The 144,179-nt window shown below is 32.1% G+C and overlaps 9 protein-coding genes and 1 pseudogene across 15 annotated transcripts; 8 read left to right on the forward strand and 2 right to left on the reverse strand.

Moving 5' to 3' along the window:
* Positions 1–489: 489 nt before the first annotated feature.
* Positions 490–19,767, forward strand: Dark (Death-associated APAF1-related killer). 2 transcript variants are annotated; one of them, XM_085202484.1, is made up of 20 exons: positions 490–720; positions 5,248–5,411; positions 5,620–5,832; positions 6,751–6,959; positions 7,840–8,125; positions 8,554–8,786; positions 9,405–9,963; positions 10,302–10,492; positions 10,859–10,976; positions 11,285–11,459; positions 11,807–12,139; positions 12,475–12,736; positions 13,053–13,205; positions 13,817–14,114; positions 14,371–14,710; positions 15,466–15,776; positions 16,080–16,217; positions 16,593–16,831; positions 17,065–17,226; positions 17,733–19,767. In XM_085202484.1, exons 2-20 carry the CDS (start codon positions 5,268–5,270, stop codon positions 17,893–17,895), a joined length of 4,527 nt encoding a protein of 1,508 aa, XP_085058610.1. In that variant the 5' UTR covers positions 490–720; positions 5,248–5,267; the 3' UTR covers positions 17,896–19,767. The 2 variants fall into 2 exon arrangements, with proteins under 2 accessions (XP_085058610.1, XP_085058611.1); XM_085202485.1 differs by lacking the exon at positions 490–720 and adding an exon at positions 3,226–3,308.
* Positions 19,768–20,789: 1,022 nt separating this feature from the next.
* On the forward strand, positions 20,790–27,106 carry fzy (cell division cycle 20 protein fzy). Its single transcript, XM_085202489.1, has 10 exons — positions 20,790–21,299; positions 21,425–21,531; positions 21,603–21,773; positions 22,243–22,336; positions 23,116–23,345; positions 23,608–23,754; positions 24,182–24,309; positions 24,728–24,875; positions 25,411–25,610; positions 26,283–27,106. The coding sequence occupies exons 1-10, from the start codon at positions 21,002–21,004 to the stop codon at positions 26,380–26,382; spliced, it is 1,623 nt and encodes a 540-aa protein (XP_085058615.1). The 5' UTR covers positions 20,790–21,001; the 3' UTR covers positions 26,383–27,106.
* Positions 27,107–27,745: 639 nt separating this feature from the next.
* Positions 27,746–48,295, reverse strand: bdg (sodium-dependent transporter bedraggled). 3 transcript variants are annotated; one of them, XM_085202487.1, is made up of 16 exons: positions 48,225–48,262; positions 48,031–48,146; positions 45,188–46,280; positions 44,970–45,100; positions 44,606–44,887; positions 44,016–44,206; positions 43,023–43,160; positions 42,437–42,671; positions 41,676–41,893; positions 40,546–40,740; positions 32,896–33,120; positions 32,532–32,599; positions 32,128–32,254; positions 31,867–31,893; positions 30,962–31,143; positions 27,746–30,094 (listed from the first exon to the last, which is right to left on the reverse strand). In XM_085202487.1, exons 3-16 carry the CDS (start codon positions 46,231–46,233, stop codon positions 29,638–29,640), a joined length of 3,522 nt encoding a protein of 1,173 aa, XP_085058613.1. In that variant the 5' UTR covers positions 46,234–46,280; positions 48,031–48,146; positions 48,225–48,262; the 3' UTR covers positions 27,746–29,637. The 3 variants fall into 3 exon arrangements, with proteins under 3 accessions (XP_085058613.1, XP_085058612.1, XP_085058614.1); XM_085202486.1 differs by having other exon boundaries at positions 48,031–48,295; XM_085202488.1 differs by lacking the exon at positions 31,867–31,893 and having other exon boundaries at positions 48,031–48,295.
* A 1,361-nt stretch (positions 48,296–49,656) lies between these two features.
* Positions 49,657–52,379, forward strand: Acat1 (Acetyl-CoA acetyltransferase 1). Of its 2 annotated transcripts, XM_085202383.1 has the most exons (4): positions 49,657–49,850; positions 50,142–50,330; positions 50,643–51,661; positions 52,054–52,379. In XM_085202383.1, the coding sequence occupies exons 1-4, from the start codon at positions 49,797–49,799 to the stop codon at positions 52,328–52,330; spliced, it is 1,539 nt and encodes a 512-aa protein (XP_085058509.1). In that variant the 5' UTR covers positions 49,657–49,796; the 3' UTR covers positions 52,331–52,379. The 2 variants fall into 2 exon arrangements, with proteins under 2 accessions (XP_085058509.1, XP_085058511.1); XM_085202385.1 differs by lacking the exon at positions 52,054–52,379 and having other exon boundaries at positions 50,643–52,004.
* Positions 52,380–54,102: 1,723 nt separating this feature from the next.
* LOC146529396 (exportin-4-like) lies at positions 54,103–69,815 on the forward strand. The gene is made up of 15 exons (XM_085202386.1): positions 54,103–54,436; positions 54,541–54,819; positions 54,991–55,818; positions 56,074–56,240; positions 56,916–57,062; positions 57,486–57,589; positions 58,264–58,420; positions 59,394–59,553; positions 59,897–60,057; positions 64,240–64,370; positions 64,648–64,799; positions 65,173–65,342; positions 65,634–65,733; positions 66,515–66,721; positions 67,293–69,815. Exons 1-15 carry the CDS (start codon positions 54,380–54,382, stop codon positions 67,764–67,766), a joined length of 3,294 nt encoding a protein of 1,097 aa, XP_085058512.1. The 5' UTR covers positions 54,103–54,379; the 3' UTR covers positions 67,767–69,815.
* Positions 69,816–69,997: 182 nt separating this feature from the next.
* LOC146529397 (uncharacterized) lies at positions 69,998–71,399 on the forward strand. The gene has a single exon (XM_085201652.1). The coding sequence runs from the start codon at positions 70,102–70,104 to the stop codon at positions 70,990–70,992; it is 891 nt and encodes a 296-aa protein (XP_085057778.1). The 5' UTR covers positions 69,998–70,101; the 3' UTR covers positions 70,993–71,399.
* On the reverse strand, positions 71,390–75,644 carry LOC146529398 (uncharacterized). The gene is made up of 10 exons (XM_085201651.1): positions 75,179–75,644; positions 74,617–74,760; positions 74,451–74,534; positions 74,135–74,350; positions 73,606–73,758; positions 73,175–73,400; positions 72,617–72,909; positions 72,236–72,362; positions 71,672–71,716; positions 71,390–71,447 (listed from the first exon to the last, which is right to left on the reverse strand). The coding sequence occupies exons 1-10, from the start codon at positions 75,431–75,433 to the stop codon at positions 71,404–71,406; spliced, it is 1,587 nt and encodes a 528-aa protein (XP_085057777.1). The 5' UTR covers positions 75,434–75,644; the 3' UTR covers positions 71,390–71,403.
* Positions 75,645–75,979: 335 nt separating this feature from the next.
* in (inturned planar cell polarity protein) lies at positions 75,980–85,057 on the forward strand. 2 transcript variants are annotated; one of them, XM_085201648.1, is made up of 13 exons: positions 75,980–76,206; positions 76,279–76,451; positions 77,031–77,134; positions 77,359–78,288; positions 78,610–78,848; positions 79,837–79,927; positions 80,440–80,623; positions 80,747–80,993; positions 81,342–81,438; positions 82,830–82,912; positions 83,153–83,335; positions 83,916–84,068; positions 84,649–85,057. In XM_085201648.1, exons 1-13 carry the CDS (start codon positions 76,106–76,108, stop codon positions 84,752–84,754), a joined length of 2,691 nt encoding a protein of 896 aa, XP_085057774.1. In that variant the 5' UTR covers positions 75,980–76,105; the 3' UTR covers positions 84,755–85,057. The 2 variants fall into 2 exon arrangements, with proteins under 2 accessions (XP_085057774.1, XP_085057775.1); XM_085201649.1 differs by lacking the exons at positions 75,980–76,206; positions 76,279–76,451 and having other exon boundaries at positions 77,228–78,288.
* A 945-nt stretch (positions 85,058–86,002) lies between these two features.
* sxc (O-linked N-acetylglucosamine (GlcNAc) transferase sxc) lies at positions 86,003–98,230 on the forward strand. The gene is made up of 10 exons (XM_085202387.1): positions 86,003–86,308; positions 86,465–86,675; positions 86,950–87,133; positions 90,444–90,512; positions 92,244–92,440; positions 92,591–94,232; positions 94,599–94,890; positions 95,044–95,224; positions 95,610–95,714; positions 95,926–98,230. The coding sequence occupies exons 1-10, from the start codon at positions 86,173–86,175 to the stop codon at positions 96,083–96,085; spliced, it is 3,177 nt and encodes a 1,058-aa protein (XP_085058513.1). The 5' UTR covers positions 86,003–86,172; the 3' UTR covers positions 96,086–98,230.
* Positions 98,231–102,189: 3,959 nt separating this feature from the next.
* LOC146529401 (toll-like receptor 7 pseudogene) lies at positions 102,190–106,439 on the forward strand (annotated as a pseudogene). The gene has a single exon (XR_014878994.1). The product of XR_014878994.1 is annotated as a toll-like receptor 7 pseudogene (transcript).
* Positions 106,440–144,179: the final 37,740 nt, after the last annotated feature.

Raw genomic sequence — 144,179 nt, forward strand, 5'->3', positions numbered from 1 at the left:
TAAAATTTAAAGTATATATTACATACCATAAATCAAAATTGTATAATAATTTTCTATTTTTCTGTTTAAAATATAAAAATATCACTTTTTGTGCACATTCACTTATTGCTTTATCCCAGTGGCGCCATCTAAGTTGATTGATTTCTATCACCAATATTTTCTTTAAATTCTAAATTTAATGTTATTGTTATTAAACATTTGATTAATATTACAGTTTTATTTTTATACATTAATTGGTACTTTAACTTTATATACGTAATTAATAATTTAAAATAAATAGTTCAGAGATTTTTTTTAATTGATACATCCAAAGATAATAGACCTATTAAATTAATATATTATCTATAATCGTTTGACAGTCATGACATTACCTATTACAGACCAATCACAGATCTATTTTAAATATCCTAACCAATGAAATTGTTTTAAATGACTTAATGCATGTATACCTCACTCTTTATTAGCTTGCAGCTTGCAAGTTGCAACACTCAAAAACAAACGGACGAGTGCAACGCGAAGTGCCATATAGATAACTTAAAACTAGTCGTAGTGCAGTGTTTGTTTGCTTTGTTATTTTGGTGCTAAACGCTAGAACTGTGTTAGAAACAAATTCTGAAGAAAGGACGCTGATATAATTAAAAATAATTTGTAAATAACTCATTCAGTATTCGTTACCATTAAAAGTACCACGACACGATAACAATATCCCTTCATAAAGGAGTAAGTATTCATATGCTTAATTTTTCTTGTCTACTTAGACCAAACATTGTTTTTGTAGAAATTATAATATTAGAATTAGATCTTATTTTATATAGGGGTACAATATCTTAAGTTTTTCTTTCACACCAAAATAAAGACTAAACTAAAATCATAATATTTTTTCACAACACTTTATATTATTAAATTCTTTCGTAACTTAAAGCTTTGCATTAAAAGTTCAAAATGAAATAAACTGTGTTTACTTTCTTATTTATTATATTTGAAATGATAAAATCTGATAAATAGATGTAGTATTTACAGCAAATATATTTTTTACTGTTATATGATACATTTTTTTATGTTTATTGATAATATAATATCCTTATAATATATTATATATTATAAGGATATTATTTTACTATAATTGGTTGGAGTAAATAATGCTTTTTTTACTCTCAAATATGTTAGCATTGTATATGAGTCACATGAAAGTGGTAGTGGTATCCCCACTTATAATTTAAATGAAATAGAAATAAATATTTAATATATTTAATATATTTTAAGTGCTTTGTATGTTATAACTTCACTTAATGTATTTCAAATATTAATTCTTCATCTTCTTGCCTGTCTCTTATTGTTTTTATTGATATTGATAATTATATATTATTTATCATCACCTCTTTCTTTATTCTCATTTTTCCTTTAAACTATATGAATGATGATTTATATGTAGATATAAACTAAGAAGGATAATGTGGCATGTCGGCACAACATCTTTCTGTAAACAATGATTGTGGGTTTGATTCACATCGGAAGACTAAATTGTTTTCATTTTGTCACTGTCTTCACCTCTCAACATGTAAAATCTTGAAATTTCTACCCATTCTGCACTTAACAACATACAGAAGACAGCTAAACAAAATCTACTTATATCTAATAATTGTAGATAACTTTGTATTATTCTTCGTCTTTCGTCTTCAGAAACTACACTTATTATGCCCCTCAACTATAAAAAATATTATTTAGTAGTAGAGAAGAAACTACTCAGCATTGTATGAATTCACTACAGGGATAACAGACCTATCTCATTACAGAGTGCGGAGCTCAGATCAATGTCTTAGATTTGTGACCCTAGTGTAGGTTCAATGAGTTTTTCGATTTTTATTTATTATTTAAGTTGGTTAATATACTTTTTAATAGCCTTTTTAAAAATATTTTTAATTTATATATAGGATATAATAAGTTACAAAAATCATACATATTGAAACTGTACATAATGACCTCAAAAAATTGTAGTGACTATATATTATATATATAATTACAAACAATTTGCTTCCACATACATTATTATCAAGACACTTATCATGTGACCACAAAGTTTTCCCACATGTATCAATACCCATCCTAAATTACTTATGTTAGTTCAAATCATGATAAAGCACCCTTGGCCTAGTAAACTAAATACAGGTGCCATTAGGAAATTCATATATTTGTATTTGTAGTAAGGAGTTAACTCCTTACTACAAATATAATATTGTTTTAAAATTATTACAATTAAAATTATTAATAAGATTATCTTAAATTAAATGTAGTTGAGCTATTGTAGTACAGTTGGATATCATCTGATTGTAAATGGGATGCTTTTATCCCCACTCAGGGGAAAGAATAATTTACAACAAAGCGCAGCATTAAGCTCTACGACATGCAATGTTTCAAATTTGAGTAGAAAATTGAACAAATTAATTATATATTTTAATCATATAATATGCACTACCATATTGAACGTCAAATTTTATTTTCATTTATATCTATTTGAATTTTCTATAGTTGACTATGTTAATCTGTTAACAACTTTTCATATATATCTCAAATTATATATCCTCATTTCCGTCTTTATCACACATGGCTCCTTTCATTTGGCCCTAAATTCAGGAGTGCCCCCTTGGGCACTAGGCCCTTGCCTAGGACTAGATACTGTATATATTTGTTTGTTGTTACTATTTAAAGTTATAGGTATGTTGTTTCTTTATTAACTGTTTATACAAATTTCGAATATGATCCACGGCTGAAATATTTACTTTTTTTGTGATGATTAAAACATTTAACATAGTTCAAAAATAATTTGCATTCTAACATCAAATTCCATATGAGTTTACTTAATTATTCAACTTTAAAGCCAACCTTGACAATCAATGTAAGGTCAATGACACACTCGTACTCGTATTTCGATATGTGTATTCATCTCGTTGTCGTGTAGGTGGCACGAATCTGCAAGGTTATATTGGAAACTCCTTTACTTGAATACATACAAAAAATCTATTAGTTGTTTGTAAGACACCATTAGTTTCAGTTGTGTGCCAATAGTGTATACTGGACTTTATAGCTTAGTATAGCAGTAGTATAGCTTCGTGCTCTCGTCGCGTGTTTTGTGACGTAGGTTTTCTAGATCTCACTTCCTTTACACTATAATTTATTATTATAAGGTATTACATAGTATATAATTATTATATTTTGTTATCAGGTGAGTCAGTGAATTACTAATTGTTATTGATGACCCCTTGAAAAGCAATCTTAAGTGGTTTCGGAACTAATATGCCATTCCCATTATGGTAATTTGATAAATTATTTTTATCAGATAATTATTGCAATTAATTAAATATTGTTTGTTTTTTATATTTTTCAGTTATAATAAATCACGCTTTATTTATAATAAATGGGAGCTTAAAGTTTTCATTTAGGTACTAGATTGGAATCTACAACCCTTACGATAATGATGTATAATTAACAACTATAAAATACCTACAAATAATACATATTTAGTATAATTTGTATAATTTATTAGGACCATACCACCACCACCTACGTAATCATTGTATCATGCGTTAAATAGGTTCATATATAGATGTAATTTTAGTATACAAAATTGAAAATGTAACATCTAGAGTAGATAAGTAAACACTATGAAATGACGTAAATATGACTAGAAATTATGTTTAAAATTTAAAATTATAGTGTCATCAATAGTAAGTAGTTACGTATGAATATGATATTCTATTAGACTTTGTATTTTGCATAATATTTATTTTTGTAATTGTTTTATTTGAAATAAAGTATCAAATTATTGTAGTACTAACGCCGTATTTTTAATGCCTACGTATATGGGTTTTTTTAATTTTTACTTTTCATATTTTTTACGGTATTTTGTCGTTTTTCGGTACCTATCCTAATTATAGAGCATCGTCACATATCGTAAGGTTTACAGATGCCATCAAGTTAATAACTAATTGGTTTCTACCTGTTCATTCCTGTCCCTTCACTTTTTTTCACTGGTACTCAGCTTATAAGCCAGCAAAGCTTAGATTACTTTAAAAGCTCCTACATATTTGCCACACCTCTCTCTCTCTCTCTCTAAGCTTATGTAATTTTCTTTTATTATATGATTTTGTATGTTAAACCAACTATTTTTTATGTCTAATACCAAATGACGACTTTAGAATAAATTTGTTTTTTTTTATTACGATATTAAGGGTAACTATGACTTTTTATCTAAACACATAATCTCTTTACAATTGACAATTTTTCATATTTAAAATAATGGTAAATGGACAGTCTCCTAACCCCTTTATACGTTCAAAGGCATTAAATGAAAACAGGTTTACACTCATCAGCTGTTTTGCTGATGTTAAGCTTGTAGGTCATATATATGTAGGTATTGTTATAATACAATGTGGTTCACGAATCTTTTATAGAAGTTAAACCTACATATCAACAATGTCAATTAACAGTATGGCTGAATAATTTTTGGCATTTAAAAAAAAATAATTAGCTTCACGCTGTATCCCGCACACAGCAGGGTAGGCAGAGGGAACCTATTGTTAAGACACCGTTCCCCACTTTCTGCCGAATTCTGGAGGCATTGGGTGTTGAGTGGCAGAACTAATATTGTACATAAACTTACACAAAATACAAAACATTTTATTTCGAAAAATTTTATATTCTATAAATGTTATTCTTTAGAACTACTTGTATTCTGTATGTGTATATTTTTAACACATACAGTATACAAGTAGTTCTAATTTCGTTACAATTTCATATATTATTTTGCTTAAAATGCTTTTGAAGATTCTGGCGTTTATAAATCAATAGTATAATGATATTTTAAAATCAACAACTAGTAGGTAAACTATTTAGTCAGTATTGATCTAATTTTATATATTAAGCTCTCCCGCACGGGAGATAATAAATGATACCACTTTTGCTTATAAACCCAGATGAAATTCGTCCTAATAAAATAAATCATTATTTTAGAACAAACTATGAAAATGTTTTCGTCGGTATATTACGACGTCTCTATTATAACGGCGACCGAATTATTAACGTATGATAATGGCCTTCAAACAACTAAAATGATGTACCTACTATTTAAAATAATGATGAACAAACATTAACGTAAACTTGACGGCCATTTTTCTACACCAATGTTTAATTATTTAACAAAATTATGTGTAAATTTGAGGTATGTACCTATATTTATTTATTTGCCTACAGATGACTTACAATCAGATACGATGGCTGGTAAAAACCGGAAATTGCTCCAGATACACCACAAAGCAATCGTCCAAGATCTTGATGTTATGGACATTTTAGACGATCTGTTAGCTAAGCAGGCTATAACTAGCGAAGATTTCGAATACATCGCGAACCTCGACAAGGTAGATTGGGAAACCAAAATTAAACGATATCTTTGTTATACGAAATCTTTAAGTCTGTTTAATCATTTAAATCTAATGCAGGACTAATTATGAAAGAGTAATATACTTTTACTAATAACTTGCAATTTGCCCCATTTGGAATTTGAAAACCAAAATTAACCAAAACCAAAAGCTATTAATTATATAAGGAAAATTTCTATCGTTTCAGGCTGATAGAGTATATAAAACAAGGTATCTTCTAAAACTAATATCCCAGAGCAGTAATAGTGCTTATGAGACATTTGTAGATACTTTGGAGGAAAACCACGCCTGGCTATGGAAACTGCTGACTGTCGACAGCGATATGGGCAGTTTTGAGGATAGCCTCAGTAGAGGCGATGTGCCAAGATTGCCTGATCATTTTGTTAAAAGATCTCTTTTGGTAAGTTGAAAAATCTATGTACTTTTTATATAATGATTTTTACAGTTGTTATGTGTATTTAAAACAAATGTCTTTTGCCTGCTTTTTTCTTTAGACATATATTTTACATTTAATAGGACGAATGTATCAACGTTCGTATTTGTATTCGCATTCTATAATTGCAAAAGTTTCAGCATACATTTAAAAAATAAATATACTCAGTATATGTATACTTTCGGGTTGGAATCAAGAGGAATAAAAATTATAATATCACATACATTCACACCAACCTTTAATTTTTTCGAATTTGTAGTTACTTTTACAAACTCACAATTAAAAGACATTATAATTGAAGTTTTCCGCAATTTTTTTATTTTCCTTTATAACACGATTTTGCTGTGAAAAATATAAAGTAATTATATTGTACAAGTAAATATTATTCAGAATTGCAAAATAATAATATTTTTATAACGGAATAACGTTCATAATAATTAAATCATGTTTTGTAGATTAGTCATGTTTCTGCTAACTATTTCGAGATATGAAAGGTTTTTATAAGGATCCATTTCTGCGTATTGGTGTCATTAACCCTACGTAAACTGCATCACATGCATATTTTAAACTATGAAATGTATTAATTACTGTTAGTCGAACTTTGTACTTACAACTATTAATTTTATCATTTTTTTTTATAACTATTAAATAATATATTGGTGTTTTACTTAATTTTATTATAACATTTGTAGAATATGAATGGAAGCTTCAACTTTTGAAAATTGTTGCCAACCGTATATATATTTTATTTTAATACCAAATTTAGATGTATGGTAGATACATCATATACATTACATAGGCATATACATTAGGCATGATAATAATTTGTTGATGGAATATTTACATTTTCCTTTTACACTATTAGACTTTTTTTATTTTTTTAAGGAAAAACAATTATTATCAAAATTACGTCAATTGACGCGACATAATATTCTGGCTCTACATGGTATGTCTGGCTGTGGGAAAACTACTTTAGCTATTAGCGTGTTGCGAACGAATTCGGAACTCATCACTTCGGACTTCAACGGTGTTGTGTATTGGCTCAATTTGGGGAACTGTAAGACTGTAGACGACGTCATTGCTCAACAGAACAAGTAAGTTTAAAATTCACATATTATGAGTAATTGTGCTAACCACGCGAGGTTTTGGTAATATAACATGCATTAGCATTTGAGCTTATTAAGATTTGAACTAAATGATTCAGTGCAACAAGACTCTTATATATCGTATTTAAATAATAACTTTTACCAAATTTATATTGTAATAGAAAAATTATACGACCAAAAAAACTGTAGTTTATAGTTTTCATGTAGGTATAATCTATTCCATTTATTTATTTATTTATAAGTAACTTTTTATGAAATATTTTTCTTTTTTTATATTATGACCCTATGTAGTAAAAGAACATAGAGTAATACTCTATTATTATAATAACATGATGTTTCACAACAATTATCGCCTAGCAAAGGATCTCTCTATATTAAATACAAAATTTTCATGATACGTCATAGTTAATATTAGTTCAATCAGTTATTCACACCGCATAACTGACAAAGTCATATGAATGTTAAAATTATCTAACATTAATATGCGCTATATTTTCTCGATAGCCATCGAATGAATGCCTTTAATCTTTTTTATTAGTTCAAACATTTTTCTTTATTCTTGAGGCATGCATGAGGGTTATTGCATTCACATAAAATTGGCTTGTAAAAATTGCTAATTTGACTAAAAACCTCGCTCTTTACCGTACTCTACCCCTTCGATGTTCAACTATCCAAATTTTACATGTCAAACTACCCAAAATATTTTTATGCACACACATTTCTTACGTTTCACATATAATAGCTTTTTGCTTGTTAGCGTTAAGCTCGCCTATTGTACATTTTTTTATTTTTTTTGTATAATAAAGAATATAAATAAAATAAAATAATATACATTATTTATTTACTTTCATATAAAAATAATTTCCAGGTTATATCGTAAGGCTTCATTAAACACATCGTACATGAACTCATCAATATCCATGTCTAGCATTGGTTCCAACGCGGACTCTTTGTCGAACTACGACTTTACTTGGCAAGATCTAAAAGACAAATTAAAATCACTTTTCGCCGAACAACCATTGAAAGATGGCTTATTAGTTCTCGACGAAGTAAATGAAAAAATATGCGTAGAAGGATTCGACATCGGCTGTAAAATATTGGTGACGACGCGTGATAATAATGTTGTTAGTAATTTTCACCCGCAAATTGTTAAAGTGAGTAAATTTGTATGTTATATACTTTTTTGTGGTATGATTCGTTCGAATATATAATAGATCTTAGTCGGAAATCGGTGATGTTGGAAAGAAATCCATGTTTTTTTTGTGGTGTTTGTTTATAACTATTATGTAAATAATATCTATATACAATCCATATATTTCATTATACTGCACAATAGAGCTATTTGCACTTACGTTATATTTAACTAGTGGCGGCCCGCAACTTCATTTGCGTGGACTTTACAACTATTTCCATACTTTTTGATGCGCTCGGATACGAGCAGTAGAATATATACACTTTAAATATATCATCCCCATGAAAAATTAACCTACAATTTTCCTATTTACGCTGAGATGTGTTTCCATTGCGCCACGACTGCCTCAATTTTAAACAATAATGATTGATATTCTTTTCTTACTTTCAGATAGAAAATCACTTTTCTGAAGACGAATCATTAGCTTTATTTGCATCATGTTTAGAGTTAGATGAAAAAAAATTACCGAGACAAGCAAAAAAATTACACGAAATATGTAAAGGCAGTCCGTTTCACATAGCGTTGATTGGTGCTGAACTAGCAGAGAATAAAGAGCGGTTGGTGCACGATACCAGACGTTGGAATTATTATATAAATAAATTAGAGAAAAAGGAGCTTATATTGTAAGTTAATTTTTTAAGATTCAATTTCCAAATGGGTCAAATGTTTGGAACTGTACGGATGTTTCTGGAAAAATCTCTAATTGACATTTTTTATCTGAGATTTTTTTACTTGCATGCATTAACTAATATAGACGCAAAGAATTTAAGAATTTAATTTCTTAATCAGTCACTAGTTATAGGAATACACGACCATGGCGTGTCCAGTCAGATATGACCTACAAAATCATAATAAATCTGACAGACTTCTTACCTAATATAATTTTTTAAAATAATATTACAGTTTGTAATTATTATAAAGCTTTTAAAATTCTTAGTATTCGGTTAATAGTTAGTTGGAATGGAGCCCTGTATGTATAGTACATAAATAAGTATATGTTATTAAGGGTTTTATCGTTTACGTTGTTGTAGATAAATTATAAATATTGAACAAAAAGTGATTATACTATTACTTTATGTTTTACGTTAAAAGTAGGCGTCAAAATTCAATATTTACAATTTAAATGCTTGTTATTACCTTTACATAGATTTTTTAAAAATATATAAACAATTCAAATATATGAAATTTATTTTGATAATTTAAAAAATACAATATAAACAATATTCACGATATTTTATCAGCAACTTCTCAAGATCAGACGTAAATCCTATGAAAACAATAGAATTCTGTATAAACTCCCTAAAGCCGGATTTGCTGAAACTATTCAAAATGCTCGCAATATTACCCGACAATGTTAAACTGTCGGCAAACGTGCTCAGCAAGCTATGGAACAAAACCACCACCGAAATTGACATTATAATACAACAATTACGAAGCAAATCACTTATAATTGTGTTCTATGACGAGGATAAACATGATTATACATATGAAATACACGATTTAATTATGAGTTATTTGAGAAGTAGCTCTAATGAAGATGACATAAAGAAACTTCATAGCGGCCTCCTAACAAGCTACAAGTACGGTGTAAACAATTATCCCATACAGATTGAGGACGATGGTTATATAGCATTGTATGTGGGATATCACTTAGGACATACGAAAAATTTAAATAATATGTGGAGTCTATTTAATAAGTTGTATTTGAATTTGAAATTCTTGGGCAATAAAGTTAGGTTGACGGGTCCGGCCGATGTCATATTGGATTTGCAGAAATATGAGAATTATATTGTGAATGATGTGAGTATTTTTTTTAGCTTCACGCTATTATATAGAAATTACGCCCAATTTTAGTGACATTTTCACCAGGATGGTCGTATTTGAAATTTTTTGCTTTACCACTTGGTTTATTTACGTCATAATACTTGTATACAGAAATTGAAACATTTATATATTTTATCTACAGTAGTAACGATATTTTGTGAACGTCTTGAAATTAGGATTTCAGGGTTGTACGCAAATCTTAAAATCTAATCCAATCGGCTACAGCTAAGTCCAGGTTGGCCACGACTCGTCGACCGTACTATATTTTTTGACAAAACATCTTTATAATATAACATTCTCATTAAAATTTCCAGGATATAGATAAAGCTTTGCTATACAACGTAAAGGAATATTTAAGCACGTACGGCATTGATTTATATAGATATCCGTGCACAGATATAGTACAGAGCATACTGCAGAACGAGTCCAAAGGCATACTTTACATGAAAGCGTGGGAAATAGCACAAGACAGGTGTAGTCTAAATGAACTCTATTTTGAGTTTTTGTAAGTATAGTAAATTTATTTGTATGTTATATTAGTTTTTTTTTATTTCCAAGAGTTTTGTAGAACAGGCAAAGAGTGATTTGTTCCTAATAGGACCGTTTAGAAACATTGTTCGAAGAAATACTTATTAAATTTGAAAGCTGAGCTTTGTTTTATTAGACCGTAGCAATATCTGCATTATAAATACAAAAATAATGTGATTTTGTAAGCCCGTGTTTTGTAAACTAAGTGGCGCATGGAAGATGGAGTGTCTGAACACTAGGTTCCCTTTGCGTATACTTAGCTATATGCGAGATACAACGTGAAGCTAAAACAATATAGCATTTTCATTCCGATTTGCTTTTTAACTTCTTATTTATGTTTTAGACATGAACAAAATGTGGATGAAACGAGATATTCAACAATAGATGTCAAGGAACCTATAAAATCTGTATGCTTCCTCGGAGATTATGTATTAATTGGTACAAAGACTGGGATGATTAAGGTTTATATTATGTTATTATTATATTATTTATTAATATAATCATAATTTCTAGTATTTTTTTTTCCTTTATATAGTTAATTAAATCAATTAACATCGATTTGATCGACTGTTGTATAGTGATAATTATGAAAAAGTCATTAAATTATGATATTATGACTTAAAAGTGCAAAGGATATATGTATATAAAAAATACAAAAATTATATTATTATTATATATTGACAGTTATTTACATATTTATGTAATTAACCATTTCTTTATGTTTCTTACGTTTAACTAACAGAAATTAGAAGTAATAATTTCTTTACAGTTATTTCACATATCAACAAACAAACTCAAGAAAGAACTCCATTGTACTTCCCCCATACATTGGGTGGGCGCGTGTCCTTCAAACTTGCCCTTCATAGCTGCATTAGACGAAAATGGCGTTTTACGAATATGGTACGTCGATGATATACAACAATGTGATGGGATTATAGAAGAAGGTAAGAATTTTATGTTTTTAGGGTTCCGTACCTCAAAAGAAAAAATGGAACACTAAAATTCACTTGGTAATACAATTTTTCTGAAAATCGCGTACACTTTTAATATCCAGGACAATTGTTTTTTGGAGTATACAAAAAATTAAAGTTCTAATTCAATGCAATCAAAGATACGACTGCTTAGACTTCGATTTGGCCGCATACTGTATGAAGTAGAGCTTGTTAGTTTTTATATATTATACTTACTGTTTAGATCAACGATAACGGTCAGAACCCTCGGTGGGCGAGCCCAAATCGTACTTGGCTGGTTTTTCGAAATTCTAACTCTTATAAAAAAAAAAAAATTACAGAAGCAGAAGAGGCCCACAATAATAATTTTCCAAGCAACGTAATAATTTCATTGCCCAACATGCCATTCATCAACTGCCGCTGGTCCAACCACGATGAAACTTTAATAACACACACTTCACACGTAATATACGTTTATAATACCAATGGCGATATAAAATATTGTCTCAGTGAAAGCTATAAAGATATACAGATATCATGTTGTGTTCCCAGCAATTATGAGAATACAGTATTAGTGGCTACTAATAAAAGTTTGGATATATTGGACTTGAAGACAGGGGAGAAACATAGTTTTGATGATACGGGAGGTGTTTTAGATATTGTTATTGTGCCTGGTAAGTACTATATATGCATTTTTCTTTTGTTTTTTAGCTTCACGTTGTATACCGCATACATCAGGGTATGTATTCCTTTACCTGCCCTGATAGCCTAGTGTTAAAACAACTCCCAATTTTGAAACGTGGCGTGGTAAATGGCAGAACTCACTAGTGCTAGAGCTAGTTACTAAAACGAGAAAATGAGAATATTTTATTCCTCGAATGAGAATCGAACTTACGGCCTTTGCGCTTACAGTCAGAAGTTTTGCCACTGTGTCACGACGACATCTTACTCGTATAAAAATTTAACGTAACGCGATTCTGATTCTGACCTTTCGAATTTTTGCTTCTAGGTACAAACAAAGTAATAATACTAAAAGAGAAACAAGTAATGCAATACGAATACAAAATGTTACGCAGATTCAACAAAAACTGTAGTGATCGTGAATGCAAAGAGGTCATAACGAGTGGTGCCGTCAAAGATAATATTAGTTTTATTTCAATAGCTGTGAACAAGTCTGGTTCCTTGTTGTTTGTATCTACTAACGATAGTAGAGTTATTTGTGTTGATTTAAAAACTTATGTTCATATACTGGACATGGAAAATAAGAGAGGGTAAGTTTTTTTTAGACTATTTTATTTTAATAATAATATAGTCAATAATGGGATATATGAAATTGAGCCTCTTTTTGTTTCTTTTTGTAAAATGTATTATACTATTTCATTTTGATAATTAATAGATAAAAGATGTTTTGTATCGGATATGGGTTCGAATCTCGCTTGGAGGATTTTTTTTACTCTCCGGCTTTGGACAGTTGACTGAAATCCTTGTTGAGTAACGGAACTCGCTTTGTCTTCTGTCTCCCACATTTTGTATTTTTTTAATGTAACTACATACATATAAATGAATAAATACGAGAAAACATTTCAGTAACGTAGTATCAATGTCAGTAAGTGAAATATCATGGGATGAACTGGAAGCCGGTCCGGATGTACTTCTCACTGGAACGGATGATGCGGAGAATAGTGCCAAAGTTTGGTATTTGGACGCTTATACCACTATTAACAGGGAAAGAGATAATGGGTAAAGTATTATTAACCTAATTGTGTATATTTATATGCATTGCCAGGAAAAATTGTTATGGTTAAATATATACTTGTAGTTTAACTATAAAGTGGCCCGTACTATATATAGTCGTGGTCATCTTTAAGGGCGTAAGGTGTTCACTTTCAGAAAAGGAAAATATCAAAATATTTTTTTTCAATATACGCCATCTATAACTTTAAGGCGTCCACGACTCGTCGACCTTATTGAATATTTTTTTATGCTGCTAAATGTAGAGGACGCAAAAAAATATAGACATTTTTAACACTCATTAGAGCATTTTGTATATAATATTTAGATGAATACCAGATATGAACAAGAAGGCGGCAACATTTTACAAAATTATTAAATGATTAACATAATAGTTATAGTGTAAGGTGTATTATGATCGCATTCACATTACGATTACATAGTGTGAATTTAATCGTAATACACCTTTGTACAATAATAACAAATTACAAATTAAGCTAATAATTCATCATTTCTAATATTTTAAACGTGTAATTCGACACTTAATGTCGTGTAAATAAGTCGTGTAATAAAACGTGTAATTATTTTAAAAATATATATTAATTCACCATTTTCCACAGCAAAGTTCGTTTAACAACGAAATTCGATGCTAGCTTTGTAAATGCACTTTATCCACTCACACCCACGCCCAGCACTGTAACTCTAACAACTGATATACAAAGTACGCCGTCGACACCTAAACGACACCAATCATTTGTTAATATGAAAACGAAAGAAAAAAGAAATGTAATGAGAGCCACAATGAGCTTAGACAGGCATTCATTAAAACCGTTGAATTTGAGAGGAATTACAAATGGTAATGCAGAGTGTATGGCGCACCCTTTGTTGGCCATTGTCGATGATAGGAATAATGTTAAGGTATCTTGTTTTCTTTTGTATTTGCCTGGTTTTATTTATGTCTGTTGTCTTTTGTCGGGAGAGCCCGACTCGCGCTTGGCCGTTATTTTTTATTAAAATTACATCTACGTGGTTTTTGTGTAGTAAAATGTATATATTATAAACAAATAAATATTAATTTTATAGTGAGTGACTTCTACAATTTATTATTCTTTCTGTTTTTTTGCTTTTACACTTTGCTTAAGAATTAGCTTAAGTATACATTTTTTTTTTTCAGGTAATGCGTGGTAGAAAACTAATAACAGAAATACAATCAAATTCAGATGATCATATAACAAAAGTTAAGATATCGCCGTGCAATCACTACATCATATGTGGTCTAAAAAGTGGAATTGTAAAAAAATTCACAATAAGAACCAAAGAACAAAGAGACATCTTAAATGTAAATAGTGCGGTGATTTACATGAATTTTGTTAATTCCGATTTATTAATGGTCGCCGGCAAAAATAGATGTTTAATGGCGTACATGTTGAAAGAAAATGGCGAATGGAAACCGGAGATGTTAGAACGTGGTAACGCCAATCTAGGATCGCAGGAAATATTAAATGATATACAAGGTTACTAAATTTTTTTCTTACATTTTTTTACTTATTTTTAAAATAGACGAATTATTATACAGGGTGGAAGAGGCAGCGCTTCTTTTATTCAAACTGCATATAGGATAATATATTTCAAACCCACACCTAAGAAATTAATCAAGGTACCTCAACAGTTTGGACGTAGGAATTTTTTTTCATTTCACGATTTTTATCCATACCTGTATTTCGTGTGACGCACACATACGTGTGCGATGTTTCCGATTTGACAGGTAAGTGTGTGCGTGCCTATGTTATACTTTACAAATGGCGTTTTATTTTAAAACGATTATTTTATTATTTATTTTGTTTGAAAAAATAACTTTTTCATTTTTGGGAATTATTTTTTTCCCGAATTATATTAGGCTTTTATAGAGTAGTTAAAACTGTGGTTTCATTTAAAGTGGTGCTGACAATTCCACCCTGTATACTATGTGCTTGTGGGTTTGATTCCCACTCAGGGGATTAATATTAAATTGTTATTTTCTTGAAAGATAAGGTGCGACGTGGAGTTCCGCTGTTAACACAAGTGTCCCGAAAATTGGGGGGAAATTGGACAACGATTGTCTCTTACCACTAAGTTCCTTCTCTCTATCCTGCTTTATACGAAATTAAACGTCAAGTTGACATAAAATAATAATTCTCTATTGATTAATTAAATTTCAAAATTCTTTTTTTTTTCATATATATTTTTTAATAACAAAAGCTCAAATCATCACTTTTTTATATATTTTCAGGAATTAAAAAGAAATCCTCCCAATCGGAGATTCATAGTTCGGGAAGCGATTCCAGCATAAGTTCTAAAGAACGGTTATTTAAGAACTGTGATAAAAAAAGTCTTTGCGAAGCGAGTAACTTAGTTGATTGCTTCTGGATACCGAACTTAGGACTTATTACTATAAAATCAAACGCAACTATCAAATTGTGGGATGAAAAATTAAATTTGACCACCATATTGAACGCTAGACAAATGGATGTGTGCATAACGTGTACAGCATTTCAAAATAATGTTTTAGTTGTATGTGATGAATTTAGTAAATCTTTTCAGGTAAGTTTTTTTTTGTTTTGCTAATTATACTTTAATACATTTGAGGCCTTCGTGGCGCAGTGGCTTAACTTGTCAGTCTAACCTGAGACGGTTTTGTATTCGAATTTCACTCGGGGTTTCAAATGAATATTATTTCTATATCCTCGCTCTGGTAACAAGACCAAGCGCGGGCTTAACACACAATACATCATCATTGACTTTAAATTATAAACATATGTACAAAAGATAATAATTCATAAGTGTCCTGTATACTTTTAAAATATTTAGCATTATAAATTTTAAAACAAACCTATAAATTTTCAGAGTTTCGAATTAAAGACATCCGAGCGTGCTTATTTAGATTTAATACAAGAATATACACTGAATTTCAAGATACGTTCGTGTGCTTTGACCGATGACGGCAATATACTAGCTATGGGCTTGGATACCGGCGATATAGTGGTATGTGTATAACTAATTAAAAATAATATAGCGTTGTGGGCAGAAATAAGTGAAAATTTCCTAAAACGTTAACTTATTATTAGTTATTTATTTTGTTTTATTTATGTATTTATTATATATTTATATAGTTTTATACGTATTTTTATGCAATATATAGTTTGTAACTTATAAGTAAGTTTATTATACGAACTTAGTGAACATTTGTACACTAACCTGAAAGCGTGTTTTTTTATCACTACAGGTGATCTTTTCATGGTAAGCAAACTCTACTATGAAAAGATCACCTGTGGTGATAAAGCCGCCCTTACACCAATGTTTGTATTTTTTTTGTTTAATCATGTTGGTGTAATAAAGTATTAAATAAATTATTTTCAGATATGGCATATACAAAACAAAAAGCAACTCAAGTTCCTTCGTCATCACAAGTCAAAGGTCAATTTCTGTCAATTTTCACCGACTCCCGATCGTCTGTACAGATCTATGGTACCTTTGACTCCTTTGACCCCTCACCCCTGTGATGAAGATCAGCCCCCGTTAGTATTGGTCACGATGGCGTCAGAAATTGTATTGTGGAATATTACTTATGTTATACGTAATAGGAGGAGAGGTTTGAGGTTAGTATTAATGTGTGGAATGTGCGCTTTTTCGTTCAAAAAGCTACTCCAAAATCTTGAAAAATTTAAGACCCCCTTATATTTAAGTTATAAATAGTTATATTTCAGAAGTTGTCGTGGCGACTGTGGGTTAGATTCCAACTCTCTTATCTAGGTTCAAGGTTCCATCTATCATGTTATATGCGACATGCGGCATGAAACGGAAAAAAATATATATTTATTTATATTTACAGAGCCGGACAAAATGTTATAACTCCACTTGCAAGTCCAATCGATATAAGAAACGATTTGCACCAAGTAGATAATTCTAATACGGATATACGAAGTAATTGCTTCTTTGGCAGCAATCCATTTGATCCAAAACAATATTGGAAAATTAATTGGAAAAGGAAAACGTAAGTGTATTTTTATTTTGTATATTATAATGTCACCCAATGCGACGAAATGTGTGAAAAATCTATAATAGCTCTAATATTTGTTAACCTACAACATATTCTTAATTTGCCGTAATAAAGTATCCCCAAATATTGACAAAATTCACTAATAAAGCCACATAGTCTTACAAACAGTCATTGTTCATTCATTCATTTGTATTTGACATTTTGAGGACTTCCTGCTGTAGCACGAGGTCCTTAAATAGCGAGGCCTAGATGTGTTCGTAATATTATAGAGATGATAAAAAAGACTAATATTTTTAAAAGTCATTATTGTCAATTTTCTAATTTTTAATCTATTCATTATTTTTAACAACTAAGCGTTCTTTTTTCTGTATTCTTCTTTATTTACTCTTTTGAACATGCTCCGTTACTAACAAAGAGCATATGTAATGGGCCATCACCGGTGTACACACAATCAAATACAAATTCAAGTGCAACTTGTAAATTTCATTTATTTATTTCAGTTGCAAAGAAGGCTCGAAACGAAAGGAGATTCTCGCTTGCATCAAATTGACTGGAATGAGCGCGAAACAAATGTTCATAGATGAGAAATTTTCCTGTTTCATAACAGTCGATAACCCCGGACATATACATATAATGAAATTAATGGGCACTTGTGCTTCATAGGAAATAATGTAATGTGAAAATATATTTAAAAAAATATATTATATAAGTAGTTGAGGCAGTCGTGACACAAAGGCACGCGAAGATTGTGGCGTCGATTCCCCCTCTGGGGTAATGACTTATTGTCATATTCTCGCTCTGTTAACAACACATATCGTGGTGTTGAATTCGGCCACTAAACACGCAATGTCTTAACAAATGGGTTGGAAAGTGAGGAATGGAAAGTCCTAACACTACGTTCTTTCTGTCTACCCTGTTATATGAGATACAGCGTGAAGCTAATGGAATATATATTAATAATGTCTAGTATATATATATATATATATTATTAATATCTGGATCACGTCAAAGTAAAATAAAATAAGGACAAATATAAGTATGTCTTAAGTAAAAATTGGATCGGCAACTATCAAATAAAATGTAATTTTTAAGATTATATTTTACATTGGTTATTAATAATATCGTTATAGTATTTTGTATCAAAATATTAATATTTGAAAAGGGATTGTTATTCACTCATTTAGTTTTTTTCAATATAAGTTTTACCCGATTAATATTTGAGCCACAATCGCTTTAGCAGTAAGTAATGTTAGTCATACTTGTCTCAAATACACTAAATGCAACGAATTTACAAATATAAAATGAAGGTTAAAATGTATAGCAATAATTTTATAAAGTAATGTAATACATAATATGGAGTTCATGTGGAATGGAATAAATTAAAATAAATAACATTAATTCTTAACATATTGAAAAGACAAAATAACAACAAATAAAAAGAATTATCTATACTTTTATAATTCCTATTATATTTGGTTGTCAACCGTTGAGATTATGAAGTAACAAACGAGATCAATATCCGTTTTTTAAGTAGCTTAATTATTAAAATGAACATTTTAGAACAATTGTAGTGAATTGTACTATGTTAGGTTGTACGTTAAACTTACTCAAATCCCACCCAGTACATAAATTAAGTACATATATTTAAATAATGTATCCAGAAACTTTCTACCAGCTATCTGATTTAAGAATATCTAAAACGTACAATTTTCAAAAGGATATGATAGTTTTAATTTTTTTATAAGAAAATATATTTTATATAATATATACAATTACAATATTACGTAATATAAATTACAATACATCAATATGTATGATAAAATGGAATTTTAACTCAAGAAATGAATCAAGTAGAACCAAATAAAGCAATCTTCATTCAGATTAGGAAAATTAAATAAAATATTTTTGCTTATTATTACCTGTAACTTTTAGACTATAACCGAGATATTACAACACATGTGTAATAAAACAAGAACAAAATAACATTTTAATTATACAAAAAAACATTTTAAAAATATTCAATATTTTTATTAGTTTACTAAAAAAATGGATATTGCTCTATTTGCTTCTATAATATTATCCAAATATAAAATAACGTTCAACACAATTATTGTTTTACAAATTTCGTTATCGTCATTCTAAATCTGTGTTTAGTTTGACTTTTTTATTACATTTCATTGTGTTAACAATTGTACATATAATTGTAAGTTTTATCTAATGGAGATTGTCATTACAATAAATGGTGCTATGGCTATTTTATATATCACTGTTTACGACTTTCTATACATGTAATGTTAATTAAATTCAATATTTTTTGCATTTATTCACATTGTTCTCAACATGACGTAGTTTGTGATAAACAATTTTATTTTTTATTTCATCATAGTATAAGTATACATTCCTGTATTGTGCTGCAAATTTTTTTTTTTGACTTAATTTTTAAAAGATGTAATGAAACATATAATATTTTTTAAATAGTATATTATTTTGTGAAACATTTTTTACATTTATAAATAAATGCATTTTTCTTATAAACATATTTTATTTAAATCCTTTAAGTTTCTAAGCTTAAAATGGTTAGCAGTTTCCGAGAATAATTCATAATAACTAATTTCAAACAAACTATAAAAAATGTCTAAACGTACACAATGACATAGTTTTGACCGTAAATAAGTATTCTTTCTACTCTTCTCATAGTGAATTGAACCAGACATGTAACAAAACAAAGCAGGTCGTTTAGTTTTGCAATTTGAAATTAGGATCAAATGTGCCTGCCTTACTATATACTGGATACAACACGAATCATGAAGCATATAGAAGATATAAAAAAATCCTCATATAGCCCAAGGTCCCATTTTAGCAAAGCTGAAATTTTAAGCCCTCGTATTTTAATATGAAGTTAAGAGAGTATGCGTACTTACTTACGTAATTTGAAAGTGTGGTGAGCAACCTTTTTAATCAACGGGTCAATTAAAAAACAAAAACTCATCGTCACAAAAAATTGTTTTGGCTTAGTATGATGTACCATTTTATTATAATTAATTTTATAATACCTACTACATTAATTAATGAGAGAGAATCGTTAAAATAAATTCAATTTTTTGAAATGTTTGCGTAAACAGTTTATTGGGCCACAAGCAGCTCCCCGCCCTGTGTTTCTCATCCGTGTCTTAAACTATTAATCCTCAAAATTTCAGCTTTGCTAAAATGACGTAGGTCTGGGGGCCTTGGGATCTCAGTTTAATAGTTGTTTAATTTAGTGTAATTCCTATTCGGCGGAATGATTGCCGTATTAATTATTACATTTAAATTTCCTCTATATGGCAATACAAAATGCGGCGTTGAAGTTTAGCCACTACATAGACGCAATGTTTTATACAACATTTAATGAATCTAAAACATATATATTATATGTACGTATTTACAGATGACACAATTAGCTTAAACAGTTTAAAATGTATTTATCGTTTACGAAACATACATATTTATGTGTCAGAAAAAAATATTAAATAATGATGGCAACACAACAAATAAAAATGCTAGAATCCGTGTCAATCTTTTCTGCAGTATTTTAAATGCAATCGCTAACGGTCTGTGTAAATTTAAATATTCGTCAAACTTATTTAGCGTAGTTAGATGTGCAAGATATTTCGAAAATAAGTGTTAGTCTATCTCGTCTTAACGACGAGAAACTGTTTTTAACAGTGAATCTGCAATTCTTTTATCACCGTTGACTACAATATATTTGTAAAACTTATTCGGTTAAATAATGGCACAGTTTAATTATCTCAATGAATTAAACAGCTTGGCCACTATTGACGGGCCGATAACTCGTGGGCCACTACAACGATGGGTAAAAAAGAGCAATAGTGAGAACATAAATCCTTCTTTGAGTGCTTCCTTTAAAAATATATCAAATATTAATTTAAGTTCGTGTAATCAGTCAATGCAAAAATTGTCTATATCTGCTAATCATAGTAATAACAGTAATATATCTAATAACAAAACGCCTACAAGGATAGAAAACAAAAAAGGAAAGAAGACACCATCTAAAAACAAGTCACCAGGTAGATTTTCCATACTCAGTTGGTCAAATTAAGTTGTATTTTAAATTTTAACAAAGAGTATGCATCTGTTTATTCGAAACGTCACCAAGTAAACTACTATTTTTAATAAATAATTTGAATTACAGGTCGCTCTACAACTCCCACTCCTAATAAAGCCTCAAAGACTCCAAATAAGGCTGACAGATTTATTCCTTCAAGGAGTAATTCAAATTATGATTTATGTCATTACATGGTAAGCTATCACTATTATAGTTACCATATACAATAATAATAGGTACAATGAATTATTAACTTTACTTCCAGCTAAGTCGGGATGAAGACAAAAAAGAGGAATTTGCACTTCAGTCTGTAACTAGTGAAGCCATTAGTAGGGCTCTCACAGATACAGAGCCGGGTAAACTATTACAGTATACCTGTAAAGCTCCCGCAGCCCCCGAAGGATATAACAATAGGCTACGTGTTGTATATTCACAGGTCAGTGTAATTAAATAATGTTACATTTTAACACAGATTGTAATATAAAATTTATGCAGGATTGGCTGTTCCCGCATTGTGTATGGTTATAGAATGTGTTAAAAATTGAGTGGTGCATTATGATTTTCAACACTTAATTCCTTCTGTACCATGGTTTTATTTACTATTTATGTTAGATTTTACAGAACAAGATTGTATGAATTCATATATGAGTGTTTGACACACATATATAGGCCTCCTCCAAAACATATCTGCTTCTAGACCCTCACAAACTCATCTTTCCATCATCTTACTGTCTGTACTAATATGTTGTTTTTTTGGTTTATTTATCATGTATCTGTCTGTCCATTTCCATTTTTATGTGGGATGCAACATGGAATAAAAAAATAATGTAGGCTTTCAGTAATCTCCTTAAGTTTAAATTTGTTTTATAAATACAATACTTAAAATTATATTTTTTTAAAAACAGGCTAAAGTACCATCAACTGTTAAGAACTCAACAAGATACATTCCACAAGCCCCAGAAAGAATTCTTGATGCTCCTGAAATTTTAGATGATTATTGTGAGTATATATTACAAATTTCTTACTTCTATTGCTTAGATTAATTTATTTTTGGCCATAGAGGCTAAGCATGATTGTATTACTTGCATTCCTACTCAGGCAAAAAATGTATTTTCATTTCCCGCCTTTAATAGCTAAAATATGTTGTTAAGTAACTCAACTCACAGAGTGTTCAGTTCAGTTGGAAACCAGTTAAGTGACACTAGGTCCTCTGCTTACTTTATAGATAATAGAAAGAAAAAGATAAAGAGTATAACTAAAAAAAACAAGATAACTTTGTTATAAAGATCATTCCAATAATTGACTATTATCTCATACTCATGCTGACTTTGTTTAGTCTTAATTACCTTGTTTGTTAAATTATTGATTTAATGTGAACTTTTTATGTATTAACAAACATGAAACTTCTTGCTCATATACAAAACATATAATTATAAAGAATTAAAAAAAAAGCATTATGAATGTATATATTTTTATGCACATAAAATTAGCAATGAATATGATTGGCATATTACTGACCGTCAGAAATCATCTGATGGTCAATAATCAAATTCAAGAAAAAATATTCTTGAGGAAATGATTTATTTTCTTTTCCCATCTCTGGTAACAAGAAAAGTGCAGTTCAAATGCGCCACTCAACATTCATCTCGCATTTCAATTGGGCAGTGCAAGGAAAATGGAGTGTTTTAACGCTAGGTTCCCTCTACCCACCCTGGTATGTGGGACTATGACATGAATCTAAAATAATAACTATAAATAAATTTATATTCACATTACAGACTTAAACCTAGTAGACTGGAGTGCATCTAACATACTTGCTGTTGCTTTAAATAACTCAATTTACTTATGGAATGCGGGTACAGGACAAATAGAACAACTGTTGTCTCTAGAAGCTTCTGAAACAGTTTGTTCAGTAGGTTGGGTCCAAGGTGGCGGATCTCATTTAGCAGTTGGAACTTCTTCTGGTATAGTTGAATTGTGGGACTGTGAGAAAATTAAGAGATTGAGGGTATGCTTTTAAAATATGTTACATGTAACCCAATAGTAAATTAGAGTAATAAAAGCATTCTATTATTTTTAACGGATTTTTAAAAATTAGTTGTCGTATTGATTCAAACCAGGTTAAGAATACATCTAGATTATAAATAATAAGCTGCATAAAAACTTTCCAGGAGATTTGAACTCGCTCATCATATTTAGCTAAAGTCTTAACTGTCACAATCAAAGTGATAACATCTTACATTATATTATTAAATAATAACAACCTTCAGGCAATGGAAGGTCACTCGGGCCGCGTGGGGTCCCTGGCATGGAACCTATACATGGTGTCGAGCGGCGCCCGCGACGGACAAATAGTGCACCACGACGTGCGACAGCGCGACCACGCTGTTGCCACGGTGGCTGCTCATACACAGGAAGTATGATCTTTAATCTATAATAGTGTGATCTATTACAATATGCCATAAGGTGCCATTGCTACGCTAGTTGCTCATACGCAGGAGGTTGAACACCTCTTTATGCTTTTTTCTGCAAACCAGGGTAGAGGAGGCAGAGGAAGTCTAGTGTTAAGACCCTCCACTGTCGATTTTCCGCCCAATTTTCGAGACATTGAGTGTCGAGTGGCGCAACTCAACGCCGCGCTTTGTCCACTACAGCAGAGAAATGAAAATAATAATTTTAGATATAGATAAGGGAATGAACCGTGAAAGCCACTATAGTGTGAATCTGGCCTAAGAATAGGTGCCCATTTATCACTAACACTTATTTGAGATATTGTGCTGCTGTGTGCGGGATACTCCATGAAGCTGATTTTTTTTTATTATGATTGAATTACAATTCTAACAGATATGTGGACTAAAATGGTCACCAGATGGCAAGTACTTGGCCTCGGGCGGCAATGACAATTTACTCAACATTTGGCCCCTTGCACAAGGAGAGCATTACTCACAGCCCCAGTATTTGTATTCATTCAAGTAAGTGAATGTCTTTTATTTTATTTTATTGTCCATTTCCGTGTATTTATATTCTATAATACGTATATATTTATATTCTATAAGTTTTCTAACTAGCAATTTTGTTTGACGTAACCATGGAAATATGTAAATTTTATGTGCTCAACAAATTTATTAAATATTGAACTCTACTCGGAGTAATACTCGGAGGAAATGAATGATTTAATGTTTTTTCATTTCCTCGCTCTGGTAACGAGGCAAAGCACGGGAATGTTTCAAAAATTCGTTGGATAATGTAAGACGGGTTGTGTTATCACCAGTTTAAATAGGCAGGGACCGTGCGACATGCGTGGTTCAGCGTGATGGTGTAAAAAGAAAAGAAAAATTATTCATAACATCAGTATAATTATCATAAATAAAAGTTTTCTATAATTTCCAGCCAACACCTGGCCGCGGTGAAGGGGCTCGCGTGGTGTCCGTGGTCGAGCGGCATGCTGGCGTCCGGCGGCGGGACGGCCGACCGCACCATACGCATATGGAATATCAATACGGGGGTTAATGTTAACACCGTTGATACTAAGTCACAGGTAGGTTGTTATGTTATTTTATATTGATATAATGTGTTCGGGTGCTAGAGATATTGTTGCGGAGTGACAGTATGTGAGAGAAGCGCCGCGGTTGTGGGTTCGATTCCCACTCAGGATTTTTACCTGGATCCGGGGACCCTGTTTAGTTTGTGGGATACGGTATGAAGCTAAAAGAACGGTTACAATTTGGGCATATCGATAATGATGAAAGAATAATTTAAAAAATTACAAAGTAGACATTATTAGCATATCTTGAGATATTTTCTGGGAAAGGGCTTGGACTTTAGCTTTGTACAGATATGTTCGTGTAAATGTTGTTTGTATTTTATTTTTTTTATATAAAATTTCTGGGATTGGGGCACCACACTATTCTGACATGGGCATGGACCACCTGCCCACCCTGTAAGCCCGTACCTTCGTATGCCCATGAAAGTAGAGCAGTATTGACTTAAATTCTTTTGTGTCTTTTCTTTTGTCTTAACTCTTTTGTGGATAATAAAAAAGCAAGTACTTAAACTTTTTATACTATTTACAGGTATGTTCAATCCAATGGTCGACCCACTACAAAGAACTGATCTCGGGACACGGTTACGCACAAAATCAACTAACCATATGGAAGTACCCGTCGTTAAACCGCGTGACGGACTTACACGGACATATGGCACGAGTGTTACATTTGGCTGTGTCACCTGATGGTACCAGTGTTTTGTCTGCGGGTGCTGATGAAACACTGAGGTAAGTTTATTTTTAGCTTCAAACTTCACAAAGGGAACGTGATATTAAGACACTCCGAAACATTTGTATTTTTATATGTATGTTTTTATTGTTTTCACACAAAATCTACCAGACTGATTTCAAAAATTCTTTCACCATTAGAAAGCTGCATCTTTACTGAGCAACATAAACTATATCACAATTTCAAAAAACTTAGATATCTCTTAATAAAAATGCAATAATGTCATCCCATAATCACACCCAAGGTGTGAGAAAATTAGTCATAAAAAATCTATTATCGCGCGCGCTGCGGAATTTATTCATGATAGACCAAACCATGTTCTACAGTATTATAGAATGCATCAATGTCCATAAAAAAGTCCGCGATAGCGATATTAATGTCCAACTACTGTAATATATATTTTTATAAAATTTTATTTTTTTGATTGGATTAATTTTTTTTTTACTTTATAAAGTTTAAGTGCGCTACAAGCATATAATATTTAGTAAAGAAGGAACGTAATTTCCTGTACTTAACAAGCGTAAGCGGGCGAAACCGCGATCTGGTTGCTAGTTATAAATAATCGAGTGTAAGCGTGACAGTTTTGCTTTCAAAACTGTCAGGCTTACAGTCGGACGCTGAGCTGCTGCAGTTGATGAATTGATTACAAATAAACATTTTACATTTTGCAGACTCTGGAAATGCTTTATGCTCGATCCTTCAAAGAAAAAGGAACCCACCGACTCCAAGGCAACTAAATCTCTACTCAATATGAACTCTTTAATTAGATAAAATTTGTAAAAAACTAGCTTTAATTGTAATGCTTGACTGAATTAGTGTGATTTTTTATAGGAATGTATTAAATTTGTTGTTTTTGTATTATGTTTGACTCTCGATATGTTCAATTGATAAAAGATTATTATAGCGTAATATGTATCTTGAATATTTTGATGACTAAAGTATTGTATTAATCTTAAGATTTTTTAAAAATGTATTTACGAATTGCATGTTTGTGCAATTGTACTTTCGAACTGCATGAAATAAAATTATTTTCTTAATGTTGTAGTATGTATTAAAAAAAATGTTACCCAGATAACAACAATTCTTACTTTTTCTTTACTCATTTAATATGGACGAGCCTTTTTGAATTTTTAATTAGTAAATCATTTAATTTTGGACATTTTAAGAATTAAAAATGGTTTTATAGTGTTCTATTTTCAACTAAACAAAAGAGAAGTTGAGGTCGTAAAATGTATCGCGATCTTTTCGTTCTATTTCTCAGTTCTCATATTATCGCCTTACTTTTAACTTTACAATTCCTATTTTCTCAATTATTTCTTTATTTTAATTTCACATTTCATTACCTCGGCTTCCTTGTTTGATATTTTTGTAATAATATATTATTATAAATATTAGTATAATGTGACTCTTTCTTATTTCTACGAATTGAATTATCAAATTTTATTTTAAATAATGATTGTTATTTTACTATATTTTGAATAAAGAAAGAATAATATTGGGTATTTGTTCAATTTCCTTCAAAACAAATCTGGTTGTCTGTAAATTCGATTTACGGATGATAATTTTATGAATTTAATTATCAAGTTCTATTAAAGTCTATAAATAAACACTAACTATAAAAAGATTTGGTTGTAGCGCTTCTATCAATTGAATCCATGTTAATTTAGTCGATTTAAAATTTTGATTAAAAAAATCACCACTAAAATCTTAAAAACCACACCACACCACTTCACCACTTAACTCGTAAAATCTTTGGGAATACCATAAAATATCGCAAGTCTCGCACGATCACATGTGCTAAAAAGTTAATCAAGTTACTACGCATTTGTGGTAACATACCATAAACTGTTACGTTAAAGTAGGGCTTATTAATGTATAATATAAAAATACCGACTGTGCTGGTGCTGCTCGCCAGTTCTGTTTTACTGAACTTATATGATTAATTTGATTTTTTTACATGATGCTCATTTTATACATTAGTAGTGTAAGTGTGTTCTTTTACTGGTCATTGGCGTATAGGAAGGAGGAAAACTTTCGTAAATAAAAACATACGCTTGACTGAACAAATATTTCGAGTGCGGATACAATGAGTATCAATTTTTTAAGAAATTACGTAACAAATAAAAGAAATTCGTTAAAAGGAACGTTTATTACCTAATAGTACATTAAAAAATATAAAAGGAATGTAAAATAGAGATTAGAAGTAAAACTAAAACACAAACGTGCAAATAAAATGTGAGCGTTTTGTGTATATTTAACATTTTATGTGATGTTTAAAATAGATTTAGTGCGGAAGCCATTCTGACTAGAACTAAAGATATAAAGCTAACTTTTAAAAAAATGCAACTATTATAAATGCAAAACAGGAACCTATGCATTAATTCAAAACCTGAATGCAAAAAACTGACAATATTATTTATTTTAAGACAAATGACGAGATTAACATATTCGATATAATCACTAGATAGAAAACCGATAAAAAAAAGTAAGTACTCGTGGCAGTTCTAGCATTACGTAATTTTGCACCAAATATATACTAAAGAATAAATGCCATTAATCCTTATGAACTACTTTCATTGTACTTCTCTCATAAAAATAAACGTTAAACATAACTATTCTTTGTAAAAGTACTAAGTACATACTTAATTGTATATATATATTTACTAATATTATTTTTGATAACATATTTATTCAATAAAAAATATATGCCTCGATGTTTTATCATTGTTTTCCTTATTTTTTCTCAATAAATCTTTAAAAATTCTCCATTCGAGTTGACTACACTCACTGCTATAATTTAGTACATCTGTTCCAACAACATTAATACATTACATTCATTTCTGAACATTGAACCATATAAGTTATACAAATTTTAAATGTACTGCAAAAATAACACTAACAAGTATAGCCTATTACACTAATCAGGAATATACAACGGATAAAAATATATCAATTCAATCTCATCATATAGACTAACTAACAACGTATATTATAGTATAATTGTGATATCAAAAAGAGTAACTATTATTTTACATTCGAGAGCTTTTAAGATTGAAAAATTGTTAGGTGTTTCATATTGAAGTGAAATTGTTAATTTAAAGAAGTTTTAAATAAAATTAGCTTAAGACGTTTTTTATTATATTTACCGTTTTCTAAAAAAAAGTAAATATTTCAATGTTCAGCTTTAACAATTAATTTTTATAAAAACGTACCGCCACACCTCTAATTAAGAACACATCATGACATCTAAGTTGCTAATTTACAAAATCTATTCATAAAAAATGGTTGTTTGTTATTTTATTAGCACTGTCTTCATAATTTAAGCTCAATTCATTATTGTTTAAGTACTTATAATTAAATCACTAACTTACATGGCTTGTAGAACGTGAGATTCTCTCTTCAATACTGTTTTTTTTTAATTTGTTACAATAATTTTAATTTATTTTCGACACATTACGTGTTATCCGACGCACTGTATTATCAGAACGAAGAAATGAACCCATAAGTTTCGCTTTCACTGTCCCGCTGCGATACGGTAGCCTCTATTACATGACATTACAATATAATGTTATGTATATTATACTTATAGAAATGTTAAATGCCACGAATGATTACATATGTACATATGTTTGAATAATATACTACAAATATTGAATTATTGTTATCTAAGGCGTCTCTAGTATTGCTAAGTTACAAACAAATCACATAACACTATGATTCATTACATTATTGTAAAGATCCTATTACTATATAATAATGTACGTACAGCTAAATTCATTTTACAACAATAAAAAGTGTGATATCAACAAAGTTATAAAAAAATAGAATTTCATTAAAATTGCTTTCTAATGAGGAATAATAATATTAATAAAAGACCAACGTTCTATTTTGAAAACTTAAACATAGAATGGAAGCGAATGTAAGCGACCAATCAGTTGACAAAACCCAACTATTATTAACCAATTCAAATGACGCAATTGGTTAGTATCGACCAATCGGATGACAGAATCGGTTAGCATCGATCAATCAGATAACAGAACCTAGGCTTCTTGTATGCGTGACGTCATCACTCAACATGGCTGACATAGCAACCGTATTAGATATGGGCTCCACATCCCTTACTAATTGTTCGTGACTGGTTGTCAATTGACCTCCATATTTAAAACTACGTCGTAAGCTGGAGCGAATGCTTTTTGCTGAATCGCTTTTTCTCACAAAGGATCTTCTAAGGAAGTCCCGCGTTAATGTTAAGGAGTGCCGTGAAGACGTCGGTCGGTTGTTTGTGGTCGACGGTCTATTGGTCGTAATCGTCGGTCGTGTCGTCGTCGTGGGTCGTGTCGTGGTCGCGTCGGTCTCGTCGGTGAGGGTGATGGTGGGGAAGTGATATTCCGGTGGTCGCTCTGTTTGTCGATCGACGCTCTCACTCAGCGTGATCGGCATTTGTGATGTATCATCCGTTGCTTCGGCACGATTTGAGGTTATACTGAAAATTTAAATATATTTATATAACAAAAGAATCAAAATCTACACATATCATAAGATTAAGAAAATCTATCAGTACACAATTCGTCAATCAATACACCCAAAATAACGTTTATTTAAATTTTTGTCTGTTTGTCTACGAGTTTTAGCACGCTAATCTCCAAGCAGCTTAACCGATTTAAATGTAATTTTCACTTTTGTATTTTGGCAAACTTCCTTTAACATATATTGTTTGTTTAAATCGGTTAGTCATAAATATAAAGTTACTAGCGGCCCGCCCGCGGCTTCGCCAGCGCGAACTATGTTATTATTAATTTCTGTCTCCATGAGTACCTACGTGTGACTATAAGTGACATGCAAAATTTGAGACTCCTAGCATTTGTAGTAACGAAGTTTCATACAAACTTTCGACCCCAAAAACAACCCCTTAGAAGTCGAATATTACAAATTCCCGTCTTAGCGAGCACCTACGTCCTATAAGTAACTCCTATGCAAAATTTGAGATTCCTAGCATATGTAGTTTCTGAGATTTCGTGATGAGTGAGTGACCTTTCGATTTTATATATATAGATATATATATAATCGAATATATAGATATCGATTATATATATATATATATATATATATAATCGATATCTATATAGATATCGATATAAGGTGTTTTGTGCGACAAATTTGCTACAAAATAATAGTAATAAGTAGTATAGTAGAAATTTTAAGTTGATAATTTTAAAATGATAATATTATATTAGAACGCGAACGAAATTCAGAGCAAATAATTGAACAGTTCTTCTTGATAAAAAATGACAAGTCATATAACCAAATCACTCATACATTTCAATTAGTATTGGGGGCGGTCATAACTCACCGTCTCAACGTCCTGAAGCTCCTTCGAATAGTGTGCAGCAGGCGCGCGCCCGTCGCCGTGGAGTAGGAGGGCGGCGGTGTGTACTTGGGGGGAGGGTCGGGCGGTGCAGGGGGCGCTGGCGGCGGCGCGGCGGGTGCTGCGCCCCCCGGGTCGAGCCGAGGGCGGTACAGGTTCTGTACGCGCTGGGGAATAAACATGTTTGTAAACGCTGTACAAATTAATCAGGCAGAGGGTACCTAGCATTAATTATGTGAAACGCTTGCGTCTCTATAACTTACATTGACATATTTGGATAATTACACACAGAACACATCAGGCAAATGTGCAATGGCGGCCTTATAACTAAAAGTGCTTACAGACATCACCAATCCTAATGTATCTACTATTAAAATAGCAGAACAACGCAAAATCTATCACAATATAACTACACTTGTATATAATAAATTTATGTGAGCAACATAGATACGTACGTATATAAATATAATAGATGTCGTTTTTATTTCAATGAGAATTGTAAGTAGTATTTAAGGCTAATTTTCATTGATTTCACTCAGGAGTCGCCGAATACGGGTTATCGTCGTACCGACACGGGGTCGGGGTCGTTACGGCACGTATTAGATAACGATTACGACATGCGGTCATCTCCTGTACCCCACAGGAGATGACCGCATTAGTCGACAGGGGCCGGTGAAAAGAAATCTCCCGCATTCCGAATATGTGCTTCCATTAATATAAATGAGCAATTACGAAGAAATTGTACGTTGTTTAAATGAGAACTACATACTCATGTTAACTTTAAATGGAAAATGTATATAGATGTAACGATCTTAAGTCTTACTTATTTATACTTATTTATGAATCAAATATATAATTAAAAATATAAATTATACCAATTATAATCTTACCATGTCATCAGAACATTCATGAGAGTCCTAGCAGCAAAAATATTCAAAAGGAATACTTATTAAAATGTTTCACTTCAACCTCATCAAAAGTCAACTACTTGACAATCAGTAAACGTATAAAAAAGAAAGGAAGACTTGATAGTTATAGAAGTAAAACTAATTACTAATTAAGCAACGAAAATTTTATTTCTTACGAAATTATTGATTTTCGCTTATATACTTTAAGAGTTAAGTTAACATAAATGATAATTAAGAAATTACCTCCAATATATCATCAGGTCCACGTGATACATATCGCCATGTCTGTATGAAAGCGGCGACGGGTACTAAGAGCAGGACGCCTTGTTGAAGCGCCACCGCTACCTGCCGCCATACTACCGGCCAGTACCTAATAAAGACATCATTCGAGAGATGCATGAAGATAGTCAAAATTTATTTGATTCATTTTTAATTTTTAAATCCTCTCTATGGTAACAAGACAAAGCATGGAGTTGTGGGGGATGGAACCCTCGGTTTACAGCTATATGAGAAAAACGAGAGGCTGTTTTTTAATGGATATTATAGAAATATGTTATTGTTTCATTTACTGCATTTTAAATTTCCCACATCGAATAAAAGCCTGCACATATGATAGTATATATAAGGAAAACCAAATTACTATTTACCCGATAGGCTTTCTCCAGCTGTATAACTGACGCTGTTGTCCAACGCGGAAGTCCATTACACATATTGCCTGCGAAAAAACATACTGACGGTTAAATAGATAAGTGGCATATTTTTTTTTAAATTGTTAACTGAAACGAGTCTACTATCGACATCCTTTTATATTGATTAAAGGCATTTCATAGAATCGTCTTCTAATACGGTGTACCGATCTACGTAATATACTAGTTGGATACCTGCTTGGATACTTTTCAACAACACTGGCTGCACAACTTACTGCCAGCGACACGTGGACTACGCAGTGGAACCAACCCTATCCCTATATATTAGTACGTAGTCCATGTAGTGGACTACGTGGATACTCACACACAACAACACCGGCAACACAACAGTCCACGTGAAGCTCAGCAGCGCGGCCACTGTGGCGGAGGCGCGCGAGGTGGTAGCGTAGAGCGCGGCCACCACCACGTCGGGGGAGTAGGGGCGCCCGCGCACCACGAACACGCCCACCGCCAGCGACACGTGCACTATGCAGTGGAACCAGCCCCCTATCCACACGTAGTCTATGTAGTGTACTAGCTTGATTCCTGCCTGGAGGGAAATTATATATACATTAATTTTGGACATGCTATCTCAATTTTATTTCGTTATAATTTTATTTCTAACAAAAAAATAATCACATATTATATGATAAACATGTATTTTTCTTACCAGCTTAAAAGCATCACTCCATAATAAAAATGATAAAAACTTAATGATAAAAAAGGTTACAAGTGGTCTAATATTTTGAAAATGAGGTTATCCTATATCTTATAAAACAAAGTCGCTTTTCGTGTCTGTCTGAACTTTCTAACTCTTCTTCTTCTAAACCACCCAACGGATTTTTATGCGGTTTTCACCATTAGGTCGAGTATTTCTCAGGGAAGGTTTATATATAGTTTATTATTTGTTAATTCTTATGTAAATTAACATAAATACGATAAATGTGTCTAAAGTCCTACCCGTTGAGACACTTTCGCGCATGCGCTGCTTTAATGGTAAGTACTACATGAAAATAATGTAATAATAATAATAATAATAATAATAATAATAACTCTTTATTGTACACCCAAGAAAAGACACAAAAAATACAATAACATTATATAAATGTACAAAAGGCGGCCTTATTGCTTAATAGCAATTTCTGCCAGGCAACCTTAAGGCAGAGGACATAGCAAATTAAGATAGGGGTAGGGTGCAAAAAAAAATATAATTAAGGGTATAAAATAAATAAGAATATATTTACCATAAATAACACATACAAAGCATACGTAAATAAATATAGCCGTATCAATATATATACATACAAATACATACACATATACATATAAACTACATACATACATAGATAAAGATAAGAACTAAATGGTAAGAATAAAATGTGTAATGGCAGAGAGAAAAAAAAAAGAAAAAGAACCTAAGTCTTAAAGTGACATAAAGTGTAACTTTAAACGACGCTTGAAGGTTAGAAATGTTTTGGCATTTCTGACCACTAAAGGAAGGGCGTTCCACAACCTACACGCTGTTACAGTAAATGAACTGCTGTAGAAGGAAGAAGTGTGAGAAGGTATTTTGAGGATAAGATTACGTTCAGAGCGAAGAGAGCGAGAATGTGTCTCGCCCAAAAACTCAAAACGTTCTTTAAGGTAAGGAGGCGAAATTGGATTGAACAGAATACAGTAAAGAAGATGAAGGATGTGAGTATTCCTGCGAAGGCGGATAGGGAGCCACTTGAGTTTTTTACGGAAATCAGAGATGTGATCAAATTTGCGTAGGCCAAATATGAACCGAATACATAAATTTTGAATACGCTCAAGTTTATTTAATTGCTCCTCTCTTAAGTCAAGATAGCAAGTGTCAGCATAATCAAGAATCGGTAGAAGAAGAGTATTTGCTAACGAAATCTTAGTAAGTATAGGAAGAAAATTACGCAAACGTCTAAGAGAACCTAAGGATGCAAATATCTTTCTGCTAACCTCACTTACCTGTGAATCCCAAGACATATTATTATCCAGAGTGATACCAAGATCTTTTACAGTTTTGCTGAATGGTATAATGTCACTATTAATAAGTACGGGTGGTAAAGTCGATACATCTATTTTTGAAATAAGTTTTGAACTACCAATTAAAATCAGTTGAGTTTTTTTTGAGTTAAGATGTAGACCAAATGACTTACTCCAAGAAGATATACTCTCCAAGCTATTGTTAATGTCCTTGATTGCGGTGGGTAAGTCCGATATATTAGCTTGATTGTATATCTGCAAATCGTCTGCATATAAATGGTAGAGAGAAGAAATAGTATCAGAAATAGTATTAATAAACATAGAAAATAGCAAAGGAGACAACACGCCACCCTGCGGAACACCAGCAACGACAGGAGTCCAATCAGAGTACGAATCTTGTATTCGCAAACGTTGCCGACGTCCGTACAGGTATTCACGAAGCCAGTTAATTGCATCAGGAGATATGTTAAGTGACTTTAAAGTAGCCAGCATGATATCAAAGTCAACGGAGCCAAAGGCATTGCTGAAGTCCAGCAACGCCAAGACTGTGACTTGTTGCCTATCCATGCCAGAACGAATGTCATCAGTAATTTTTACTAATGCCGTTGTCGTACTATGACCAGGACGGAAACCGGATTGCAAAGGGTTCATAAGGTTACGTTGGTAAAGGAACTGAGTGAGTTGGGTCTGAATTAAGCGCTCAAGGACTTTGGATAGGAAAGGAAAGGAAGAATAGAAATAGGACGGTAATCAGAGAAATCAACAGGATTAGGTTTTTTGGGTAAAGGAATTATTTGTGCATCTTTCCATATTGAAGGAAATTGCTTTGAGCATATAGAGTGATTAAATATACATGTAATTACAGGTAATAAGATATCGAGGATGAGACTGATCATTTTGCGACTAATGCCGTCAGCACCGACAGCATCAGATTTAGTGGCTAAAATTGTCTTCTTAACATCACTTTCTGCAAATAAACTAAAGAAAAAACTAGGAACACCTGGAGTGGATAAAGCATTAAGATGGTTAATAGTAGATAATTTTGTTGCGTTATTAATAACACAGGAAGAAGAGAAATGTCTATTAAGTTCATTTAAATTGATATTCTTGGGATTTATAAATTGTTTCGCTTTTCCAACTCCGATAGATTTTAAAAAATTCCAAACTTTATATGAGTCTTTTTCCTCTATTACAGATTTGTGTATATGGCGTCGTTGGTTATCTCTACACATCATATTACAGCGATTGCGAGCTTTATTGTAATTTTGCCGATTGGTATCATTAGGATTTTCTTTGAATTTCATTTTAGCAGTATTCTTTTTATGTTGCAGCTTTTTAATTTTGTCTGTTAGCCAAGGAGCAGGATAATGTTTTATTCGTACGGGACGCAATGGAGCATGATGATCATATAATTTTAATATGTGCGAATTGAAAAGAGCCAGCTGATCATCAGCTTCAGTACAGATTAGTACACTCGACCAATCGATTGCAGCCGCGTCCTCACGCAAGCAATTTAAATCTATACCACCAAAATTACGTTGCAGAAGGATTCTTGATTTAGCTTTAGGGGGCCTAATTTTATAAGATAAATATATGAGATCATGGTAAGAGAATGCTAAGGCAGGATATTGGCCATGTTTTTCAACATGGTCAATAGAAGAAACAATCATAAGATCAAGTAATGAGGGAACGCAGTTAGGGAAGTTATGAGTAGCGGATAGGGGGAGTAGATGTAAGTTAGCACCATCGACTATAGATTTTAAGCGGGACGAACGATGATTTTTCTTCAACATACAAGTATTAAAGTCGCCCATTATAATAGTGTGATCGTAGGAAGGTTTATAGTTTTCTAGCAGGGTTTCAAATGATAAAAAGTAATCGACCGCAAGGTTAGGGTTATAGTAAACACCAAGAAGAATCTTAGTATGAGTAAAGCAGACTTCAATAAGGAGATGTTCTGGACCAGAGCTTGGGTCACTTTTGGAAAAGTCTACTAAGCTATAAGGAATGTGTGTGCGTAGATAAATGGCAACGCCACCTCCTACTCGACCTATACGATCGTTACGGATCAAATGAAACCCGGGTAGTAAATAAGAAGCCGAAGGGAGGCATGGTTTTAACCATGTCTCTGATACTAGAATAGCATGTACATTATTATTGTTGAAAGAAGATAAGAAATCTGGGAAGTGTGCAGGAATACTTTGCGAGTTCAAATGAATAATGTTAAAATTTTTCAGTACGTCTGAGAAATTTGAATCTAATGTTTCACTTAGCGTGGGGATACTTAGAAAGCTGTCATTACTGCTTAATCCATCAGAAATAGCCGAAAAGGAAAGGAAAGAATCGTTGGAAATATTAATGTTGATTGCCATTATAAGTATGAGGGAAATATATAAATAATAAATAAGTTATATAAAATAAATAAATAAATATAAATAAATAATAAATAACAAAATATGAATAAGAATAAAATAAGATAAAAATAATAATAATTAAAAAAAAAAAAATACAAATGTAAAAAGTATAACGATAACCCGTTTTAGCTTCTAAATTTGCTAAACCACCCGCTAGTTGGAAAGAGAAACCAAGAAAGAAAAGTAAAAACAAAACAAATAAAAAAAGTAAAAATTAAATAAAAACAATATAAACATTTCCATGTGTACCATGAACACAAAGAAATATGATTAGTAAGAACAAAACTTATATATAAAAAAAATACTTAATAAATAATTTAAAAAATAAATAAATAAAAATAATGTATGACAGAAAAAAAAAACAAGCACAATTATAAATTAATGACAATTACAAAAGAAGAAATATAATAAAAAAATAAACACTAATGAGAAAATTCTTTAACCAATAAATAAAATATGAGACAACAGCCAGCAGTATAATGCTATGGTAGCCTATTATATTCTGTCATACATTATTAATACTTTCTTAAGCGTTACATGTTACTTTAAACAATGACAGATCTTAATGCAGTGTAACAAAACATTTGATATAAGAAATATAAGAAATAAGTATAAAGTACAAAAATTAAGTAACAGAAAGAGAAAAAAGAAAAAAAGAAAAAAATAGAAAAACAGAGACTCAAATCATAATAAACTTAGATAATCTTTTATAACTAGGCACATGTAACTTAAAATATAAAAAAAAAGAACAGTGAAAATACAATAAAAAATAAATAAATAAAATAATATAACAGTTATAATGAGTACACAGTTACTTCTTCACCACTCGCTTACATCTTTGGACTGCTATTTTATTATTGGGGCACATTGGAGCAGCAACAGTGTCCGGCACTACTGGTGGAGGTGGTGGAGGTGACCTTGACGGAGCGACGGGTATGCTTTGAAGTTCAGAGATGCACTCAACTCGATAACGCAATCCATTGGGGGCAATTACGTTGATGGAACCATCCCGCGTCCAGCACTTCCCTACACCAAAACGTTGTCTTGCTAGCATGAATACGTCGTGACGGTTTTTTGTCAGGAATTCAGAAACAGTGATACCTGAACCTTTCAGTTTAGTTTTCGAAAGCCAGACACTATGGCGCACATGCGCATTAGAGAATTTAACTACTATTGGTCTGGGTTTATTTCCAAGCGCACGACCCAACCGATACGCGGTTTTAATGTTTGAAGAGGCAAAATCGGCCACGTCCAGATTTTTCACTACTAAATTAGTAACGAGGCTGTCAATCATTTCAGTTTTTTTTTCTTCGACTCCATGGAAGAGGAGCATTTTGCTTCTTCTAGACATCTCGATACGGTCAACATTCCGCGCCAAGACTTCCACCTGTTTTTGCAACGTAGTCAGTGCAGTGTGGATAAATTTTTTGAAGGAATTAAAATCAGTTGCCAACGATGTAATTGTGGTTGGAGAAGCAGATTTGTTCAAATCTTGTTGGAACTCCTGCATTCTAGCATCAAACATCTCAGTCATAGCAGTTATAGACTCCTTGAGTGCGTCCATTGTATGACGTGACTTTGTTAAAAGGAAACACAATAATTCACAGGGAATTTATAGTAGGACTAGCGGACGTGCGCAGCTTCGCTTGCCTATTTAAGGGTGAATTCTAATAACCCATGAAACATGTGTTCAATGAAATATTTTTAAGTCTAAATTTCAAATTTTATAAAAATCGGTGGCGATTTAAAGATTTTTCCATACAAACTTTCAACCCCTTATTTGCACCCTTAGGGGGTGAGTTCTAGAAAACCATGAAACAAGTGTTTAATTATATACGTTTAAGAGTCTGAATTTCAAATTTTATGAAAATTGGTGACGATTTAAAAAAGACCTATACAAACTTTCAACCCCTTATTTGCCCCCTTAGGGGGAGAATTCTAGAAAACGATGAAACACGTGTTCAATTAAATACTTTTTAAAAATCTAAATTTCAAATTTTATAAAAATCGGTGCCGATTAAATTTTTTTTCCATACAAACTTTGAACCCCTACTTCACCCCTTTAGGGTTAAAATTTTTCAAAATCCCTTCTTAGTGGATGTCCAGATTACGAAAGTAAACTTTTGTCCAAATTTAATGTTTCTACGCACAGCGGTTAAGGCTGTGCTTGCGTCTTACCTCAGTCAGTGAGGACAAGTCCTTTTATTTATAGTAGGATAACACTAGCGGTAGGTTTATTTACTTCACAAGCACATAAGTCACATTAAAATATTCGTAAATATAATAAAAAACAATAATGAATGAAGAGCTCGAAAATCTGATGTTGACTTATTCACACCTACCCTCGAATCATGACTATTGGAGTATTGTTCCTCTTAATAAGATCTACAAAAAAGTCCGCGACAGCATATGTTTATCTTTTAAGGATAACGTGTAGTGATCATATTTCTGTCTAAAAATAGTAATTTCAATATATTTTTTATTGTGAGTGACATTTTTCCATAATGGTATTAATCCTTATCCTTTAAAATACTTTATTAATTTTCTACGTTAAACGAAGATAAAATTTGATTTTAACACTATTTCGAAATCGCGAATAGTTTTAGAGAAAAACGCATTTAGTTGTTGACACATCACGCCGTTGACTCATCAGCTGTGCCGACTCAAGTTTTACTTATCCCTTACTCTCAGCATATAAATAAGTATATTAGTTACGTTAAATATATTTTAATAAGTACTTGAAAAGATTAGTAGCACAGATTTAAAATTACGGTACCTACTAAAAAATCCTTGCCGAGTAAAACATTTGGAAAATCCTTATTGAAACTACGAAAATGCGGGTTGCATTAGGGTTTAATTAATTTTCACATTATCTTAAGTGCTTTGCAAACATACATTATATGAATAATCCAGTAGTAAAAGCGGGCGAAGCCGCAAGGGGGTCGCTAGTTTATTTATAAATTTAAATAAACTGTATTTATATTCGTAACTTTGAATTAGATAAACAGTTATGATTATATTGAAATGTAAAATTTAAGAAAAATACTCCGAAATATCCCAATAGTAAAGTAATCTCAAAATTTGACTTTTGTTTATGAAACCACATTGTTAGGAGGCTGGTATAGGATATATGTTATTATAATATTTGATTACCTAAATGGTAATGGTATGGTTTCTTTTGCAAGAAATTAAGTTCCGAATATTAAAGTTAAGTAACTTATAATAATTACATTATTATTGTTATTGTATAATATTTACATTATTATTGTTTTTGATTGTCTTCAGACAGTGATCCATGGTGAATATGGTAACCACTTTTATGATAGAATTGCTCTGGTAAGACAAAATCTTAAACTCAGGAATAGCAGAGTTTGTTGACATGTTATCTCTGCCTACCAGAGCAGAGCATCTCATATGTGAGATGAAAGTTTAAGAAAAAACTAGTTTTTTGGTAATTTTTTTAAGTTAGCTTCACTCTGTGAAGCTAGTAACAAACTACTAAGCTGGTAAACAAAACAATTCCTTTCCTATATAATACATTTACAAAAATAAATACTTACATCTGTAGATAGAAGCAATCCCATAGCAAGTCCAAATACACAACTAAAGAACGTGATAGTAGTTTCCCAAACTTTCAAGACTCGCGGGTTAAACGCCATGACACCCGTAATAACACAGTGCCATATAGCCAACTGTTGTGCTATGCCGAACATTATGAGAATGAAGTAGAATATCACCGCCCATGCTGGAGACAACTGAAATGTTATTGAAATTATTTATGATTAGTTGAATATTTTAGCTTTTCTTGCTATATGCACACGACATTTTCATGAAGGAAAAACTTTAAGAGCCATTTGAAGTAACGCACACACAAGGGAACTAAATTTTATCTAAAACTAAATTGTTAACTATATTTAAACTGATAGGAGACAGTAAGGTAAATGTTACGCTTCAATATTATATTTTGAATAAAAAATGTAAATTCAAATGTATTAACAAACTAGGTACGTAGAGGATACACACGATAATTATGGGTTCGATACCGAGGGAATCTTATATAAACATTTCTTAACTAAGAAAAAAAATATTTGTACCGTGATATACAACATCATTTTAATATTCATATTATTTATGAAATGACTGACCTCTCATGAGAAAGCTTAATTATGCATGAAAATGTTAAAAATTAATGCGAAAATTTAAATTTTACCGCTACAAACGAAAATAATCTCGTGACCTCTAGAGTTAGTAATGAGGTTTGCCCAAATAATTTTATAAATAACAGTACATACATATGTATATGTGTCATTTTTCATTTATTATAATTACAAAGCACTATGCTGGCGTTATCGTATAGATCAAGATTTTTCGTCATTTAAATCAAACACCCTTGCTACATTTTTTATTACTAGATTTCTCAGAAATTTTAGTGGTGCCATATACTACACTACATACTTCATACTATTTTAAGTAAAACCATATTATTTTAATAAAGATAATCACATTGATTTATATTTTTGCTTAATTGAAACTTTATTATACCAGACGCATATAACAGAGAAGGTCAAATAAGTATTGTTCCAACGCAGTACTACAATTTGTTTTTATTTGATTGATTCCACAATTAGCATGTTTAGAAGTCAGATTCTTCAATTTAATATTAATAACAAATTAACAATTTCCAACTTACCACATTAGCTGGCAATACTGCCAATGTAGCTGGTACAATCTGTGTTGCCAGTGCCAAAGGTTGCCATCCACTTAATAATTTCGCAGTGTTTCCAGTTTTCCAAACAGTGACTCCCACTAAGCTCCCATAGTGTCCCATATAACGTACAGGAGTGGACACAGAGTTGCCAGGTAACGGTTCCGACATTGGCCAAATGAATTGTGATGATTTTATATTTTCTGTAAAGAATTGTACAAGAAATCTAAATTAAACTTTCTATTTAATTTTTTAAGTTTTTAATATAAAAACTATAATGATATATGGTTTTTTTTTTCAGCTTTACGGTGTATTCCAATGTATCAGGGTAGGCAGAGAGAGCCTAGTGTTAAGACACTCTGCCCCCACGTTCCGTCGAAGTCTGGAAGCGTTGAATGGCAGAACTGACATCGTGCTTTGCCTCGACACCAGAGCGAAGAAAATGGAAATAATAAATATTTTACTTGATCAAGTGAAAAGCGAATCCACAACCTGTCGCGTCACAGCCACAAGCGTGTGCCCATGCGCCACGATAAGACTTTTTTCTTCACATAAAGTTAGCATTTAGCAGATTAACTTGATAGCAGAAACATATTTTTTTGCAGTTTTATGCCTTAAAATACCACATTGCACCCACACTGCGCATTATAAATAAGATCTAAAAAGCTATCCGTTATTCGTGATGGCCTACTACTACTACTACTACTAGTATAATTAATATTTTTATAAATAAAAAAAACACTTACCATAGGTGCTGGGTAAATAAATATATCCATAGTTCTTCAGTATCTGTACGCAAGTGTTCGCTAAGAACGAGCCTAACAGTAGTACTGCGAATGTAAAACCGACTATACACGCACTTTCCTTTTGTAGTATAACATTTGTTTTGTTTTTAGGATCTTTATGTGATGTCAATTGCATTACACAAGCTCCTAATAAACCCCAAGTGAGAAAAGTTTCTTGAGCTGCAGCCGCCCAACTCTGCAGAAATTATGTTAAATTATAGATGCACAAAGGCGGCCGGCCACACATTATAGTCAGAATTTTTTGTGTTAAAACACTCCGTTCCACGCTTTCCCGTGCTATGTTTGAGACAACTCTATGGCTTATTTGTCATTTTTCCAAAGCGAGGATATGAGAATAGTTCAGGACCCGAGGGAGGGTCGATCCCAAATCTGTCGAATGCTAAGGAGTTAGGTAGTAAGATGATTTTTTAATGAAAACGACTTTAAGTTTCAATAGAAAGAAGTTTTCTTTCTAGAAATTAATTAAAATAGAAATGACTGCATATCAGTTACATTCAACTATTTAAGCTAAATAAATGTTACTTACATTGCTATTAATAAAGAACTCACTCCATTCAGTTTCAGAAAAGATATTAGTGACTGTGTCATATGGTATCAGTGTTAATAATTTGGTACACAGTACTAAAGTGCCACATATTGGAAGGAATATCAACATGTATACGGCCTGAAAAAAGTGTACTTTAGATAAGTCGTTATTATGTATTTATGTATTGTTCAGATATTGTCTAAATCGCTTTTAAAAAAATATTTAAATAAATTTAAATAAATAAATATTTAAAAAACATATCGTAAATTTTAATGTAGCGGGACTTGAACCCGCGCCTCTCGAAAACGATGGGCTACAGTCAATTAAGTGATATGTTCTTATCGAGTTATGTATTAAAAATTCTTATACGTATTCTGAAACTTATTTTATATTGTAAACATCTTTGTAAGAAGGTTTTTACTAAGTTCTACATTCCAAGAGACAGTGATATTTATTAAATATTTCGACATTTTTTAATTCACAAAGGCAGACAGAAAAATATCTCATATTACGCCGCACGTAGATATTGAAAAACATGCATATAAAACTAAATGTTCAGACGAGAAGGTCGTTTAGAGTACCTCACTGTTTTAATTAGATTAATAAAACACGGAAAAACAAAATACTGTGCATATGAAGTAGTTTGTAACTTTATCTGTGAAATAATTTTAAAGAACAATATAAAAATAAAATATAACGTTACGTTTTAGTTTAATATAAGTGATTCCGTGTTTACATAGTCTATAGAATATAAAGAGATTTTTAACTGACTAATGAAATTAATATTCTCTAACAATTATGTGAAAGTTATGTAACTGTAGTCTCTTTTCGAAACACAATGTGTTGTTACTAGCGAAAATCAACAAAGCCAAAAAAAACATCTACAATTAAAATAACTTTTAGTATGATAAGAGTCCTCAATCAAAAAGTAAAACCGTCTAAAATGTAATAAAAAAAGTATAATTAATCTTGAATATTCGTTTTAAATATTACCTTTCCATATGACCTCAATCCTTTGCTTAATGAAACAAATACTAACATCCATACAACGGCCAAATTGAATGCAACTTGAAATTTTATTGTACCAAAGCTATTCGTATTTAAATTACGCTGAAGCACCTCACCGTGGAAGTATTGTGGTAGAATCTCCTGAATTTTGAGTGTAGCATTTTTTTGTGTTATATCTGAAATATAATATATTGTTATAATTCTCTGCTTGGTATATAATCTGTATTTTTTTTATACTTAATACAATACAATAAACTAAACTACTCAATACAATACAATATAGACTGATCTCCAAAAGAGATCTTTTTCAGCTGACCTATAGAAAAGATAAATGTCCCAAAGTGGGAAAGACAAAACAATGCAGTGAAAAGATATAAATAAAAAAAAAATAGAAATATTTCTACATCATAATAAGTCATCGTTCACTAATATGTCATTTTGATTTATGATGCTGAAAATAAATTTTATTAATATTACGTTTTTATAAAGATTTTTTTTTTAAAACTAAAAAAGGAATAGGGTAATACAATTTAAATTAATCAATAAAGCGTTTAATATACATTATAAGTACTTACCATCAAAATTAAACTCGCGTGGTAGAGCCCATTTATATTTGTCATTAGATGTAATAAACGAGTCTCTGAAGTAAACAAAAATCCACGAAAGCCCTATTATACTGTATATTCCAATAACTGATTGAATTAGCAATAATGATATTCCAACGCCTTGGAATATTGGCGATATACGCCACATGTCCACCGGCCCCGATTCCAATACTTGGCCCAAACACAAATGTAGTGTAAATAACGGTATACCAATGAGAAGAGACAGTATAAAGAACTGTACTATAAAGCTAGCTGCAAAATAATTACTTCCATTAATATATCTCAATCATGCGAGGTTCATATGCAAAAAAAACTTCAAATGTGTTCTATTTACCTCCAAAATGGACGCTAAAAATGGCAAACCTAGAAATGTTAAATATACCAACGGTACAGCTGAGACATGCTAACATCGCACTCATTTTGTGTGGCCAAACACCGAAAGGGGGTGCACTGGATTCTTCATTTCTGTGGGGCAAGCAAATTAATAAGAAACTAACAATAAGTATAATATATATTAATATATATATTATATCCATATAATATATATTTTACCTATCTTCAGAAGCATTAAATTCGTTTTGGTTAACAGATATAATACGAACTAGAGACTCATTAGAAGAACTTGAAGCACTAGTGCTTCTACCAATATTTCTAGGCGTATTTCGGTCTGACCAGTCCATGGCTGCGCCGTCGTTATCACCAGGTGAAGGCAAAGACAATGCTCGATTCATCAACAACGTTCTACGACCGACTATTAAAGGCCCCGAAGAGCCGTCGCTACTTAAATTTGCAGCTGTAACTTGCAACTGTATTGGCGCGCTTGTTGGCCGCATATTGACATGGTGTTCCAGAAATAATATGACAGGCAGTGTTAGTGGTTCACAAGAAGCTTCAGTAGTTATTGCAGGCAAAACAATGGGATCTAATCTTCTCATAGAATTTCGTAAACTGTCGTTAACAGTACTCGCCCGTTCTAATGACAGTTGCATTTGCGTACTACTTCTTGATACCTCCGAAAAACTTTTGGACCGTAGGAGATTCGGCCGCGGATGTTCATTGGAAGAGACTTCCATTTCTTCCACTGATGGGGCTGAGGTTTGAGCAATCGTACACATGACAACCTGCGTTGTGTCATCAAATGAACTTTGAGACTCAGAATGATCGGATTTATCTTCTGCTTCTCCAGTAGATATACATTCTTTAATTTTACATATGAGATCATCATCATCACTGTCAAAAGATTTGGTACCATCATCAAGACAAGCTAGTAAAGATTTATCTAAAACTTCATCTAAATCATTCAATATATCCATAAATTGACAGAGGGCAGTTGCCTGAAATTCCTCATCATTTGTAATATCATTAGAAGTACTTGAAGTATGTGATGTAAAGTTTGAGTCAGACTTATAACAATTGGGTATATTCTTTTGCAAATCTTCTCTTAAATCTTCTTCATCATCAGTAGCTCTCTCTGTGTCACTTAACAGCTCACTGTCATTACTTTCAAAAAGACTACTTGATGCATCACTGTCAGCACTACTACCTGGTAAGCTTTCCTTTTGCTCATAGCGCCCCTCATCCATATTGACAACTTCCATTTTTATTGCATGACCTAAGTCATAACCTGCATGTTTCTGTGTAAGCCCTGCAAAAAACAATCATCTAATGACAATCGAATCATAAAAATTTACTACATATTATATTACACACAGTACCTTGATATCTAGAGGACAGAATTTTCCACAATTTATTCATTATAAACAAAACCACACTGAATAGATTAAGAAGCAAACAGACATAAAGCTAATGAGACTAATTATCATGAAACATTCATGTGGGACGGTTGAATTTTAACACCATAATGGCAAGTCTATGCAACAATTCTAAGTTGTATGATTCATTCTAGGCTCTAAATATTTGTTAAAGTTTACTCTAGAGATAAAATGTTAATGTGATATAACCTAGATCAGAATCTTTCATTGTTAGTGAGTTAATAACCCAATTTGTATTTCATTTTAAAGAAGATATAGTATTTTCTATATTCTATTCTTATTGTTTCAATTGTAGAGTAAGTCTTAATATAAAAAAACAGCCTTATATTTTTTCCTGACTATTAGTGTATGCAAAAGGAACCTGGTGTTAAGGTTTCTGGCTATGTTTCAAACATTTTATGTTTTGTGTCAGAAACTCTTCTCCATCTTTACATAGTGATAGTTATAAGATATATGATAATAATACTTTACATATTTTTCCCTAAGTGAGTAGTAAGTGAACCCATAACATGATTGTTGTTCCACTATATTATAATATGTTATACACATTTAAAATTAAGTGTTTCAGAATATTTTGTAATATTTAAATTTGTTGTTATATTTCATCTATACAGATCTTGATAGCATCCAAGTGCACAAATAAATGGTTACTTGAATAAAAAAACTACCAAAAAAAATATTTTTTTACAAGTGAAACTGCAAAAAAATATATTTTGAAAAACAAATGGCTTTAAATGTTGTACCTCATTTAGATTATTAGACACACTCTTTGTAGTTATCACTAAGTAAATCAGCATAATTGGCTCTATATAACTGTAATACATATATCAAGACATACTGATCAAGATAAGGCACTATCAAGAATATGATGTTACAATGTTTATATTCCAGTTTGTATTGTACTTATAAACTTGAATCAAACTGCCAAATGAGTCATATCCTAATTACCAAATATATTAAGAAAATTTATGAATCATATTGTTTGTTGCAGCGCTACAGTATCTGGCTCTGAAAACAAAAGTTATGGGTTCAATTCCCACTCCAAGGAACAAACTATTTTACCAGACTAAGGAAATGCGCTTTGGTAAAGAAGAAAAAGTCTGGCTTTGTTTCTAATTACTCAACATACACTGTTTCAGAAATTGGGTGGTGCATGGGTAATGTTACATTAGGTACCCTCTGTCTGTCTACCTTGCTATATCTAAGATACAGCATGAATCTAAAAAGTATAATACAAAATAAAAAAAAATTAGTTCTTTAAAAATCTCTTTGTAAATAAATGTTAGGAAATGTCAGTTTACTGTGTTTATAAATAATGAGAAAATAATTTGGAATCTATATAGAGAAGGAAGATAGAGAATGGAAAGGCCTTGAATCAGTTTCATATATCATTAGAAACTTGTACACCTAATATGGTACAGCAAATGAAGAATGTAGTTTACAATAATTTATATTAGTTTACTATCTTATCCTTTCAATAAGGTACTTAGAAAGTAACTTAATTTTTTTTAGACATAAATGGGTAAATGAACGACCATGCATATCACAAATAAATCAAAAGTATAAAAACAAATGTGTTATAAAGGTATTACTGTTTTTAATCAAATTTAACGTAGTACTCACTCAGATACTAGATTTGTGCTACCATGAGCCATAATCGAGCAATGCTTTGTAGAGAGAAATAACACTTCACAGTTTATCTTAAATTCATATAATACACATTTTTTGTTTCTAATATACTAATTCAATAAAAAATATATATAATTATATTTAACATCGCGTTTCGTAAATAAAAGTATAAATACAAATATAATAACCCAGTTATTATATTGGTATTTCACTGTATTTCACTGATAGACAGCTATCCGCAGAATATATCTTAATTCTAATGACGTTTAGATGACAATTGACACATGGTTGGACATTAGAATTTGACATTACGTAAATATGAGTAGTGAAAATTGATACCATAATTTAAAAAATATTTTATAACAAAAAACACAAAATTATTTGAATTCTAAATCATGTTTTAAATTTTTTTAATAATAGATGTTCTAGGTTTATTTGTTTAGGTATCAAAAATCTAAAAAAATAAAATTTAGCACAGCTCTAAAAATACCTACGTCAGGATATATATGCTTCAAACTGTATAAATATTTTATAATATTAGTAACTTACCTAAATAATATAGTGTTTTTTTAAATAACACAGTACTTACAAATAGAATGAGAAAACATTTTTTAAGAAATTTGACTGCAACAATATTTCTTTTTTCCGATTGGATTCTTTTAATTTCTTTAATAAATTTTGGATAGAACGGAATTTATATTTTGAATTTATAAACTTACGTATATACCATTGAATATTTGGGATATAATTTCTTAATCAATAATTGCTATAATTACTTCTTTTCTTACTAGTTGTTACCTTTCATATGATTCTTTCAATCGTTACAATGTAAATTGTAATGTAACGAAATATAATTGTGATACCTAATCTTGTATATAGTATAAGAAAAATATTTGACATATTAATTTAAAGGATGTGGTATTTAATCATTTTTACTGTGAGAAATGCACATCCTCTTCCTATATACATATCAACGATAAAACATTTCAAGTTCTATATCAATATTTTATGCCGTATATAGCAATGTTGCTACAAATATTACATTGTGTACCGCTATGCGTACTTGACTGCTTGCAGTTTTGTTTTCGTTGACCCTCCAACACTTTTTCATTACTGGCAGCAACGTGAATTTCTATATCAATCTTATATTAGACTATTATAAGATATCCTCCCATAATGTTCCCGTATGTGATAACAGCAGCTTTCTACGCTGAGTAGTTTCAGCTCTACGTTGTCTATCAGTCGCTGAGTATTAGATATTTATATACTGACTAATGATCGAAAGTGCAATAAGCATTCAAAATGAATCACTAAAAGTCGTCGTGGCGCAGAGGCAAAAATCAATTTGATTTCATAGCAAGGCAAAGCGCAGTGTTGAGTTTATTCTTAACTTGCAATGCATTCACATATACACATATTATTACTTTTTATTAAATTAGTTTGAAAAATCTTTCATTTGATTCAAATATATATGTTACGTAAATTACAAACAAGAAATGTTTATTGAATGTATGTTGAATATGAACACACCTTTAGGCTCAACTTATAAAGTTGGGATAGGGTCAAAGATTATTTTATAAAATTAAATACGTAAGAGTCAACTTTGTGTTAGTGAGAAAAGATTCATTTTAAAATGACATATTTATAGATAAGTTTGAATAAATATTTTTTTAATTTGCTGATATCTTGTTCTGTATCTTAAATCTTTTCACTTTTGTATTGCGAGTTTTAGTATATCAGCCGTGTGAATAGAATAAATCATGATATTTATAAGAAGTAAAATGATTAGCATAAAAATGCACTCCGTTAGTAAGGTTTGTATTGGTTACCTATTGATTACAATGATATGATACGTGTTTCAAAGTTAGGCAGCTATTCTATTGTGGTTGTAAAATTATCCATAAGTTTTATATTTCGTTTTTATGGTGTCAGTACTCAGTCCGATCAGTCGCCTTCGAGCTGTCGTTGAGTTGTGTCTGGCCAAAAGAGTAACTTAGGGATTTTTACACGCGAAGCAACAAAAAACGACACGAAATATACGTAAATAATTTTGAGCTCTAAATAATTAAAGTCGTGACTGTTAATTATATTTTTTATAACCCTAGATATTTCAAGCCATGGCATCATACTCTACTAAGGTTTCTTTGAATGAAGTAGTCATTGTATCAGCAGTAAGAACACCAATTGGATCTTTTAGGGGAAGTCTAGCAAGCTTATCAGCAACAGAGTTAGGCGGAGTCGCAGTAAAAGCAGCAGTTGAAAGAGCCGGCATTCCAAAGGAAGAAATTAAAGAGGTTAATTTAACTTTGCCTACTTTCTACTTTACAGTTATGTGTACGATTCATTTTCGCATATTTTAAGACTTAAGTGTTGTAGACGAAAATATGATTACTCTTCTTAAATGTATTCTAAAATATCTTGTTATCAGTGTCATCATTGATAAGATTTACTTGCCAAAACTTTTAACACTAATATATGATTAAACTTTAAATAATATTTCATAATGTTCTTTTTCATTTTGAATAATAAAAACTATAATTAATCCTCTTACTGTATTTTTTACTTCAAATGTTTTTTTTATTACTTATCTAACAATATTATTTCAGGTATATATGGGAAATGTATGTTCAGGATTTCTTGGACAAGCTCCTGCAAGGCAGTCTGTAATTTTTGCTGGTCTCCCAAAGAGCACAATATGCACTACAATCAACAAAGTCTGTGCATCAGGAATGAAATCTGTGATTTTAGCTGCACAAGGACTTCAAACTGGCACACATGATGTAATTCTTGCAGGTGGAATGGAATCTATGTCAAATGTACCTTTCTATTTAAAGAGAGGTGAAACATCCTATGGTGGTATGCAATTAGTTGATGGTATTGTTTTTGATGGATTGACAGACGTTTATAACAAATTTCATATGGGAAATTGTGCGGAGAATACAGCAAAGAAATTAGAAATATCTAGGCAGCAGCAAGACGATTATGCTGTATCTAGCTACAAAAGGAGTGCTGCAGCCTATGAAGCGAAAGCCTTTGCTGATGAATTAGTACCAGTGTCAGTACCACAAAAACGTGGTGCTCCCCCAGTTATATTTGCTGAGGATGAAGAATATAAGAGAGTTAACTTTGAAAAGTTTGACAAATTAGCAACAGTATTCCAAAAAGAAAATGGCACTGTGACTGCAGGAAATGCATCAACTCTAAATGATGGTGCCGCAGCATTGGTTTTGATGACAGCTGAAGCTGCTCAAAGATTAAATGTTAAGCCTTTAGCTCGCGTTGTGGGCTATGCTGATGGGGAATGTGACCCCATTGACTTCCCCATAGCACCTGCTGTAGCCATACCTAAGTTATTAGAAAAGACTGGAGTCAAAAAAGATGATGTAGCTTTATGGGAAATAAATGAAGCATTCAGTGTTGTAGCTGTTGCAAACCAAAAAATTTTAGATTTAGATCCCAAAAAGATAAATGTACATGGAGGTGCAGTAAGTCTTGGCCATCCTATTGGAATGTCAGGAGCTCGACTTGTGGTACATTTATGTCATGCATTAAAACAAGGAGAAAAGGGTGTTGCATCCATTTGTAATGGTGGTGGTGGTGCTTCATCAATTATGATTGAAAAATTGTAAGTTACTAACTAGTATGGACATGGTACTCTATGAAAGTTTATATTTTTATCAAGAAAATTATTTCTATGACACTGAATACTGGTAATATGTAACTTATTAAAATGTTTTATAGGAGAATGACAATTAAAAAGAGTGTCATAGATAATTTTTCTTGCTATATGCTTAAAGTTTTTCCATATGTGCCTTATTATTATGTTGCGACAAGTGAAAATGGTGACTTGTATATTAAATAAAAAAGTTATATGTGTAGCTTATTAATATATTTTATATTTAGATATATATTCTAAGAATATATACATTATACTGTTCTTTTTAGTGTAATAAAGTATATTTTGTTAAGTTTGTGTTATTTATTAAACATTTTCCTAGCTCTTTGCTCATTTTTCAGGGCTGATGGTGTTGAAGGCCCTCCTCTGATAACCTTCTACACAAAAGACCCTTGTCCTTTATGTGATATAGTAATGGAGGAGTTAGAAATGTACAAAGACAAATTAAGAATTGAAAAAATAGATATAACTAAAAAGGAAAATCTGAGATGGCTCAGACTATATAGACTAGACATCCCAGTATTATTTTTAAATGGCAAATTCTTATGTATGCATAAATTAAACCATGATATATTAAGAAAAAGGTTACAAGACATAGAAGACGAAAAGCAAACATGAAATTTTATTGAAATGTAAATAAATTGCTAATATAGACAGTTTATAAAAATTATATGCATTTTTAAATTACTAGCTCTAAGGTACTTTTAAAATTATTATTTTTGAATTCGAATAAAAAAAGCAACAAAAACAAATTGAATACGTTAGTATGAAGTACTAAAAAATATATGAAAAAAAATCCTACATTGTAAAATACATAAATGATAAATGAGCATTTAAATATATGAATGTTTTTTTTTATTATTTAGTAATAATAGCTTCTATGAATAGTAAATTTTATAGTTGTAATGTTTGTTATGATAAGCATGAGGTGGCTAGTTGCTTTTCCAAATTTTTGGATCCCTTGAATAGATTTTTTTACTTTTACTTAGATAGTAGATACCTACGGATCTGAAAGATGACACGTGATGATAATTGATAATTTATTTATTTTTCATAACGTGTTCATAGAAATACATTATACCTTTCTGGATTAATGATTAATTAATGGTCTTTATGAAATTATAAAATATAAGTGGCAGATAATAAAACGGTTACGGTTTCTTTGCTATTAAGTATTTGTGTCCATTTTATTGTGAGATTGCGCTAAAAAGTTGACTACATATAAGGAAGTGTTTAAAAAAGCATTAATAACTTTTTAATTACAAAAAATCTTATCTAGCAACGTGTAGTGTAGTTAACGTATGGTATAGCCAATATAATTTGAATATATTTCACACTGAGTAGCTTTGCCATCTATGTTATATAACTTTTTATATTTATGAATTAATTGAAATAAAATTAAACAGTAAATATTAAGGAACGCTTACGAACTCAAAATACGATTGCACATTGGAATGATCTTTCGATCGAGGTCGATTCGATTCCAGATATTAAATATATCATCACTATATATTTTATACCTGAGCTTATTTTTGTTGAGCTAGATAGTAAACACGACAGATTGTGGGTTCGATTCCCAATTGAGGAAATGTATGATTTAATATTTTCTCTTTCTCAATCAGGAAATTATCATTCAATGTGTAATGCACATTACGAGGCGCCTCCAAAATTCGGCAGTGGGGAACGGAAGTGTCTTACGCTAGATTTTTAGGTTCCTTCTACTCGGCTACTCGGCTCGGCTATTCCTACTATACCTTTTAAGTGCTACTTTCACATACTACTTAAGTAAGTACGTTACTAATTTCATTTAGCTAAATGTTTAGGTTAAAATACACTATTACACGTGCCGGGGCCGGGATGTATAAAATGTGGCGCTAAATGTATCTACCCAACACGCCATTTCTAAGTAGAACAATTAAAATACAAAATCACACATCATAATTACTATTCTGGTATAATGCTTATGTTAGGTATTAATAAGGTAATCATTTCCGTTAGAAATAAAATTTTCGTTTGTATTTTTTATATTACTCTCTTAAAAAACTAAGACCCGTATTTATAAATCGCTCTCAAGTCTAAGATCGATCTTGAGATGCCTTTTTTATTAATATACATAATTTTTGAATGAAAACAGCATCTCAGAGTTGAGAGCGGTTATAAATATGATCCTAAAGACATTAAAATATATTTTTGCAATAATAGTAAAATTGTAACCTGCGTGTTTGCGCAACCTTATAGTTGCGAATTAGCTATGTATAATACAGAACTGTTCAAAGTCTACTTAGCGAAGTATGAAATTGTCAGATAAATGTAAATTTGATAAAAAACCATCATTATTATTATAACGGAAACACAATTGATAAAAATCTCAGTAGCTATCTTTATCTCAATATCATTGTTGTGATAGATCTAATTTTGACATTTTCTTGTTTTGTTTAGTCTGTACTTAGGTATGAGGTATCACATTCGTATTACAATCTTGGGCCAAAATTTAGAAGTCCGCAATTTTCCTCATGATAGAAGATATTTCAAAATATTGAAAACTTTATCAAAATATGAAGAAAGGCAAATTTTGCAACCTATATATTATCTTGGTATGACTTGAAATATACACGAGAACCTAAAGTTTACATTTTTTTCTTGTTACTATTGTGTTTTCGGGTAAACATGGATAATTCTGCTACTGCTATACAAACTTTGGAAGCTGCCGCTCAAATTTTAATGGTAAGTATTATATATAATTGTTAATTCTTGTCTAATGTGTCTGTTATTAATTAATTATTTGATGTGTTGTGTATATTAATAATAAATAAGTTCAATATTTTTAGGCACCGCCAAATATTGTGTCTTCTGAACAACGACATCAAGCAGAAAGCGTATTTCTTGAATTTAGAAGCACTAAGAATCCATATCAGTTGTGCAGAGAAATACTTGAAAAATCTGGCACAGATTATGTGCTTTTTGAAGCTGCTGGACTAATAAAAACAGCTCTTATTAGAGAATGGAATTTACTGTCAGAGAATGATATTAATTCTCTTCGTGAATATTTACTTAATTATCTTTTAAGAAAAGATTCTCCACCTTTCCTAAAAGAAAAATTACTGCAGGTAAATACAACTTATTCAATTACATATCTATAACAGCAATAAAATATACATTACTATATATAGCTCAAACCATTAACCATATCAAGTTGTATTTTTATAGATTTTGCCATATAATTTACAATTTATAATATTGAGAATGTTATAATTCTAACCTCCATTAAAAATTTACAGACAATTGCAGTAATTATTAAAAGAGGCAGCATTAATGATGGAGGACGAGAAAGAAAAGCATTGTTAGATGAATTAGAAAAAATTATCCTCAGCTCACCAATAAGCCAACAAAAATTGGCATGCTCACTTATTTTATCTATTATGCAAGAATATGCCATAACTGTAAAGTCTGCTGATGTAGGATTAATATGGGAAGTACACTTTAGATTAAAAAAAACTTTTGAGGCATTAGATTTAAAAAGAATTTTTAGATTTACTGTTGGTGTATTAGAGCAAATTGTTCGTTCAGGACACCAACCTGAGGGAGAACAAGCTTTATTAACAAAACAGTTATTGACAATAGTTGAAACAGTTTTATGTTGGAACCATGTATCTCCAATGCTATCTAAACGATTAATTGGTGCATTTGAAGCTATTTATGAAAGTGATGCAGCACCAGCATTACGCTTGAGCTTGAATTGGAAGGATACCATTATGAATCCAGAATTAATAAGGTTATTCTTTGAAATACATTTGTATGTGAGGAGTAATCCAGATCTGCTAAATTCTTCGCTTACTTGTTTAGTTCAATTGGCTAGTCTAAGTGGAGTGGTTGTATCTGCAAGTAATTCTAAACAACAATACTTAGAAAGTTATGTGAGCAGCTTTGTGAGAATACTTGCATTTATACAGCCTTCAGAAAGGGAAATGCTTGGTATATCACAAATATACAGAAGATTGATTCAGTTTTTCACACCTACTATGATAGCATCCACTCCCCCTGCATTTTTGCAATATCTTACAACTTATACCTGCCACTGTATTAGAGGTTCAGTAGTTGAAGAAGATGTAAGTATCATTTATATTAAAATGTATTTGTATTTGTGTTTATAATCTCTTTGGTGTGTGCAGTGTTGACTTCTACCATGCAATATGTGGTGTCTCAAACAGAATGTCTAAGAAATTAAGATACAGTGAAAAATAATATTATAGTTACCATTAAATTGTAAAATACAATTGTTTATAATAATCTATAATTTTATAGTTTATATTACATAGTTTTGTAATTAAGAAAAAGTAATATTCTTATTATTTATTCCATAGGTAAATGATGACACAGTATGGCGTGAATCATTGACCAAATTTCTGCACACATGGAGTTCCATAATGTATGATCCAGATGGTTTCTCAAGTGAAACTCTTAAGAATTCTTGTATAGAAATATTTAATACATACCTACAATGTAGATTAGCTCCACCAGATGGGACAAGGTATGAAAATTACTTATTTGTTTATTTAACTAAAAGGCTATTTAGTAAGGCCCTTGTGACTCAGTTGCACAGTGTCAGGCTGTAAGTGCACTGGTTGTCGGTTCCATTCCCACTCGTCATACTCTTTCCTTGTTATGGTATCCAGACAAAGCATGGTGTTTACAGGCCTGCAACACACCCGTAGCTCCTCTGGTGTTATACAAGGTCGTGGGTGGCGGTGATCACTTACCATCAGGTGACATACACTCATTTGCCTTGTCTTTTCCCATAAAAAAAAATGTTGAGTTCTGCCACTCAACATTACTAAAAACAACACTAACAACAACTTAAAAATTAGGTGGAAAGTGTCTCAACCCTAGATTCCCACTACCTACCAAAGTAAAGCCAAAAAAATTATTTAGCTTTGCGAAATCATTAAAATGTATAAAAATCCATCTTTATTTTATCATATATTAGAGAGTATACATAGATTTTGGAATAGATTTTAAAGTTTTTGTTTCTTCTGAGTATTTGCCTTATAACCTATGAGAAGGTTTACGCGGTGTTCCGCAAAATGTGTCAAAATTGGGCGGAAACTTGAAAATAGAGTTTAGTAGATTCTTTTTCCTACTTTTTGAAGGCGGGGCCGCTTAAAGCAAAAAAAAATGTAAAAATGTTATTCCATACTTATTTTAGAGGTACAGAAGACATTAAAGATGACATTGAGGCAGATGAACGTGAACTGCATAGCAATAACTTATTAACTATCGGTGCTATAGCTAGAAAGGCGCCTGCACATTGCAGCCATATTCTGTATACATTACTTATGGATAGAAGTAAAAGGTGAATATTATGCATATTATTATGCTATAAATAGTTCCTGCCCTCAAACTTTTTTTGCGGGGGCCTTATGGTGTTTAAGGTATAATTCGATTTTTCCCGTCGTCGTAGGAATAGGAACTTTTTATTGCCCCACTATACAATCCAATAGACCTAACTGCCTAATTTCATCTATATACTTTTGATTGTACATAGTTTCGGCAGTCGGTTACGAAAGTGTTCTATGTAAATAAACATAGATAATATTTTATTTTATATGTACAAACTTTCGGTGTTCTATATGTGCAGCTATATTATAACCAAGTTGTGTGCCTTATATGTGGAGTTAATCCTCTGAGATTCTTTAGACCCTGAGATCCTTAAGAAAGATGAAACATCACAATATATATTTTAAATGATAAATTCTGTTCATTAATATTATTTTAGGCTAGAAAATCAATTACAAGTTATGCATATGAATAAAATAGTGAATGCAGGAGATCAACTTATTACTTTATTTGAAGATCTACACTGGATTTTAATGATAACTGGTATGTATTAAATGTAATTTCTTCTTTCTCTTAAATTAAATGATTATTAAAAGTATATCGGGCTTATAGTTTTATTTTTATTGTAATAATGTCATAAACATAATTTAAAAAGCAAACATTTTTAAAAGTTTTTATTTTCATTAAATACAAACAAAGGAAAGAAAAAGTAAAGAACAAAAACGACAACAAAATGTCCTTCGTATTCATACGTCATTCAAGTTTAATACTGAAATCCGTACTAATATTTAATATTTTTACTTTCAAAACATTATACGTACTATTATAGTTCTTATTAAATGGTATTAGAGTATATTTTAGAATGTAAAAAAAAATCCTCAATTTCGATTTACAGTCCTTGCATCAAAGGATTCCACAGGTAGAGTGTGTGAATTATCGTTAGATGTCACGCTAACGGCGCGTGATCAAAAGAGTAGATCTAAAAAAACGCGTAAAAAAGAACGACTATTTGATATAAATAATTAACAGATGAATATGGTTTTAAAAAAATATTAGTTCTTTTTATCAACTATATAATTAAACGAACAACCCTAGTTTCTAGTATTATTATATTGATATTCAAGTTTAAAATTGGAAAAAATCCTTCCAAAAACTTATACCTAAAACTACAACCGCGTAGTTTCTGAATTAAAACTTATTATTTAAGTTATTTGCAGGCCATTTTTTAGCTTCAGACTGTATAGAAGGTGAAACTGTTAAAATACCAACTGAACTAGTGGAGTACAGCGTAGCCCAGAATGCGGATGTCGATGCGTCATTAAGATATTTAGTTGGAGAGAGCACTAGTACAGAAAATGTTGATGATATATTGAAGTGAGTTTGATTTATTTTTTATGTTTTCATATTATGTTGAAATTGGTAAAATAGTGACCATCACATTGATACTATTATTACACATAATCGACGATGTATTGTACTTTTCATTAGATTGAAAATTATCTTTATTTAGAAAATATAACATACAAATTGTTTGCACTGAGACCTCTCAGTAAGTAGTCAGAAGACACTCGTGTTGAGGATATCTCGCAGCTCCCAAATCGAACACCAACTGAAGTTACTTAGGTACCTTCGGTATCTTTGTTATCGTAATGTGTCTTTTTAATATTATTTTGTATAGCTCGTTGAAAACAATCATTTATTTATAACATAAGTAGGTAATGACGCCATTGTATAATTTTGGTTTTTATATGGTTTTCTATTCTTTGCGTTAGCTGACTTATCACGCGATCTAAGTCACGATTTTGTATGTAGCTGAACTTTGACCTCGAATTTAAATAGTATTTCATTTTGTTAAAATACAACCATAAACGACGGTACAAATATGTTTTAAATATATAGATAAATAATTTTTATACTACTAGTATAAGAATTATTTTCGAATTATTCATATTTTATAATACTCTTATTACTTGTTTAGATACAAACTTGACTCCCTTATAAAAGGTTGGACCGATTTGGCTGAAATTTTGTATGAAAGTCTTAGTAGATGATATAAATATTACAGTTAAATAAGCCAGTTGGCACTGCAATATGTACTGTAATCCATGAACTAAACTAGGTAGGCCATCTAAACGTTACGAAATGAGAAAATAGCAAAAATTTTTTGATTGGTTCAATATTGATTGTCAGAAATATGTACTCGTATATAGTAAAATTGTTGACTCTATAAGATATAGCACATATGCGAAAAAAAATAGTGCAATGATAATTTTAAAAGAGCAGGACGATATCTGCACGGTCGACTTAAAAGAAGATTGCATTTATTATAAACATTTTTATCATATAGGTTGGTAGCTGAAATTCTACGTATTAGTTCCTGGGAATGTGCAGCATTGGAAGCGGGACTCGCTTCAGTGTTCAGTCCGGAACTGTCGGCCACGTTGTCGTGGTTGTTGAAAATATGGGCCAATGCGTATTTGGTTATACAACCTTCGGAATGCTCTAAGGTAGTTATTATTTTTATCTTAAACAGATAGGGTTGTCGATCAATTTGTTAGTACCTGTATTATAGTGTGTATCTTCGCTTATGCGTTTGTTTATCATGTATAAACGCGTATACATATATGCATGTATAAATATAACCGTTGATTGTAGATCCTGTCGTGGGCGATGGAATGGAAGGAGCTGGATGGATAGTCCACCTCAAAATAATAAGAAAAAAGAAATAAATCAAGTCTTTGCACAAAATTATATCTTAAACATGTATTAAAAATGAAAAATATTTCAGAACACTCTTTTACTAAATAACATTTGTATATTGCAAATCCCGGCTGGGCCACTCGTGCGCAGGTGGTGGAGGCGGCGTTCGGCGCGGGCTCTCGCGGCGCGTGGGGCGTGGTGTCGCTGGCGGCGCGGCGCGCGGCGGCGGCACTGCGCCACCTGCCCGCGCAGCCGCCCGCAGCCCGCCACGCGCTGCTGCTGCTCGCCAACCTGGCCTACCCGCGCAACAAGTACGATACGCGACCCTTTGTACAGATTTCATTTTACCATTTTTACTTATTTTTTTATTTCTTTCTTTCCGACTGAACGATGCATTAAACGTCAGAAAGCTTTACTTTAGAGCGGCCATCACTCGATGTTTCCTTTAGCTACGCGCTGTATCGCACACATCGCAAGGTAAGCAGAGGGAACTTAGTCTACAGAAACTCAGGTCTCATTATGACACTTCTGTTCCCCACTTTTCGCCGAATTCTAAAAGCATTGCGTGTTGAGTGGCGAATACTTTTATTTCATTTTATCGTTTCTTTTGTATGTACCTTTATTTTCTGTGCTCTGATGCGCTCAGAAAATGAATAGTACTGTTATAAACTTCCTTGTTACTAATTAACATATCCATAGGAAAATATTTGCTAATGGAGAATAATCACAATATTTAAATTCTAGGTCATCGTATTGTCTTTTAAAAACAAAAAATACGTGTGAAAGAATTATTTTGATACGTCTATTAGTTTTTGAGATATTGTCCTTTAAAGTAAGCGCGCGACGCGAGATTCCGTCGGGCCGTAACCGACTCGCGTGACGTCACAGGTCTTGCAAAACTCGCTCGCTCAGTTCGTCTTCGTTCACTCGCAGTTCGCGCTCTTCTTTAGCTGGCGTTCCACCACAAACTTAGTTTCGTTTAATAAATAATATATATATTTTTTTTTTATGGAAAAAGGACAAGGCAAACGAGCGTTCGGGTCACCTGATGATGATCACCGCCGCCCACGACCCCGTGCAGCACCAGAGGAGCTACAGGTGCGTTGCCGGCCTTTGAGGTGGAGATAGACGCGCTTTTTGAAGGTACCCATATCGTACCGACCTGGAAACACTGCCGCGGGTAGGCTATTCCACAGTTCGGTGGCGCGTGGAAGGAAATTTCTACGAAACCGCACAGTAGTGGAGTGCCACGCATCCAGATGGTGTGGATGATATTTAAGTTTGTGACGTGCTGTGCGGTTAGAAAATTCGGCGGCAGGTAACAGGTCAAACAGTTCTTCAGAACACTCACCATGATAAATGCGATAGAGAACGCACAGCGAGGAGACGTCTCTACGCAGAGCCAAAGTGTCAAGCCTTTCACAGCTTACTGGGTCCTTAATGATTCGGACAGCTCTACGTTGTATGCGATCAAATGGGTCAAGCTAATACTGGGGTGCACCAGCCCAGAGATGAGAATAGTACTCCATGTGTGGCCGAACCTGGGCCCTATATAGAGCCAATCGGTGCTTTGGCGTGAAGTACCGTCTCGCTCTATTGATGACCCCCAGTTTTTTCGAGGCCAACTTGGCCTTGCTTTCCAGATGATCGCGATACTGGCAGTCACTCGAAACATTAAGGCCCAATATGCTGATACTCGGCGCGGCTGAAAGGGGAGTGTTCTGAAAGAATGGCGATACGATAAATGGGGTTTTTTTAGTAGTTAACGCGCAAACCTGTGTCTTCAGGGGGTTAAATTGGACCAGGTTCTTTTCACCCCATGAAGAGACATTCTCGAGGGATGCCTCAACAGAAGACACAAGTTTATTTCGGCACTATTCAGCGTTTTCCCGAGAAAGACTTGCGCGGCCGGAGTAAACAGCGTCCACCGTGCTGTCATCTGCATAGCAATGAATGCTAGAATCCTCCAGCATGTCATTGATATGCAGAAGAAACAGCGTGGGGGACAGCACGCAGCCTTGGGGAACGCCAGCGTTCACGGGCATATGTTTGGAGCAAAAACCGTCGACAGCGACCTTAATGCTGCGCCCAGTGAGAAAGCTGGCGATCCACCTGCATAAGTTCTCAGGAAGCCCATAGAATGGAAGTTTAGCAAGGAGCGCCCCATGCCACACTCGATCAAAGGCCTTCGCCATGTCCAAACTAACTGCCAGGCCCTCTCCTTTGCTTTCAATAGCCGCAGCCCAACGGTGGGTAAGGTAAACCAGAAGATCACCGGTTGAGCGACCATGGCGGAAGCCATATTGACGGTCATTAATCAATCGGTGATCCTCTAGATAAACCAAGAGCTGGCTATTGATGATGCTCTCCATGACTTTTGAGAGTAGGGAGGTGATGGCAATAGGCCAATATAGATATATTTTTAAAATCTTTTTTTTTTCACAAACATAATGTAATAGCGAGCATTGTATTTTAAGATATTGAAGTTTTGATAGTACTTTGTCAAAAAAACAGTTCTATCTTGCTCGGTTTCATGGCGTGTTGTACCAAAATCTTTAGCTTTGATTATTTTTATTATAGTATCGATACTAGAAAGCTTGAATTTTTTCCGACAACACTTGGCTTGGCTTGAGCGTTACCACAAACTTAATCAGTACTTTAATGGAGAGACTACTCAGAACTTTGATGGAGGCGTACAGGAAAAAAAATAAAAGCTCTGCATTAGATTTGCGGCCTTTTTAGATTTGCAGAAGGCATTAAACTGTGTGTCTCGTCAATGTATTTAGAGGGTATTGCGATCCAAAGGGATCCGAGGGATCCGATCCAAAGGAATGAGATTATTAGGTATATGTACCACGATTCCGCTTTGCGATTCGCGATGGTTAGGACTGCTGTTGGCGTCACCAAACCCTTTAGATCACAGTAGAGGGTTCACCAATGCTCGGCTCTTAGTTTGTTCTTATTTATTGTAGTGCTGGATACTGTCACGGTTCACATCCAGGACCAGCCTCAATGGCTGATGATGTATGCCGATGACATTGCACGCATTGAAGAGAACCAACTGATGCTGGAGCGTAAAGTGCACCTCTGAAAGGGTGCGCTTGAGAACGGCAGTCTTAAACAAAATGTGTCGGAGTCCGAATACAAAGCCTGTGGGAGCCCGGACTCGAGCACTGTCCTTTAGGTCCTGAGCCAGGCGTTAAGTTGGAAAAGTTTCAAGTACCTTGGATCCGTTATGCGCTACCTGGGCCAAATGGTGGGAGGTTACTGGTGTGGTCTGCGACCGCAGAATACCACCCAAGCTCAAGGGGCTGATATATAAAAGCATCATCTGACTGGTTCTTTTATACGGCAACGAATGTTGGCCAGCACTATCTCGGCATGCTGAGGATCTTCACGTCACGGAAATGAAGATGCTGAGGTGAATGGGTGGCGTAACGCGGTCTGACGCATACGTTACATATTCATTCGAGGTAGTCTTGGGGTCCATGACGTAGCGGATAAGCTCCAAGAGTGTGGCCTAAGATGGTATGGCCACACTCTTGACTTGAAAATAACATAAGATATTATTATCTATCCCTACCCCAAATCGACATAATATTACTAGTTAGACAATACAACTTATCTTCGCATTTTTACTCGTTGCATTTCTGCGGCGATGAAATCACTATTATTCGATAAATAATCGGCAACCATAAATCCATCTATTACAGGTAGGTTATCCGATTTCCCTTTTTCGAATCCCTCATCCATTTTAATTAATTGAATTAACACTTTAGCACAGGTAAGTATCAAACAAACAAAGTACTGCGCGAGATCTCCTAACTATCACCGGCGACTAGCAAGTTGCAAGACCTGTGACGTCACCGCCGGCCGCGGGACTGTTAGCGGCATTTAAAATTTTTGCAAACTTCAAATGCCTGTAAAATCATAACTACTTGGTTATTTTTAATGAAACAAAAACTAGTGTATTAGTATACGTAAAAACATTACTGTAACGAACTTTGAAGCATTATTTCATACCTGTTACCATTCCTCATTCTATGTACTCATAAATTTTCTCGACAATTTTTTGTTATTATTATTTATTGCAATTCTGTAAAACACTAAGTCGTTACTAAATAGTATTGATAAGAAATATTTCTTTTAACATTTAATCTTATTTATTTATACTATTAGGAACATAAAAAGACTAACATAGCGGGCATCAATCCCGCGACTCTTGTTCGCGTAGCGTTCTAGTCAATTAATCTATAAATACTTATCGAGCTTAATCGTAATTCTTAAATGTCATATTTATTGACACTTTGATTGACATTAAATTTGGACTTAGAAAGAATCAAGGAAAATAACTGTTTATTTGAATCTCAACCCATAAAGCAATGCACACATTCATGTCATTCGCTTCATTGCCTCTTCATTCCTCTTATCAATTTTTCAAGTATTTTTACATAAATATTCATATTCATAATATAATTTAATATATTTCACAGAGAGTGTCCTCTAGCCAAATGTGAGGAGTTTTTAGCTTTAGTCGCATGGGAGGCCGCCGGTAGCAACCTACCTGGGGACTTACGAAGAGAGCTACATCGAGTGTTCGCTATTGCTGCTACTTATGCTGAAGGTTAATATTTTCATATCTATATTAATAATTCTAATTCGGGATAATCTTCATTCGGGATAATCTCTCATAAAAATTGGTTCAACTATTACTTATTTTCATTAAACCGGGTGAAGCCGCCAGTAAAAGTTAGTACATATTTCATATTTTACGATCTAGGTATTAATACTATACATGAATATTTATATGAAAATTTTCATTTAAAAAAAGAATTAAAATATTTATTATTGTTATTTATATTATTCAGTTAATTTATATGGATGTTGTAATTTTCTTGTAGGTGAAGAAAGAAACCGTCTTCTCAGTAGTACAGTGGCGTTACAAGAGAAGTTAATGAATATTATCAACACTGAAGCGGATACAGAACCCATTCGAAACATGCTCGCTGACACGCTCGACTGTTTCATTGGTGTGACTGATGGTGTTCTTGAGGTTGGTAGAGTTGGTAGACATTCTCATTATGAATGTATATTCTATAGCAAATGTAGGAAATGCACCCTAATATAATATTAAATAATATATTTATACAAATCTAAAACAAAAATAAAGATGAGTTTGTTTCGTTAAACGTGATGACGGGATTTACTGGTTCGATTTGTAATTTTTATTTGAGAGATTTTAGATATGAATATTTTTATGTTGCGTATGAATGCCCTTTACAAGTATCGTCGTGGCGCAGTTGGTGAGTCTAACTGCGCAATGTCTTAAAAATTCTGCAGCACTTTGGCAGTCTACACTAGATTCCATTTGCCTAGTCTGTTATATGGGGCACAGGGTGAAGCTAAACAAATAAATATCTTAACAGGTGGGAACCCTCGACGAACAATTCGCAATGCTGCTCGGCGCCCTGGAGAAGGTGCCGGCACTGGTGTTCCGCTATCATAACTACCCCGGCGTGGTGCTGCCCGCGCTCATGCTCCTCGCGCGCAGTGCCAAGCGCATGCTGCACTCGGTGCGCCCGGACAATGTTACCAAGTCAGTGTTTGGTTGATTGGTTTATGTTTTTAATCTGTTGTTTAAGGTTTATTTATTACTATCATTTATTAGATCCCCATTTAAGAAAATGAAAATGTATATTTCCACTTCTTCGCTCCGGTGAAATGGCGGCGTTGTGTTCCGCCAATTAACACGATAATTATTATAAAAATCGCTAACAAAACATACATTCTTATATTGAATATAATACAATAGATATATTTATATACTTAATGAAAATAATTATATATATTTTTTAAGCTAAGTAATATTTGTTATTTTAATTTACAGATTTTTAGACATCTGTAACACTACATTTGAGGTTTATATGAGATGGAATTCTGGAAAAATTTCGAGTATACCACAAGATGCTGAAGAGGAGGCTTATGAAGTAAGTAGACAACTAAATATGTAACAATTAAAAATTCTTTTTCAGTTTTTCGCTGTATACTCCACACAGCAAGGTAGACAGAGGGAACCTAGTGTTAAGACACTACGTACTCCACATTCCGCCGAATTCTGGAAGCATTGCGTGTTGAATAACTGAACTCAATGCTGCACTTTGCCCTCAACACCAGAGCACAGAAATGAAAATTTTAATTTACTAAATCTTTCGTTTCTTCAAGTGAAGGGCATTCACCTACCACGGGTGCACCGATGGGGCACGTGCCTACTTCAATTTTTTAGTAGATTGCTTTCAGTTTCGGTGTCCGGCCCCTGCATACCTTCATCTCTAGTTTTTGCGCACCTGTTTGATTTTGTGTTTATGTGCATTTACTCTCACAAAAATGCCAATGCCAAAAATTGAAAAAACTATAACAAAGATAACTAACTATACGTCACTTCGACCCAAAATATTTATCACTGGAAATACTGACGAAAGTTGTGCACTTACCGAAGTTTTATGGTGTATTTTGCAAGCTCCGATAGTCGACTGACTTGGCAGCTTTGATATTTCAAATTTGATTACGTCGATTCGACGTAGCTTATCTATCTAGAGAGAAAAAATCGTGGTCGCTCTGGAGTTAGGCTGTTTGATTTTTTCTGCATCGTAAATTCGGGAAGAAAATAATAAAAAATCGTAATATACAATCAGCGCAACCACCTCCATCTAACTTCAATACGCCCACGATTCGTACATGTATATGACAGTCTTCTTTCGTAACTCGCAGGACATATGCGCGCTAATGGAGCTGATAAGCAGCATATCCCGCTGCGGCGGCGGGGGTGGGGGTGGAGGTGCAGCGGATGCGTGGCGCTATACGTGCGCGCGCGGTCTGCGTTTGCTGCTGCCGCTCGTGACGCCGCCGTTGCTGGCGCTGCCCACGCTGGCCGCGCGCGCTTACCGCATGCTGCGCGACATGGACCAGGCCAGCCAGGTACAACACTCCACCTACTGCATTCAGGGACTACCAAACTTTGTTTTAGCTTAGGCTTCCTACATTATGTTTTTTTTTGTAACGTAAATTATATTATACTGTTTGGTTATGCAGACTAGCATGCAGACTAGCTACCAGTGTGTGTAATAATATAATTGTGATGTGTTTGATGTACAGTAGGTAGCAACGTACGTATTCATTTGACAATTCAAAACGTGCACACATGATAAGTATATTTGAATAAAGAATACTTAAAATTAAAATTTAGAACAGTCTTTCGAGTTTGTGGTAGTTCCATGTTTGTTTAATTATTCAAGACATGCTTGCATTGACATACGACATACTCTATTTAAATAAAGAATATTTAGGATTTAGAACTGCCGTCCTAGCCAGTGCAGTGGTAGCTTTATATTTATTCGACGATTAGGTCGCTTGAAACTTCTAGAACAGAAAACTTTTAATAACTGGACTACTTTTTTTATTTTTGTTAACTTTGGACCAATAGTTGAGATTTGCGCGTTCAACCAACAATTTTTTTAATTTTTTGATGATAATATGTTTTTTTTTTCAGTTGACATACCTACCAATAGAAGATTTCAACATGGTGATAAACGCCTTGCGTGTAGGTTTAACCGCAGTATCTTGCGATGTATCAACATTGTGCTGCGAAACAATAGTAGGTATATCGGACACGTTGCGACAGCGCGGCGACGACAACGAATATACCACATCATTACTATCACTTGCGGAGCTACTACTAATGTTGATAATTAAAATGGAAATACCACCTGATTCCATACCAGCAGCCGGCGCCGCAATATACGCGTTAACTTGCGTCAAGCCCGCACTGTTAGCGGGACTGGCGAGGCAGCTCATAGAGGCGTTCGCGGTCAACGATCCCGCGAACATGCCGCGCTTGGAAGAAGCGTTCGGAATTCTAACCAATGGAGTGCTGTTCGATGGATTGAGAACGCATAAACTTAAATTTCAAGACAATTTTGACAAGTTCCTGGCCAGCGTTCACGGATTTTTGATAGTGAAATAAAAAAAGAACTGAGTTTTGAAAATCGAACTTATCGCTGTCATTTTGACGTTTGAAGTTTTTCCTATGACTAGTCATGGTTTATGAAGGCTTATTTATACTCTGACGAGATGACGACGATGGTGTTGATGTTTTTTCTTGTAAGAGATAAAGATGTCTTTTATGATTAATGGTACTTATAATAGCCCAATAAAAAATATTTTAAAGACATAATTATAAATGATTCGCACACATTACTACCAGAAATCTATGATGGGAAAACAATATTATTTATATAACAGGTCTTTATAGCACGGTGTCATTCTGAATAAATTTATTTATTAATAAACACTACTTAGCGTCCGATTGTAAACGCGACGGTTGTGGGTTCAAATTCCACTCGAGAAAATGAATTGTTATCATTTCCTCGCTCTGGACAAGACAAAGCGCGGCGTTAATCCGCGTTTTAATCTAACTAAGTTACGTCTGCTTACACTGCTAAATCTGGGATACAGTGTGAAGCTTAAAGAATACTACTTCTGTTGTCATAGCGAAACAAGATGTGTAAAGCTAAAAGACCGACCGAATGTCCTTCCTTAGGGCTGTGTTATAATAATAAAAATAGTTAATAAATAAATGTTACTTATAAAGTTATAATATCGACAGTGTGTAATGAAGAATATAATTTTATTTTACTATTCTGTTAGTATGGCCTAAATGAAAACAGGGTGCTTGAGACTTTATAACAGTGAGTGATATGGATATTCTCTTATTTTTTTTTAATAGAGGCTAATAAATAAAGGCTTCACTTATATTTGTAAGGACTGCAACTGATTTTATTTATAAGGAAAACAATACTCTATCTTAGTAATCCAACTAATAAAACTTTAATCTCTAAAATATCTGCTAACTGCAGCTATTTGAGGGGAAATACGTATTTTTCGTGTTTATTTTTTGTGCTTTTGAATAAAATTAGTAGGTATTGATAAAATAGATCTTTGTTAAAAATGTAAATATTTAATAATTTCAAAACTTTTATGGATATATATTAAAAATTATAAGATAGAGACAACGAAAAGAATTAAATATGAAAATGTACGGCGGTTGTGAGTTATAATACAGTGTTGAGATCGTAAAATTATACGTGATTAAGGAATACTATAGGCAAAGTACTTTTTGTACATACATTTAGCTAGAAAATATTTCTATTAACTTCATGCTTAATTTTTTTTGGGGTAAATATTATAAAATAAATAATTTATTAACAGCAATTTTAAGTCCGTCTTTATAATTAAAATGTTATCTTGAAATCTTTAGATTAAATAATGTAGAGCTTAAGCTTTTGACACATGTAAGAATATGTCGGTTTTAGATCATATTTTTATCACAAGTTAGCAATTGTTAGTTATGACAAATTTTTGCACTCATTATTTGTAACAAACATACAAAATTATAGTTTTAAGTAAACAACACATTTGCCAATGACTTTTTTTAGAATACTTTTGTTAGTCAAATGGCAAATAAATAATAATTATTCTTATATTTATAGGTAGATATCTTAGTAGAGGACAACTTCTATAAATGTTTCAATGTTTTTTTTACTCATTTCGGTGTACACCATAATTTGATTATTAATTATAGCTACAAAATAATATTGTCTTAAATAATACGTTATGCTCAAGTTTGGCAGTCTTAGCTATAATAATATAACTAATTTTGATTTTAAAATTACTTCCCTAAAACTTAGCATCTAGTATTTAGACACATTTAAAAAAAAATCTAAATATCTCGATTTTTATAATTGCCTTTAAAAACTTGCTATGCAAATGTCCATTTAATATATTATATGATGATTCTTTATATGTACGAGAAATACAGTCTCTTTTTCACTACAGAATTAAGAAGTATACAAAATGTAATTATTGTTTAAATAGATAGATATGTATTACACGTATATATTTTATACGAAACACTATGTGTTTAAAATACGTTTATTGCCTATGTATATTTCAATAATGTATTTAAATTTGTAACATTAAAAATTTAATAAAATGTACAAATTTTTTAAATCTATTATGAAGTTTTATTTATATCGATTTATGTTAATAAAAAAGTCAAATATTTTTTGTGACATTTTGATTCCTTTTTATTGTTTTGCTGTTTTTCTTTCTTTATGGCTTTTAGGCGTATCAATTGATTGAGGTCTTGAGTAGATGCATTATACAATATGGATTAACTTTGAGTTTGACATTTATTTGACACTGGACATGGACAATAGACAGCATTAACTTTACGTCACGATGTGATGTTTGTATTCTTTTTGTTTTCCCTTATTCTGCATTAAATTTAAATTAAAAAGATGGATACTATCACTAAACAAAATACTACCCTTAATTCGACATATTCATCTCATATGGACAGTTGTGAAGATATGGTAACTATTAAAGTGAAAAATTACATCAAAGATTTATTGAAATCACGAATATTTTTGGGCCGCTATCTGGAAAGGAGGCTTGTAGATCAACGTATTGGTTATCGCGATATTGTTTTGTTAAGTCCAGCTGAAATTGAACTGAAGAAAGATTTTTGGGACGCCGAAAGTAAACTTAGGACTGTATTTACAAATGTCCACTGGATTGGTATTTCAGACTCTGAGGTCATTGGATACCCACCTGGGATCTGTCTCTGGACGGAGATAGATAATCAGCCTTTCGGTGCATTCTGGTTCCAAGTTAAAAGTGTAAAATTTAGAGACTTTGAAATAATTGTGCTATTAAAATGTATAAGACATATAACGGATGCTTTCCTAGAGGTAGAGCCTATATTAACTGGATCTGTTAATCATTTTAAAGGCAAAAGCAACATCCAGCAAGCTAAAGTTGAATCTACATTGAATGATGCATATAGTGACATAACAATAAACATTAAAAGCTTATTATCAATAAGTAATATAAAAGAATTGCTAACATTCCTGTTTGCATTTGTCATTGCTATATTTACTGGAAGTACTGCATTTATAAATTTTTTGGGAAACTTTATTTTGGCTCTAGTAAGAGAAATATCAATATTAATAAAGAATTCAACACCAATGTTTTTGGGTGTTCTAGATTTCCTAAGTAAAATAGTTGGTGGGTTTTATATTTTAATTGCAATGTTATTTAAGCCTAACAACCCCAATCCTTTAAATAAAAGAAGAATAACTTATTATGATAGACCTCAAGAAGTCTCCAATTCTAGAGAGTTTGATTGATTATCCAATATTTTCATATTCAAAAAGTGTCGACTTTCCAATGTCATTTAATTTATTACTTGGGCTGTGGGCTATTGATTTAATATTATTAGAAGACAATCATCATCCCCATAAATTTATTTCAAAACATTTGTTCTACTGTTTAGATGAAAAATAACCATTTGAGCCCATCATAGTGCAGTGACATTGTGTGACTGTAAATGCAATATTAGAGTTCATCTCCTTTCAGGGAATGATTATATTGACAAAGAGTGGTGTTTAGTTCGGTTACATAACATGTAATGTTAGTTTTCATACTTTTGTATTTTATAAAATTTTACATAAAATTATTTCTTTTAAATACTTTAAGGTGTTAATGTTGTATTATTGTATAATTTATATTAAAATAAATACATTATTTATTTGAACATTTTATTTTTTGTCCATTGGCACTATTATAATAGATTTTCTTAAGTCTGAAAAATGAAAATACTTTTTACTTTTTATGTTTGTAACTTGTACATGACACATAGCATAAAAAATAATAGAAATAAACCATTGATCCCATACTCTTATTTTTTGTCCAGTTACACTCAAATGTTATACATTTCTATTTTCTATATAATTTTCTATCCCTACTGTGTAAATAATACTTTAAAAAAGTTAAGAAATAAAATTTATGAAATAATACGAAAATAACCTGATATATATCTGCTAGATCTCTCCCTAAATGACATGGTTAAACCTGAAAATTTTTATATAATTATTATTATTATTATATACTACCGATCCGTTCGCGCCTTCGCCCACGAATCCCAATTATTATAGTGTTCTAATAATCAATTTCGTCTAACTACGAACGAACTAAATATTTTAGCCAAAATACAATGCTCTCGGTTACTTAAGCCGATACTGAAATTAACGTGAATAAACGTAGAGGCAAACAGACAAAAACTTCAATTTCATTATAATGTATTACGGGAAAAAATGCATTCCGGAAGTCGTAGCGCGGCGGCACACCGTGTCTCTATAAATGCGATTTTTATGAATTCGATTCCCACTGGGGAAATATATTATTTTATTTTTTTCGCTCCGGTAAGAAGACAGCCGGGCGTTGTGTTCTGCTACATAGCATCCATTTTCTCAATATTTGGACGAGAAGTCGCAAATGTAGTGTTTAGCTTAGCACTAGGTTCCACATACCTCTCCTGCTACATATAGAAAATAGCGTAAAGTTCAAGTTTAAAAAAAATACAACTTTTACCTTTTTGCTTAGATGGTTGTCGTTGTTTATTCTGTGATACATTTAAAGAAATTTTGTTAGGCTTTATTTTTTTAACATTATTCTTATTAGATGGTTTTTGGCACATTTCACTTTTCATTTCGATTGCCTTAAAATTGTTCATAAATATGATTTATTATAGTAATTTTAATTAGTCAAAGTCTACTCATTAAAGTGTTTTAAGTAATAAACGTAGAAACTTTTGAATATTTGTTATTCCGTCTACATGTAGACGGAATGTACGTGCTATGCAAAAATTACTCAATCGTCCTAAACTATCAATGTATAGAAGATAGCTTTAATCGTGTTATACCTGCCATTTTTTGACTTAATAAATCTTAAAAAGAAATTTTAAAAAATTACTTCAGTAGCTGTATCTCTTTCTCTTTTTGCTTCTGTTGCCAACCGATCATGCTCCAAATGTTTCGATACTATATTGTTAAGTATGTCAGTAATCATAATATTAAGCTTGCTGTTATTATATTCTATTAGCAATTGTTTGAAAAGTATCAAAATTGTAGGTAAGTGCTCAGTTATATCATTTTTTCTTTCCATACTGCTACAGTTCTTTAATAAATCAAGGTACATGTAAATCTCATCAAAATTCATATAATGACGACCGTGATATAAATCTTTAACCAATGTCGTTCCTATTCCTGCAACATTTTCTTTATTTGTACATCGTTTTAAGATTGTATTATATAATTACTTATTATTCTGAAATATTAATCTTTACATACGTTTATAATATACATTATTTATATTTTATTTTACAAAATAAGCCATGTAGATTTGTTTAGTCAGTGTACTCCGGAACAATCTTTGGCCTTTTAATTTTAATTATTTCCTTTGGATAATAATAACAATTTTTGCATTTAGTAAATGTATTTTGAGCTCTCGAAATTAAATTCTTCTTATTACCTTCATATACAGACTTTGAGAAGCATGCTATTGGATAAGTTTTTGCAAAGTTTGGTATAAGCAAATTTAATGTTGCGTTCAAAGAATCGACGATATCAATTTCAAGGCATGACATTTTTTTTCTTAAGAGTTTTCGTATGTCGTTTGTTATTTTAGAATTATACGTTAAATAACTTCTTCCCTGTTCTATTCCAGCGAGTTTGTATAAAAAACCTGCAGCCAGATTCTGGAAATGTAAAAAATAAGAAAATTCTATTTTGAAATTGAACATTTTATATTGTTCTTAATATAATTAGGTAATTGTCCCAAATTCCACAATAATTATTGTAATATTGCAGATTTTTAATAAATTTATTTTTTATTTTTGAACCTCTATGTAGGTAAGTGTTAATGAATAATAAATTATTACACCGCTATAAAAAAAATCTTACCTGCGTCACATAATTTCCATAGTATTTATATTTACAAGGCCAAGATATACAAGTAGTTACTATGGAATGCTCATCAAACACATTACAAATATCGGCGTGAGCGCATCCTTGTACAATTTCTAGCTTTTCATTTCTTCGTGACTGCATTAATCCCTATAAAGTTTAAATTTGAAGATAACACTTTTTTACTCTGGCACAAAAGTATTTTATCATTTTTTAATGTAGCCCATATTTAATATAGTTAACACAGTAGACTGTAGTAGTTAATACGGTAGAAGTAAAAATGTTTAGCCACTTTATTTTACTTTGACTAGAAAATTTTAACAATCAAAAAGTTTTTCATTCTGGTGAACTAGAGTGAATTTTAGGTAGGGTCAGCCAAATATTAATAAATGGAAGCATATACTAAAATAAAAATGCTTCATTGATGTAAAATTCACCGAAGTAGTCTAAATTCGTCCACACTGCCACATCATGTTAACCAGTTATAGTAAAAATATTTTGTTCATAATGTTCATATATAACTCACTTCATACAGAAACATAAGAGCATTTTTTGTATAACAACCTCCTATGTATAGAAATCTTCGCAAAATGCGTACATTTTTTATTATTTCACCAAGGTTATTGGTAGTGTACTTGTCATCTTCATTAAAATATATGACAAAATCGTTATAATCCGGATGATTCAAACACTGGCATTTTCTTGTTAGTCTTTTATATACCGAGCAATCATCATGATCGTCCTGGAAAAATATTAAAACAACCCTTTTAAGAAATGATTTATGAGATATATAATATTTTGTTTATTATTTTTAGAGCAGATTATTATATGAACTGCTTTACCCTTATAATAATTGAATCTAATTTTCGAGTATGACTTTCTAATATTTTCAAATCGCCGACAGCTGAAGTAATGGGCTTTAATTCCTAGAAAACAATCATATCTGAATATCACACACAAAATCATGTACTTATATTTATATAGAAAACATAATTGATAAGCATTTACATTATGCATTATGCAATCAAATTCATTGTTTTCAAATTTTGTGGTTTCATCAGAAATAGTATTTTTTGAGTGTATTTTTGACTGAATTTCATGTAGTACACCTAATAACTGCTTAGTACTGTCCTTTAATCTCAGGAATGTATTCTGAAAATTGGAAAGGAATAATATTAATAGACCTAAAAATTTCCGGCGTCAAGGCCGTCCTGTTGCCGCGGCACGAGGGTGTGACTGTGAAGCGAAGGTTGTAGGTTCGATCTCCACTGCAAGAAGTGAAATATTTATATATATTTCCATTTCTTCGCTCTGGTGTCGAGGTAAAACGCGGCGTTGAGTTCTGCCACTCAACACGCAATGTCTCCAGAATTCGGCAGAGGAACGGAGTGTCTTAACACTAGGTTCACTCTGCCTTCCCTCCTGTGTGAAGCTGAGTTAATTTAATTTTAATTTTAAAAATTTATATTCTTCTTTGTAAATAATTTACCTACGTGTAAGACTATCAGTAATATAAGAATATATCATGGTTACCCTAAAAACGTACAAAAAAAAATAAAATTATAAATACCAAATTCACATTATAATATGGTTCTTTATTATTATTACAGTCTTTATTAATTACTTCTTTCGATAAAATTCCTTTAGCATTGAATTCTGGGTCGTTTTTATCATATACAGGTTCATTTCCGCAAACATGAATTGAGTTGAGACTTATAAGCTCTTTTAATCTTTTCTTTACCCATCCATCAGCATTTTTATTATTAATATCAGTCAATGAATTGTTATTAGATGGATTATATTTTACAAATAAAGCATTTTCCATTTTCTTTGGAATCAACTTAATATTTGTTAATAAATAATTAATGTTGTAAATACTATTGTCTTATCATGTTGGAATTTCTGTTATATATTTTGTCATATAAAAAAATCAAAGTACCTAATTCTTTTTATTTGATAATAAGAACATTTAATAATATTTTATACATTTTTAATTTTCGTGATAAATACGTTACGAATATGTGTCTATTTGAGTTCTGACTGACATCTTTCACTCCAAATTCTTTGAAAATCATATTATATACTCTTTACTACTAGGTATTGGTAATAAATATATATTTTTAAAGCATAAATTACAATGTTGGAATGTTTGCTATAATATATGGCAAGATCAATATTTCTCCCTCCGCCCAAGTACTTAGGTACATAGTGGAAATATTTCACTTTTAGTGGTAGAAATAAATAGAAATACCAAAAATTTTATTAAATGCATTAGAATTGCAACTGGGAACAATTATAATAAAAAATCTTACTCTGGTTTCTGTTCAATACGTATAAATATAATCTGTTGTCTTCAATTATTGACATCTGACATTTGGGTAATGCTTTTATAAATAAACAACTAATTGTCTAACTACCACTAACTACAGTCTAAAATTTCATAATAATCGATGAAAATATATTTATAAATTAATTTTAAATTGAAGACCTATTTATTATGAATACATACAGAAATAAAACAAATTACGACAGTCCTATTGACTCTGATAATGATTGGACCAATTCGTCAGATGATTCGAAATATTCGGAATCAGACAGGTTTAGTTATTTAATTATGATGATGGAAATGGTTCCACTTTATAGAAAATAATAATTCTATTCCTTTTACAGTTCAGTCCCTGAATGGGATTCGGATGTGGGTGAAGATGGTGAGCTCGTTTTTATGAAGTTAAAAGCTAATAATGAAAATATAGATGATTCTAAGACACCGTTACTAGAAAATTGTGAGACATTTAAGCTAAGAAGTGATTTTAAAAGAACGTCCACACGTCGTTCTACAAAAGGTATATTATGTCTTTTTAACAATTTAGTTAGTGTTTAACCATCAACAAGCATATTTCAGTTAATTGTACTTAAATTAAAGTCCTATGTCCATTTTTATTAAATCCTATGTATGTATTAAGTCCTGCACACCACATCCCAACACCCCATGGGATCCACAGTGCTTGTAGGTCTTTACTGTCGCCTTTGCTCCTGCATTGATGGTTCACCACCAGGTTTTCTGAGAGTGGACCTCTTCCTTTGGGGATTTGGTCTAGAGCTTGCCTCAATATGGGGATCTCTTCAGAGCATTTGGCTAATTCAGCTTAACAACCAACCTATTGTTTAGTTGAAGTGATTCCATAAATGTATTAGAGATTTTTATGGGCCAATATATACTGAGAATCAAGACAGTAGATAGGAACCTCGAGCTAGTGCATGTGCAGGCAACCTTGTCACCTTTCATATTTCATAACTAGATAGGAACACAGTTTTACTATTTTATCTTGAATTTTTTATTTTTTTATATTTAATGGCTCAAAAAAATTTTTGTGATAGTGCCTTTTAATGTCATTAGAACTTTAATATTATTCTTTTTTTAGGTAGAATATTTAAAGTATTAAAGACTCGCAAAGCCAAAAATAAAGATATTAATAATGTAAAGAAAAATGAAATTGAAGATAACAATAAATTTGTTGTCATTCAGGTAATATTTTTTACCTTTATATATTATTAAAAAGTTATTTAAAATAAAAAAATCTGACTGTAAACTTAATTTTTAAATTCATTTTATTGCTAGGGTAACAAAGCATGGCATCTCATAAATTGGGTGAAAATTCAGAATGTCTGATGTCTGTTATATACAGGATACACAGCATGGAGAATGGAAATGTCATAAATGCACTTATTATATTCATATTACCTTTACAGGTTAGCAAAAATATGATATTTAGTAGTGAAAAGAATTGCCAAATAGAAAAACTATTTGGTATAAGTTTAGATACTCATTCAGATGGCAAAACTTTAGTTGTGGCTGACTTTTTGCCTGAAGCAAAGGCGTTGTTCACACCAAAAGTAAAGGCAGGATTTTATTTACTAAAAATAAATGGAATTGATGTAACTTCATATAACATCAATGGAGTACTTCAAAGAGTAATAGAAGATGTTGATAATCCTAAACTAACATTTCAAGTTGTAAATGAAGGAATCAATTTTGATATAGAAAAATTATTATTGCTGAAAAATAGTCCAGACAATTCTATAACTCAAATATTAAAAGATGCGATGTGTTCTGTACTTTATATATGCAGTAATGATACAGAATATCAAAGTAATGATGACAAAGGAGTTTTATATTGCTTTCCGAGGCCGTTTAATCAGAACTTTCTATACAATACTAGAGGTGCCTTTCTAACTCTCAATCATTTAGCTCCCAAGTCTTTAGGTACAAGTGAACCTATTGTATCTACAGTTTTACATAAAAACAAACTGATAAATATTACATATGCATCTCACAACAATGATTTGCTTTTGATTTCTTTACCAAATGGTAAAATAGATGTATTTGGAGCTAAAAGAGTAATACATGAAATAGTTAAATTACTAGAATTCTTATATGGATCTATAAAGACATGTTTCACTAAGCCCAACAATGTTGATAAATTGGATGGTTTATTTTGTCGTATTTTTGTAATTTTGATATTTGCTAATAAATTAAGTGGTAAAAACTATGACAATATTCTACAAAGTGTATATTTTGAAGATATGTTAGCGGCACAAAGTTTGTCTTTGCCTTTAGAAGTAAAAATCCAAGTGGATGATGCTATCACAGAGTTGGAGGCTGCCGATTATAGAGAATGGGTACGATTTTTATAATAATTAATGTAGTGATTTTTTTTTACTGTTAACATGATTACCATCATGTAACACTACCTTTTCCAAAATGTTCAAAAGTTCTTCTCTTTGTTTAATCCTTGTAGTTGCGTAAATGCGTACGCTCATAAAAAAATATAAATGTAAAAGGGTGGCTTAAGTATAATTCTAAAATACTTAAATAAAAAATTATTGACAATAATTTCTCCTTATCAGAGTGGATACTTAACTTTCTGGAGTAGGATTCGAACCCACAACTATTCCACTGTACCACAATGGCCTCAATAACGATTTATTTTATAAAATTAGACAGATGATGTTGAAAACTTCCAAAGGTTGTACACAGTGATTGGAGCTTGTTTATACTATTCAGGACATTTATTAAGTTCACATTTACAAGATGAAGATTTAAAAGAAATTAATGCTTATTTGAAATTAAATGGTATTTTGAAGTTGAGTGTGGAAAGAGAAATTGAGAAATTAGTTATTTGGAAAGAAGTTTTTATTAGTGAACACAGAAACTATGCTAATGACGGAAGTGAATACAGGTACGTATATTTATTTATTTAATGAGGCCATCGTGGCGCAGTGGCGCAGCGTGTAACTGTAAACGCGACGGTTGTGGGTTATACTCAGGGTAATTAATTATTTAATATTATTTTCATTTCCTTGCTCTAGTAACAAGACAAGGCGCGCGTGTTGAGTTTCGCCACTCATCACGAAATGTCTCGAAGATTCGGCAGAAAGCGGGAAAATAAGTATCTCTTCAAAAAATGCAGAGGGAACCTAGTGTAGGTTCCCTCTGCATTTTTTGGATCCCGCTATCTACTATATGCAGGATGCAAAGTGAAAACTACCAAGAGCAGATTAAAAAACAAAGTGTAATATTAATGAGTTAACTTTAACTGTTATCATGTTAAAATATTTTTAAATTACATGCTTGCCTGGATATAACTTCAATGTAAGTATAAAATGTTATTGCTTAAAGGTTTTTTATTATGAAGACAGATAATATCAAAAGAAAGATCTACCTATCGTGCGTGGAATTGAGTTTGATTGTGAATGCGATATTTGTGGGTTTGATTCCTACTCGTAGAAATGAATTATTTTCTTTTCACCGCTTTGGTATCAAGAAAGCGCGGCGTTGAGTTCTGCCACTCCACGTAAATGTCCCGAGTTCAAACGGAAAGCAGACGTCGTCGTCGTCAACGTCTTAAACCACTAAGATATCACCTAACGTTGCCAGCTTCTTTTTACTTTTTTTGTTCATTTGTATTGTAAGTAATTTTAAAAACTAGTCTGTTTCCGATACCCCCAGTAACTGGTTGTTCATTAAATAATCATTTATATTTAAAATTGTATAATTTTTAAATATATACATAAGTCCTCGACCGCGCTGAGGACTTTGCTATCTTGGCATTATAGTTAGTTTATTTTGGTTTGCTATTGCTATGTTGTTCAATGATTGAAATTAAAACTATTGCATTTTTGCATGTTTTATATTAACTTAGACTATATTATTTTTTTCTCATTCAGAATTCCAGACGGCCGTTGGTTTATTCTTATTGTGGGGAAAGGACATTTCATACTGGCAACCCTCATGGAAGCTGGAGGATGTACAGAAGATGTATGTGTATTATAATTAAATCAATTAAAAAACTTAAGTTGTAAACATGACGATTGTGGGTTAGTTTTCTAATAAACTATTTTCATTTCCTCGCTGTGACAACAAGACAAAGCGCGGCGTACATTGCGTCCGCCGTGCGGAACAACACGCAATGTCTCGAAAATTAGGATATATGTGCGTATTGGATTTGTTTTAACGTTAGGTTCTCTCTTTTCTTTAGGCAAGCGGTAATGAAAATAAAAATATATATTATTACCAATTACATTACAATTAATTACATACAAATCTATAGTAAGTTTTGATATTATGAATATTAAAGTATTTCAAATATATTGCATATTCTTTATTGCTATTACAATGTACGGATTAATTTTTCACATACGTTTAATTTGAAAAATACGTTTTCAATGTTTATAAATAATCTATTCTCCGAGCAATCGAACCCACAACTAGTGTTAGAATTAAAAATGCCACACAATGGTCTCAACTACAGTTTTTCTTTATACATACAGGCTGTAGGAATAACTCCGCCGTCACCATTTTATGTTGAAGAGTGTGAAAGTTGTCTAGAACTGTTATTTGATGTTGGATTACACAAATATTTACAATCTTGGTTCTCATCCAACACACAGCCTCAAGTTGAAACTAATCCGGTATATTTAACCAAGTATGGGAAGAAAATAAGACATAATACTTGTGAGTGAATTTTATTTATAGGTGTTTCTTTAATTAAATGTATTTAATGTTAAAAAGAAACTGGTTATTATATTTAAAATATCAACACTCTTGTATAAAAAATATTATAACACTTTATTACAGCTACCAAAGAAATAAAAACCTCATCAATGAAACCATCAAAATCACAACAGGATATAAAAAGGCGCCACAATTCAACAGAGCAAATTAACGACAAAATGGCATCTATTGACAATGCAGTAAATAATTATCACAGTACAAGTCAACATAATTTATATGCACAATGGTATAATGGACCGCAAAAACAATATCGACATTCAAGTATTGATATAAGTTATTCAGAAGACTCGGGTAGTTTGAAAAGTAATAGGTAATTTTTTTAATACACTTCTCAGTTTTCCTCACATTTTTCAATTTTCATTTTTTTACTCTGTGTGTTGGGCGGTGGAATTCAACGCTGCGTTATGTCTTGTAAACAGAGTAGGAAAATGGAAATGAAAATTCCCCTGAATGTCAAATTCTAAATATAATTATTTAAGTCTCTTCAACTAATATTTAAAGGAATATCTTTAACAAAAAATAATTTGATTCGTCGCTCAAGTGCACAAGCGTGACATTGTAAACGCAACTGGTTGTGGGTGCGACTCCCACTCGAGAAAATGAAATTTATTTTTGTAATGGGAACGGAGTGTCTTAACAACTTCAACCGTTTTTTTAGTGAAATAAGTGACGATAGAATAGTCGGTAGAAGAGCTGACAGAGACCTAAAAAACCGACGAGATTCTTCAGGATCTGACTCCGATTGGGATAAACAGGTTACTAAGCCATTGAAATATCTTTCTAATATACATGTCGTAGTGACCACAGGGTTAGGACCACCGGACGACATCATTCGGGGGTAATATCGAAACTAACTAGACATGAGCGGTTGAAAGTGGTATATGTTGCAAAATTATAATTTCGAGAAAATCGAGTTCATAATTTCATCTCGTATAGACTGAGATCCGGACGTTGAATCCTGCATATACGAGTTTTCTTAATTAAACCTATATTGATGAATAATACATGATTAGTAGAACAGATTACACCTGGGTTGCCTGGAAGAATCCTGCCGCAATCACCTTTAATTACATTTTTTCGTAACTCATTTTTGGAGAAAATTGCACCCATACGTTTTTTATATGAATCGCACATCATTTGAAAGATAATCGCATAAGAAATTGGAAAATTAAGGGTTGCCAGCTCTCAGTCTGCCGCAAGTCTAGGGTTGCCTGGTTTAAACATGTCACTAAATGTTAATAATTTGCACTCATGTGTTTTTTTAATGAATTATATATCAAATTAAAGCTTATTTTTTTCTGAGCACTATAAAACAGAGTTGCCTGAAAAATTCCTGCCGCAAACAGGGGTTGCCAGCGTTTGAAATATTTTATTCCGGTTCCGTATTACTATGAGAATAGACGATGAAATGCGCGGTCTGCCTTATGTTTTAAAGTAAAATATTATATAATAGAAGGTCAATCTTAAAATCAATGTTTATTCTAATTGTTCACCTGTTAAATGATGATTTGATTCATATTAAGTACACGCAGAAAATTATTTAAAGATGAAATCATTCTTATTTTTCAAGTAAAATAATAATCCATAATATTGAGTCTTCGCAAAATTTATTTTATAAATAATGATATTTAGTTAAATAACCCTTTTAAAACAACTAAATTATCGAATTAAGTAAATGTTTACAAATATCGATCTACTATAAGGTATTAATTACAACATGTTTCCTTAATATAATGAGAGGTGACAATTATCGCGGATATTTTTTTTATTAATTAAGAAAATATGGAAAACTACATTTTAATAAACAATCTCTCTCTCTCTCTCTCTTCGTCCTCTACTTGTTTGATTTGACAACGCAGGTGTAATCTGTTCTACTAATCATGTATTATTCATCAATATAGGTTTAATTAAGAAAACTCGTATATGCAGGATACGAAACGAAACGGCCGGATCTCAGGGTAGTAGGTCAATGACACGTACAACTACTATAATTATAATTATTAGCAAAAAAGTAACCGAATTCAACCGCATCCCATAGTCAGAACCTAACAAAAGTCTCATCAATAGTTCGATGACAGATTTTAGGTACCCTGCTATGGGTAATACAGAGTGAAGCAAAAAAAAATACTATTTTTTTGTTGTATAGGATAGTAGTAGATCAAGTACTATGGATGTATCTGACATAAGGAAATCATTACTCGACGAGCTTCACCATGTTACAGTAAAAAGGTATAAAGACATTTATTACTTAAATTTCACTTAATCAATATAGTAAATATTTTAAAGTATTATATATTATATTTAATATTTCAAAGAAAAAGCTCGGGTTCAAATCCCGCTACGTTAAAACTAAACAATATATATTGGTATAATAAAAAAATATTTTTCATAAATCCGCCCTAATGATAAAGAAATATTTTATACTTTAACTTTTTACTATTTTATAAAGTAATTAATACTATTTTACAGAATAACATCTGGTGAAGAAAATGTGTTATTTCATTTCGTACATTTGGAATCTGAAAAAGGCATTTTTATAGCACCAGTGAAGAACATCGAAGTACAAGCGAATAATGCTTTATATACGCATATATTGAAAACCTTTAGAAATGCTAGCAAGAAAATACATGATTTGTTACAGCATAGTATAAAGTGAGTTATATTTTATACTAGTGACGCTCACGCGGCTTCGCCCGCTTAATCTTTTTACTATATTAATTGCAAATTACACATTTTTTTTATATTAATTGTAGTTATGTTACTGTAAAGTTTAATCTAAACCCGTTTAGCAGTTTTGCGTGAAAATGGGACAAACATCCATTCTTATAAACTTTCACATTTGTCATTTATGAAATATGAATGATTGAATAAATAATAGCAGAACTAACTTTTACCTGCGGCTCTGCGATCAGGAGATGCCCTTTTGATTCATAGATGATTAAAACGGCATCTGTAGATTGCTGTCAAGATCGATTTTTGAGTTGAGAGTGGTTTATAAATACAGGCCTTAGTCATTGACAACACATGATACATTCTATCTGTGTTGCGCCTGACCGCTGGTACAATAAGTGACATCGAGATGTGGGTTTACAAGTAGTAGTACAAGTGTAACAAAAGTATCAAAATTTTGATATAGCTTTATAATAAAGTATGGCTTAGACTTTGCTCATTTTGTTATTTTACAGTAGAAACGAGAAACATAGATTTCATTAACTTTAGTTTATATTTACAGATTCAAAAGAAACGAAGCTCCACTTAATCCTTTGAATAAAATTCTAGTAGCAGTCAAAGAATATGGCATGTTGTTTGAAGCTCCTTTAGAAGTATTGAGTCAATGCGGTATAAGTAAGAAGAACTGCGAACCATTTTTATTTTGGGTTGTGGGGTGAGTAAATATAAGATTATCTTCAATTGTACCTTACTACTAATTTTAATAATTATTAATACAGTAGTTCCTGAAATCAAGTGTATTGTGTGTGAGGTAAGTGTTCTAAAATTTTTTTAACATAACTGCGGGTAAAGCATGTGTTGCCGAGCGAAGCAAGTACTGAGCAAAGCTCCCTATTATATATAAAAAACTCTTTGTTACCTGTTGAGTGAGTCGGACAACACACAACCTAAACATGTTAAAGCATGTTATTTCACAAGTAAGATATTAAGAAAGTGTGGACTAAGAGATAATTTCAAAATTCATTTTATAAGACAATTCAGTGAACCTAGGTTCATATATGTACTTCTATAGTATTTTATTTAGCAAGATATGAACGATTTACCGTGCCATGAAAAGCAGTATTGAATTAATATTTTATTGCCATTTTCACAAATATTCTGTTGTGTTTGTATCCATTGTTCGGTATCACAAAAAACAATATTTTATATATCTTCATGTTCTTAAGTTACATCAAAATAAGCCATAAAAATTGTTTTTTTTTTAAATACTTTTAACATAACATTTAACTTTTCAGACGTGTTTTCAGTGAACCAGAACCGCGGGAACTATATTTATGTTACCACGAATCTGTACCGCAAGATCTAATGGAAATCGCATATTTGCTTTCATATTTAGAATAAGTTTAATATCCGCCTATTTTTTGTATTTAATTTTTATAGAATCTGTCTTTTTTTAGTTGATTCCACAGATCTTATTTATCTATCTTATCTTATTATCTATGATATAATAAAAAAACATCTGTAATTAAACTTTACATTATAGAATATATCATGATTTTGTAATATAATATAGATGAGTTTTATTAATCAAATTTAAGCAGTATTAGTTGTGCATTTTATTAATAATTTAATCAATACTCAAGTGATATTTTAACCGTCCATGTTATGTAAAATTTTATTTTAATAAACTTTAAGTATTGTGAATTTTGCTGTTTTATTTTTCTCATATGGTTTATTATAAATGTTTTATAGGATGACATAATTAATTTATTGCGCTGCTGTCAACAAAACAGAAGACATAGGATATTTTTTATAACCAAAAACAATAACCAGGCCAGTCGTGGCGCAGGGGCACAAAGTGTGACCGTAAACAGACTGATTGTGGGTTCGATCCCCACTCGAGGAAATAAAATATTTATTTAAAAAAAAAATTCTTCGCTCTTGTTTCGAGGTAAAGGGCGGCGTTGAGTTCCGCCATTCAATACGCAAAGCCTCCAGAAATATTTCCTTTCGGCGAGAAGTGGAGAACGGAGTGTCTTAAGACTAGGTTCCCTCTGCCTACTTTGGTGTGTGCGGAATACAGCGTGAAGCTAAAAAAAAAAGAGATGATGAAGATGCAAGTCCGATGAAGAAGACTTAATAGTTTTGTGTTTAATATTTTAATTTATAACATTTTTCTGGCTATATTTTTGGTGATCCTCACACAAATGCAAGTTCAACTTACGCCTCGCTGACTATATTTTCACAGCTCCTAATATATAAATGATTCTATTCAGGAATACATACATCTATTTCCTGAATAGAGATGTAATACCAACCATGGAGGCATATATTACCAACATAAGTAACTTTATAATCGTTGACAAGAACAACATGGCTACCTACGTCAAAAGCGTTGTGTACATTAAGCGGAAACACTAGTCTAACAATTTTACAATTTTACGTGACTATTTTAAAAATTTAAATCTTTTACGCATCAATATTTAATATGATTATATAATATTATATATATATTAAATTAATAAATTTAGTTTCATTTATTTGTGTTTAAAAGATACCACCTAACAACTTATTTAGTGTCTCAATTGAATTGTTATCAACATACCATAGACAAAAAAATTATAAAAAACACTTCCGCTAATCGCTTCTTTTTACGATTGGCAATTGACATTACCAGCTAGAGACTTAACTTTCCTTTATTAGTCTCATTGCGAATGTAATTGTTCGTCATGGAAAATTACTAGTATTTTTTGTGGTTTAAGTATCACCTTTGTGTTGTGAAAAAATATTTTGGAACGAAATCGCATTGCAATTGAAATATGATAACTAAAATGCAACCACAAGCGAATGTTGCCGTGCCACAATCTGTCACGACACAGCCTCAACAAATAGTCGGCGTTCCTGCAAATGCCGTGATCTTGAAAATGTCGGAGATACAACAAATTTCCACAGTCGGTATGTATATAATAATTAATAGTTATTTTTAATTGAAACGCGCTTTTCTTATTATTATTTGTTTGATTTTGTGCTTGAAAAATACAATCATCGATTTTTTATTGCATGATGTTTAATGATATCGGACTTGTATACTATTATATTTTAATTTATTAGGTCTACTGGAATTAGCGCATCGAGAATATCAGGCCGGGGATTATGATAGTGCGGAACTGCATTGCATGCAGTTATGGCGTCAGGATGGCACAAACACAGGAGTATTATTACTGCTTTCATCTATACATTTCCAATGCCGACGCTTGGACAAATCGGCCCATTTTTCAACATTGGCTATTAAACAAAACCCTTTATTGGCTGAAGCATACAGGTAATTTTTAAGTAACATTACTCAAACCATAACATATTTTTCGTAATAAAATAAATTTGTAATTTTAAGTCCGTATAATAAAGCAAGAATGTCAAATTTTCTTAGATAATTTTTATTCATTTATATCTGACCTTATAAAAAATTATACTCATAAATATGTCATGAATTAGGGTGTAACTCACTATTTATATATATACAGTATAGAATAAATATAAATATTTTTTATAATTTTTGTCATCATAAATGTATATATATAAATTTTCTGCTTGTACAGTAACTTGGGAAATGTATACAAAGAGCGTGGTCAGCTCCAAGAGGCGTTGGAGAACTACCGTCATGCAGTGCGTCTAAAGCCGGATTTCATAGATGGATATATAAATCTTGCTGCTGCTTTAGTTGCAGCTGGGGATATGGAACAAGCTGTCCAAGCTTATGTGACAGCTCTTCAGTACAATCCGGTAAGCCCTATTATTTTTCTTCAGTAGCTGTATTTACATTTAATATTGTATAATACATATAACAAGGTTGTTGTAGAAAGCCTAATCTTAAGACATTCCATTCTTCTCTTTCCAAGACATCAATAAGACACTGTTCAGTGGTGGAACTCAATGCTACTGAGTGAATTAAATTATTTTACATCTCTGAGTGCACACTAAACTCATAGCCTATACTTTATTCTGATGATGTATAGTTAGGTTGTGTCCCACTGCACCACAATAACCTTTTTGTTTTATTTGAACAGACAACATATTATTTATAAGTGCCACTGAAATTTTGGATTGGTAGTCAAATACACTTTATATATTATAGAAATAACTTATTTCCTTATTAGAAATATAAAGAAATAATTAATTTACATCAACAAAATATCAAAATCATGGTGGTACTTTAAATCCAAAATGATAAATTCTTGCGATTTCTCAATACATAAATAGCATTATAAATGAATATTTTTTGCCTTCAATCTGTAAGAGATTTATGTTTTTCACTTTCCACTAACTCTACACTGCACTTTGCCACATTACCAGAGCACTGGAATTTTAAATATACCATTTCCTTGAAAAGTCATCAAACCTACTACCTGTCCCTTTTACTGTTGTGCGGTTATGCCCCAGTGTTATGACTGACCTCATAATTATTATTTTTATATAATTTGCTGAATACAATAAGTTAAAAGAAAAATGTTTGATTATATTTGTGAATGTAAATATTGTGCTACATGTTCAGAAAGCATAGTATGAAGCTTATGAAGAAAAGTGTACATTTGTGGAGGAAACCGCTGTTAAGAGCTAATATTATTAGTAAATGATAAAAACAACTAGAACACATTGTACATAATTATAAGCATTGACTAAAATCCATACAGTATTAAAACACAACTATTAGAATTAGATTAATAATATTTCACTACTACTAGCAATAAATATTAAATGCTTAACACTTATAATTTATTTGGATTTAGTGGTGTCTGGCAGGGGGTTGAAACTGTGTCTGGCAGTGGATAACATCATTTTTAATATTATTAGAGCTTTTTACAAAGCTTAAAGGCTTAAAGCTTTTTAAAAGGATATAGAGATGTAAAAAAATATAATTGCTGACCATATTTGTACCTATTATTGCAACAGTAGTTTAATACCATGTATTTTTTTCCCACGAATTTTATTATTTCCTATGTAGTATATTTCCATGATAAAACTTATTAACGTACGAACGTGACCTCATAACTGAGTGTTTATAAATCGTTAAACGGAAACATTTCCACTGAAGGCGTAAATCCTAATGTTTACTTTTTCTACAACAAGGATGTAAGAAAATATACTTGGTAAATGTATTACTTAGACATGCACTAAAGAAGAAAAAGTAGAAATACGGATATTTTAATTGGCAATACTTTTTCCGTACTCTTTTATAGGTATTATTTACTCATCTCGAATGATAAGCTGTAATTATTTTATATACGGGATATACGATATATATTTTTTAAACTACATATAATTTGAAAATGTAAAGAATTTGGGTATTTACTTTGCCACCCGCTAAAACATATTTTAAATTACTAAACAGAACATTTCAGATTGTTATTTTTATATCTTGTGTGAAACGCGACCGTGTTACTAGTTACTGTTGATTAAATTCTCTATCCTACTAATAATAAAATTGGAACGTGGTTAAATCTGTACATGAATCATTATCATCATCACGTTTATTGTTCATGGCGTGAAATTAAGAATATTTAGCATCAATTGAATAACTTAATATTAGACCATCTTTAGAAAATAAAGCTTCCACGGTTTGACAAAAAAATTATAACTGTAATCATTGTTTCCAATAGATGTATTAATGTAATATAAGGTCATCTGTAATAAGTAATGGATATGTGAAATTATTAAAATGACCAAAACATACATACTCAATTGACGTGATATTATACAGCTTATTTAAATTATTATATACATAATGTTATTAATTATGATTCTCCAAATAAATCTTTGTAAATATATATAAGCAATTGTGGTACGGCGAGGTCGGTGGAACTGTGTTGAATCGCTATCACTTAGTAATGTAGGTCCCAAGTGTTGTATAATACCACTTTGATGATTAATTTCCTCTGGCTTACAAACTGAGGCAAGACTTTGTAATTTGTATAACGTCAAATTGATATACTTTGTTATTTTAATATTGCTCCCTACCGATTATAGTCATTTATCATTTTTTTTATTGAGAGAACACTTAACCAAAAAAACGGTGTAAAATATTTCTGTTAAACAAAAAAAAAAAATAGTAGAGTCGAAATGTTATATTAGCAATTTTATAGTCTAAAATAAAAAAAAAAGTATGTCATAATAAATAATTGTTATGTGCAGTACCTACGATGTTTAGAAAAAATATTGTTTTAAGTTACGTTAAACTCACACTAATGACAGTATAACTTGTGTTATTTCATTTATGCAATTTGAGATAAAGAATGATATTTTTTTTCTAGAAATAAGTCTCATAGCTTAAACTACTAACATAAATAAAACAATAATATAACGCTTATTAATTCCGTCAATTCACCACGTTCCATCTGTCCTCTTGGTTATAAAAGTAAACATATTATTATAGCTAGCGATATTATACGAGTACACAGCGTATGGATGTTTGTTTGCATAATTCATAACTAAAGATAAATTGTCTCATAGCTCCAAGGTCGCGCCGTTAATTTCCTCGTCCAACAATAATCTATTGTAGGGAGATCGTTAGCTATTTTGATCACTGTTTAATTAGTTACTTTGTGGACTAAAGAAATTATTATGAAGTTGGAACTCTTTTATATGCCAAATGAACAAAGGCAAATTATACATATGCTCAAAGCCATTTCTTTTGATATACATTTTTGAATAAATTACTTTAATTTAAGTATAAACCTACTGAATAAATAGCGCTAAGCGCATTATTTAATCATTTTATATTAGATTAATAATATTTGTAAAAAAAAATGTTTTAGTAATGAACAATTGTTCAACAAATTAACAATACGTTATTACGTTACGTGACGTAAATTGTTCAACAATATATGGTTTTTTTGTTGTATTTTACACGTGTAGTGAAGAGTACTATTTACTCTATCTTATCTTTATAATTCATAATTGGAGTATTTTTATTATAAAAATATTTACGATTAAAAAACTTATAAAACAATGTCAGAGAATAACATGTTAAAATTTATATTATAAACACTTTTGTCTCTGAAATTGTAGACGACGTTGAAATTTAATATTGTTACAGGATCTGTACTGCGTCAGAAGTGACTTGGGCAATTTGCTCAAGGCCCTAGGACGTCTCGACGAGGCAAAGGTAAATACGATTTTCTATTCTGCTTTCTGGTTTTCTCCGAGGCTAACAGGATTCTCTTATTGTTGTCTTGGTCTTGAATATAATTAGAGTATTCTCTGTTTCGTCGGCGTACAGCGTTTGCGTAAACAAATGGAATTGCTCGAAGCGTAATTGATGTCTATTGTAATGGTTTTGTTAAAATATACATATATAGTTCCTTTGTTATTATTATAATTTTCACAATATGGCAGCGTGTGCTCAAACTATTACAATCGACGCGAGAACAAAATGGAGACCGCATTATTTACATGGCACGGCGAATTTAATCTCCACTCTGTTCGAAACTGTTGCTAATGGTCGCAAAATATTATGATTGTTACATTTGATATTTTGTGACGTAAGCGAAGCGTAAAAACCTTATATAATTTTCTACACAGTGTTAATTGTATTTGAAAAATTTCCAACGCTTAGACACAATTGTATTGTTGATGAACAAAAAGGTTTTCTAGTAATAAAAGTAATACATTGGTATCTGTTATTATATAACAAAACATTGTGTGGAAAATTGATGTCTTAAGAGGGAGTACTCTAAGCGTTCATTTTAATTGTGGATTGTACGTGAATAATAATCCTGGTAGCTTCAATATAATTTTAATTTTTTCTTTCGCCTGTAGATATATTCTTTTCGAGGAGGATCAAAGCTGTATGTCTTTCTTGGTATGATGTAGTGAGTTTTATTTATTTAACATAATTTTATTATCGTTAGATATCGGATCATATTGAAATTTACGTCATATATATTTTTTTGTATAGTTTATATTATTGAAATTGAACGTAATACATTGTTCTCTTTTAATATTTTTATAGTTCCGAGACTAAATAGAGTTGAAAACCTGTCATAAACATTTGTGCTCAGGTTAGATACTTTAATTCGTGTTTTGGAATTAACTTGTCTAAAACGTAGATAAATTGTACGGTATGATTAGATTTGTTAAAATTAGGAAACTTGATAATTAAGATTAAAATTTATGGTAAACGGTTAATGTAGATTCAATTGCCATATTTAATGAAATACAAATTTAAAATTATAACTCGAATATTCCGATGTTTAGTAGTCTTCGTAGCGTGCGTTAATATTGATCCTTATATAATATTTTAAAATAAGACGTCAATCGGGTGAAATAGTTTGATTCAAAATCGACTAATATTGTTATATTTTCACAAGGTGTACTGGTAAGACAGTAGGTGTGACCACTGACTGCAGTATCTTGGGTTATTTCGTCTCATCGTTTCCCGCTGCGATGACAACTATTCCCTAAAGGTAAAGTGTATAAGGTTTGCAAGAAACTGTTTACGAGCAGGTTTACCGGGCGAGCTATTTGAGTATATCACTGTGACCATCCTCTATCGGCTAGGAAGTGGAACTGACTGTGGTCGTTTAAAAGCAGGATATCTTTTTTTTGGTATAAAATTGTCTTTTGTTGCATTGAGTGGGTCGCTTGCATTTCCTACTGATTTTTGTGGCATTTGGCGTAGTTTCGAAAATTAGGGCGCATATGGCGTAGCATATTTAAAACGTTTGATTGGTGATCGGTGACCTGCATGAACTATATTTTTTATTAAAGTCACCCATTGCCATTCAAAGCTATGGTGTAACTTCATACTTTGGCGTAATTAAACATCTCAATACATCATCAGTGTAAAATATCATGTTAGATCGACTTTTAATATATTTCTTTTCCGTGTGTGTAGGCATGTTACTTGAAGGCCATCGAAACGAGGCCAGACTTTGCAGTTGCTTGGAGTAATTTAGGATGCGTATTTAATGCGCAAAGTGAAATTTGGTTGGCAATACATCATTTTGAAAAAGCAGTTGCGTTGGACCCCAATTTTTTGGATGCCTATATTAATTTAGGAAACGTGCTGAAAGAAGCAAGAATATTTGACAGGTATAAATAACTATTTTTAATCTAATACTTTAGATTGAATATTAAAATATTTTTTTTTATAATATCTATTTCAGTTTTTTTTTACTTATATACTACATAAAACTAATGTTTTATTTTTGTAAAATATATTGAAGCATTCTTTTTTTACAGAGCTGTTGCAGCTTACCTCAGAGCTCTTAATTTATCGCCTAACAATGCTGTTGTACACGGAAACTTGGCTTGCGTTTATTACGAGCAGGGTCTCATCGACCTGGCCATCGACACTTACAGGCGTGCCATTGAACTTCAACCTAATTTCCCTGACGCATACTGTAACTTGGCAAACGCACTCAAAGAGAAGGGCCAAGTGGCCGACGCAGAGGAATGTTACAATACCGCCCTAAGATTATGTCCATCTCATGCGGACTCTTTGAACAACTTGGCGAATATCAAACGCGAACAAGGATATATAGAGGAAGCCACTCGTCTGTACTTAAAAGCCTTGGAAGTGTTCCCAGAGTTCGCCGCCGCACATAGCAATTTAGCATCAGTTTTGCAACAACAAGGAAAATTAAATGAAGCACTCATGCATTACAAAGAAGCGATTCGTATTCAACCGACATTCGCGGATGCGTACAGCAATATGGGTAACACCCTCAAAGAAATGCAAGATGTGGCCGGAGCCTTACAATGCTATACTAGGGCTATACAAATTAATCCAGCGTTCGCCGACGCGCATAGCAATCTTGCTAGCATCCACAAAGACTCCGGCAACATCCCGGAAGCAATACAATCGTATAGAACAGCTTTGAAGTTGAAACCCGATTTCCCTGACGCATATTGCAATTTGGCCCACTGTTTACAAATTGTATGCGACTGGACCGACTATGAAGCGCGAATGAAGAAGTTAGTTAGTATTGTTGCTGAACAATTGGAGAAAAATAGATTGCCGTCCGTCCACCCTCACCACTCCATGTTGTATCCCTTAACCCACGAGTTCAGAAAGGCCATTGCGGCCCGACATGCTAATTTATGTCTTGAAAAGGTCCAAGTACTACACAAACCTCTTTACAAATTTCCAAGGGACTTGCAAAGCCGCCTTCGCATCGGCTACGTGAGCAGTGACTTTGGAAACCATCCAACTTCCCACTTGATGCAATCAGTTCCCGGTTTGCACGATCGTGTTAAAGTCGAAATCTTCTGTTACGCACTCAGCCCCGACGACGGCACGACATTCCGGTCCAAAATAGCCAGGGAGGCTGAACACTTTATAGATTTATCGCAGATACCGTGTAACGGGAAGGCGGCTGATAAAATCTACTCGGACGGCATTCATATTTTAGTAAACATGAATGGTTATACCAAGGGGGCTAGGAATGAAATATTTGCTTTGCGTCCGGCGCCAGTGCAAGTTATGTGGTTAGGTTATCCTGGTACAAGTGGGGCGAGTTACATGGACTACTTAGTTACTGACGCTGTGACGTCACCCGTAGAACTGGCGAGCCAATATAGTGAAAAACTCGCTTACATGCCCCATACATACTTTGTAGGCGACCATAAGCAAATGTTCCCGCATTTACAAGAAAGACTAATTGTTAGTGATAAAATCAAATCTCATAATAATATGGGCAGTGTGGCAGATAACGTGGCTGTTATTAACGCGACTGATTTGTCGCCACTAGTCGAAAACACTGACATTAAGGAAATTAAAGAAATTGTAAGAGCCGCTCGTCCTGTGGAGATTTCATTGAAAGTAGCCGAGTTGCCCACTACTACACCTATTGAAACTATGATAGCGTCGGGCCAAGTGCAGGTAGTGTATACTTTTATAATTAATATTGATTAAAAAAAATCATATTTGTTACTGTAAGATCATTGTGGTGGAGCTCGTCAGTGTGATTGTAACGCAATAGTCGAGGCCTCGAACTCAAATTGTTTCGTGCAACGCAAAGCGTTAAGCTCCGTTACACAACATGTTGGGTTCTGCCACTTAATATACCTCAAGAATTCAGCGGAATGTGGGGAACGGAAATGTCTCAGTGCGACCAAAGTGTAACACTAGCTTCCCAGGTTCCCTCTTCCAACCTATCTACATATGTACGTGATACAGCTTGAAACAAAAAATATTTCATTAAATACATCATCATATATATATATAATTCTTTTTCCTTTTTATCAGACATCAGTAAACGGAGTGATATTACAAAACGGCTTAGCGACAACACAAACGAATAACAAGGCGGCGACCGGCGAAGAAGTGCCCCAGTCTATAGTGATAACAACTCGACAGCAATACGGTTTACCCGACGATGCAGTGGTTTATTGTAACTTCAATCAATTGTATAAAATAGACCCATTAACGCTACATATGTGGGTTTATATCTTAAAACATGTGCCCAATAGTGTGTTATGGCTGCTGAGGTTCCCTGCTGTTGGTGAACCCAATTTGCAAGCGACTGCTCAACAGTTAGGTGAGTATAACTGAATAAAGATTTTTATAAAACTAAATCTTTATCTGATATTTATAAAACTCAAAACTTAAAAGGTCTTTCCGAAAATTGGACACCAGGTTCTCTTTTTAAGATATCCTCGTATAAATAACTAACACCTAAACAATTCCACAGGATTACCGCCCGGCCGTATAATATTCTCAAACGTGGCTGCAAAAGAAGAACATGTCCGACGAGGTCAATTGTCAGACGTGTGTCTAGACACACCCTTGTGTAACGGACACACTACCAGTATGGACATATTATGGACTGGCACACCGGTTGTTACACTCCCCGGAGAGACGTTGGCTTCGCGGTGAGTTTTATTTAGATATAACTCTAACTCAAAACATTGTCTGGAAATTTGGGCAATGTATGGAGAACGGCGGGTCTTCATAGGGTTACTAGAGACCGACTACCCTGCTGTGCGCGGGATACAGTGTGAATATGAAAATCAGCGGCTGTATAGTAATTTCAAGTATAGTGGTTAAAGATGAACATGCCCAACGGGGTCAATAGGCAGGTACACCACAAATACTGGGGACTGACATACTGGTTGTTACTTACAGTTTTAGTAGGTCTTTTATTTCCTCGATTGCGGATGTAACCTACAACCAGTCATGTCTACAGTCACACACTCGTGCCCCTGGGCCAGCTGGCCTCAAAATAATAAAACTTTAATTATTGTACTATTGTTGCAGTGTTGCTGCGTCGCAGTTAAATACTCTAGGATGTCCAGAACTTATTGCTAGGACGAGGCAAGAATATCAAGATATTGCTGTAAGATTAGGAACTGATAGAGAATAGTAAGTCATTTCGATAATTGTTACTATTATAATCATATGTAAACGTGCGTCAAATAATTGGATTGTCACATATTTGTGTTGAGGTCATTATAATCAACAATAAATTATAATTTTATAGTGTGAGGTCATATCTATTTAAGACATACTGTGATATGGTCTCTTAAAGAAAAATGTGTGTACTTATAATATATTTATATTCTTTTTATTACAGTTTAAAAGCAATTCGCGCCAAAGTATGGACGGCGAGGACGGAAAGTCCACTTTTCGACTGTAAAGCGTACGCCACTGGACTGGAAATGTTATACAACAAAATGTGGGCTAAATACGCCCGCAATGAACGTCCGGACCATATACAGGCGATAGACAAATAGACTGGATTCGATATCAGTCGGTGCTAAGTGAAGTGATAATACCATTCATAAATATTCCTTAAGAGTGGAGTTGCCAAGGTGTTTAGTCCATTTAAGATAATCGTGGGCTGTATGTGTTGTCTGATTGAGTCCAAGCAGAATACATGCTTGTATTAAGTGAAATTGGGACTCATTTGACATATTACACGTAGTAGTAATCGCTTTGTTATGATGAAACATATTTTCATCTAAAATGGTTACTGTTAATATTAACAGAATAAACTTTGAAGTTAAATAAAAGGACAATTTAAAATATTTCCTTGTCAAGAGTTTCCTTGCCATCTCAAGGGATAATTATGAATATTTATTTGTAGTGTAGTGATTTCTCGACATTAAAGCGACAATTGTGATTATTAATAAGTGATTGAACAACACAGTGTTTCTGTTTTAGTACATTTTAAGTGATATTCGTTTGGACTTCTAGTCAAAGATGTAATTCTGACATGATAATTATGTGAGTGATAGCAATAATTTATTCAGATTTCAATGTGGCCTTGATTGCACAATTATTGCAATAATTAGTTGTTATGTAACTGACATGATGTGACAAGTAGATTCTTGACTTCCATTGCCTTTGAGTTCACTGACCTAGTATTAAAAAAATATATTAATCATTATCTAGGTCCCCAGTTAGTCTGTTAATTGGTTTATATTCACCTGATTAAATTAAATTAGCTTTAAAATGGCTATGCTTCGTAAATCACCAGTAAAGTAAAAAAAATAAACTAATAATATGCATATCAAGAATTTCAGGATAATGGAATTTTTCACAATGACTTATAAATCTCTTTATATATACTCTTTTTTTTGTTATTTTATGCCATAGAAATAGTAAATACGACGTTTTAGTGAAAACAACATAATTCAATGCCTTTTATGTCTTAATAATAGTGTTTAAATATATAATAATAAATAGCCTATTTTATTGTTATTCAAAGTTACAGTTAAAATAGCTTAATAAATGTTATTAGATGTCTTTTTTATTTTATTATTCCTTCATGTCTGGAATGTCACAAATGTATGTTAAGGAATTGAGGAAATGATATGAATAGACTACCATAGAATTTCGGACATAAATGTCTAAGATGTGCTGTTTGTCTCTGATTAGTGTCTATTTGTGCAAGTATTGAAAATATCGAAGCTGTTCGAAAATCTTTCATCTACTCTGGACACTTGGACACAATGTCACACAGCTGCTGAGGCGATACTAATTATAGTGTCAATAAATTTTATGATTAGAGAAACTTGATGTATACACTGAGTGTATGGTGTATAGTATTGTAGACTGTTTGTATCATAACAAGTTTGCCAAAAGTATTTATGTACAAATTTTCAAATATAGCTATGGATATGGCATTCAAATTTATTTTTGTAATTTTTACATGGAGTAATCTTCCGAGATTGTTTCTCTTGAAAACTAGCTTTGTATGATTAGTTTGTAAGTTTTTGTAAAATTGACAAATATTTTCTCATTTTATTTAATTAAATTGTGTTTAAATAAAAAGGATCACAATATATTTTATTCTCTTTTTTATTGTTCACTATTTTTGATGTTGAACTTATAAAAAAGCTTTTTAATTTTAAAGATTGATGTTCTTGATAACGTGTGAGAAGTTAAGATAAGTGAATGAGCAAGTTATGTGTATAAAAGAATGTACTTAATTTGTACACATTTTAAAATATGGTAATTGACAGAAAGCAATTTTTAAATGCTTAAATTAATGAGCAGTAAGCCAAGACCCCAATGAAAAATATTAACATTGTTAAAATTATTTACTAAAAAGCAACATCGAATTTGAATTTAAATAATAACCTGAAATTAAGCAACTAGCGAATTCTATAATTAAACGATTACAAGTTTTCACCTACGGGATTAAAATCGGTATCGATATTAAAAATCGATATTGGCAAATGATCGTTACAATTATGCCTTTACGATTATGACACCGGATGTAGTCGTACAACTATTATTAAATGTTATTATAATTTAAGTAATGGTTATTTTACTCGAATTCGAGTAGTAACGATACTATGTATATATGTAGATACTGTTTCTTTTTGTATGTTCACTACATAATTAAAAATATTATTTTTACTGCATTTTCTATTCATAAAATTCACAATTATTTCACCCTTTGTTTTTTATTGATTGATGTACTAATACAATAACGGACTAAGTATTAAATACTTTATACATAATAACTAATATCGCTTAACATATATTTTCACCGACGTATTTTCTTCGAAACACATGTGTTGACATTTTACTATTAATAGTGACATCTAGCGATCTTACAAAATGTCCTTTATGGTAGTTAAATTCTGTCTAAAAGGAAATCAAAATAAAATAATTTACTAAGAATGCCCAGAAGAACCGATTTATCGATATGAAAGAAAACGCTAATTTGATTGCGTGGTTATATTTCGCAGTTTTATTAATTCATATACGAATTTTGACACGTCAATAGGATAATACATAAGAATTTTATAATTCTAATGATTTATTATACACGGAGGAAGGAGCGATAAATAGGAAGAAAAACGATATTTGTGATAAATGATCGAGAGAAATAATTTGAAAGTAGTTCGCTGTTTATGTTTTAACTTTTATTATGATTACTTGTAAGCTTAGAGTGAATTAGTGTAAATATTAAATATGTTACAAATGAATGTGGTTTTATTTCGTCTACATAGCTTGATGTTCACGATTTTCGCCATACAGTGGGCACAATAGTGTTAAGATTATAGAGATATTTAAAATAGAGAATAAAGAACTTAACACTGTTTATGTAATTTGCTGTTAATCAGAAACCATCTTATTAGGATAATATTTCTCTTTCAGTTTTTATCGTACGTGACGTGTACGGTGTATGTGTAAATCAAGACAGGTGCCGGCAATTGCTCCGTGAGAGCGTCGTACTATAATAGTTACATAGGCGTATTAAAGATTTCACGTTGGAATTTAGATATCTTCACGCATCTTCCGCATTCGCAGAGTTGGCAGAAAAACCTACTGCTGACTACATTCTGTAACAACACATTCTGTACCTTTTAACATTTTCTAATTGGCTTTTTAGCTTTTTCCAACCAGAATGCGGTACTATCTATGTATGTCTATACGATAAATGTAAATTATTTTCTAAATAAAGTTTTAATCTTCAAGTTAACTATGAAAATAACTTGAATAGAGACTAGATTACTTATAATCTTTTTTAAGTTGAAAGTTACAATGCATTGTTTTAATGCAATGCAAACCCGCACTTGGACTATAAGTGAGGACCGAAGACCAGCCATTACGCACAGTCAAATGTTACGCGACTGTGCCGAAACAGACTATTTTCTATTTTGATTTTATTTTTTGGTATAGACATTTTTTTATTGTTTAAACAAGGATTGCTTTTTTATGAAATAAACCTTGTTAATTCAAATCAGCTTTACGCTGTATCCCGCACACAGCAGTAGGTTTACCTTGTTAATTAGAGACAAGTATATATTTTTTACATTTCTAAATATACAAGAGATTATGAATTTACAATATGATGACCCTTTAAAAGAAGTACGCTGACGCTGTGATAAATTAATAAAAATTTAAAGGTGTTTGATGTTTTGCAATTAAAATTTAGACAGGATAATCAAAACACCCCACGTTAAGCCCCCGTCGGTCTGAACTTGGGAGCGACATTGACGCCCCTATCTCGACTTCTAATTAACACGTAGGTATTTATTAGGTTTTAACGACTGCTGTCAATTAGTCCTATTATTTTCATGTCTTTTTTGTTAGAAATATTAAAGATTAGGATGAGTGTCAATGAAATAATTATTTTTATAGGTGACTTAGCTAATTCCAAAACTATTTGCATCAATTATGTTTTATACACACACTTAATATTGCTCGAAGGAAATATTTGTAATAATAATAAATTTACTCGTCTTAATAGAACCTACACATACCTTGCAGTAAGTAGCGGCACGGAAGATTACGCCACGAGTATCAACTTACTATAGAATGGATTTTGAAATTAATAAAAAAAAGAAATATTTTTTATGAATCTCTATGAACATCGCTTTATTTTAATTTCAAGTCAACTGTTTTGTCACACAATTTCGTAGTTAGTTCGTAGTGGTTTGTGTGGGCTTGAAGCATTTTTATAATTTAATTTCTGTCTTCTTCTTCTTCGTGTCAATGATTGGAGAATTCATATCATATTTTGCCAGTATTTAGCCACGTCGACTGCGGCATCTGTTGCTTCCATCAGATCGTCATGTGAGCAGGTGAATCATAGGTGAATAAGTGTGCCATCGTTTCTGGATCGGCACCACAGTCACAGGGTGACTTATCCCTCAGTTCGTACCCCCATTTCACGAGAAGCTCTTTGCATCGGCCAACCTGGCTCCGTAAACGATTAAGCGACTTCCATGTTGGCCACTGCAAGTTGTAACCTGTGGGTAGGTACTCTTTGGGGACAAAGACTGAAGGTGGCGGGTAGATTGTCTGCCATAACCGTACCCTAGCGCGACTCGGAATGCAATCTAGAGCTTTGGTAGCTTTTTAATTTCTGTAATAGAAATATTTAATACTATTTCTCATTATTTTTCCTTTCGGATTATATAAAGAGAATGCTTAGTGATGTATCACCCTTTCACTTCACTTCCTATTACACATATATTTTACCAAACTAGGGGATTTAAACAAAATCATCGCCAGAATAGAGTTCCAAGTGCGTCACTCTTTAATACTGTTAATTTGTATTATGAACTACTTAAGTATAATATACTCCATGATCTAATAAAAGCATCTTATAATGACTTATAAAAAAGAAAGAAGTAGTAAGTAAAAAGCGAAGCCGTAAGTGGATTGCTAGTATATAATAATATTAAGAATGGAAATAATTTTAATCAATCATGGGGCAGCGTACAACCGAATGTGGTAATCAATTCAACTATAATATACACACAATAATATTTAAATTTGTTAATATAAAGCGAAAACGGAGAACGGAGTGTCACCACTAGATTTTCTGATTGGGCTGCTATAGGTGTAATAAGGCGTGAAATTACAAAAGTAAATTACAAAAGTATATGTATTTTAATTATACCTAGTTTTAAGTTTATAGGGTAGGGTAAGAAAAAATTTCGCACTTTAATTGTTATTAATATACCTTAGGACTCTCTTAGAACAAAAGTTATATGAATTGAATTTTTCGTATCTCTTGATAAAAATTACGATATAAAAACTATTGTATTATTTTAGAGTGGTTTTCCACAAATTGAAACTTTGAATTAAGTCACTTTCATTCTGAGTGTGCAATTATAACTATATAAATTATTTTTTATTATATGCATTCGTCATCCTTAGCTATTTAAATTTAGTAGAGAAAAGTATAGAAGTTAGTAGAATATCTCTAATTGATCCAAAAATAAGTATCTGCCTAGTTCAAACTATTTACTAGATTAGTTAAATAATTGTCTCATTTAAATATTTGTATCTAAAATCTTAATGTAAAATAATAAATAAAGTTCACAATTTGTTTCTACATGAACTACACATATATTGTTATCTCCTTTAAAAAAATGAAATGAAGAAACTTATACCGATTCTACTTCTTGTTATTAATATGTCTAGGTCCACATTTTACGCTTACTTCAAATGAACGGCTGTTTTTATATTTTTTATGATACTACTATGAGTCATAAAATTGACAAATGGTACCTATTTTATATAACGTACGAAAGAGAAATTGTTACGAACCCTGTTAAGATAAATATCTCATAATAGATAAAGAAAAAACTTGTTACTCCAAAGCCTTTAAAGACAATCAACAAAGAGCTTTCATTGAATAGTTTTCTAATAATATTAATCGAGTCAAAGTCACGTAACGGTTTCCGTTTTGTACAGAATTCGTAAACTACGAGGGTTAGTTAGTATGCGGCAGTAGAAATGCGATGGTGCGGTGTGTTCCCATCAGGCACGGTAGCGGTGTACGCCGGTCCGGCACGCCGGCAGCCGGCCCGGCACGGCGACGGTGCACGCCGGCCCGGCACGGCAGTCGCGCGCTCGCCGCCGCGGGGGGATCACGTTAGTGTCAGTGCCGGCCGCGCGCCGCTCGCCATGCTCTCCGGGCGCTCTATTTACCTCGCGAGCGTTCATTGTCGTCGGGTGGTGTCCGCGGACCGCTCGCCCGCGCTCTAACATGCCGGCACGCGCCGCGCGGACCCAGCTCTCATTCATCAAAACGAGTTGACAAGTGAAAATGAAATGGACACAGTGCGACATAAAATGATAATTTACGTGATATTGTTTTATTTGGTGATGGGCGCGGCGCCCTCGGGAGCGCCGGACGGGTGCTCGCGCGCGGCCGACAGCGGCCTGGAGTGCAACGTACGCGCGCTGTCGTCCGACCGGGATGTGCTCGGTTCGACGCACTCTGACGGCGCGGAGAGGCTCGCGGTCCGCTGCGGCTCGCATCTCCTAGAGAGCACGCTGAAGGATCATTACTTCGGAAAAATGCACGGATTGACGGAGATTACCATAACGGACTGCAAAATACTACGGCTGCCAGGTAACACCTTCGAGGGCCTGCGAGGACTCAAAACTTTGAAATTACGATCTATGAACAGTCAGTGGGGGCACAACAAGGAGTTAGAGCTTTCTTTGGGGGCATTCAATGGCCTGAGGGAGCTGCACACGTTGGACTTGGCGTACAACAACATAAGAAAAATCCCGTCGGACCTGTTTTGCGCGCTGGAAAATATAATTTCACTAAACTTAACGCGTAACAAAATCAAGTTCGTCGACGAACTGGGCTTCGGCCACAAGTGTGGGTCCACTCTGCAGACTATCGACTTGAGCTACAACGACATCATGTCTCTGCCAGCTGACTCTGAAATATTACATTTGCGTAGATTAACGCAACTATTCCTACAAAGCAATAAAATAAGCGAGTTGCCGGGCGAAGTTTTCGGTGACTTGTTATCGTTAAAAGTTGTAAACTTATCCGAGAACGCTATTAATTATTTACCAGAAAGCTTATTTCAAAATACAAGAGAAATTCGAGAAATATACTTGAGTTACAATGAATTGGAAATATTACCCAAGAAGTTATTTAATAGGCTGGAGCAATTAGTCGTGTTAGATCTTTCGGCGAATAAATTGAAAGGCGATCACATAGAAGATGAAACGTTTGGTGGTCTAATAAGATTAATAGTGCTCGACCTGTCACACAATGCCTTCGCCGGGGTGAAGCAAAACATGTTTAAGGATTTATTTTTTTTACAAATACTTAATTTAAGTAACAACTCCATCGGCTTTATAGAAGACAACGCGTTTTCGCCCTTGTTTAATTTACATACGTTGAACTTAGAATCAAATAAGTTAAGGACTATTGAAGATCATGTGTTTAACGGACTATTTATTTTAAATAAGTTGAATTTAAATAATAATATTTTGTCATATATAGCTGATAGTGCTTTTAAAAACTGTTCAGACTTAAAGGAGTTAGACTTAAGTTCCAATAAATTGACAATAATTCCCGAGGCTATTTTGCAATTATCGTTCTTGAAATCGTTGGATTTGGGAGAGAATTTATTAACAGACATTTCAAACAATTCGTTTCAAAATTTATCGCAGTTGACCGGGTTACGTTTAATCGACAATCAAATTGGAAACCTTTCAGCGGGAATGTTTTGGGGCTTGCCCAGTCTCCAAGTACTCAATTTAGCAAAAAATAAAATACAGGCTATCGAGACCGAAACCTTTCAAAAGAACGTGCAATTGGAAGCCGTTCGGTTGGATGGCAACTTCATTACTGATATAAACGGAGTATTCGTGTCATTGACGAAACTGTTGTGGCTAAATCTGTCTGAGAATCAACTCGTGTGGTTCGATTACGCGTTTATCCCAGCGAGCTTGAAGTGGCTCGATATCCACGCCAATTTTATTGAAGTGCTTGCAAATTATTATAAAATTCAAAGCAATCTTCGCGTTAAAACTTTAGACGCCAGCCATAACCACATCGTCTCGTTATCTTCAATATCTATACCGAACAGCGTGGAATTGCTTTTCATAAATAATAATTTAATATCCAGCATAGAAACAGATACATTCCTAGAAAAATCTAATTTAACTCGAGTCGATATGTATGCCAATGAAATCGAAAGTTTGGGTATGGATAGCTTGCGAATCTCTAAAGTTGATGGTCGGCCATTACCCGAACTTTATATAAGTGGTAATCCTTTTCGTTGCGATTGTACTATGAAATGGCTTTTACTTATAAATTCTGTCTCAACTAGGGAATATCCGCGCGTCATGGATTTAGAAAATGTTATTTGTAAAGAATCATTTGTAAGAGGCGTTAAATTTCTCCCTGTTGTTTCCTTAAACACAAAAGATTTCCTTTGTAAATATGAAAGCTACTGCGTCGAAGATTGCCATTGTTGTGACTTCAGTTTCTGTAATTGCAAAACTGTATGTCCCGATGAATGCTCGTGTTATCACGACTCAACAAAAGCGACCAATGTAGTTGATTGTTCCGTAAAACAATTGTATTTGGTGCCTCGGGACTTCCCTATGGGCGCAACTCATATTTATTTAGATGGCAATTATTATAATGAACTCAACGAAACTGTTTTCTATTCAATGCGTAAAGCTATGGTTTTGTATTTAAATTCAACGGGCATTACGAGTATACAGAATGAAACATTTCGCGGTCTCGGTGATTTAAGAATATTACATTTAGACGACAACAAAATAAAACGCTTGCAAGGCCTCGAATTTTCCAAGTTGAACAACTTGAAAGAATTGTATCTTCAAAATAATGGCATTGAATATATTTCAAATGTCAGTTTTTCCTTTTTGAGCTCTCTCGAAGTTTTACGCTTGGATGGAAACAGACTCGTAAACTACGGCTTGTGGCATTTAGACAATAACAAAAAGCTACAAAGTTTGTTCATAGGTAATAACTACTGGTCTTGCAATTGTAAATATTTACAAGGATTTTTGTTGTACATATCGCAAAATGTTGAAAAAGTAATAGATATGCACAATTTATGGTGCTTTAATGATGATGAGAATCGAACTAGGAAGCAATTGAATTTAAATGTGACAATTTGTAGCGAAATAAGCGATACGTCAGTGATAAGCGCGTTCTTCGTCTCCCACAATATACCATTACTGGCGTCGGCTCTCACTGGGTTCATGCTTATTTTATTAATATTAGCTTTAGTATTCACATTTAGATACGCTTGTAGAATGTGGTTGTACTCAAATTGCGGCATTAAGCTCTCTCCCTTGGCGGGCGCCTTTAACGACGCAGATAAGCTTTATGATGCCTACATTTGTTATAGCCCCAAAGATGAGGAGTTCGTTATAGAATCCTTGGCGCGGGAGCTCGAAAATGGGTATCCATCCTATCATTTGTGCCTGCATTACAGAGACGTGCCCCAGTTTGAAGCTACGTACGCCCAGTTTCCCGACTTAGTCGTCGAAGCGACCGAGGCGTCGAGGCGGATCATTGTGGTACTATCGAAAAACTTTATTTCGACCGAGTGGTCGCAAATCGAATTCAGGCAAGCTCTACAGAGAGCGCTTCATAAGAACCCTCACAAGTTAATATTAGTCGCCGTAGGGCAAGTTGCGAGAGATCCGGACTTAAAATCGTATTTCAAAACTGGTTTAGAGATAACGTGGAAAGAGAAACGTTTCTGGGAGCGATTACGATACGCAATGCCGTCGTCCAAGCGGCACGGTCACAAGTTGAAGAGACTTAATTACGGGAGGAACTCTAACACGTACACGATGGACGCGTCAGTATTGAACAGCACCTGCCAGACGTTATGCGGCAAGTCGGGGAACTCCGCCGAGCGCTCGCCCTGCGACCGGCCGATGTCCGAGCACATATATTCCACTATAGACTCGGACTACTCCTCTAATGATTTCCAAGGCCGTCATCATCAACCGCAGTCTGTGGTTCTGCAGCACACGGTCCAGACGTACCTGGTGTGAAAGCGTAGTGATTGGGTTGTCAGATCGATCTCATTTCTAACGATAGGCATTGCTGATATCTCGCTTAGCTGTAACGAAACATGTTGTCCGATATTGTAAATAAACTAAGTAGTGTTTGTATAGTGTATGTAACTTTTGTACAATAATGATACCAAATTTTGCATTTCTGTGCGATTTGCTTCGATATATTTATTGCATTTTGTTTTATAGATAATTTTGTAAGTATTAATTCGAAAGACTGTAAATTACTGATTTGTAGGTATCTAAATATGGCTGATGTTTGTATAGTCATGTAATAAAAAGGTTTATGACTGACATTTCTTTTTTTTTCCTTATTCCATATAAATATTGTGTTTTTCTTTATTGTATTAAAAAGATTCATGTGTAATAAATTTATTTCCTAAAAAGGCACATTGCATAGCATTTTCATAAAGTAATTTATTTTATTACATATTAATTTGTAATTAACTACAAATAAATTTAATTATTCTGATATGACACAAATATCTTTTTAAATTACCTATTAATTTATGTTTTACATTATTAATTTAAAACTCTGAGATAAGATAAATATACAAATAAATCTATTAAAATTACGAGTGCTTTGAAATATGATACATATTTTTGGTATAGGTGGTTAACATCTTGATAGAGCATAAATATTATTAATTACCACTCAACTTTTGAAGATTTTAAATTTAATAGTAAATTAATTTCACAAGTACTGTATGGTAAGAATAAATAGATTTTTTTACAATCAAAGTAAGAGAGTGGAGAGTATGTGAGATATTATATTAGTGTTGCGTAGGTTATATTTCATTGTAAGTAGGTGTAGACCAAGTTATTTTTATTTATATTAATCCAAAAACGATAGAAGAATGATGTGTTGAAGAATTAAAATGATTCTATATTTAAAATACAACTTACATATTTTCAATTGATCATTAGATTTTATTATTAAAAAAATATATTAATATATGAAAATTGATTGTATATTTAAAATATTATATAACTTTATATAAATAAATATACCTACTGCAACTCGTATAAAATTAAAAAAAAGAAACACAGCACTCTTTTATAACGCATTGTTTTCACTGGAAATATGTAGACGAATTTGTGAATGGGTCTTTTCACTAGTAAAATGTCAGGCATCGCATATGTTTCACGGAATATTATAAATTACGAACCAACGGCAAACAACAGATTATTTTGAGACGAGAGAAGTTTTTATGTGGGAAATAACAATACTGTTTAACAATCATTATTGGTTATGTTTAAGTTATTTTTATTTATTGGGTAATTCTTTAATGTTCTATTATATAGGCAGATTCTGTTCTCCATTTTTCACCTTAACAAATGTCTTTTAATGATGACTAGGGAAATTTTTCCTAGATTAAACTCACAATCAATGTCCGTTTGTTAATTATTATTTTTCCCTTTCACATAATCCTCTTTTTATATGATTATATACCTGCATCACTCTTAAAAACCATAACATTGTCATTATATATCTATGAAATACTAACAAAACCAAAAAATTTAGCCCATGTATACTTTATTAAGAGCTCAGGAATAATTATACAAATAATAAAATATAAAACTGACATAACTAAAACAGACTACAAGTACATCTATCTTTCTTAGCTTAAGATCCTTTATCCGAAACGAAACTTCTAAAGCACTTCAAAATACCATCAAGTTTAACAAGACCCATCTAAAAGCTAAGGGTTGCAAAGTCAATAATAACAGTGGAAGTTGATTACCAAACTTGATTTCACCCGTGCAAGTAACGAAATTGTCGCCGATTTAAAATTTCAAGCGTGAATGGCGCCCCCTGTGATGGCTATTAAGTTTATTGCTTGTAAAACGACTAGCTAATTTAGAGTTACATTTTATTGTGTTAGTACACTACGGCGTGACTCGTGTGGCGCCGCGGGTGGAACTTGGTAAATGTTAAAAAGGGCGCTTATAGGCGTGACGAATGTGTGCTGCTGCAATATTATATTATCTTTTATTTGTATTGAAAATTATTAGCGCTTCGTTCTGGTTATTGTAGGTGTTATCGAATTATATATATAGTTTATTAAATTAGGAGTATCGAATTAGGGGCGCAGTTCTGTTAAATTTTACAAATATCTCAATTTTATTGAATTTCCCTTAATAATTATTAACTACTTCTTCTTCTTCTATCTGTATATAGTATATTCTTTTTTATTTATGTTGAAAATATATATTAAAAAAAGGGTTCTGTAAATATATAGAAAAAGTTAAATTAAGGAAAATCGATAAAATAACTAGATGAGCGCCCGGCATATGTTTGTTTAGGAACAAACAACTTTAGCTCGAGGCTTTTCAATGCTACTCCCCTTCACCGTCCTAGTACAATTTTACCATTTTATATTTTGCTTTTCCTTATTGCAAAGTGAAAGTTTTTTATTTTTTGTTTTAGCTTCACGCTTTATCCTGCATATATCAGGTCCTCCTCTGAACTAAACCTCTGTTCTACACTGCCAGCCGATTTTTCGAGCCATTGCGTGTTGAGTGGCAGATCTCAACGTCGCGCTTACCTTGTTCCAGAGCGAGGAAATAGATATATTAAATAATTAATTCCACTGAGTGATAATCGAATCCAAAACCGTCTTTTACAGCTTTAAGCTCGTGCCACTCCACCACAACGCCTCTTATGAAAGTTTTTTGTTTAATCTATTAAGTTTACATAACAATCATGTGGAACTGCCCTAACTCACAAGAGTCAATCTAAAACAATGTTTATAGTGTCGTAACAGGAATTATTCATTTACACAATAGGACTTGGACTAGGAGTGGAAGTCGATATTAGAATGAGCGATGTAAACTTTATTAGTCATACTTGTGTAATAAAGCAGCGGGGTGTGTTTGTGTTTTTATAGCACCCTCTCTCTCTCTCTCTCTCTCTCTCTGTTTGTGTTTATCTGTTTTACCGTATGTTTTTGTTTTATTTTTATTCGCCCTGGCTGTAAAATCACATACATAGCCCAATAAAAATGTTACTACTCTTTTTATAGATATAAGAATATTTTTATTGGTTCCATTTCGGTCCAGTTTGAACGTTTTCTTAATGATAATTGTTGAGTTTTATCATTTAGATGTTTAGTATAACATCGATATGGACAATTAAAATTACCTTCATTTAATATTACAAATAAAATGTTTTTGGTTTAAACTATTTTTGATAGTGTAATAGCTAAACAAAAAATAATATATATATATAATCAGCTTCACGCTGCATCCCGCAAACAGCATGGTAGGCACAGGGAACCTAGATACTCCGTTCTCCATTTTCCGCCCAATTCCTCCAGAATTCATTGCGTTACGGACACAACGCCGTCAATTTCCTGACAACCAGGGTAGTTATCTAATGTTAAGCATGAAAATATCAGTAATTTCGTAGCACTTTTTAAATTTCTTTACTTTGAACTAATTAAAATATTATTCTGTGAAGCTTTTATTACAACTAAAGCCCTCATGAAAGCAAGTATCCGTAACGTAAAAACCCCTATATATTGCAAAAATTACAGGAGAAAATAACACTATACCAAGCTGGTATCTAATTGGATCTACGTAAGTAACGTGGAAAAATATGCCTTTGAAATTCTTTTTAGAGAAAAAGCTCAAGCTTTCAAAAAAGCTTTAAAAAGTATAATTCAAATCTGGGTATAACATACAAAAGAAGCGGGAACGGTTTTCACAAGTGAAAAATAGAGAATGTTGTTTCAAAAATACGAATATCTAGATATTTAACGGAGTATTTTATTTCTAAAGCCAGGTCTAGGGAGTTAAATTTTCTAACAGCCCTCGCCCCAAAGAAAGCTTGGCTGAACAGAGGTAATTTTTCAAAGGCAACCCTTTGAGACTTAAATAATCAATATAGTCAGTTTAGTCCTGTGATTACAACCCAACTCTCAGCTATAAAGTAGATTTTTTGAAAAATATTAATTATCTTACTATTCCTATGAATTGAATAAGAGACGAAAAATCCTGTCGGGATGTTTCTTTACCTGCAGTTCTCTTGCAGCTATGCATAGACGTCAGTCTACAGCAAAAAAAGGACTTCAATATTCTGTAGACGTGCTCTAGACAAATCATTTGTCGTTGCTAATTAAATTAAAGTACAATTACTCTCATGAGAGAGCTATTAGTGCGACGACAGCATTGTTCTTTAATATAAACATGCATGACGTTTTTTATGTATATTAACTTCATAATGGCTATTTTATAATAACTAAAATATATAAATGCACTCATTACTAATATCCTATTCTAAAGTACGATTATAATAATTTACGTAGAAACGTATTTATTTGAAAAACTAAATGTAAATACGAGGTTTGCGTGCGGTCTTGCGAATTTTTAGGTTACTGTTTTTAGGCAACCCATATTTGAGTGTCGTCTATTTTGAAGAATGTCACGAAAATGTTGTCTGTCCTCTTTCTTTGTTTTTACCACAAAAGGTGGCACTTTTCGTTTTTGTTGTAGAGAAAAGTTCTAAATTGTTTGTTTTTGCGTACACTTTTTTCTATTGTAAAAGAACTTTATTAAAATTGGTTACTCAAATTATTATTAAGAAGAATTTTGATATTCTATAAAACTGATTAAGTACTTATAATAAAGTAAAGTGATATCTTGGTGTGACATCAGAGAGATGCGGCACCGCGGGCAAAGTTTTAACTTATTGTCGATATTTCATCCAAATTCACGGTAAGGCGCCATTTGGCATTTTTTTAATAACGAAAGTTTAATATATATGCGCACGTTTCACAATTTAATAGCTTCTGGTCGAGGTGTGAATGCTTCGTTCCGATACTAAGATAATAATTTTTTTTTCACATTGTTCTACGTTAGATAACGCGCATTGTTTTGCGTCCTTTCTATTTATATAAGCGTATTATTTAACTATTCATAGTAAAACTTTTGGTGGATGTTATATATCTATACAGCTAGCTAGAGATAAAAAATTTGAGTTCGTGGTTTTTATTTCGAAGTGAGCGAAGACATTACACGTTTCAGAAAATATTTTTTTTTTTAAATTAGAAATAAAACGTAGAATCTAAATAACTTATAATTTATATTTGTTATTTATGAATGGTAGAATAATATTTTCATTTGCCGCGAAATTGGGAGCTAAAGACCAAGGCGGCCGATCGTTTGACGACGGAGTTACTAGCCGCCATGTTACATTTATTGGTTCATATTGAATTATTGATATCTTTTTGAGAATTATCTTTAAAGAATAAATAAATATTTAATATTATAACAATTTAGAAGTTTATTATCATATCCTTTCATTGGAAAAAAAAACTTATTTAAGTAAAATTATTTAGACATCTCATAACTGTGTAAAGAGCAATTAATATAATTAAATTAAGTGCTTTAATTAAATGGAATAAGTTCAGCGATATCCGATAAATACAAGAATTAAGTATACATATTTCACTCCAAAATCATTCTTTTACATATCAAATTTGCCGTTTAAAACCTCAAATTCATACTTTTAAACTTCTAATTCAACAATTTCAATTAAAGTAGAAAAACGCGAGGTGCTAGCTAGTATTATAATATTGTTAGCGTTCATGTGGAAATGTGGGCAGATTTAGGAGAAAAAGACAATAAACCCAGTGGAATTGTGACAAACAGGAACAGTTGCTTGAAGGCGGAAGCCCTGATTGGAAGGTATCTAGTGTGTAGTGTTGTTATTGAGTGATACATGTCACTTATTGTAATTACGTGGAACCTCTGTCCGAGCACGTTGGGAATATATAGACGGTATGTGTTTTTATCGTGTTTATTTTAAAAACGTTAACCGCTTCCGTTTTCTAACAATATAGTTATTTTAAATTAACTATATTATATTAATATAGTTGGTACCTTTTATTTAAAACATCTGAATTACTGACATACTCGTACTCGTCGTCTAGATTGTCATTCGTACAGCATGCATCCATGGTAATTTTTCTTCTAGGAATCTTCAATTCGCTATAATAGAGCGATAAGCAGAATATATGAGTCGATCATTGGCGCGTGGCTCAGACGTGCATTGTTTTATTACTATCACAGAGCATAAGTTGTGAAAGTGGTATCGAGTGTCATCTAAGGTACGTATATAATTAATAAAATAATAGTAGTTTTTAATTATACATTAATTTTAGATTAATCAATTTCATAAATATCTTAGGTATATATTTTTTAAATAAATGTTTTATGGTGGCTTAAAAAAGCTAAAATTTTTATATATATTTTTTTTGTAATGAAGGATTTTTTCCTTGTTAGCTTGTTAGCTTAATACATTTTTAACTTGGACTTCGTTTCTTACGAGAAATATTCTGCATATCGTTAAATTAACGGTGTCTTTGTCAGCAATAAGAGCTGTTAAACTGACACAGACAATGTATGCACAATAAAATTTGCTTCTGACATCATCACATTGTAACGTCCATACGCTGCTATGTTGAATGAGTTCATGCACTCATCATAATTCGTACGTCCCATATTCAAAATAATTTGGTAGCTTTAGAAAACTTAAGTTAAAAAAACCAGTTTAAAAGTAACTTTTTAAATCTCCGGAAGTAGGATATCTTGTCGGATTTCGTATCTTCAAAGAGGTTACATTTGTAGCGAGTTTTGAGTTGAGAACTGCGAAGCCTTGCCAAGGCGAGTTTTCAAGTAGCTACACCGAAATTCTCCAAAACAAATGTAAAACTTACTGAAGGCTAAAGATTGCAAAATTTCAATGATATTTATTTATGAATAGTCATTCTTTCGAAATGTTCTTTTACGTAATGATTTATTTATTTTATTGCTTTGAAAACAATTTTAAAATGTTCTATGATTAATATTTTATTATTATTCATATAATTTTAAAGAGAATATAATTATGAAATTGTTTGTTGAAATTATGCATAGGTAATTATTTTTGAGGTTACCTTTCCTTGTAATAAGCGACATTATATAACTACAATTTTACACTATTTTTAATATCAAAACCTATTACCAAACATACTAAACATCAATTACCATTATTGTAACGGGTATAAGAATTTTAAATAAAACCATCACGTTTGCCGTACACATTCTAATCGAATGTTGAATCGGTAAGCGTATACAACGTGCAATTGAACTATTATTGAATTACAAGTCGCATCCACCAAGTCGATTGTCATCCACCGTTACTTGTATTGTACGGCGCGACGTCCGAGGCACGTGCCTGCGATGGATGGACACTGCCAACATAAATATTTAGGGTTCCGCAGGCTAAATGCTATTGTATTTTTCATATACAATTGTTTTTTTTTTGGGAAGCCTAGTAGTAGGGGTTTTTTTTATTGAAAATACTCTCTTTATAGTGATAGGGCTATTTTTTTCTTTTTCCTTCTTTTTCATCTCGCGCATTAATGGAGCAAAGTGGGGAGAGATAATTTAGTGATTAAACATTCCGTTCTCCACTTTATGCATAATCTCGAGATAATTGTATGCTTTATATTATTAAAGCAGTAAAATAATGCAAATTAAAAATAAATACGAGTCATTAAAACATAATTCCATACGAATAAGAATACAAAGCCAAAGAAATTCTGATCGTCAATCAATAAATAATCGTCGACGAGCTTGTATAGAACAAGTCAATAACTCAGCTATTACCTCTATGGACGTGTCACTGGCATATGTTACCATCGACGAATGGTCACTCGTCAAATGGACTTTTTGTTGCTTTAGAACGTCTGACTGTGAGTGAATTTGAATATAAAGATAGAATAAATGATGAAAAACATTTTATCTATCTATTTATATAGCTATCATGGCAGAGTTAGAGAATGTGGATTCGATTTTCAGTGGAAGAAATTCAAGTATAATGTTTATAAATTACATTATTTTCTTGCAGGGCAATGTAAAACTAATCCAAAAACATTTTTGCATTTATATTCGTTCATGGGATATTAAGAACAGTATTCAATATCATTTTCACAATGTATCTTCCTTCATACCAGTTTTATATATTTCTTGACATGCATGTCTTTAACTGTCATTGCAATTTGCAATACAGAGTACAGAATTAACGTAGTAACTGTACTCGACATATTTACTGTATGTAAAATTTATTAAGAAAATATAACACACATTTTATGATATTTTTTAATATTCATTTATGTATAAAGATTTGTGAGTACCTCTTATGATAAACGTTTAACGGATTACAAAAGAAATATCAGGTTAAATAAAAAAAAATCATACAGAATTTCTAGGTATTTCGTAGCATTTAAAAAAACAGCATTTCAATAGTACACGAGCTTTCATTTGTAGCGCTTCTTTTATTTTTTATTTATAAGGATTCATGCTTCGATAAAAATCATATGTATACATATTACGTAACTCCCATATGGAGTAAGCCTAGTATTTGATGTAGTACTAGAATTATAATCGCTCTGTGATATGAATTCAGAAGTTTAACTTGTGATTCAGTGTGTGGCCGCTTGTATAAAAATTATATTGATAATACTACATACAAGTGGTAGTAATGTTTAGAGTTCGGCAACAGACGCGTGGTTTGTAATAAGCTAATTTGGGAACGTACAATTATTGCATTAGATAAGTTCTGATTCTCTTGTTCATTTTGTTTTTCATATTTACAATTATAAATACAATTTTAAGTTATTTTTTTTATTTGGCTAAAGTAATTAACTTGGATTTTAAGGAGAAAAGACTGGAAGACTGAAAAAAGACAGAGAAGATTTATATTATGTTCTTCGTCTTTTCTTCTGCTACTGCCTACTCTTCATATAGATATATCAATTATGTTTTAAAAATGGTTAATAATCATCTACAAAAATAAATAACAAAAAACTACATAATAGATAACGAAACTTTAAAAATAATGCAACTTCATCAAGTGCTGATGATGTAAGCTTAGAAAAAAAACAGCTTAACATGTAGAGCAGTATCGCGTGACTATAAAACAAGGAAGCTCTACAAGGACATCGCTCATAGCATCCTTTCCTCACACCACCAGCATATTCGTACGCAACCATTCCAGAGCAATCGATAAGTAGGAAATATATACAGAAAAATATCCCATCCAAAGCACTTATATCAGGGACAGGTGTGACATATCCGTTATTTATGAGGGCCCTTCGATGCTATTCGGCTCCAACGAATCACTGTTTCACTGTCATACAATTTTACCTTCCATTCCATCCTTCTCTTATGATATATGTGTTTTCTTTAGATTTATTTATAACATTTTTTTAGAGTTACAAACGATATGTTACTTCCTAATATAATTTATATTTATAGGCTCAATATAATATATTGGAACGATTTTTTATTTGAAACTTATCAACGCCTCCATCGAGTATCATTTCTAAAGTAGGTTGTTGGCCTGATTCGGAGTGCATATTTAAACTAGGCTTGAATGGTGTTCACTTACAGTATTACTAATTTATATTTATATAAATAAAAATATCAATAGATAGTTATTGATTGAAATATTGTTGAAAGTGGTAATATATGCAACTTTATATTTTATTGAAATTGAAATTATAATGCAAATAAAAATCGTTTTACTAAAAAGTACAGTGTGTTACAAAGTTTAAATATTAAATACTTGCAAATTATTATAACACTAGCGGCCCGCTCGCGGCTTCGCCTGCGTGAACTACGTTATTATTAATTTCAGTCTCCATGAGTACCTACGTCCTATAAGTGATGTCCATGCAAAATTTGAGACTCCTAGCATTTGTAGTAACGAAGTTTCATACAAATCTTTCAACCCCAAAAACAACCCCTTAGAAGTTGAATATTGCAAATTCTCGTCTTAGCGAGCACCTACGTCCTATAAATAACACCTATGCAAAATTTGAGATTCCTAGCACATGTAGTTTCTGAGATTTCGTGATGAGTGAGTGACCTTTCGATTTTATATATATAGATAATGTTTCTTTGTCGAAATTTTATTAAGTTTCTATAATGATTTGGCAGCCAAATTCTTTTCAATAATCATTGAGGGGTGTCACTACAAAATAATTAAGTATTAGGAGGTACATTCTGTCAACTATTTTGTTGGTTGCTTTTGCATTGGGCTGGAAACTGGCGACTATTAATTCATTATCCTATATACGTGTACAACTGTACATATAATATGATGTTCTCGAGAGATCAATGCCCTCTCACGTGTATTAATATAATACATCGCTACTCGTTTTTTGCATGTAGGTACTTTCATCTTCCACTGACCTAAAAATGCTTGATGTTAAACAGATATACAGTGGCGGACTAACCCCGTCGGAGGCCCGGGGCGGTATCGTTGAATGAGGCCCCCCAAGCACCCCCCCCCCCCCCTAAACATTTTTATGTATCACATTTTTTTTTCACGTACAAATTAGTGTGTATACTTATAGAAGATAAGAGATAAATATATATAGAAGAAAAGAGGAATTTGTATCAAAACCATAAGAATGGTACGAGCACTGATGTTCTCTATTACTACCATTTGATAGATAGGTACAGGTGGAGGCAGAGCAGCTCTAGATGTAAAACCTGATCATTCTCAATTCATAAGCTTAGTTCCAATATAGATAACCAGTGGACCGGCGCGGCTTCACCCGCTTGAATCATACGAATATTTATTAAATATATTTATGAAATTATCTTCAGTTTAGGGGTAAATTCTAATAAGCCGTGAAACGCGTGTTCAATGAAATATTTTTATGAGTCTGAATTTCAACTTTTATAAAAATCGATGCCGATATAAAAAAAATCCATACAAACTTTCAACCCTTTATTTGCACCCTTAGGGGGTGAATTCTAGAAAACCATGAAAGACATGTGTTCAATTAAATACTTTTAAGAGTTTGAATTCCAAATTTTATTAAAATTAGTGCAGATTTAAAAAAAATTCTATACAAACTTTTATCCCCTTATTTGCACTCTTAGAAGAAGAATTCTAAAAAACCATGAAACATGTGTTCAATTAAATACTTTTAAGAGTCTGAATTCCAAATTTTATTAAAATTGGTGCCGATTTAAAAAAAAATCTATACAAACTTTCAACCCCATATTTGCACCCTTAGAGGGAGAATTCTAGAAAACGATGAAACACGTGTTCAATTAAATACTCTTAAAAATCTAAATTTCAAATTTTATAAAAATCGGTGCCGATTTAATTTTATTTTCCATACAAACTTTGAACCCCTATTTCACCCCTTTAGGGTTAAAATTTTTCAAAATCCCTTCTTAGTGGATGTCCAGATTACAAAAGTAAACACTTGTCCAAATTTCACATTTCTACCACCAGCGGTTACGGCTGTGCGTGCGTCTTACCTCAGTCAGTGAGGACAAGTCCTTTTATATATATAGATAATTTATCATCATGAGCAAGTTCACACGCTATAGTAATATTAGTTCCGCGTAGGAAATAAAATAGACTGAGAACCCAGGGCCCCCAGACCTACGTCATTTTAGTAAAGCTGAAATTTTGAAGGTTAATAGTCTAATAAGTAGGTACGAGTGTATGCGTACTTACTAACTTGGAAGTGAGGCCCTTTCAAAGATAGCGCCAATTTAAAGTAAACGCTCACGTTAAAGTAAAAACGCTCGTATTTAAATATGTTTTTGAGAAAAATGTAAAAAATTTTTATTATAACCAAACCCTTTACGTAGGCTTTACTCTTGCCAGACGTCCTAAAGATTGTTTAAAATTGGGACAAAATACACTATACTTCTTCTTATTGGCATTAATCCCGGCTAATTCCAGGGTCTGCCTTCCTACTCAACCTACTTCATTTTGCACGGTCTTAAGTGCCTCGATGGTGAGTCCATCGGCTCTCATGTCCTGCATCACAACATCCAACCAGCGCTTCCTTCGGCGTTCGATAGGTATCTCAGGCGATGCTCTTGGAGTTTAACCGCTACGTCATGGACTCCAAGACTACTTTGAATTAATGTGTTACGATTGCGGCCATACCGTGTTACGTCGTACATCCACCTTAGCATCTTCATTTCCGTGACGTGAAGCTCCTGAATGTGCCGAGATAGTGCTGGCCAGCATTCACTGCCGTATAAAATAACAGGTATGCTTTTATATATCAGCCGTCACCTCTGCTAGGAAGTCAGTCTACATCGATCCATTCGGCTACTTTTTTCTTCGGGGTGACGTTAAAGTTCAGAAGAAGACGATGTTGGGCCGTCAGGCTTTCACCTGGAGTTATTTTACAGTTAGTTACTACACCCGCCCATATGACACCGTCTGGTCAATAAGTAGTTAATTTGAGTTGAGTGGGACCCAATTTGCTATTTGCCAACTGCCATTTGACTTTCAAAACCACTTTGAAAAAGTACGCTATAATTTTACATATATCATTTATGGACTATTTTAAGACCCCTTATAAGCACCCAAACCGATCTGATGGCTCAATCATCCTCCCAGACAGAGATGTATCTTTATTTTGCGCTACTTCTGGAAGGGCCCCACTTTCAGGTTAGTGAGTACGCAAACTTTTATAAAATGACGTCGGTCCGAAGGCCAGGAACTTGAAGTAAAAAACGACGAACTGTGGTTCCACCACATGCAAACTAAATGAACATTAAAAAGATAAAAGTAATTTTAATTAATATAATTTAAACTACCGGTACAGGCTGCACTAGTTCTTGTACTTAATTGTTTATTGGAGGCCCCCTTCAACCTTAAACTTTCTCTTAAGTAGATATTATGCGTTTTTTTCAAAGGCTTATTTAGGATTTCATCAAGGGAATTTGCACCATTTGGAGGCCCCCCAGGACCTGAGGCCCGGGGCGGACCGCCCCTGCCGCCCCCCCCTTAGTCCGCCACTGCAGATATATATGAACCTACCACCGAATTTTACCACTTATTACTTTTATACATTCTTTAAAAAAACTCTTTTCTTAACTTTAACATAGTACACATACAGTGTTAAATTTATATTAAAATATTCTTTGAGTTAAGCTTGTTCATGAGAGCCTCATCAAATTAAATTTAGTCGTCTCCAGATTTTCAAATAGCAACAATAATTTTTAATCCAACATTTAAACCAAATACGTGATATTATTTTTGCTTATTTGTTTCAGTTAGACAAACTGTGACGGTGTGTTACCCAAACCACAATGTTCCTTTAACAGTCGAAGTGAAGTAAATACAAAGTTCTCTCTACATATCCCGCATGATGTAGTAGATTCATGAAGACAAATTTCTTGAAGTAGCTTCATTCTTAGATGTACAGATATATGTATACTCATATATTCTAAAACTTCTCATACTAGGAGCGATATTATGATATAACGCAATGAATATTACAACAGCTATGATAAGAAAATTTCTTGTTGAAATAAACCTTGTTACTTAATAAATAAATAATGACTTAGGTGTATTATGAGATGCATCAACTTTAACGAGAAACATGTAAGAACTTTAACTCAGTGCAGGCATAAAATAATGACTTGGAAAACATGACATGTTTTTACGTCGTGCGTTCCATTTTTATGGTAAAGGTAAGATTAATAATGTAAAGTTAACTATTTTAACATTACATTACAGATGTTAGGTTCAATTTGATAATACAGTTAAATTTAACTTTTAACAAGGTTGGTGATATGACAAGATATATTATCTACAATTATTATCGAAAATATTTTGTTACAGAATCTGAAAAACAAAATATTTTACTGTAATGAGCTCAAAAGATGTAAAATTTCTAAAATTTCACTATAACGAAAAAGCAAGCATAGTTATTGCTAATAACTATGCAGTTATAGTAATAACTTATTACCATAAGCCGTTACATTCATTTTATTTATGGTATTGGCCTAAATAAGAACAATAATTATTTTTTATTACACAAAAATACTATTTCTACGTTCACCTAATATTGAATAGACAATAATATTCAATTTAATAATAAAGCTTTGGCCAATTTGCACCGAGACGGTCGTGGAGAGTGCAGAAGAGCAATTTATACAGAGTCGAGAGCGCACCAATTACACTACGCGTTTAACATTTCACCTGAAATGCAATTGATTCAGAATTCGAACGAAGCAATTGAGTTAGAAATAACCAATTGATTCTGTATTATTCCTACTTTGTCGGAGCTATTTAGAGTTTTTAATTTTATTAGTAGATATAAAATAATTGAAGTATAATCAAATATCGAGTGATTTGAAATATCGAGTGAGATAATCTCTCGGTGACCTAGTTGTTTTTTTGCTAAATAACAATTTTAGTATGTCGGTTCTAATCCCCCACTAGCATTCCCTTGTGTTATATATGCTTAAGATATTTATGAAAAATATTTTCAATCTTATAATTATTTAGCTTTTAATACGTTATAAGTACCTAAATATTTTATAACATGAATTTGTTCCCGAAAATAAATATACATACATAATGAACGAAGCCTTATTTTGTAGTGGGTAGATTAGTACGTAAATATACTTAATTTTCAATTAAGGTTTGTTTTAGTCTAAAAGAAAATCCATTTTGATTCAAATCGATATAATGAGACTTTTTTTTCATCATTTACTAATCTCCAAAGCACACTCGGTCGCTCGAACATATTTAGACTGAATTGTGTTTTAAGAACGTTGCCTCGTTCAAACTTTAAGAGCAAGAATACTTAAGCAGTAATGTTTCTTTAAGCGTTAGGTAGGAATGCAGTAGCTTTAGTTCTACATTCATTGTTAGTTTGGCCTGAATGCACATTTACTCAACAAACAATTCCTAATGTCTCAAGATGTCTCAATTTAAATTAACCTTATTTTTTACGTAGTGATCGCGGGGTAGGCAGAGAGCCTAGTGTTAAGACACTCCGCTCCTCATTTATCGCTGAATTCTGGAGGCATTGCCATTGCGTGTTCAGTGGTGGAAATCCAGTCGCTTTGCCTCGACACCAGATTGAAAATATCAAATATTTAATTTCCTCGAGTGGGAATCGAATCTTGTGCTCCTACGCCACGTACTCAAACTGCAAATTACAACACTATAAATGTGTAATAAAAGCAGTAGATTTAAACCACACGCAAAAGCTTAGTTGTGTATGCTCTAAATTTTGAGTGGATATTAAAAACGTTGATTGAATTGGTATAGAAAAATCAAATCCAATAGATTTTTTTTATGTCATATTTTTGTGATATTTTTATAAAGAATTGTTATTTACCCACGTATTTTACCTAACATAAATGTTTAAGGATTCACATTCATATAAAATTAGGCAAGTTTTAGCCATTTGAGGCTAGTCGCGGTACAGGGGCACATATGTGTGACTGTAAACGCAACAGGTTGTGGGTTCGATTCCCACTATATCCAAATATTTTCATTTCTTGGCTCTAGTGACAAGGCAAAGTGCGGCGTTGAGTTCCGTTACTTAACAGGCAAATGGAAATGGGAAACGGAAGTAACTTAAATGGGAATGTAATGTCTTAACACTAGGTTCCTACGTTTCCTCTGCTTATCCTACTATGTGCGGGATACGGGGTGAAGCTAACAACATAAAATAAAATTAGACATTTTAGCTTTCACTTTATCACGCTGGATCTAGGTTCGCCCTCATTAGCTAAGGTTTAACCCACTTTGCTTTTCTCGCTTAAGTCATTAAGTTGCTAATTTCATGACAAACTAAACATTAACGCTTTGACGAGCTCACGAGCCTGTGTGTGTGTCCTTAATGCATGTAATATGCTATATCATAGTTTGGCCAGTTTAAAGTGGATGTACTAACCGCGTCCGACCCGCTACGAGGCCAATGTCTTTTTTATTGGATAAAAATGTTAGAATTAAATTACAATTGAACTACGTTCATCTAGTTTGGCTTATTTGTGCTATAGTTTATTTTTTTTTAATGAAAACTTGTAATTGTATTCGTTTTCGTTTGTCTTAATTTTTATTTTATCATATTAAATTAATAATAGTCTCTTGTTTGTTTACACATGTGTTTATAATAATTTCGATATTTTTTGTACTTTAAAATAGCATAGTTAGAGGCTTTTTAGTGCTCCCATCCTTTAAATCTCTAGCTTCATTGAAATATTATAATTTAAATAATTTATCAAAATTAAAGCCTATTTCAGAATGTTATTGTTAAACAATCAAAACCTTTCTCATACATATTTAGAATAACAATGAAAAAATCTAGTTAGCTTCCTTTAGTTATTTTTCCTTACGTGGCACTCATTAATCAATATTTAATTAAGGCCCCATGTTTAATTAACGTTTGACTTGTTGCTGTTATTGTAAAACATCTGCTTGGGCCACTTAACAAGCATTCTTCTATAAATCTTCTGTTACCATTCCTGACTAAGCGGATTTTAGTGTTGATTCATGATTTTATTAACATTATTTATAGTGATTCCTATATAAGTTGAATGACGGACTTGTTTATCCACACCTATATTATAAATTCGAAAGTAACTCTGTCTGTCTGTCTGTCTTTTACGCAATCAGGGCCAAGCCGCTAATTTAATTGTGATAAAATACTCATATAGAGATAATTGAGGGTCTCGGGATGAACATAGGATACTTTTTTTTCTCATATTTGTAATATTTTCGATATATACCAATATATTAAAACACTTACTAATTTGACATGCAATTTATTCCGCCATGTTAATAACAACCATCGCTATGCGACCGTTGCTAAGCAACGAATTGCAAAGTTTGTTGTTAGAAAACGTCACCCAAAATGCGCTTGCTTAACGCATCTCTCTATTGAAAGCTGAAAATAATTTCATAAATATATTTAATAAATATTCGTGTAATTCAAGCGGGCGTAGCCACGTTCGGTTCCACTAGTATGTATATAAATTGTAGTAGATATTTACTTTATGTTATTCATGCGTAACGATCGTGGTTATGGAATTTATACTGTGTAGTTATTTCGTAATAGTGGCACGGCGAGTACTGAGTACATATCATTCTTATAATGACATCGACACCTGGTTCATTGTTTTAAAATATATATTTTTAAATATGAAAGCCGTTGGGGTGCAGCGGCACAAGGGTGTGACTGTAACGTGATGGTTGTGGGTTCGATCTCCACTCGAGGAAGTGAAATATTTATTTACGTTTATATTTCTTTTTCCATTTCTTCGCTCTGGTGTCGAGGCAAAGAGCGGCGTTGAGTTCTGCCACTCAACACACAATGCCTCTAGAATTTGGCAGAAAGTTGGGAAGGTGGCTTAACACTAGGTTCCTTCTGCTTACCCTGTTGTGTGCGGGATACAGCGTGAAGCTGATTTATGAATAAAAAATTAAAATAATATCGCATTATTGAGAAATAAAAATATTCATATAAATTTATTGTTAATACGTATATCTGGAATATTCGCGACCGTTGAATAACGGTATAAGGATTACCTAAGTGTAAAAGGTATTGCATGTTCTGTACGTTTCAATTTTATACTCCTTCATATTTTACATACAATGATGTGAATGCTTTTAGAGGAATGGTGTTCTTGTAAAACTGCATACTAAGCAAAACCTCCATATTCTTCATATAAAGATAAGCATGGTAAGTAATTCATATAACATTATTTATTCGTATACTACCTATCTAATTATATATTTTGTAGTAATATATCCAGTTCAAATAAGGTACGTAAGTTATCATAGATATCTATGGTTTCGTAACTGCAATCTATATTTATTTTATATTTTTAAATTAATACATGTCTTATAAACTTGTAAGACAGACTTTCTTTAACGTAAAAGTCGTACTTATTGTACGAGTACCTAAGAACAGAGTTTAGCAGAAAATTTCGTTCTACTCTAAAACATGGGCCTTAGTAAATTAAATAAAGTAAATACATACAGATATTTCAATAGTAGAGGACGGTATATTGAATATCGGTCCCTTAGCTGTAAGCTATCTAGTCAATGAGTGTTAATTCTCTTACTTGGCGGCAAATGGAAAGTGATTCATATTTTAGCCGACCAGGATCCCGTTTACGGTGAAACCGACCCGATTTCGCGCGAATAGACCAAGAGTTATTTATAGCTTACTTTGGTTTATACTTAATACTGTTGTTTACTGCTCAATAACTTTCTTTTATTTCTTTGTTTTTTTATTGCAATATAATTAATATGTGTAAGAAATACAAAAAGGAACTTATTGTAAAATTTTTGTAACAACATTTATTTATTTGGTGATTTATGTTGAGAAACTAGGTCATATATTTCAATGGTCGAAATATATGTAATAATACAACTTTATCGTAGTACTGCCAACATTAAATTTATTTATGAATTTGTAAAATTCATGACATTTCTTGTTTAATATTTCATGAACTAGTTTGAACACTCGAAAAGTGGAATACTCTATTCCTTCTGTCAAAGAAAATGATGCACTAGTATTCTATAAGACGGCAAATGTCCTACTTTTGACTAAAATTGTAAACACTAGTGGACTATTCATGCTCGATGCATTTACAGTGTAATTACGTTTAAGCCTCATAAAACGGAATAACCAAACCGCTACCTTTAAAAATGTGGTCAGGAAAAGAATTTGTTGAACATAAAATGTTCCTTAGGTATTTGTGCTAGACCACACATATTTATTATGCACTGTGGAATGACTAATGAATAATCAATTTTATCATTCATTTTCTGGTAAACGGATAAAGCTTAATAGCTTAAGAGACTCACTCCACAAGATATTAATTGAAAATATTTTAAATCGAACTTGCAGCTTTAATGATTTCAGGCCTTTAAGCCTGGTGTACCATATAATTTTAAAAAATTTAGTTATCCACGTCCCCGTACATTTTTGAGAAATTCCGTGTAGAGTTTTTGCGCCATCGATGACTTCTGCGTTAAGTCCCGCCATTCAACACGAATGCCTACAGAATTCGACGGAAAATGTGGCACGGAGTGTCTTACCACTACGTTGCCTCTACCTACAGCTAGTGTTGTGTGCAAAAAAAATATAATTCGTAGAGTCGTATAAGAATATTCTACGAGTATGTACATTGTTCATACATCACAAACTGTTTGCCCCGAGGCATCTCATAGTGGAATTCGTCTCGATATTTTTTCGTTCAATTAGGTATTTCTAAGAAAACTCTATTATTTTAGGCACGCATTGTATGTTTACTAGCACTTTATTATTTATTGTTACTAAATTGTAATATTGTACTGAGAAATCTCTTTTATTTGTAATATGCGATATTGAAAGAAAAAAATAGGCTCATAGAGCCATTCAGTAGTTATTTTATATTTTATTGTTTTTATTATCTACTTTAATACGCCATGAAAAAGTGCATATTGTTGTTTTTGGTATTAAACCTTATTTGGTTACTTTAATAAATACTTCTAACAAAATTTTGCACATCCAAGTCAAACACTAGTTCAACACAATTTTCGGACAGTTCTATTAAATTGTATAAATTTGTAAAATTAGCTTCTCATATATATGATTGTGAATAATGAATGAATATAAAGATTCATAAATATGAATCTTGTGCTCTAAAGTCCTGTTACTGTCGCATATATAGTTTGAGGGGCGAAAGTCAATACCACACTATTTTAGTTCAATAAATATTATAAGATCTTCTTATACTTACTATATATACGAGAAAGACGTGAACCTAAAAAAAACATACCTGACATAATAAAATGGCGCTTAATTGGCGGATGTTCTAATTACATTCTATTTCTAGTAGTTCTTACTTAACTCTGTTTACTTCTGTGAAGGAAACAAGTAATTACTGATATTGCAAGCTGTTTGTTATATTGTTGTTGACAACCACTTCGTAGATTAGCAATGTATGGTATGTGGCATTTATCATTAATTCAACTTTTCTGTTTATTTTTTCTCTCATATTATATAACAGGCCTAGTCTTAAGTTGTTTTCTGCCCATTTTAGAGCTATTTAGGTGAAGAACCCAACGCCGTGTTTGTCTTAGATTATTTAACGTGATTACTCAATTTGTACTTGAACCCAAAACCTCGCTATATGTATAATACACTTTTTTATGACATAAATTAAATTATCTGAGGAAGGAAATGAAAATATGAAATATTTCATCCCTCCGAGTAGGAATCGAACCCACACCCTTCGTATTTACAGTTGCCGACGAGCCGAGTTTACGACGGAATCAACGGTATCTTATAAATCTTTATCATCTCTATTTTATTATCTCATAATCTTTTAAATATAATAGAAACTAAGTTATAATAAACAACACATACGTGTTACACTTAAATACTGCCAATTAAGTACCTAAGTTAAAATAAAATCTCATTTGGCGGTACAGTAGGTATCTCCACTCCTACACTTGCACTGGCCCTTGCAGTCAATTAGTCACGTCCAGCTCTTGATCTTTATTTGTTTTTCTTTCTTATTCGTCTGCGTCTCTGAGAGTAATCTAATACTATTAGATGTAAGAAAATAGTTAAACATTTTCCTTTGAATTCATTTATCTAGATCGTAGCTTACATGGTCGTTGATGTTTATTACGTAATTTAAATTTTTATTTTATGCTTAATTCTAAGTAATATTATAATGGACTCTATTTTTATATGTTACTTACATGCTTTTTAATTGGGGTAGATGGAAAAGAAATAATATTTTAGTATTATATAATATATTACATTATTACTTTCTTTCACTAAATAAGACATTTATACCTTTGCTTATTGTTGATAGAGTTTAGATAAATAACAACTTTACTACTACAAATTTAAAAATAATAATATTAATCTTGAATCCTTAAAATTATAACTGAATTGTAAGTGTTGCAGTGGGACAGCATTTGACTGCAAATCCGTAGGTTCAGGAAAACTACAAAAAAAAATTACATGAAATTTCTAATAGGCTACAATTTACGTGACGAGTTGGTATAATTTGTCTATAACATTATAAAATAAGCTTAAGCAGGCGAAGCCGTGAGGCGGTAGCATGGGATAAAGCATGAACTCGAAATACAAAGAAAATAATTTATATTGTAAACTTTGACATCTTTAAGTAGCGTTAGATCGATAAAGTGCTTCTGAGCTTTAGAGAATACGTACGTACGTACCTATGTAAGAACACTTAAAATCTCCCGGCGGTGACAGTCTCCAGTTGAGCGAACTTATTCTGATATGCCATTGTTTAAATTAATCTGTGGGAAGAACTCGAATATCATAACTTCATATTGTAAGTTAAGAGGATTTTTTTATAAATAAAATATAGAAAAAAAGTGTATTTTATTATATTTTTTTTGTTTTGCAGCTGTTACAAAGTTAACTTGTATGAAGCGTATCTGTGTAAAATTTCCCTACAAATGAACAACAAAAGTTTTAATAATCGTATGAAAATGTTGATACCTTAGTGTTGTGTACTTATAGGTTCGTTAGGTTGCTAAAGCGCTTGGATTGTATCTAAGTAATACTGGTTCTACCTTCCCCTTAGCGAAGGCATACCATTGACATTCTATAAACTTACAGAATGTCAATGGTGTACTTATCATATTCTAACAGACAATATTATTTTTTACCTCTGGATCTCTTTTTAACATGAATTCTCCTATTGTGTAACATATTCTCTCTTTTTTACCCTACAACTTCCTTCGTGCTTCTCCTTCCATGACATATTGCGAAGTAGTTAGAGTTGAACTGGCACGAGAAATGTCATAATAAAACAACAGAACAGTTATTGCGACAATTAAATTAAGAAAACTGTGGAAATCATGAGAAACACAAAAAGTATGAACCTAAAAGTCAAGTTTATTTTTTAAAATTAGATTTTAAAATAGAAATAGGTACAAATTGAGATTAGATTTGTACAAACTACGTTGAAGTTTTCACGTCGCTAGCAGTTTCATTCTGGCAAACTTATTCTGATGTTACTTACAGTTGTGAGAAGACAAGAAAGGGTGCCTAACTTACACCAGTCTCCTTTATAATTTTATTAAACTTCAAAATAAGAAAAAAATGGCTTATTATTTTATTTTTAAAAATACATTACACAATACAAATTGTTTTATGTGTGGTGTGTTATATTTTAAAGCCTTGGTAAGTAACATACATATATTAATTTTTAACAAAAACAAAAACCGACTTCTAACAACGAACTAAAAAGTGAAAAATAATTATACAAAGATTTTATAATTTTGAAGTCGGTGTCAAACTAATGCTACAACACCTTTCTACTACAATATCTAATTACTAAGACTGTTTGTTCTACTGAGCACCGACTTCAAAATTATAAAATCTTTGTAAAATTATTTTTCACTTTTTAGTTCGTTGTTAGAAGTCGGTTTTTGTTTTTGTTAAAAATTAATTTATTTTACGATTTTAAGTGATGGGTAGATCTTAAAATGATGCTTCTTGCGACGACGAACGAGCGAACGAGCGGTGATGGTGGTGGTAGTGGTTGTCAACGAGTGGTTGTGGTTGTCCCATGTAAAACTTCATTTAATTAGGTATTATTTTTGCGCAAAGTAACATTTTGGTATATTGACAAGAACATACATAAAAAGTATTCGGGCGAATTGGGAATCTCCCTTTTTTGAAGTTGGTTGAAAATGAGAACATTCTCTTTTTTAAGGTTGGTTGAAAAGAAATGTAACGATCAGGAATCTCACTTCTGACATCGAGTTAAAAAGTTTTTGCTTGTAACTATTACAGTATAATCAATTTTTTACCAAAAAAAACAAACTTTCTCAATTTTCACCGGATTCCATAATCGGAACCTAGCCAAACTTTCACCAAATTATCCTTGATGTGTATCCTTTCAAATAAAAAAAGAATCATCAAAATCAGTTTGCGCTACATTAAGTTATTCGTCTATTTGTCGCGCACATACCTAATGCAAATTTAAGACTTATGTGATTTTCTCATGGATACCATTGTCAGACATGGACCAAAAAAAAATGGGACCATTCGGGAAGCTTCACCTTTCAAATAAAAAAAAAGTTATCAAAATCGGTTCACCCAGTCAAAAGTTATGAGGTAACAAACATAAAAAAAAAAAATAAAAAAAAAAATAAAAAAAAAAAAAAATACAGTCGAATTGATAACCTCCTTTTCTTACAGAAGTCGGTTAAAAATATACTTTTGTTATTGTATTACATGGTTCAATAAATCTTAATTATTAGCATTTGTTTTCAATACTAAAGTAATTCTTTATTGCACATACTTAACGCTAAAAAGCAAAAAGCAAGCAAGCATAAAAAAAACAGTAAAAAATATGATATTATATTTGTCAAGTTACATTAGAGTTTCAGACGGCTTCAGGTAGGGTAAGGTAAGATATTTTTACATATTTGTTACTATTCTTCTAAGTTAATAAATATTAAGTCTAAACAAATCGATGTCAATAAATAAAATATTTATCCAAATATTTGTCCATTTAACAATGTAAGCTTTTGTTTACTTAAATAATTTCTTATTTAACTAAAACATTGATTTTATATATTTGTTATGTTGAAAAAGCTATGTAAGATTCAAGAATAGAAATCGATAATGTGCCTCTGGGCTTTAGAGAATACCTCGGTAGTACACTTAAGATCCCCCGCCGGTGACAGTTTCCAATCGAACGAACTTAATCTGATATCTTACTTCGTATCGAGATGAATTCAGAATGGAATCATTAAGTTGCATTATAAATATTGAATCTTACAAATATTTAGCAAAGTGAAATATTTTTTTAATGGTTTAAAAGATATGATTGTATGTAGACTTCTGACTTCTATATTAATGAAAAAAACGAAAAAAATCTCATAATATTACAATTTAAACGTAACTATCGGACAAGGTATTTAATTAAATTATTATAACAAATTATTTTAAATTAATTGAAAATATCCAATAATATTCCTCACTTTTCCAAGTCTGTAGAGACTGTACATAAGTTACGGTACAGCTGCTATCAAACGACTCAAATATGAACATAAAGAATAGCCTTTCTCCTGCATTGAAATACTAAGAACAAAATATAATGTATACCATTGTACCGACGCGATAAAATGATATCCTTTTATTCCTTTGTAGGCTGTCAACTTCTATGATATTATGAACAAATATTTAAGTTTTGAACTTTTGACAGTTTTTAATGTATTGTTTTGTGCATTATTAAAAAGAAATATGTGTTGCTGAGTCTAATTTTCTGAAAATTTGTACGTATTTCATAGAATAATTTACAAGTTAGCATACTTAAGTATGTCAACTTTTATAAATTGTACTTCCTGTTGCTTTAGAATCCTGATACGAAACCATACGAAACCTTTGGTGGGAGAGTTCGACTCGCACTTGACCGGTATTTTCTTCCGCCCATTTCAAAATTTTATATGCGGTAGCAAATACTAACATCGCGGCTAGTTTTATCTGTACGTAAGAGAACCTATTCAATTATAAATATTATCTGAATCAAATTCGAACTTGCATAAGTAGTAGAATACTTATCATATTAATCACAACTGCATCTGACGACGTTTTATACAACGGAGTATACTCTATTTTTAACCGACTTCTGTAAGAAAAGGAGGTTATCAATTCGATTTTTTTTTTCCATATAAGTTAATGTATTTTTTTGCGTCAAACGATCATAGCTCAAAACAAAACAAACGAATGAAATAATGACATGTTATTATGTTACCGACGGTCGCAAAGTAATAGCACGCCGAGGAGTCCTTAACCGAATTTTAATGGTTGCTCTTGAATTATAGACATTCGGCCTTTCTTCTTGCTGCCGCCTTTACAAGAAGGAATTTGGGCCCTCGCCAAAACCTTACGTATTGCCTTTCATGGGACCGGTGATAAGAAAAATAACGCCGCCCTAAATATAGGGAAAACTGATATTTACCTAAATTAAAAGAAGCAAATTAAAAATATATTAAGAGTTGTATTACATTTTCTTTTGACGTGACGATTTTAATTATCTGTATTATTATTATATATCATGTTAATATTGTAATTCATGCAGAAGCAAGACTTAAATTATAAAGCATATATTTAAATATATTGGAGAGTTGAGAAATTCATTTTTTTTATATAGTAATTAAAGTGTCCTGAGTATTTTTATGTAGAATATATGTATCGAAAAATATTTATGAAGATATATCACGTATCTCACGCATTACCCGGTGTACGGAAAGAGAAGAGAGAATTGTGTGATATTTATGCACTGGCGGTCCCAGAGTCATTCTGTGTAACAATGACGTAATTGCAACTTTTAAAACTTAAATAGGTTAATGTATACGGAAAGACTTGGATCGAATCTTCTTCAATTTAAAAAAGTGCATATATTCAAATTCAAATGAGCGATTTTATAATGTGTGTGTGTAAACGTCCTCTGAGAGGTATTTTCACCCACTTTTTTAATTCTAACAGGATTAACTTACACGAGAACATAAAAAATGCCATCAACATAAAAGAAAAACATATAAAACGATGATGTACTCTGTATATATTTACATAGGACACAGTTGTTTCAATCTCGTAATGTACTCTAAACTACACTGGTATGGATTGAATAACTTCAGCATACAAGATTTGCCAAGTTTGATACAAGTGCTGTCGAGAAAAGAGAAATGATGTCACTTTAATATAGCAGGTTTTACACAAAAAACAAACATTTTAATGAAATTGATAATGTCAACGTAGCGTCGGCGACGAGGCCCGCCCGGAGCTGTGACAGCTATAATTAAAAATGACTTAGATAAAAAAATAATATTACTGGAATTATAAGTCTCATTAAATTATAAGTATATAACATTGAATGTGGATTTAAGTTTGTTATTAAGTGTTTCAATTTTTAAGATTACATTTGACAGCTAAAAAATGGGAACCTAAATGTAAATAATATTGTTTTCAGTTGATAGGTTTTATTTAAAATCATATAGACGATGTATATTAAATATTAAATGAAGTTTCGTATTTATTTAATAAATACATTTTATTCAATTCAATTCGAATGCTCACAGTTTGTCTCAGAAGATTCATCAATTTCTTGAAATGGAAACGTAGAGCCAATTATTTCCAATAGGAAAAATTGTAAATTATTAAATGTGGCATATCACTATAAACGTGAAAATATGTGGGTTCGGTTACCACTCGAGGAAATCAAATATTTAATATTGAAAATATTAAATATTTGATATTATGCAATATTTTCAAGATTAAATTTTTGATTGTAACGAAGCAAAGCGCGGCTTTGAGTCAGCCACTCAAGAAGCGATGCCTCCAGAATTCGAAGGAAAGCGGCGCAGAAGAGACAGAGAAGAACATTTTAAAAAGAAAACAACAGCTTTAATAACCAATTCAGAACAAAAAGGCACGGACGACAAAAGTCAGTGGCGCCTAAACACTCATAAGGGTCCCAGGGTCCCTTTGCCTATCCTGCTATGTTTACAACGTGAAACTATAAAAATAAGTTAAATAAGTTTTGAATAAAAATAAGTACGTTGTAAATATCTTCATTCCTTAGTCCCAACAGATACAAAATAATAAATGAACGAAGCAAAAAATTTGAATATTTAATATATTTATTATATTGCATGTTGCAAGTGCAAGTTTTCAATTTATAAATCTAAAAGCATGTAACGTTCTATACGTATACGAGTAATACGGACACGTCACCTATTTTGTTAGTGGGGGCGCTCCTCAAACTTTTGTAATAACAAGATTCTTTCCAACAATAAATTATGAGGGGAGGATAGTTTACACGAGATATTTTTGATAGGAATAATTTTTCTTACTTTATTTTTATTTGATATCTGGAAAATATTAAAGTGTCCTTACTCCTTGCTGAAGAGACACGTAGCAGAAAAAGTTTCGTACGACTCGGACCGCTCACCGTGAATAACAATCGAAGGTTCCGATAACCGAAAGTTCATCAAAGTGATTTATGAATAGTAATGTATTATAACTTAGAAGTTATATATAAAAGGTATCTTTTGCTTACATAAGTTGTTAAAACAGCTTATGAAACTTTTTTATGAAAATCGGTTATTCTGTTTAAGCTTTTGCACTTTAGTAGAGCCCTAATTAAATTATTAAATTTTAAAGAAGCCAGTCATTGCTCAGTAACATAAGTGCGTAAACGCGACAGGTTGTGAGTTCAATTCCCACTTGAGGAAATTAAATATTTAATATTTTAATTTTTTCGCTCTGGTGTTGAAAAAAGGTCGCATTGCTACTAGAATTCGGCGGAAAATGGGGAGCGGAGAGTTTTAAAACTAGGCTCCCTCGGCATACCCTATTACATAAAGCTGAATAAAAAAAATATAATCATATTTTTGTTATAATTACGCTTTTTTATTAAATATCATGGTAAATTACAGTTTATTTTTATATTAAAAAGAAGAAAAAGCTTATCTTTTACTTAAATGCAATAATTTAAAAGTTAAAGAGGATACTGTTGAAGGCACAATTAACAGTGACACTCAATTAGAGCAACGATCAAGAATACTAATTCAGTCACTTAACCGTCCACGTCCACGACACGTAAGTGGAGACGAACGTAAAATCCAGCTTAGTTTAAGCAGAGTTTACATTAGTTAATTTCATGTATTTAAGGCACTTTTGATGATAATACCATTATATATGTCGATTTAGTGTTATATATTTTCGTTTAATAGATTGTTTTAATTTGAGTCTTTTAAGCATTCGTTCGTTTAGATGAAACAAATATCAATAATCAATTAAAATTTTGGAAGTTAAAAAAAACAATTAAGTTACAGAATTTTCGCATTTTTGATCAAATATATAAAATAAACATAGCATAAAATAAAAACTTTTTATTTCAAACCAGAAAATTAACAAATATTTTTATTAGAAAAAAATGAAAATGCCTTATCTATTAAATAAAAAATGTGATCCTGAAACTTAAATATTGAGTGAATATGTATTAAATGTTTCTATATTAAATTGTATATCGTTCTTAGCAACGCATTAGGTCGCTCTTGTACAAGTAAATATATGTCAAAATTTTTCTTTTTTTTAGTCTTTCACTGTCCATTTTCTATATAATTTATAAATTCATTACTTTAAAAATTTTCACCAAATTTACAAATATTTGTTAACACTTGAAAAATCGAACTGACGACCTCGTGCGTCAGATCCAACGTTGCCGAAAACAGCCTGGAACATGATATACCATACATAGTATGAGCTGGGCTTAAGAAAGCGATAATTACAGCTACTGTGTGTGGGTTCCACGTATCGTAACATAAACCATTTAGCATATTTCAACCCAGCCGGCATTGTGTTGCAATCGACTTCACACTTTTTGAAGGCGTCTAATCTTACTCATATTTGTAAAGAAGATATAATATAATACTAAATACGAATATTTAGATAAGAAGTACTTAGATTTTATGTATGTGTTTTTTTGGTTTCTCAGGTAAAATAAGATTTTTTTATTTATATGCCATAATATATAGCAAAAGAAGAAAAAGGAAAGATAGAATGTTGGCGAAGACAACCACCACCTACAAGAATTTCAACTCAAAAGTCAATTTTGGAATACATACTTTTCTGTATCTTTTAATATAAAATATACTCTGAAAATATATCTACGTATGCAAGGGAGTGACATCAAAGCGAATGATCTTTTTGTTACCCTGTTAACATAAAAAGTTAGAGGCCAGGTTTAGTAGTTTATAGGTAACTTTACCTAACTCTTATTACTTAGTAAGCATTTTGTTTATATGCTGTCGTTAATGTAGTGAAAGGATTCGCGAAGTATACTTATCTGAGGTAATGACAAAAAACGTAAAAGGAAAAGTTGAAATAGCACAATAAAATCTACATTATTTCTTACAAGTATAACTTATGTACGTTGCAGTGTTCATTTTCACAGTATTTTCGAGATATTTTATGTAAAGTGGCGGAACTCAACGCTGTGCGTTATACGAGCATATCAGAGCTGACCAATACAAAGAAATTTAACATAAGCATTTCTACGAGCAGGAATCGTATCCACGACCGTCGCGCCTATAGTCAGCTTCAGCGTGATTTTTAAAGTTTGATAAAAACCCCTCTAAAGTAATTAATAATGTCACTAACATTAGTTCTCGGCATTCATTCGTTACGGTCCGCCTGTTCTATAGCGCTGTTTCAGACGTAGCCTAACATGATCAGAGTATTCATACTAAATTATGCTTTACTTGTAAAATTTAAAATATAATTTTATATTTGACGCTATCGTGGCACAGTGGGTAATGATGGTTGTGGGTTCCAATCTACTTGGGGAAATAACTATTAAGCATACCTACTAAATTTTCAACACGAAATATGTGTCTTTTTAGGACAAAAAGAGAAAAAGAATCGTCTGGACACTAAGAAATCTCTGTCCATTCTACTTTTGTCGACATTATAAAAAAAAATAAAGAAATATCTTTTAACAATTTTATTTATATTTGAGGTGTTAAGTATTAAAATGGAAAACAATTATCTACGGAAACCATATTCGACAGCAACGAAAGTTCGGTTACAGATGTGTCAGTTAATGCTACTTATCGTCACGTCACACGTTTAAACGCAAACAGGATTATTCATTTAGAGAGGCGCGATGAAGCCAATTTTCACCATTAAACATTATTCTGAACTTAAAAATAACTTGAATATAAAAATGTTATAAAGTTGCAGAATTAATAATGTCATTAAAAAAATATCAACGTAATAAATATTTACCTTTTTTATCAAAAATGCTAGTTAGACAAACTAACTCTTAATTTTTACAGCCAATATATTAATTTAATTTAAAATTAAGTAATAGCCATACAACGTAATTGTACAATAATAACATCACATAGGTACCAATATAATTTAAAACAAGAGAAATTACATGGTATTTGAAGAAGCTGTTCCTCTATACCAGCTGTGCCACAGGCAGAGCAACACAATTTGTGCAAGTCTGCGGTGTCTCTAATGTATGGGTGGGATGCTTAGAGCGTCGTGTGCTAATTAAAGAGGCACTCTTTGTTTTTGTAATACGAGGCCTCGCGACACTTGCGGCCAGCGAGCAGCGGTGCTCGTGTAAATGTTATACTTACTATTATTGTTCATCTTAACTTCTACACAAAGGTATTTTCAACAAATACTCGATGTCGTTTCATAGTTCCAGCTCCAGAACTGCTCTTTGTACAATAAGAGGGTATTTCGAGAAAATTCTTGTGAAAACGATTGATAAGCGATTTTGAAAGAAAGAATTCATTTTACTTGACTGTCTGGAAAATTTAAAGCTACTATTGCAAGCTTATTGTGCAGAATTTTCTATTGAATAAAATGTGGACCGAGCTACTGTTTTCATTAAATATTTTATAAATACAAATATTACCAATGAAAAAATAAAGTCAAAACTTAGATCTTTCTCAGTCGTTTAGAACGCACACCGTGGGTTCGCTCGCTATAATAACCGAAAAAAATAAAACTTCTTGAGACTTGTTTTTTTGTTTTCTAGCACTTATTAAAATAATTTCTAATAAGTTATTAGTTTGGGTTCTTGATTACACTTTGCTATGTAAAAAACAATCTCACAATTTTTCTTGCATAATGAACAGATGAAGGAGTGTTCCTGATCCGGAAAGACAAAATGTGACAAGGTTCTGTCACAAAACACGTAAAATGAAGAGACAGAGTATAACCTATTTAGTTTTTTATGTCTAATCTTGCCAAATTTAATTAAATTATAAAGAAAATTATTTTATTCCCAGGCTTTATAGTTTCGGAAAGTTTATGATATGATGTTTTACAATAAGTACTAATGAATTCTCCGAAAAAAACATCTTATAATATTGGATTTACGTTTTCACGTTGTATTTATAAGGTAAATTTTTCATTTAGAAGAAAATATATAAGAGTAAACAAAGAAATCACATTACTGCTTCCAGGAACCCGAAGACATAATGCTAGGAAAGTGATTTCTTTTGTACGCTGTTATATACGACCTTTGATTAAAAATACTTTGAAATTAGGTCAAAATCCTTGTTTCTGGAGAATATGTCTCACTCCTCTCAATTTAGGACCACAGGAAAACAGTTTTTTTAAAGATATCCATAGTATACGTAATACAATTCTATCCACGGTTATTTATGTAGGTTCATAAATTTCTGGCTGCTTAAATCCTAAATACTTTGATTTTTTTTTACTTACTGAATCAAAATAATATACCTATGACTAAAATTCTTATTAAATCTGGTCGGAGCGCATATTCAAGACATGTGTCTATTCTTTCACAGTCTTCTGAGCACGCTTAAGTGAACTATCCAATACAAACTTTAATATACATTTTGTACCATCTGCTATGTAATCGTCTTAGTTTCGCGAAGTGTAGTTGAAATTAGCGAGTAGAAGGCTGTGAGCCGCATCTGTCGCTGAATCGATATTTCAAACGGCCGGCTTTGAAGGACTGGAGGAAACTGTCTAAGAGAAAAAAGTATCTTATTGAAATATCAGATAAGATATTATTATCCTTTTAAAATGATATATTTAATTTATTGTAAGATCTATCTTCAAGGCTCCATCCTGAGTGCGAATGGGCGAGCTGATTTGTAGTTATGATTTCGTAATTATTATTATTACTTTATTGTAGGTATAAGCACATGAAATTAGTGTATAATATATACCAAGGTAACTTTAGTGAATTACGTCACACAAACTCGATATCTGTACTAATAGGCAGTCTAACGTTCCACCATCCATCTTCTAATTTCATCATCAGACCAGCCCGATGGTACCATAATATTGTATTGTCATTTCATCTACTTGAATTTATCAATTTATAAATTATACTGAAATTTATTAATTGCCATGTTTCTGTTGTTCACAAAAATTATCAGATTCTTAGATTTTAATACATAGTTCCAGGTAGACCTAATAAAAGCACATTAAAACAGTCGATCGTACGAGAACACCTCTTTTCATCTCCTAACTTATACATAGTTAGAGCCAAAACAATAAAATCGATATTCAATTAAAATTTGCAATCAATTATTGTCTCTACATAATAAATCTATCGCAACAATTGTATAAAATAATTGTGTTAATAAATGATTTTTCCATTTAGGTGGACGCTGGCTGAATGCCAGTTGCTGTTTATCTGTTCTAATGGCTCGGAACAGCCAGTTATGACAGTTCATTTGCACCGATACTATCTAAACAAGGTTGATGAATTTTAAATGAAAGTTTTCATTAAATTAAATTTATTTATAAATTTCATTAAAAGTTATATTGTGTTTTGTTCATTTACCATACACTTTTAACTAAATACATGATTTATTTTACTTATAATTGGCTTTCGTTGATTAGTCTATTATTCTAAGTCAAGCCTCTTTAAATGATCATTGTAATTTTGTTTGAAATGAATGATGATAGTTGTGGTTATGTTAAAAGTTTTGTTGTAGGTAATTCTCAAAATATTTAATATAATTTTCATGCCAACATATAATTAGATTTATGATGAGAATATAAAGTAAAGGCACGTTTACATTTTATTACAAGTAATATAATAATAAAATATATACGCATACATACTTTATATAGGATTATTTTATGTATGAGTATTACGTGAATAATAAATCCTGAAAATGTACAGAAAAGAGCGAGTTTCGGTAAGTTCGATGCAAAGTTTCGAGTATAGCTAATAAAATGTTATGTACCAGCCACTGCCGAACTTTCACGTTACACATTCAGCTAGCTGGTAGCCGATAAGGCTATAACTAACCACAATGTTTATGCCTCCAATACCCTTCACATCAGAAACAATAAAACTTGGTTGCATATGTTGTCAAACAATAACCTTTGCTTTTTGTTTTCGCGCACTTTGATCATTTAGCGGAATATTTAACAGAAACTAGTCATTTTTTTTTCAATTTTCGTAAATTTTTGAGAGAAACTGAGCTCTAGATCCTAGAGAAGATATTGATATACCATTCAAACGCCTTACAATCACGAATATATTTTAACTAGATTTCACTTAATTAGTTTGTATAATACTTAGAAAGAGTTAATTCAAATTTATATTTTTTTTCGATAAATTGACATTTATTTGCACTCATTATTTTTTTTTACTAAAATTGTGCAAATTACTTAAAAGTAACAATATGCTATTTAATCACAAATAATAATGAATAGATAGACGTTATTAGCAGTTCAAGCCAAACGCTTATTTAGGCATCATCGATTTAAAAGGCGTTATCACGTCAAAATGTGTAATGGAAATAATTATAAACGATATATTTTACTCGTAAGTGTGGGAAGTCAGTTTGGCCACAGGTACAGATTCAATTCAAAATCGTAATTCAGTAGTTCCTGAGATAATTGCGCTCAAACAAACAAATACAGAACAAAAAACAGCTTCATAATATTAGTATACAAGTATAGATATAGATCCTATACACTATTTTCCTTTTCACTGACTATACTAGTAAAAAAAGGTAAGGTAAGGGTTGAAAATATGATTGTGGGGTGGATTTCATTTGTTTGTCATTAGGGGCAGGGTAATGCCTGGCGCTAACCATCGCGTGTCATGACATCCCGGTGTCCCGGTTTCCACCTACGTTATATTCAACGTGCTGTGTGTATACGTCTTTATTTTAAAACTGCTAAGGTTTATTGTCCTATGGAAGGCATTTGACTATCATTATTAAGGTAATGAGTCATTGTTAAAATTGTGCTTATTAACTTGATTCGTGAAGCTAATAATAAGCTGGGTATTGCGCATGTAGTTTTTGTTTTAGAGCAAAAAGTACTTATTTAATTTTATTTAATTTTATATATGCTTAGATACGATTTCGGTTCAATAACAATAGCTATTGTTGTTTTTTTTTGTAGAATTTAAAGGTTACATTAAAAACCTAAACCACCAAAACAACTTTTTCACATATAGGTATCTACATAAATATATATATCTTTTTAGATAGAAGATCTTAAATCTTTTATTGTTTTTCTTTAATATAAACTGGAGTTTTTGCACTAGTGTCGCGTTCACGGCCGTTAATAACGTTATTTATGTATTTTTATACGATAAAAGTTTTCTTATAAAAGATGTTGAGAAAGCAATATAAAAGTTGTTTTAGGAGCTTGTGAGATAATAAATCATCCCTACTTAAATTTATTCATTAAGGCCTTGGACAATTCATTAAAGGGGTTTATCAGTTTCATTTATTCCTATTATCATAATTATCAATCTCTGTCATTGGTAACCATAGATAAGAAATCTAGTTGAAAGTTACTCTCTTTTCCCAAATCGTAGAACTTAATATTACATATAGTTTATAGTTTGACCAGACCGAAGAAACTATTATAAAATTAAATATTTGCCTGAGTGGGTTTTGAACTCACGACTATCACGTTTAGCTAGAAGCGTGTGTTATGGACGATAGAAATTCATTAAATATATTTAGTTGCCAGCTATGCTTTTATGTGTCCTCGTATGCGTAGAAAAGTAAATTGACAAGACTTTTTAATTTAAATATTAAAGCGAAGTTTATTGAACTAAAAAAGGCATTTAAATTAATTAAGCACCGACAAACAAATATAAACTTTTTTAAATAATTATTTTGGGAAATGCCTATTACTTTAAGAAATGCCTGTTATAATAGATTTTCTTACATATATTTTATATACAGATGGCAATTAGTTACATTTTTATTATATGTTATGGTTGTTGTTTATATAGGTTTACATTCTATAAAAGCCAATTTTGTAAATGAAATATGTAAAAAAAAATTGAATCGACAACAAAAGTAAAAAATAAAAATAATAAAAATAGTAAATTACTTATGAAATATAGATTTTTTTTTCACAGCACGGTCGGGCAAGCGATGCCGCGGGCGGGCCTAGTACTATATAATATTACTGTACTTACAAATATACATTCACATGTACTACGGGTAATGTAAAAGGAAGATTATATTAGTAGGCAATTACTGGATTATAGTACCGTTATTACGAGAATGATCTATACAACGATGATTCGAACAGAAATCTAATTCTACAGAGCGAGTGGAAAGTCCTAATTGCTTGATTATACAGTATAGCGATATTTAGCTAATAACTTATTGAATTGCTATAATATTTTTTATTTATTTATAAGTTCATGGTGTTTTCACCTGTATATGCAACTACTTATTGCTCTCATAAAGCTTGCTGGTAATACGGAACACGAAAACACACATACATTATTGAAATTTATTGATTTGATTGATTGAAAAACAGCTGACCATAGTAAAATTTAAGAAAAATTACCAAAATAAATGTTAATCAAATTTCTTATAACATAATATTTTATATATAAAAATGTAAACAAAATAGTAGTTACATCGAAATATAACGTTACTAACGCTGTATAAACAATGCGCCGGCGCATATTGACTTAGGTAACTTTTGTGTGGGCGGCTCCGAGGTGTAATGACCCCGGAAACGCATCTTAGGCACAATAGGAGATAGCAGATAAGTGTTAGTTGTTACTGTGCTTACGTTCTGGATGTCAAATTGTATGAATTGGGAGGAGAGATGGGATCTTAGATCGCGGTGGATCGTTGGAGGATTTGCTATGAGAATTATCAGCTTAGTTCAATTCCCACTCGAAATTGTTTTTCTTGTATGTTTCAGCTTTACGCTGTATCCCGCAAATAGTAGGGTATGCAGAGGTGACGGAATTTGAAAGTTAAAACACTACTAATCAGTTCCTAGTTAAGACACTGACCCCACTTTCCACCGTATTCTTAAGCCATTGCCTGTTGAGTGGTGGAACTTTGCCTCGTTACCAGAGCAAAGATATGAAAATAATAAATATTTCATTCCTCCTAAATTCCATTCGTCAAATGATTTTTAATAGGGTCATAAGTTTTGCCATTCAACGCACACTATCCCAAATATGACGGAAAGTGGAGAATGGAATATCTTGACAATAGCTTGTAAACAAAAAGATTATAAAAGCAATGTATGATAAAAAAAAAAAACAAAATTTGGCGTATACTGCGTAAATACAAGTTCTTATGGTGTACTATTAACAAGTATATGTTTTTGCTGGTGAGGTTCAGCTGCTTCTAATTACGGCCGCTCGAACGGCATAACAATGTGCCGTAATTGCTTTTAGATGCAGGCAAAAAGATACCATGTGAGATCCGTCAATTTTTTTACTTATCCCTAGGCCAGGACGAGAATGTAAACTTGTCTTGTTAAACTGCAAGTAATGATTGTAACATAATTACGAGAATAGTTTAAGTTATAAATAAATATTGTTATTTTAAAAAAATATATTTATTAAAAATAAATCAAAATTCACGCTGTATTCCGCACACAGCAGGGTAGGAAGAGGGAACCTATTGTTAAGGCTTCCGTTTCTCATTAAGACACTTCCGCTCCCTGAATTCTTGAGGCATTTCATTATTGAGTCAAGAAACTCAACACCACGCTTGGCCTCGTTACCAAAGCAAAGAAATGAAAATATTAATTATTTACCCCCGAGTGGGAATGGAATCCACAACCATCGCGCACAGACTTATGTTTGTGCGTGTGTTTTTCTTACAAAATTAAGAACCACTTCAAGAACTTAGACTCAATAATTTCGCATTAAGTTTATTACATCGTCAAAGAGAGTGTTTTTGTGTAGCTTTAATTTTGTTAGCTTACTCAAACCACATTCCGTACTAATTAATTAGGATTATGGTTAAGCGTGCCCGCGTCTGATAAAACTTTGGGTTGAAGCGGCATTCGACATTCGCTTGAATCATTGTGACCTTAAATTTTACGAATACATTAACTTTATACGAATTGTCTTCAAAAGTTTTAATATGAAAGATTAGGTTAGTAATTAAAATGCTATTACGATTTGAATATTTAAATTATTTTAATGATTTTACTAAGATATTCTTTATTGTTTTTTTTTTTATTATTTTTATTGTATGCACTATATTGGCTATGGAATGTTGTCGAATGTTTCAAACTTCTAGAAATATGAATACGATTCTTTACGCTAGTATCTGGCATTGAGTTTTATTATGAAAAATTAGACAATTAAAAAATATATATAAATATATTATAATATAAATTTATGAATTAAGTTTTAGGCAAAAGCATCAAGTTGCTTTAATTATAAAAATAATCAATTCCAGAAATGGTTATATTTACAATATTTTAGAATTTTCAATCTAGAAACGCGACTATAATCTTTCCAAAACCGAAAAGTGGTCAACACGATGCAATTATCCAGTTTTAAATATGACGCATAAATTTAATCTTTAAATGTGCCATAAAGTGTTACCAAAACATTATATGGACAGAGATTTTAATAGTTTAATGCGAGAAAATCATACCATTTCGGTAACTCGTTTAACTAAACGACATAATATGTAATTTAAAACTTAACGACGTTGCACTGTTTTGCGGTGCCGTGCCGCTTCAGACATTTACACGGGAGAATTTAGATTAAAGCTGCAAGTGCTCGTCAGTTTACAGACTACTGTTAGATGTACTGGGTCTGAGTTAGTTCAAAATGTGTTAGGTGGCAGCTCGAGGCGTCGGCAGCTAAACTTTAGTTATTTTAATTCAATTTGATAAGGCATCTCGAGTTTTGTAACTAGTAAACCAGTTGTTATAAAAACTTCTCTGTAGGTAATGTTAATTTTGTATTGAAATAATTTGATTCGTAGTTTCGAGGCGCAATTATGTGTCGAAATTACAGTCAAAATTGCGGCACACCCACACTACCGATATCACACAGAACGATTTGTCTAAAATCTAAATGAACGGAAACTAAGAAAGAAGAAGATCAATGAACCATTATATTTTTGTCGATGTCTTCTATAAAATAAAGTATATACGCGAATATTAAATTGTTTATATTATATATTTTTAGGTTTACGTTGTATTCCACATACAGCTGGGTAAGTAGAGAGTTCCTAATGTTACTCCGTTCCTCAGTTTCCGCCGAATTTTTCGAAGCATTGCATGTTGAGTGGCAGAATTCAACGCCGGGTTTTTGCCTTAGTGCCAGAGCCATGAAATGAATATATTAAAAAGTAATAGATAATTCCTTCGAATGGGGATCGAATCCACAACCGACGCGTTACAGTCACACCTTTGAGCA

The sequence above is a fragment of the Heliconius melpomene genome, chromosome 18, assembly GCF_056956725.1.
Source record: "Heliconius melpomene rosina isolate 202511_hmr_F chromosome 18, ASM5695672v1, whole genome shotgun sequence".
NCBI lineage: Eukaryota > Metazoa > Arthropoda > Insecta > Lepidoptera > Nymphalidae > Heliconius > Heliconius melpomene.

Excerpts from the sequence above, each read along its gene's own strand:
- Dark (XM_085202484.1), top strand. The coding sequence starts at position 5,268 with ATGGCTGGTAAAAACCGGAAATTGCTCCAGATACACCACAAAGCAATC. Across the intron at positions 5,412-5,619 it reads ACATCGCGAACCTCGACAAG|GCTGATAGAGTATATAAAAC; the intron begins GTAGATTGGGAA and ends CTATCGTTTCAG. Across the intron at positions 14,711-15,465 it reads AATATTAAATGATATACAAG|GAATTAAAAAGAAATCCTCC; the intron begins GTTACTAAATTT and ends ATATATTTTCAG.
- bdg (XM_085202486.1), bottom strand. The coding sequence starts at position 46,233 with ATGGAAGTTGTCAATATGGATGAGGGGCGCTATGAGCAAAAGGAAAGC. Across the intron at positions 42,672-43,022 it reads AGTTCTTTATTAATAGCAAT|AGTTGGGCGGCTGCAGCTCA; the intron begins GTAAGTAACATT and ends TAATTTCTGCAG. Across the intron at positions 33,121-40,545 it reads GATTGCTTCTATCTACAGAT|GCAGGAATCAAGCTAGTACA; the intron begins GTAAGTATTTAT and ends ATTTCCCTCCAG.
- LOC146529398 (XM_085201651.1), bottom strand. The coding sequence starts at position 75,433 with ATGGAAAATGCTTTATTTGTAAAATATAATCCATCTAATAACAATTCA. Across the intron at positions 74,535-74,616 it reads TTGATTGCATAATGCATAAT|GAATTAAAGCCCATTACTTC; the intron begins GTAAATGCTTAT and ends ATTGTTTTCTAG. Across the intron at positions 73,759-74,134 it reads CTCTTATGTTTCTGTATGAA|GGATTAATGCAGTCACGAAG; the intron begins GTGAGTTATATA and ends TAAACTTTATAG.
- Acat1 (XM_085202383.1), top strand. The coding sequence starts at position 49,797 with ATGATATTTATAAGAAGTAAAATGATTAGCATAAAAATGCACTCCGTT. Across the intron at positions 49,851-50,141 it reads AAATGCACTCCGTTAGTAAG|ATATTTCAAGCCATGGCATC; the intron begins GTTTGTATTGGT and ends TTATAACCCTAG. Across the intron at positions 50,331-50,642 it reads CAAAGGAAGAAATTAAAGAG|GTATATATGGGAAATGTATG; the intron begins GTTAATTTAACT and ends ATATTATTTCAG.
- LOC146529397 (XM_085201652.1), top strand. The coding sequence starts at position 70,102 with ATGGATACTATCACTAAACAAAATACTACCCTTAATTCGACATATTCA.
- sxc (XM_085202387.1), top strand. The coding sequence starts at position 86,173 with ATGATAACTAAAATGCAACCACAAGCGAATGTTGCCGTGCCACAATCT. Across the intron at positions 86,676-86,949 it reads TTATTGGCTGAAGCATACAG|TAACTTGGGAAATGTATACA; the intron begins GTAATTTTTAAG and ends CTGCTTGTACAG. Across the intron at positions 95,715-95,925 it reads TTAGGAACTGATAGAGAATA|TTTAAAAGCAATTCGCGCCA; the intron begins GTAAGTCATTTC and ends TTTTTATTACAG.
- fzy (XM_085202489.1), top strand. The coding sequence starts at position 21,002 with ATGGCACAGTTTAATTATCTCAATGAATTAAACAGCTTGGCCACTATT. Across the intron at positions 23,755-24,181 it reads TGGCTGCTCATACACAGGAA|ATATGTGGACTAAAATGGTC; the intron begins GTATGATCTTTA and ends CAATTCTAACAG. Across the intron at positions 24,310-24,727 it reads CAGTATTTGTATTCATTCAA|CCAACACCTGGCCGCGGTGA; the intron begins GTAAGTGAATGT and ends TATAATTTCCAG.
- in (XM_085201648.1), top strand. The coding sequence starts at position 76,106 with ATGAATACATACAGAAATAAAACAAATTACGACAGTCCTATTGACTCT. Across the intron at positions 76,452-77,030 it reads CACACGTCGTTCTACAAAAG|GTAGAATATTTAAAGTATTA; the intron begins GTATATTATGTC and ends TTCTTTTTTTAG. Across the intron at positions 82,913-83,152 it reads CACCATGTTACAGTAAAAAG|AATAACATCTGGTGAAGAAA; the intron begins GTATAAAGACAT and ends ACTATTTTACAG.
- LOC146529396 (XM_085202386.1), top strand. The coding sequence starts at position 54,380 with ATGGATAATTCTGCTACTGCTATACAAACTTTGGAAGCTGCCGCTCAA. Across the intron at positions 65,343-65,633 it reads CGCCCGGACAATGTTACCAA|ATTTTTAGACATCTGTAACA; the intron begins GTCAGTGTTTGG and ends TTTAATTTACAG. Across the intron at positions 66,722-67,292 it reads ACATGGACCAGGCCAGCCAG|TTGACATACCTACCAATAGA; the intron begins GTACAACACTCC and ends TTTTTTTTTCAG.